The sequence below is a fragment of the Malania oleifera genome, chromosome 3 (assembly GCF_029873635.1).
Source record: "Malania oleifera isolate guangnan ecotype guangnan chromosome 3, ASM2987363v1, whole genome shotgun sequence".
In the NCBI taxonomy this organism is placed as follows: Eukaryota; Viridiplantae; Streptophyta; class Magnoliopsida; order Santalales; family Ximeniaceae; genus Malania; species Malania oleifera.
Window position 1 is genome coordinate 33,968,908 of NC_080419.1, and position 144,179 is coordinate 34,113,086.

A 144,179-nucleotide genomic window follows, 5' to 3' on the forward strand; every position below is an offset into this window, starting at 1 on the left:
TTCATGTCATGTTCTCCTATATGTCCAAGACGCATATGCCACAAGACGGTCTCATCTGATTCAGCATCCACAGCTGCAACTCCACCTACAACAGTAGTTCCCTACAACGTGTAAATATTTCCATCCAGTTTCTGTCATTTCATTACAGTCAGATTACGATTTCATACCGTTAAAACTCCACCTTTGGACTTGTAATTGAAGTCATTACAATCCAAAGTGTCAAGTGATATCAAACTCTTTCTCAACTCAGGTATATGTCTTACATTACACAATGTTCTTACAACACCATCAAATATTTTTATCTTTACATTTCCTATGCCAACGATCTTACAAGAAGCATCATTACATATAAGAACTGATCCAGAGTTTACTAATCTATAAGTGCTGAACCACTCCTTGTTTGGAGTCATGTGATAAGAACATGCTGAGTCAAGTATCCAAGAGTTCATTAGATTATCCGACTCCGTTGAAACTGATAGAACATCACCATCCACTAAATCCTCTTCTTGAACAACATTCATAGATTTTGAAATCCCCTCATGTTTATTAGTATTTCCCTTCTTTCAATCTGGACACTCCGGTTTCACATGCCCTTTTTTACCGCATTTATAACACTGGATTTCCTTCTTCTTCTTGGATTGATTTCATGATTTCTAATTAGACTCATTCTTAAACTTTCCTTTGCCTCGATCATTGCTACCCTTTATCACAAGTTTTTCTCCTTCATCACAAATCTTCAATCTTTAATGAAAATTCAACAAGGCACTTGTTACCTCTTCTAAATCAAGAGTTTCTTTTCCCTACGTAAGAGTGGTCACAAGATTTTCATAGGTATGAGTTGAGGGCAAGGAATTTAACAGCATCAAAGCCTTATCATCCTCATCAAATTTCACATCAACTCTCATAATATCACTTATGATTTGATTAAACACATTGATGTGTTAATATAGACTAGATCCTTCTACCATCTTAAGCCAATATAAATGTTGCTTAAGAAAAAGTTTGTTATTGTGGGATTTAGACATGTACCGACTTTCTAACTTTCACCAAATAGTCACTGGAGAATCCTCCTCCATCACTCGATAGAGAACTTCGTCAGCCAAACACAAGTGTATTGTAGACGCTGCCTTTGCTTTCAAATCTACTCATGTTGTCTCATCCATTCCTTCTGGTTAAGTATCAAGTAGAGCCTTAGTCATTCCTTATTGCACAAGAATGTCCTTCACTTTCCTCTGCCATAAACCAAAGTTTCTGGTTCCATCAAATTTGACGATGTCAAACCTAGCAAAAGACGATCCCGATTCCATAACAACCTCGCTCTAATACCAATTTGTTGTGATAATGGATCGGATAATGAAGATGCACAACGAAAATTAAATAACAAGTATATAAAAAAAAGCGTACACAACCAGAACAACAACACAAAGATTTATGTGGTTCGGCAAAGCCTACATCCACGGAAGCAATGACACACAAATTTTCACTAAGAAAATCAAGATGTACACAATACACTTCTCTAATGATCATCCTCTCTCTTATATATGCCTAGAATAACATATATAAAAGTTTCTCAGAGGTTTCCCCCTATTCTCCCAACCACCCAATGTTCAAAATTCAAAAATTTTGAAAAACTACTCGCAGCCTAGGCGCCTCTTGTTGACTAACGCAGGGCTTCGTCGACGATACCAAGAAGACCCTTCGTTGACAAGAATAGACTTTCGTCGACGAATCCAGAAGTATGAAATTTCCTGCTCTAGGTAATTATTCGTCAACGAACTTAAGAGCCTTCATTGAAGAGCCTCTACTGTCCCCTCATCGACGAAGATAAGCCCTTGTCGAAGAGGCTGCGGTGCTGCCCTCTTCATGTTTTTCCTTCTTCCTTCTTTGCTTATAGAAACAAAAAGTATAAGAGTCACAAATAACACAGGGGCTAAATAAGTATTAAATGCACATTTTGAATAGCCTCGGGAGACTGAACCTGGGCGTTATAAATGTCTTGGTCGACCGAACCAGCCTAAAGTCAAACTGTTGACTAAGGGTCAGGCGACCGAACCATATTTGAACGTACTGTCCACGGTCAACCGAAACTTAAAGATGACTTTTTCTACTTTCCCAGGCCGCCCAAATTTTTAGTTCAAAATCACCTCGGGCGACCAAATTATGAGGTTCGACAAACCGAACCACTTGTCGGGCGACCAAACTTCGAAAGATTGGAAAATCTCCTTGGCCCAGTTAACCGGACTCACCCTCGGGAACCCGAACTCAAAATTCTTCTTTTCTCTTTGTGTTTGTTTGGGAGACTGACCCTAAGGACCAGGCGACCGAATCTCTCGGGTCGCCAAAAGTTAACTACGGTATTTGAGGTTAAAATTTAGTTAAACTTTTCTAAAATTCCCAATAGGTCCCCAACTGTCATATTTTTGAGAAAAACTATAAATAATTTCATTTGTTTAATTAGTAACTTTGATTAACTTTAAAATCCTCTCAAATATTTTTTAATCAAAGTTCCCCCATTTCAATTTCTGTTTCAAAAATCTTTTATGGGGTAAATTTTATACTCTCTAAACTCTCTTTTGTTTATTTCTTGAAAATCATTTTTACAAGAGAACATTTTTTATTTGGGCATTTATTTTCAAGTGTTTTCCTCTCTCTTGCTTGCATATTTGAAAACCATTTTTGAGAGTAAAGCTTTCCATGGTAAATATATTGTTGGAGAAACATATTTTTGCATCCATGCTTTCATTGATAAACCTTTATATTGCAAAGATCATTTGAGAATCCAAGACCCTAAGTTCTCCTACTTCTTTATTGAAAATATTTTTGGAGAAATATTTGGTTTAGGGTTTAAATCTTTGAAGTCTTCATCATACATATTATATTCAAAGATTATAAAAATATTTTAAGAAATACACCCTTACTCTACTGAGCACATTTCATATCATAAGAGAGTGTATGTTTTAGAGCTTCAACGTTGTACATCTCTGCTTGTATTCAAAAGCATATTTTTGTACGAAAAATATTTTTAATGTACGGATTGGGTTCATTCTGAAATTGAACTGAGGAGCCTCGGTCCCATAAGTGAGACCGGTTGGGTTCAGCCCAGAAATTGAATTGGGGAATCTCAGCCCCATAAGTGAAACAAGTTGGTCTCAACCTTGTAATTGAGCTGGAGTTTTCCTCGCCTTGTTATTGAGTTGGAGTTTTCCTCGCCTTGTAAGGAGAGAATGTAAAAAGCTTCTACTTCACCCGTTTAAGTGAGTAGGTTTAGTGTAATCCTTGGGGGGGTATGCCCAAGGCGGGGACATAGGCTAGTTTGACCGAACTTCGATAACAAATATCGTGTGTCTCTCTCTCCCTATCTCAATTACTTTTCGCACTTTAATTTCAGTATATGTATGCTTGTTCATGTTCTGTTATAACCATCTTGCATACACACAGAATTAATTTAAATGAGATATGCAACACACGTGTATGTGCTTACATTGCTCACTTACTTTACATACATGTTTTATTTCAAATAAGATATGAGATGTGGTGAATTGGTGTAATTGTTTAAATTAGCAAAAAAGTTTTAAATGTCCAATTCACCCTCTCTCTTGGCATCACACCAATTCCAACAAAAGGATATAGAGAAGTCATAGATACGAAGACAAAAATGAGTCTAATGATACAATCTTAGATTTTGTCATGTCTTACGATTTGGTTATAGTGAATACTTGCTTTATAAAAAAAAAAAAAAAAAAAGAACACTTAATAACCTTTAAGAGTTGGTATAATAACAGTTAAATAGATTTCTTCTTAACTAAGAACATGGATCATCTATACTGTAAGGATTATAAAGTTAATCTAGGTAAAAGTTTGACTACACAACATAGTCTCAGTATTTGATATACATATTAAAAAATGGAAGAGAATGAGTAACATAAATCGACGCAAGAGAACTAGATGATATAACTTGAGGGGAGATAATATAGTAAAATTTAAAGATAAAATAGTCAAAGAGTGTGATTGAACAATAAGGGATAAAGTTGATGCAAATAATGCTTACAATAAAATGACAAATTTTATTACGAGGGTAACAAAAGAGGTTTTAGGTGATTCCAAAGGAAGATACTTGGGTAGTAAAGAAAGCTGGTGGTGGGATCAAGAATTATAAAAAGTTGTTAAGAAAAAAAGAAATTGGTATAAAATATGACAAAATTATAGAAATATAGAAAATTTTGAAAAATATAAAAAATAAGAAAAAATGCAAAAAAGACTATTAATGAAGCTAAAAGTAGAGTTTATGATACTTTATATACTAAACTAGATACAAGGGAAGAAGAAAAAGACATTTATAAACTTGCGAGAGTTATAGAAAGAAAATACAAAGATTTAGGTGGTGTAAGATGCATTGTGACAACTTGCTTAATTTCCTCATTTTTTTATATAATAAAATTAATATCACAAAACTCAGCAGAACATAATCCACCTGGACCTGTGGGTACTAGGGATACATCAAAAACACAGTGCGGAAGCCTAAGTAGCAGGAAACATATCATCATATACATCTCATTATACCATACATTCCAATACCAGAGTTACTATAATCACTGTATTTATATATACACAGTACACAACCCAAAATATATCTTAGGGTCATCCCATAAAATACATCCAATCTTATCAAAACACTTACCCTTTTGGAAGGGCAGATCAACCATACTAGATCAGCGGGGTTTTTCCCGCTCTCCTATCAGGGGCTCCTGAAATGTTTATGAAATTCGGGGTGAGACACCTCTCAGTAAGGGAAATAAACTAACACTAGTGTGTGATAACATGAGTATTTTCGTGTTCTATATAAAATCATACATAAACATATCAGTATAACTGTCTGTATCATATATGAGAAACATATATTTTCAAATCATTGTAGAACATACATGATTTTCATAGCTTAATTCATCTCATATAAATAATAATACAAAAACAATCCTGGTAGGTTAGCTGACTATTGTCATGTATTACCCCTACATGACTGAGTTGTGTGGCCCGAAGGTGGGACTTGACAATGGTTGGCCGACCACTGCTAAGTTAAGAGTACAGTCTGTAAGTCTGATGGGTCTGCCAGACCTGGTTCGTACACTAGGGGCGCTCACACACTTCTTAAAAACCACATTGACCATTCAATCTCACACCACTCCGTACAACGGCGTTAACACAAATATCATGATCATGATGGCCATGGACACATAGCAAAGGTACCGTGCAAGTGCTAGCCTAGACCAAGCCAACCAAGTTATGATATCATATAACATATACTGAAACTGTGATACATGGATATCTCATATCATTAATTATCAAATCAATCATATCATTTTGCATATATACGTATATCATAAAAATCATCGGCCCATACACCGATATTTCATATTTTACTATAGCTCGACTCGTACGCCGGCAAATCATATCCATAGTTCAGCCCGTACACCAACAAATCACATCCATAGCTCGGCTCGTACACCAGCAAATCATATACATAGCACGGCCCATACGTCGGAAAATCATATCCATAGCTCAGCCCGTACACTGGCAAATCATACACATAGCTCAGCCTGTACGCCAGCAAATATATCAAAATCTCGACCCATACTCCGGTTTTCCTTTATAAAAATTCATATCATTAACACATTCCCAGAAAACAGTTTTTCATTGTAATTCCTATTCATGCCACACGAAATAGGTTTTTCATTTATCTATCATACCATCATTTTCAGCAGTATTTCCCAAATATAAATCATATATAAATATATTTATTTCCTTGAAATCAAATGTTATAATATTATACATATTTTTCATAAAATACTAGCTTAATTTATCCTTGTACCCGAGTTCTGAAAAGCCCCTAAAACAAACAGCCTCGCACCTGCAGGGTTCCCCGTTCAACACCCTAAAAACAACATTCCCCAGAACTAAAGTTCTGTATTTCTACGCATACTACACTTTCTACAACTATCAAATAGCCAAATACTGAGTAGATCTTACCTTGGATTTGGGATGTTTTCCAACTCAGCCCCACCGAAGATCCGCTCCGGCAGATTTGCAGAGAACTTTTCCAAGAGCATCGTGGTGGCTTTAAATCGTCGAACCGACGAAAATCTGACCCAAAAATTTGGAAAGAAGAAGGAGAAATCGAAGGATGAGAGAGAGAGATTCTGCGCAGAAAATTTCGGCCAAAAATGGATTTTAGGCCTATTTAAATTGTGGCCTTCATCGACGAGCCACGTCATCTCGTCGACGAGGCCAAGAAGGAGACTCGTTGACGAACCTCAACCCTCATCGACGAATTTTAGACTTCTAAAATCCTCTCTCGGTATCTTCTCGTCGACAAGATCTTGAAGAACCCTCATCAACGAAACCCCTGTGTTCGTTGACGAGACCTGAAAAATTCCCTGGGATTATCCCATAAAAAATGCAACATCGTCGATGAACGCGAAGCGTTTGTCAACGAAGTCGCCTGCCTCCTTCTGTTACTGTTTCCATTTTCCCTTTCTTTTTATTATTTAAATATCATTATTCTTTGGGTCGTTACATGTATAAAGGATGAGAATGATAGTGTCTTAATTAAAAAAGAAGACATAAAAGAGAGGTTGCGGAGATACTTTGATAAGCTGTTTAATGAAAACCAAAATGAAGATTGAATTTGGAAGTAACAAATAAGGAGAAAACTAAAAATAGAATATTTATTTGCAAAATTAAAGCCCTTTAAGTTAAGATGTCATTAAAAAAAATGAAAAGTGGGAAATCTATAGGACTAGATAAAATACCAATTGAAGTTTGGAAATATTTAGGGATAAAAGAATTAATTGGTTAACTAATCTATTCAACAATATTATAAAAACCAAGAAAATATTAGAAGAATGAAGGAAAAGTACATTAGTACCTTTGTACAAAAGTAAATGCGATATTCAAAACTGTAATAATTATCATAGAATTAAGATTATTATTAGAGACATATCTGTCCATTTAAGAGAAATATACACTTTTGTTGATTAAGGTGTAATCCCAAGAGGGGGGGTGAATTGGGTATTTTAAAAATTCTTTGAAACCTATTTTCCAATCAATCCCTATTTCTATGTTTAACAAATTAATGGCTGGAATTTGATGTTGATTTGAATTACTAAATCAATGAAATCCTTTTTACCCAATTAAGTGCATGTAAAGTTATTCAACATACACAAGCAAACAGGAAATTAAAATACGATGCGAAAAATAAAAAGGATAAGGGAAGAGAGAATGCAACCACAATTTTACAAGGTTCAGCCAACCTGGCCTACGTCCTCGCCTTGAGCAACCCACTTAAGGATTCCACTATAATCTCTACTCCTTAAATTGGGACGGAACTTCCTTTACAATCCGCTGCTTACAAGAGTTACAGCTTCCTCCTTACAAGAGGTACAACTTCCTCTTAATCAGAGCGGGTTTACTTAGACTTGATAGTTAATTTGTAAAATGATCATATGACACACATTGGTGTAACTCCATTTGGTGAGGGACACTCATCCACTAGACCCCCCATTTTCTATGGTGTAAATTACACCTATTGGAAACGTAGGATGGGCATATATTTACAGAACGTAGATTAGAAAGTTTGGAAAATTGTGACAAAGGGAAATCACATTCCCATGAAAATAATTGATAAGATTAATGTACGTAAAACTAAAGATGAATATACTGAAGAGGATTGGAAGTCAGTTCAAAGTAATGTCATAGCCATGAATATACTTTTCTGTGCACTAGATGTCAATGAATTTAATAGGGTAATGACATGTAACTCAGTTAAAGAAATTTGGGAAAAATTAGAAGTTACATTTGAAGGCACTAAGGAAGTAAAGGATAGCAGGATAGACATGTTCACTAGTGAATATGAAGCATTTAAAATGATGGTTGATGAATCCATACAATGCATGTACACTAGATTCACACACATCATTAACTCTTTAAATGCTCTTGGAAAAACTTACCCTTCTTATGAGTTGATCAGGAAAATACTCAGGGGATTACCTCCAGTGTGGGAAGCTAAAGCTACAACAATAGCAGAAGGGAGAAACCTCAAGGAGATGTCGGTGGACGAACTCATTGGCTCACTTATCACCTATGAGCTGGCGATAAACGAGAGGAAAAATGAACAAAGCAAAGCTAAGAAGGTCACTGCACTTAAGGCATCACCAAGCTACTCAAGTGAAGGAAGCGATTCTGAAACGGATGATGACATGGCCTTGCTAACAAAGAAGTTCGGAAAGTTCTTAAAGAAGAACAAAAAGTTCAACAAAGAATTTTGGAACTCTAAATCAGAAAAAGGAGAGCAAAGCATGAAGAAAAAGAAGGAGGATCCACCTACATGCTACAATTGCCGAGAAGTTGGACACATCAAGCCCGAGTGCCCAAACTCATGAAAGCTTCAAGGGAAAAGAAGAAGGCGCTGAAAGTCGGCTGGGATACACACAGCACTAGCAATTTAGAATATGAATCCAGCGACGACGAGATTGCCAATCTGTGTCTAATGGCACATGATGACTATGAGGTACTATCATCTCGTTCATCATCTTCATACTACTCTAGTGAATCTGAAAATGAAAATGATATGATGTCATATGATGAACTGAAACAAGAATACCTATACACTATTAAAACACTTGAGAAGAAAGCAAAGAAAATTTCTGAGTTAAGAAGCCAAGTCAAAGAACTTTCAAATCTTGTTGAACACCAAAATGAATCCTATGCATCTTCCATGAAGGATAAAGAGCTGAAAATTGAGGAATTAGAAAAGGACTTGAAAGACAAATTTGAAATTATTTGTAAATTTACCAAAGGACAAAACAACTAAGAAAATATAAGGAAAAGACAACTTTACATGGGGTATTTCACAAAAGAATCAAAGTCATTTGTTCCAACTAAGAATCATTATAGATATTCTACATGCTTCAAATGTAGAAGGTTGGGTCACATACAATTTGACTGCCCTTTCAAAAACAAAGATGTAAAAATTAGGAAAGTATGGAAGATTAAAGGTGAATCTAACACTAACCCTCCTGGACCCAAGACAATTTGGGTACCAAAGCTAGTTATTTAATTGTATCTTGCAAATTTGCTTAAGAACCACTTCTTCAAAAGATAGATGGTATATGGACGGTGGATGCTCACGTCACATGACCGGAGACAAATCAAAATTCACATCCTTCACACTCAAGGATGAAAGGTTTGTTACTTTTGGAGATAATGGTAAGGGAAGGATCACAGGTGTCGGGAAAGTTGGTAATGATTCCTTACTCATTATTGATGATGTTTTATTAGTTGAAGGTCTAAAGCACAATTTATTGAGCATAAGTCAACTATGTGATAAAGGGTACAAAGTATCATTTGAACATGACAAGTGCATAGTTGAACACAAAACTGATAATAAGATACTATTCATTGCTAAGCGACATGAAAACGTATACACCACAAGTTTTGATAACCTAACTTCACAAAGTGTAACATGCTTATCAGTTATGAATGAAATAAGTTGGATTTGGCATAGGAGACTAGGACACACAAACATGAATTTAATTTCAAAATTAGTGAAGAAAGAATTAGTTAAGGGACTACCCAAGAAAAAATTTGTGAAAGATAAAATTTGTGATGCATGCCAACTAGGAAAACAAGCAAGAACAAGCTTTAAGAAGAAGAAAGAGATCTCCACTACTAGGCTACTTCAAATGCTGCACTTAGACTTATTTGGACCAAACCAAATTCAGAGTTTAGGAGGAAAATCATACGCTTTTGTCATAGTTGATGACTTCTCAAGATACACATGGGTACTATTCTTAGGTCATAAAGATGTAGCATGTGAAAATTTTATTAATCTATGCAAGAGAGTACAAAATGAAAAGGGATACACAATTACCAAAATTCGAAGTGATAGGGGTAGAGAGTTTAAAAATCAACGCATGGAAGACTATTGCAACTCATTAGGAATTGGCCATAATTTTTTAGCTCCTAGAACACCACAACAAAATGGCGTAGTTGAAAGAAAGAATAGATTTATACAAGAAATGGCCAGAACTATGCTTAACGAACATAGATTACCCAAATACTTCTGGGCCGAGGCAGTGAATACCGCCTGCTATGTACTAAATAGAGTTCTAATTAGACCATCACTTAATAAGACTCCTTACGAGTTATGGAATGACCATAGACCAAACATATCATATTTTCATGTTTTTGGCTGTAAGTGTTTTGTGCTTCGAGACAATGAGCATTTAGGAAAATTCGATGTAAAATCTGATGAAGGTATCTTCCTAGGGTATGCCTTAGATAGTAAAGCTTTTAGAGTGTATAATAAACGAACATTGACGGTCATAGAATCTATTCATGTAGTGTTTGATGAGACAAATTCCTTCTCCAAAAGAATTGATGAAGATGAACCTGAATTAAACAAGGAACTAAAAGAACTATCAATTGAGAATGATTCAGAAAAGAAAATTGAACTTAGAGAACCATCCATTGAAATTGAAGAAACTAAAACTGAGGTAAATGCACCACCCAGAGAATGGAAATACATAAAGAATCATCCCATAGATCAAATAATAGGTGAACCACTACGAGGAGTATCCACTCGCTCCTCTCTTAGGAACATGGTGAGTCATTGTGCATTTTTATCACAAGAAGAACCTAAGAATGTCAGTGAAGCTATAGAGGATGAATCTTGGGTGCTATCCATGCAAGAGGAATTAAATCAATTTGAAAGAAATAGAGTATGGACTTTAGTTCCCAGACCAGAGGATAAGTCAATCATAGGGACCAAATGGATATATAAGAATAAGAGAGATGAAAATGGAATAGTTGTGAGAAATAAGGCTAGATTAGTAGCTCAGAGATATAACCAAGAAGAAGGTATAGATTTTGAAGAAACATTTGCCCTGTAGCTAGGATGGAAGCCATACGAATGTTATTAGCATACGCAGCTTTTAAGGATTTCAAGCTATATCAAATGGACGTGAAAAGTGCATTTTTAAATGGCTACATAAATGAAGAAGTGTATGTAGAACAACCCCCTGGGTTTGAAAACCACAAGAACTCAGATCATGTTTATAAACTAACAAAGGCCTTGTACGGTTTAAAGCAAGCTCCTAGAGCTTGGTGTGAAAGGCTAAGCGGATTTCTGTTAGAAAATGGATTTATAAGAGGAAAGATAGATACAACTCTGTTCATAAAGACTAAGGAGGATGATATTATCCTAGTGCAAGTATATGTAGATGACATCATCTTTGGCGCTACCGATAAAGAATTGTGTAATGAATTTGCCAATACAATGCAAAATGAATTTGAGATGAGCATGATGGGTGAACTAAATTTCTTCTTAGGATTTCAGATTAAACAAGCAAATCATGGAATTTTCATAAATCAATCAAAGTATATTAGAGACCTACTCAAAAAATTTAACATGGAACACGGAAAAATACTAGGTACACCTATGAGTATTTCATTGAAATTAGATAAAGATGAACGAGGTATACCAATAGATGTCAAACTATATCGTGGAATGATAGGTAGCTTGTTATACCTAACTGTCAGTAGACCAGATATAATGTTTAGCATATGTTTGTGCGCAAGATTTCAGTCTGCTCCAAAAGAGTCTCACTTGCTAGCTGTTAAACGTATACTTAGATATTTGATAGGAACCGTGGACATTGGGTTATGGTATCCTAAGCACACATCATTTGACATTCTTAGTTATTCAGATGCTGATTATGCAGGTAGTAAAGTGGATAGGAAGAGCACTAGTGGTACTTGTCACTTCTTAGGACACTCGTTGGTCTCTTGGTTTTCCAAGAAACAAAATTCAGTCGCTCTTTCTATAGCTGAAGCTGAATACATAACGGAAGGTAGTTGTTGTGCTCAAACGCTTTACATGAAGCAACAATTGAAGGATTTTGGATTAAGTTATGAAACAATTCCCATAAGATGCGATAATACGGGTGCAATAAATATCTCAACGAATCCCATATTACATTCACGAACTAAGCACATAAAAATACGACATCACTTTCTTCGTGACCATGTACAAAAAGGGGATGTAAGACTTGAGTTTGTATGCACAGATGAACAATGGGCCGATATATTCACAAAACCACTTGCAGAGGATATATTTATACAAATTAGACGTGAATTAGGTCTCATACATAGTCGAGAGGTTGCTTAGAATCATGATTAAATGATATAATTCCGGGGGAGCAACATCTCTTACGACTTAATCACTTGAATGTGCATATTATTAATATTATTAATATTTGGTATCAACTTTTGGATACATTCAAAACCTTAAGATCTCTAAAGGGAAAAGAACATAAGGTTGCATCTACTTATGCTTTATCTGTTTACACCTTTTTGTTGATGTCAAAAGGGGGAGAAAATCTGGAAAGGCAAAAATCTAGAAAGGCAAAAATAATAAAATGGAAGCAAAGAGTCTTGGTGGTAAAACTAATTTGCAAAGGGCGAGATATTCAAAGGGAGAAATCTAGCATATTACATTCATTATGAGCATATTTCTTATTTCATTTGGATTCAGGATAAACACTTTGTGTATGAACATGAGCATATTGTCATTCATTGAATATTTGATGCATTAATTGAGGGGGAGCCTTGTTAGGCGTAACCCATTATATATATTTTTGCTCGTACATTTGTCATCATAAAAAAAGGGGAGATTGTTGACTCTACGAGTCCAATCTTGTTTTAATAATGACAAATCACTTGATATTTGATCTGTGCATTGAGTTTGTGAATAGGACTTACACTAAGCATGCACGGAAAGTTAACAAATCTTGACAAGATCCATGGAACTCAAAGAGTACAGGAATCAAGATGCAAGAGGCAAAGTTCAAGAATATCTTGGGAAAGGGTATTTAGAACTCATGTATTAACATTTTCATATGATTTAATTTAAGGCTCATTATAACTTAGAATGATTGTTAGGATTCATGCATTTCATGTACATCATTAGGAAACTCTCATGGACCTTGAAATTTTTTCAAAATCATGAAATATATATTTTATGAAAGATCCAAGAAAAGAAGCCAAGCAGATTTTTAGTGAGAAATAAAAATTTGAGAGAATTGGTAGTTCGGTCGCCTGAACTCAAACCTCAGCAGCCTGAAGAATTTTCTCGGTCGCCTGAAGATTAAGTTTAGTCACCTGAAAAATTAAATGGAGAAGACAGAACCTGGCCAAGACTCTTCGGTCGCCTGACCTTGGAACCTCAGGCACTTGAAGTTAACACTTCAGGAGCTTGAAGTCGAGTTCGGTTGCCTGAACTCGTGGGAAAGCCTAAAAATTAGCTCTTTATTAAAAAGACACGCGAAGTATCTTATTGATCCAATGGCTGAGATTAATTCTAAGGGTAATATAATATATATTATGAATATCTAAACCCTAGAACATAAGCTAAGGGACACAACAAGAAAGATATACTTCTCATTGCAAGATTTGAACCCTAGAGCCAATTTTCTGCACTTCAATCTTCTTCCATCTTCGTTTGGGAAAATCTCTACTGAAATCAAAAGGGCATTCATTCATCCAACTAAACTTTGATCCAGTATTAAGGTTTGATCTGTCAAGTTATCATTTTTCAAGAATCTCTCATCTCTTCACGTATTTATCATTAGAAAAAGTTTTTGATCTTGAGTGTGTATTCACATATAAAAACTGATTTTCGGGAAGATCATGTTTTGAGAAAAACTTGTTAGCTTGGTTGATTGATTTGAAATTCAAGAAGTACATAAACACATATTCATATATATTGTTCATTGGGTTTCTTATTGAAAAAAACCTACTTTGATTAAAATATTAGAACTTGAAGGAAAACTTTGTGATTTTTGATTGAGTTGTATTCAAGTCAAATTTTTGTTAAATAGCTCACTTCAAATATACTTGAGCATCTTTACAAAGTGAATTGAGAACCCTAGTAGACTCCAAAGCATTCCAAATATATTTCCACTTGGGAGTTTTGATTAAATACGAATTTGTGTGTTGACACATATCATACATCAAACGATTGTATCATTTTTCATACATTCTTGAGCTTCAAGAGATATCATATGTTAATGTACTAGGAAATTGAATTGTACTCACAAGCTTTTGTTAGAAGCATTGTTTTGAGTGTTATTTTCAGATTTCATTGTAAACACGGTTCGGGTTGTGAACCGGGTGTGAGGAGGAAGTTGTACCTCTTGTGAGCAGCGGATAAGGAGGGAGCTGTACCTCTTGTAAGCAGCAGTTTGTAAGGGAAGCTCCGTCCCACTTTAAGGAGCAAGGTTATTAGTGAATCCTTGAGTAGTTGCTCAAGGCGAGGACGTAGGCCAAGTCGGCTGAATCTCGTAAAATCGCATTTGTCTTCTCTCTTCCTTTTACTCTTTATTTTCCAAGTTATATTTAAATTGAGTATATTGCATGCATAGATAGGATTGCCACACTCACACATAATTGAGCAACTAGAAGTAGTTGGTAAACTTATAAGAAGTGTGTAAAAGAAAATTAAGTGAATTTTTTTAAATATCCAATTCACCCCCCCCCTTTTGTTATTACACCTTAATCAACAACTTTCCATTTTTAAATACTCTCATGTATATATATACCCTTGTAATCATTATAATGGGTGGAAATCAATAGAGAAAAATTTATTCTTCTCCCAATTCTTAACATGGTATCAGAGCAAAAAAAATATAATAATAAAATTTTTTTTTTCTTAACCTAGGTTTTTTTTCTACCTTGCCGCTGCACACCCACCGGCTTCAGGCTGATCCTGTCTTCTTTGGCGTCCTCTCTTCTCTCTCTGTTTTTTAACTTTTCGGCCATCTTGCAGTCCCAGCCATCTGGTTCTTCTCCGTTTGTGGCCGAAGCTCAGGTTCTGCTGTCTGTTTCCTACAAGTCGTTTCTCCATCTCCGGCAGCTCGCACTCGTTCTTCTCTTCTTCTCAAATGGTTCGTTCAGCGCTCCGTCGGAATCCCAGCTCTTAGCAGCATCCCTCAATTCTTCCAGCCATCTCTCGTCTTTTTCGGCATCGTCTTAGTCTCGATATGTTTCTTTGGCATCCCTCCCAGTGCTCGCAGCATCTCTTGGCTGCCTCTCTTTGGCGTCTCTCTGCTGCGACTCTCTTGTCTCACTTTGTCTCGACACTCTCTCTTTCCGGCGTCTCTCTACTGCACCTTTTGGCACTCTACTCCGACACTCTCTCGTCGTCTCCGTCGTCTCCTTTGGGCAACCTCTCATTTGGAGCAACTTCCATATGTAACAGGCTTAGTTTTATATCCTTTTGTGACTAAACATCTTTATTTTGTTCCTTGAAAATTTTGAAGATTTCACACATGCAGATTGTTTGATTCGATTTTGATTGGTGATGATTTGTCTCGTTGTGGGTAATTCAATCTGAAAGCAATTTGATTTGATTCTATTTTGTTTGTATGTGGAAAAGGCGAAATCTTTGTTGGATTGAACTGCATTCAATTGCCAGCTCGATGGAGAAACACTTGCAAGCTCGTGGCCGGTTCGATGAATTATGTTCTAAATTTGTCACATTTTAGGTGGTTATTTTGATGATTTTGTGGAATTGAGGGGTGCATCGTATTTTGGGAAATTTAGCATTATTACATTTTTTTGGTTCATCTAAACCATGTCCGACATCACATTAGCAGAGGCCTCCTCCTCCAAAGCAACATCCTCATCAATTCTAGACGTGTCTTCTCCATATTTTCTCCATTCTGCTGATCATCCTAGTGCCATCCTCGTGTCCACTCCTCTCAATAGTGACAATTATCCTACTTGGAAGAGGGCTATGAAAATGGCCTTGAATGCCAAAAATAAATTTGGTTTTGTTAATGGTACCCTTCCCAAACCAACGTCCTCCTCAGTAGAAGCTCAATTGTGGGAACGTTGCAGTGATATGGTATTATCATGGATCCTTAACTCCATTGATCCATCCATTGTTCACAATTTTATCTATCATGAATGTCCCCGTGATGTATAGCTGGATCTTGAAAATCGTTTCTCTTAAAGCAATAATCCTCGTATTTTCAAGTTGAAGCGTGATATTGCTAATCTTACCCCAAGGATCTATGAACATCTCTGTGTATTTTACAACACTTAAAAGGTTATTGGGATGAACTCGCCATGCTTGCCTCCACACCACAGTGCACTTGTGGTGTCTTAACCGAATTAATCCGAATGCAAGACACTGAGCGAGTTTTTCAGTTTTTGATGGGGCTACATGACTCATATGTGTCCATCCGCAGCCAAATTTTGGCCATGGATCCTTTACCTTCCGTCACCAAAGTCTACTCAATTTTGCATCAAGAACAGAAGCAACGCCTTCTTCATATCTCTACTATTCCAACAGAATCTGCTGCCATGGTGGTTCCTTGTCCTTTTTCTAATCCTTTTGATAGCAAGGGACGAGGGCGTGGTCGTCCAAAATATGGCCACTATGGTCGTGATGGTCATTGGAAAGCACAATGTTATAAGCTGCACGGTTTTCCCAACAACAAGTCTCAGTTTCGTGGCACACCCGACTGAAAACCTGATTCTTCAATGGCTGCAAATAATGTCACAGGTCCTTCAACTTCTTCTGAGATTGCTATCCTTAGTCTCACCAACGAGCAATACTGTCAGCTCTTGGATCTCTTATCGCCCTCAAACACCAACTCTACCAACTTTACTGGTAACCTTACCTCTTGTCATTATGTTTTTTTTTTTTTTTCCTAATATTGAATGGATTATTGATTCAGGTGCCTCAGATCATATGACTTCCAATTTGTCTTCTCTTGACACTATTCAGCTCCTTAATCAACCATGCCCCATTAAGCTTCCTAATGGTGACATTGTTCCTATAACTCATAATGGCACTATGCATTTTTCTCCTACTCTCTCTCTTTCTAATGTTCTTTATGTGCCTTCTTTTAAATTTAATTTATTGTCTAACCGCAAACTCACCACTGATCTCAATTGTGTTGCTATCTTCTTTCCTACTTTTTGTATTTTTCATTTGTATTTTTCAGGGCCTATCAACGAGGAAGCTGATTGGAACGAGTGAGGTACGGGATGGACTTTATCACTAAAAACCTCTCTTCGCCTCCGTTTTCCACTCTCAGCGTGTTTCTGACACTACTCTTTGGCATCAACGGCTTGGTCACCCTTCTATTTCTTGTATTCCGAAAATTTTAAATACTTCTTGTTCTCCTTTGGCTTGTGATGTTTATGCTATAGTAAAATACACTCGTTTACCTTTTCCTTTGAATACACATAAGAGCATATTTTGTTTTAATCGGATTTATTGTGATATATGAGGTGGTTATCCTATAGCTTTACTTTCTGGTGCACATTATTTTTTAACAATCGTGGATGACTACTCACGTGCTACATGGGTCTACCTCATGTGCATGAAATCTGATACTTTCACTTGCCTTAAGAATTTTTGCACCATGGTTAAAAATCAATTCAATTGCATTGTTAAGCACGTGCGCACTGATAATGGTAGAGAATTTTTATTTACTCCACTTCAAACTTTTTTCCATGATCACAACATTTTTCATGAGCACACATGTGTAGATACACCTCAACAGAATGGTGTTGCCGAGCGTAAACATCGTCATCTTCTTAATGTGGCTCGATATTTACGTTTTCAAGCTAATCTTCCCATCTCTTTTTGGGGTGAATGCATCAACAAAACTACTTATTTAATTAACCGCACTCCTTCTCCCAGCCTTAATAATAAGTATCCTTATGAACTTTTTTTTCAGAAACCACCCTCCTGTACACACTTGCGAGTATTTGGGTGCTTGTGCTATGCCCAAAACGCTTACCAACATCGCGATAAATTCTCTCCCCATGCTCTTCGATGTGTTTTCTTAGGTTATCCCGCTCATCATAAGGCTTATCGTGTTTACGATCTTGAAAACAAAAAAAGTTTTCCTCTCCTGTGATGTCACCTTTGAAGAAAATGTTTTTCCCTATCATCTCCTATCTCCAACCCCTACACCTTCTCCAGTTCTTCCTCTTCCTATTCCTGATATACACTCTTCCTACTCTCTACCTATCCATCCATCCACACCTACTCCTAGACCCTCACCTCTTCCTCCTTCTCCCTTGGTCTCCTCACCGACACCCTCACCTTCCCCCCTCGCCCTCCACCCATCTTTTCACGACCAAAACGAGCTGTCATGTATCCCACTTACTTGGATGATTATATCTGCCCTATTTTACCAAAGTCCTCCACGACTTCACAAGTTTTAAGACCTTCCTCAGGTATGGTTCATTGTCTCTCCTCTTTTTTATCTTATCATCGTTTTTCTCATCAACATTTGGCTATTCTTTATGTTATGTCCCAACATCCCAAACCCACAGCTCATATTCTCAGGCTATGTTACACCCACACTGGCGTGATGCCACGACTTATGAACTTCAAGCTTTAGAAACAAATCATACATTGGTTCTTCAACACCTTCCACTTGGCAAAAAACCGATTGGATGTAAATGAGTGTTCAAAACAAAAATTCGGGTTGATGGATCCATAGAGCGACACAAAGCTCACTTGGTGGCCAAGGGCTACACTCAGATAGAAGGTTTGGATTATCATGACACTTTTGCTCCTGTTGCTAAACTCGTCACTGTTAGGTGTGTTCTTACAATGACTGTAGCTCGGAATTGGCATCTCCTTCAATTGGACGTCAACAACGCTTTTCTCTATGGTGACCTTGATGAGGAGGTTTATATGACCCCTCCACTGGGTTATTGCAAGCAGGGGGACACTCGTATTTTTTCGTCTTCAGAAATCACTTTATGGCCTTAAGCAAGTCTCTCGCAATTGGTTCTTTAAATTATCTTCTATTTTACTTGCTAAAGGTTTCACCCAATCTCAGCTTGATCACTCTCTTTTCACCCGCTCTCGGGGTCAGTCTTTTACTCTTATACTTGTTTATGTTGATGACATTCTCATGGCAGATAATGATATCTCTGATATTAGCACTTTCAAGGTCATGCTTGCTCAAAAATCCAAGCTAAAGGATCTTAGCAAACTGAAATATATCCTTGACCTCAAAGTTGCTCGTTCTCCCACTGGCATCTTTCTTAATCAACGGAAATATGCTCTTGACATCCTTACTGACAGCAGTCATCTTGGCACTCGTCCTACACACTTTCCCATGGAACAAAATCTCAAGTTTAATAATACTGATGGTGATCTTCTCTCCTATTCAAGCTCGTTTTGGCGATTCGTTGGCCGTTTGCTCTATCTCACCATCACTCATCCCGACATTGTATTTCCAGTCAACGTTCTCAGTCAATTTATGCACTAACCTAGACAACCACATTATGATGCTGCTATACATGTTCTTCGATACATTAAGGCATCTCCAGGCCAAGGCTTATTTTTTCCTACTGCCAATACTCTTCAAATATCCACCTACTTTGATTCGGATTGGGTTAGTTGTCCCCTCACCGGCTGCTCCACCACTGATTTTTTCATTTAGCTGGGCACTAGTCCAATTTCTTGGCGCACTAAGAAACAAACTACAGTCTCTCGCTCCTCCGCCGATGCTGTGTACCGGGCACTTGGTTCCACTACCTATGAACTTACATGGCTCAAAACTCTTTTAAATGTTCTTGGCGTACCACATTCCCAGCCTATGCTCTTATATTGTGACAACCAAGCGGCTCTTCATATTGCTCAGAATCCTGTTTTTCACGAACGTACAAAACATATAGAAATTGATTGTCATATTGTTCGTAAAAAGTTACGGGCTGACCTGTTCTCACTAAGCATATTCCTTCCCACAGTCAGCTTGCTGATATCTTCACCAAAGCTTTGGATTGTGAACATTTCCAAGACTTATTACTTGCTTGTAATGGGTGGAAATCAATAGAGAAAAATTTATTCTTCTCCCAATTCTTAACAATTATGAGTTATACGATGAAATTATGAGAAAGAGTAATTAAACATAAAATACGATTAAAAATGAAAATTTTACAAAATCAATTTGATTTTATGTTTGAAAGATCAACAATAGAATATTTATCTTTTAAAAAGTTTAATGGAAAAGTTTAGAAAAAAAAAAGGACTTGCATATGATTTTTATTGACTTAGAGAAAGCTTATGATTGAGTACTTGGGGAAGTTTTTTGGTGGATTTTAGAAAAGAAGAGACTTTGTGGTAGATATATGGAGATCATTAAACATATGTATGATATAGTAGCGACTCGTATTAGGATCATAGAAGGTGAATATAGAGATTTTCCAATCACAATAGGCATACATCAAGGTTTTACCTTGAGTCTTAATTTTTTTACTTTAGTAATTGATGAACTAATTAAAAATATCCAAAATGAGATCCCTTGGTGTATATTATTTGTAGATGATAGTAGGAGTGAAGTGGAATCTAAGTTTAAATTTTTGAGAGTCACATCAGAGTCTAAAAGGTTTAGGATAAGTAAGAATAAAACAAAATATATGAAATACAGTTTCAGTAATGAAATGAGTTACAATACAGAGAATATTAAACTTGATAATCAAGAGATTAATAACACCGATTGATTTAGATATCTAGGATATATTATGCAAGTTGAAGAGGAAATTGAAAAAAATGTAATACATAGAATTAAAACAGATTAGGTAAAATGGAGAAGTGCAGTGGGTGTGTGTTGTGATCATAGAATACCCTCGAAATTAAAAGAAAAATTTTATAAGATGACTATAACACCAATTATGCTTTATAGTTCAGAATGATGAATAACTAAGAAATAACATATATAAAAAATAAAAGTTATCGAGATACAAATGTTAAAATGAATGAATGATTTAACATTAAAAGATAAAATAAGTGATAAACACATATATAATCATTTTAACATAATACCGTTAATAATAAAATAGGGGATGAGTGGTTTAGATGATTTGAATATTTGAGCATTTGAGATGTAGGCGTAATGGAATATTTGTAAGAAGAAATAAGTTGGTTATTGTGTCGAGAAGAAAAAAGGTAGGGATAGGTCACGTCCCAAAATGGATCCGTTTCGTGAACAAAAACCACCCGAAAATGCTCCAAAATAAGGCGGAGTCGCGGGTGAACTGCTGAAGTGTACCTGCACCTCCCCAGTCCTCTGCTCGACTTCCACGCTCGGAAAGCCCTAGTTCCAAATCCTGAGCTGCACGAGTCGCCAATCGATCGATGAGAGCTGAAGTTTGGATTCGAATGCGTCGTCTGTCGCCCTAACGAGCCCGCAGAAACACCAATTTTGGAGATTACCATGGACGCCAAGGACATTCTTGGGTTGCCGAAGACTTCTTTGCCTATAACTCAGGAGAAGAAGTCTAGACCTCAGAAGGAGTCTCAGAGAAAACCGGATGGAATCTCTCGAGAGGTCCTCTCTCTCTCTCCCTCTCTGATTTTTCCGAAACACTGTTACTTGGCACCCCCCCCCCCCCGGGTGAAGAATGATTGTTCGAAAGCAAAATTATGTTAATTTTACTTATTTTCTCTGGGCATAGTCGATTTTTATTACGTACATTTACCGGCTGTCGAATTCTAGGTTTACGCGCTTACAGGTGGTTTGGCGCCTCTTATGCCAGCGATAGACGTTTCACAGTTGAAGCGGCGGCCGCACCTGGAGGAGAAGGTTAGAAACATTTTTATCTGTTTTGTAACGGTTTTGTAAAGGTTTGCATGTTTTTGCGATTATTTGCAGAATCGATTTAAATTGTTTTAATTGAGAAGGTAGGAGATTTCAGGGTGGGTGCATTTCAAAGAGTCTATTAAATTTTAGTGTTTAATTAAAAAAAAAACTAGTCAAGCCAAAAAATTCAAGAGAAGAAGGGGTAGCTGGTGTAAAATTTTCAGAACTCCAAAAAGCAAAAAATTCCAGACGGATTTTCAGAGGAATTGGTTTATAGGCCCCTCACTGATTTGCTTGTAGTAGCTTTTGACTGGCAATTTGGAACTTGAGCCCCCAACTGTCAAGCTCCCTCATGTCTATTTTGATTGATTTTATTCTGTAAGGAGCCGCCAGCCATTAAGTCTACTCCTCAATTTCCAATCCTGCATTCCCCTGTGAAGGGATGGACCCTATTCTTCCCTAGATTTATTTCTGACAATCTCAAAGACAGCAAGAGTACGAGTTCTTTCTACACAAGTGTCCAACAAAATCTAATACGTTGATCATTATCCCAAATGACCAATATATCTTGAAAATTCCCATTTCCTTTTCATTGTTCCTTCCACAGACCTGAGTACCATCGCCTCTCTTTTAAACTATAAAATTTTCCACGGTTACATTTTTTCATAACCCATTATTATCCACTTCCCATATCTAGCAGGATGGTAAACCCTCTCCTAGTTGACCAAGTGATGTTTTCTTTCTTTTTTTATCACTTTTTTTCCAAGCATCTTGCTCAAATTATCCCTTGCATTTGTACTCGGTTTTTTCTATGATCTTATCCCGATCTTTGCGAACTTCTATCATTCTTGTAAGATCCTAAGCTTCCTTCAAATTTTGACTTTCTTTGATTAGCCCTTCATTTTAACTTACTTTGATATCTCATCATTGGATCATCCTCCCAAATAAATCCTTGCTTTGTCTCCAACACGACTTTGTTCCCTTGGTCCATAGTTACTGTTGAGATTTTGATTAAAATGAATGACCTAAATTGAAGATAGGTCTCTCTCTCTATTTATAACACAAAATCAAATACATTCTGATGACCATAATACCCTTACTAAGTCTCCGTAATTAACATACTAGCACACTTAATAATAACACTAAAAGACTAAAATAACCTTTGACACTCCCCCTTAAGCTGGAGCATAAATATCATATGCTCCTAGGCGTGGTGGTAGAGATGGACAAGGTAAAGGCACTCCTTGCAAGAGCACTGTGGATGAGGTAATCATACTTTTGGGCTGTGTGTAGGGATCTCCATGGTAGACCTTCATGGGTTGCCAATGCAGCCACCACCAATTCCACACCTTTGGGGGCAGCCGATGCAGCCACCACCAACTCTACACCTTTACGGCCAACTAGCAGCGATGTAAAGTATCTATGTCAGAGGAAGAGTATTCCAAGTTTCAGCAATATCAAGTGTCACAATAAACTGATTTAGCACTGACACAGCCGCACAAGTTATGAACTCTGCCACTGCCCCAAAAAACTTGCAAAAAGGCTTTATGAACACCGGACAACAACTAATGGATTACCACGAGTGTATGGTTGAAAAACTTGCCCAACAGCTTGATAATATGTTCTAGGGAAGGAATCAGAACATTCTAGAGGTAAAAATGAAAAAAAAAGTTGCCAAAATCACTCGTGTGCTAGTGCGCGGGGAAAAATAGAGATGTCTCCTATGTTACCCATACTATGTGGAAGTATCGACGTAATTTCATAGAGTCAGTCTGAATACTACATGAAGAACATAAGCCAGATGACGGAACGGGAAGACCTAGGATGTAGAAGATCATAACATGAGTGATTTGGCAGAATGGATTGGGATTGCTGGTAGCTTGCCGACACATGGGGGCGCATGGGGAACTTTCCGGTGATTAGGGTTAGGTTTCAGAGGGTTCTATTTTTGGTTATATGGTTGGTTTTGTGAAATAATGATGGGTTGAGGTGGTTCTAAGAAGGTCAGCAATGGGAGGGTATTTTCCGGCGATGGCTGAGTGTGATAGGGTTTAAGTTGGATCATGCTCAAATAACATTTTGAGGTTTTGATTAAAATGAATGACCAAACTTGAAGATAGGTCTCTCTCTATTTATAATACAAATCAAATACATTCTAATGACCATAACATCCTTATTAACTCTCACTAATTAACATAGTAACACAATAATAATACTAAAAGACTAAAATAACCTTTAACAGTTGGAAAATGCTACACCCTAGTGGACCAAGAATTGGTCTGAATGCTCTGGAAAGTGGTAATTTTCATTCCGGAAGGTTAAATCCAACAATCCTAAGTTTAATTCAAAATTCATGTAAAATATATTTTTATTAGTTAAAGTGGGAATCATTGCAGACTAATTTTATTCAGTCATTATTAATCTGTTCCACGAAAGAAAACCTCTTCTAGTTTTAGGAACACCTCAATATCCTCTAAAATTTACAAGTTTCATTACAAATTTTTTTACCCATATATCTATGTAAGTATACCCCTAACATTCCATATTTCAGAGCAGGGGTCCTACCGCAATCATGTTGCTGTTCCAGGAACCAGAACAGTCCACATTCTGCGAAACATTGTCTCTCACTCATTGGCCCTTTGTCCCCCAACCATTGCTTACTTGAGGAGGTTTTGTTGTTGAGTGATTTTGCCCTAGCCTTGGGTGCATGGTCTGGACACTCAATTTCATCTTTGGCTCATTGGCATTCTTGTTTGGGCTCTCAAGCTTGTTCATCTCTTTGTTTTGGCCCAAACAAGAAAAACAATTTGGGCTTGTAAGAGTGATTCCTTTTTTAGGGTCTTGTGGTCTGACCCACTGTTTTATCTTTCGACTTAGCACCTCCTGGTCAGTTTTGGCAAATGGTTTCTTTCGTCATCTTCCTCTGGCAGATTTACAGTGGGGCTGTGTCTGTTCGCTTGAGTAGTTCTGTTTTTGTAATCTTTGTGTTTTTCGAGTTTTTGCTTTTGCTTCTGCTCTTTTGTTTCAGGGGCATATCTTATCCTCCATTTTTATCATCCTTTTTCTTGTTGTACTAGTAAATTTCTTTGTTTATTAAAAAAAAAGTTTATTGGGCTTTGTTTACTAATCCTGAATTTTTAGAGCAGCTTAAAAGAGCGTTAAAAGTTAAATGAGTTTTGTTTATTTTAAATCTGAAGGCCTTTGGAGTAAGGGTTTAAGGCCGTCTTGTATAAAGAATGAATTTTTTGTGTTTTTAAATGGTCTGATCCATTTAGCGTCTGATTGGATCTGTTGGATTGAAGTCAGAGTCTCTGGATGTAACTTTTATTGAATCATGAATTGTATGATTTATGTCAAGAATTGTATGCTTTGAGTGAGGTTCAACCAAATCATGGTCAACACCTACTGGATTCAAAATTGTACTGTAGTGAGTTTATCAATCTAATTGAATAGTATGATCCTATTGAGAACTGCAAGATGTTGAAAACAATCGGAAGGTTTTGCTGTTGCACTACCTATGTGGGATGAGTATCATTGTGGTTAATTGCCCTATAAAACAGGGTTAGGTTATCTTGATTCTACTTGGTGTCAGAGTTGGGTTTTGTATTTGGAGACTTAAGAGTTAGTGAAGTTGGGAATCTTGACATTGAATGAATGATACTATATAACTATGTGGTGGTCATTTTTATTTTTATTATTTTTTCAATTTTTTCATGTCTACCCGCATTTTTTGTTTTGTTTTGTTGAGATCTCTGTCAAATTCCTTTTTGGGATTTTTTGACGAACATGAAACTTTTCTTTCAGATCACCTGGCAGTGGCTTCCTTTTACAAGTTCTGCTCGAACTGATAATTTGCAACTTTATCACTGGGTTTGTTTCTCTTCTATTTTTATGTTGTATCAGCAGTTCTAGAATGGAGATTTTGGGGTTTTGAAGAAACCTGTGTGGCTTTGCAGGTCAGAGTTGTAAATGGTGTTCCACCAACAGGTGACTATTCATTTGCCAAGTATAACAAGGTAGATACTAGGATACTTTCATCTTCGTATTTATGTTAGACCCTCCTCTCTCTCTCTCTCTCTCTCTTTCTGCTCCCATTGATGCATGCTTTCTTTTTTCTTTCTTTGGCCATCAAGGCCTTAATTGAGAACCTAGTGGTGTTTTTTTAAACAAAAGTCTATATTCATGAAATTGATTGTTTATTGATTTGATGCAGTCTGTTGACATCGTCAAATACTCGGATGAGGAGTATGAGAAATATTTGACTGATTCTGTAAGTATCAACTTAGGACTGCATTGTTTAATTTCATGCCACTTATTGTTATTGTAGTTTTTGATTGGGCTGTGAAAAGGAAAAAAAAATTAATACATTCACTATTATTGATATTTGTTATTGTCTTTTTAATCAGAAAAGAAGAATATCATTAATAGAAAAAGATGACAGTACAGAACTAGTGAATAAGAAATCCTTCTCTAAAGAGCAGAAGAGCAGAAACAGAAAAACAAAAGATTAGCACAAAACAGCCACCCAAACATGATTAACATTGATTCAAAACAGCAACCCAATCATGCAGAACATTCTCAAAAGGCAAGCCCGTGAAATAGCCAGCAGCAACAGACCATAAAGAAGCCAAATATTGAATTTTATCCTAGACCAAAGACTGCAAAGTTGTCTTTGTTGTCCCAAAGGCAATCCAGGAGGTGGGGTGAATTGGGTTACTTAAAAATTTAATTTTAATTGCAAGTAATTAATGCACACAGCAACAAATGCAAATACACAAAAATAAGGAGATAGAGAGAAGGAAATGCAAACTCTTTTATAGCATTCAGCTTTCTTAAGCCTACATCCACTCTGGTCCAACCTGCCTTGAGGTTCCATTTGATACAAAATCCTTTACAACGCCTTGTTTTCTCCGAAGGCAAGGACACTAGTACAATATGGTTGAAAAAGAATTTCTCAAAAGGAAAGATTTACAAGTGTGAGCACACGACAATAAAGACTCTAAAGAAAGTGAGTGAGTTTATGGCACAAGAGAGTAAATTAGGCCACGAGAGTTTTGAGAGAGGATAGCAATTTGGTCCTTCAAAATATGAGTGATATATTTGGTAAGGGTTCATTTTGCTTTTTGGGGCATATATTGTCGTGTGCTCACACTTGTAAATCTTTGGGTTCATTTTGCTTTTTGGGGCACTTATATTTTCATATATATATATATATATATATATATATATGAAAATATAAAAAACTGGCCGTTTTATGCCTGTTATGAAATTTTTTGGTCAGGCCGGTTGACCACGTATAGAGGCCAGTTGATTTGGCACTAGTTGAAGCCAAAACTGAGCGAACTGGTTGATTGCCTCCAGCTATTGCCTGGACTGGTTGACCACCCTAGGCTGCATAGCGTGGACCATTCTCCTTTTCTCTCTCTTTCTTGGTTCGGTTATCTTGTGCCAAAGTCAATCAAATTCTTTAGATATAACCAACAATTACAACTCAAAATATGCTCAGAATTACAATCAAATGCAGAAAAAGGTCTTGAAATTCCTTCAAGCTTTGCCAAATTTTGAGTCCTTAAAAATTCCCTCAAGTTTGTATTCATTTATACCCTATTTATCACACTTAAGCTCAAAGTAATTTGATCTTAAGTAGTTCGTTATTATCAATATCAGGCCATCAAACCTTGGGGCTAAGAGTCTTCCCCTTGAATATACTAGGTTCTTTTCCAACTAAACACTCCACGACACAGCATACACCTCACATCTCCAAAGGGCGGAGTTGTATTTGCTCCTTCCAAAACCTGAAAAAGAAATAGCCAACATATCCTATACTGACCCTGGATGAACCCAGCTTTCCCCATTAGAGCCAAAGAGTCTACACTAAATCCCCCAGGAGAAAGAGAAGTGCAAGAATGAATGGGGGGCAGATTCAGAACTTCCAAAACAGATAATGTCACACATACGGGAGAAGAGTCATTGAAGGCCCCTCCGGTCCTACTCTGCAACAAATTGTTAGTGTTAATTCTATTAAGAACAACCAACCAAATAAAAGCCTTAATTTTAAAGGAAACTCTGGCCTTCCAAATACCCTGATAGAAAGAAAAAACGAGTTTTCTTCTAGATTAAAAACTCAAATATTTGCAAAAGGAAGTGGTTGCTGGAGTCTCTAAGGGATATTTGTTATTGCCAATAAGAAAGATTGATTGTCTACTGGAACTTGCCAGTAGATTTAAAGGATATATGTAAAACATTTTTGATTGTGGGACCTATATTTTGCATTGTTTACTGATATATGGCTTTTTTCTAGAGAGAGAAGTAAAGTTAATTATTCTTTTATACATCATTGTAAGACCTTTGAGTACTTGGCGGATATTTATTTTGGTAGTTATCACTTACTCACTTAGTTAGGTGTTAGAGTGAGCATTCAGTATCAGTTTGAGAACTGTTACAGCTTTCTGGAGCTGTTGTGTGTCTAAATTCCGGCTAGGTGCTATGTTCAATGTTTTGGAAGGCAAATTTATGGCTCGGTGTTTGCTCTCTCCCAAGGTCTTAAATTTCTTTGTATGGAAAATTTGATTTCGATGTCAATTTCATTTTTAATTTGAAAAAATGATGGAAATTAGTAGTAAAAAAACATGAATTCTTTTATGAAACTATAGCAATGGTTAAGTCATAATAATGCAAGTTTAGGACTAATATATTACAAATTAAATATATCTATGTTGTGTATGAGGCGCAATGGTTGTAATATAATGTGTATTAAACATATTTGTAATATAATATGTGTTCTAAACATATTTGTTTAATATAAATGAAATTCATAAATCAGTGAAATATTATTTATTATACAAATAAAGATAATTTGGAAATGAATGGTTAAATAAAATGTTATTGTAAGCTCAATTTTTCATATAATTTCAAACGAATTTGTAATAATCTTTTCTTTTTATAGATAAATTAAGAGAGAAATTTCATTTTGCACCTAAATCTCATGTTTGAATTCCAAGGAAATTTTATTCTATAGTTAAAATTTTGACAATTTTCGCTAAAATTTCAAGATTTTGAGGAAGTTTGGATGATTCGTTGAAATTTCGACAGAAGTTATGTAATACAGAAATCAACTACAATTTCGATTTCAAGGGTGATGGAAAACAGAAATTTTGTGGAAATTTAAGACCATGCTTCCTCCTCCATCCCTCCATTTGAATTAAAGTTGAACTGTAGTCTGGATATGACCTTGCTTGTGCCAATACATATATGACGCATCTTGTCATAGATCAATGCCTTGAATCATGGCATGCACAAAGTAGTTTGAAGAGAGAGATACTACATTGTCAATGCATGCTTGCATTTCTTTGACCTGCAATGCTTTTCATTGGTTGTTCTTTGGAATATTCTGGAAAATGAGGGCATACCCAATGAAATTTAATCCACTGAATCCACATGTTGAGAAATTTTTATATTAATTCTTCTTTGTTTTATTAAGCAGTGGTGTGTGCTAAGAGCTGTAGTTTTTTCTGTCTCCATACTTTGTTAGACGTGGACCAAAGAAGAGACAGATCAATTGTTTGACTTGTGCAAGCAGTTTGATCTCCGCTTCATTGTGATAGCAGATAGATTTCCATCGTCTCGAACCGTGGAGGAGTTGAAGGATCGATATTATAGTGGTATTTGTCTTTTTGCTTGATAACCATGTGTTGTCATTTTTTGCTGTGCAATTGTGTTGTCCATTTTATAATGATATATTTCTAAAAGACATTTGATTACTATCTTGATGATTACGACATTCTCTGTGTTCAGTATCTCGAGCTATTATAACTGCCAGAGCGTCGTCTCCAGGTGATGTTTCTACGCACCCACTTGTTAAGGTATGGAATAATTATGGTCTCCCTTCTTTATTATTCATATACTTGCTTTTAAGTGCTCATATAATGCTGAGCAAATGTGTGGCTTGCTATTTTGGTTCTTGTTTCACATTTTGTTTGGCGGCATATTTCAACCTTTCATTTCCATTTCAATATAGGAACCATACAATGTTAAACAAGAGATTGAGCGCAAGCGTGCATTGTCCATGGTCCTCTCTCAAACAAAGCAGCAAGAGAGAAAAGATGCTGAGGTCCAAGTTCTGTGAATAACTGTCATGTCTGTATTTTCTGCCAGTTACCTGCATTTGAACTTTTACGATAAAATGCATTTGATGTTGTATGTGTTGTTTTGTTTGTTATTGTTTTGTCAGGTTCTAGCTGAAGCAAAAAGAATAACTGAGTCACGCATGGTTACAAAAGTAAGCATTGAACTGTATTCTCTTCTATTTCTAGAAACTAGTCATGTTTACAGGTACTGCTGAAGGGAATTTTTTTTTTCCATTTTTTTTTAAAAACTCCAGTTATGTTTGATGTTGATCAGTTTTGATGCAACATGTCCTGAATTTATGGATTTCAATAATTGGGAATGTTCTCATCAGTCTTAATTTTTGACATTGCTATTTTGTATGCTTGGCATGCCTTTGAATGCAGTAAAAAAACTAGTTTGAAAAAACCTTTGTAGGGCTTGCAAATTAAAAAACTATGCATTTCCAAGTTCTCAAGGGGCCTTGCTTGAAAACATGCATTATATGCTATTGATGAAAGAAAATGAAAAATCAACTTGCTCTTTTTATTTTTTATTATTTCATTTTATTTTTGTACTTTGTGTTTCCTAAAGTGAAAAGTATACTTCCTCTGCCTCAGAATATATGCTACCAATCTTTGCTAAAAATAGTTGAGTAATTTTTGCTAGGTTTAAAATTGAAAAAATTATGAAGGCTTGGGCGTTTGTTCCCAAAAAACGCAATCAGTACTTAGGAAGAAGATTGAAATGGTTGTTTCATATTTGTTGGGGGAATCTTTCTCTTGTTCTTCAATTTGAAAAGCATAAGCCACACAAGCACACTTGGTGAAGAAACAGATCTCCAAAGATGACTTGGTCAAAGCAAGCAATTCTCTCATCTTGAAATGTTTGTGCATCAAGATAATTTTTTTATTCAATGGAAGCTCCCAGATCTCATCATACCTGCAGTATACCTGCATACATAGATAGAGATATTATGTGGATTTGGATTTGGGTTTTCAACACACAGGAACAAAAATAAGGTGGGAGAGCTTCAGCTTTGTATTTTCACAGTAACAGAAGAAAAATTTCTGTACAGATGGCTTCTGTGGGAAAAAAATTATTAATTATTTAAACAGCTGCAAAATGGACTGGAGGAAGGATGACCAACGAGATTTAGCTGGAAAAAATAAAGCAAGCTGTTGCAGGAGAAGTTGAACAGGAGAAAGAAGAAGAATATCTCTATCCAGGCAGTGAGAGGTGGAGGGTGAGGGGCATAGATTTGTAAGAAAAGGGATTTGAACCTGGGGTCTCGAAACTGATGGATTAAGTGCTCATCTTAAATGAACTTGCCTCATGTTTTTATTTGTTCCAGAAACAATTGGAATTGTTTTTTAGGCAATTATGCTTTGTAGAAATAACGCTACCAAGGAACCCCAAAGCTTCCGCTTCTTGAGTTTTATTCATAAAAGGACTTGAAATTGGAAACCTGTAGTAATGGGTTTTTAAGGAGGTAGGTGATGTAGGGTTGCACACAAGTGATGTGATAGAAGCAGAGAGGGCCAAGAGGAAGGTTGGGCTGGCATTTGGAGCTCAGGTCATGTGGCAGTTTAGGGAGGAATAGGATAATCAAAGGTTGTGCACAATGGGGAATGTACAGTGTGATGCAAAAGGTTTTGGAGTTTCCTTCTAGAAATTTAATCCCTATGGCATAAGGTGATTAAGAGCAAGTATGGGATAAAACAGAATGGCTGGGAGATGAGGAGCAGTGGCATCATATCTCACGCATGTCCCTGTAGATTTGTTTCTCAGGTAGCCAGTCAGTTCTTTCCTCTTATCCAGTTCAAAGTGGGTTATGGCAGAAAAGTCTGCTTCAGGGAAGATGTGTGGATGGGGGAGACTTTGTTGGAGCTAAAGGTTCATCGCTTTTTAAGCTTTCATCAATTCATAATGCTCCTATCAGCTACTTTATTTCTTCTGAGGGGCATCTTTCCTGGGATTCTTATTTTTTCTGGAATCTCAATGAAAGAGAGTTCGATGAGCTCACTATCCTTATTTCCTTGTTGGACCAGCACATTCCTTCTTCTAGCGAGGATGAGAGGGTGTGGGAGTGGGATTCTTCTGGTATCTTTACTTCCACATCTTTCTTGTCTCACCTACTGAAAACCTGTGCTTCAAATATTCTTCCTTGGAACTGCTTTCTTTGGAAGGCTAAGGTGCTGGGGAAGATCGGGCATTTCTCTGGACCGTGATTCTGGTAAGGATTAACATGCATGATCTGCTTCAGAGGAGAAGACCCTACAAGGCTCCTAGTTAGTCCTGATATGTTCTTCATGTGTTGTGAAAGGTTTGATTCGACTGCCCATCTTTTTGTGCATTGGAAGGTGGCATCAAAGCTCTGGAATGCCCTTTTTCACTGGCAGGGGGAAGAGTGTGTGGCTGCAGGAAAGGTGAGAGACTTGTTCTAGGGGTTTTGGAAAGAACAGAAATGGCAGAGTTGGCTGGTGTGCAGCTGCTCTCACCATCCTTGGGGCCTTGTGGATAGAGAGGAACACTAGGATTTTTCGAAGCTGATCAACCTGCTTACTTATTTTGTGGGATACAATGACTTTCCTAGCCTCTTTGTGGGTGCACTCTTTGGGTTTCTTTGGGGGTCTTCTGCCGTCTGACCTCATTAGAGATTGGAGGGCAGCACCGTTGTAATGGCTTTCTTATATTCTTTTTTGTTTTTTGTTTTGTTTTTTTTTTTTTGTTTTTGTTTTTTTTCCTATTTCTGTACTCCCTGGCTGATTACAGTTTTTATTTAGTTTTCCTAGTTGGTTATGGAGGACTCCTTGTCCTCTAAATTATGAACTCCCATTTTCAGATTTAATAACTTCTTCTTTTATCCCAAAAGGAAAAAAAAAGGTAGAATGTGGTGGTTTTTTTTGGATATAATAGCATTAGGATATCTAACATCTTAGCGGAGATTGATTTCCTGGATAGGAAAGAGTATGATGTAATTTAATAGTGATGGAGGAGGCAAAGCGGGTTTCATTGAAAAATGAGCTGGAGGGGGAGATTTTAGGGAGATGAGGAGTTGGAGGCAAAAGACTAAATTTAAATGGGCTACTGAGGGTGATTGTTATACTAAGTTTTTCCAGACTTGCTGATGGTAAGATGAGGAAATTTTAGTGAGGGAATTAGACTTGTGAGGAGTAGTCTCTTTTGATCCTTGATTGATTGCAAATGAGATTGCTGAATTTTCTTCCATTTTATTTATGGATGAGGTTGAGAGTAGATCAATGATTGAGGGGTTGGAGGGGAGCCCTATTTCTAGTGATCAAGTGAGTTGATTGTAAGGGCCTTTTGAGGATATGAAAGTTAGGAAACATAGTGTGGGGGACTGATAGGGATAAGGCTCTGGGTCCAAATGGTTTTACCATGGCATTCTTTGGTTAAGGTTGGTCTATTGAAAGTTTTCAATGAATTCTATTTTACTGCTGTCCTAGGCAAAGGCACTAATTCTACTTGCATTACTTTTGTGCCTAAAAAAATCGGGCTTCAAAAATTGGTGACTTTCGATTTGTTAGTCTAGTCACTAATGTTTACAAAATTGTTGTAAAAATTGTTGCAAATAGATTGAGTAAAGTAATAATAGATACTATTTTGGTACTTCCAAGGCCCAAAGTGCCTTTGTCGGGGGATGACAGATGGTGGATGCTATTTTGGTGGATAATGAAGTATTGGAGGATATCTGTAGGAGTAATAAGGAGGAGGTTATATTTAAGTTGGATTTTGAAAAGGCATATTATAGGGTTAACTGTAATTTCTTGATAAAAATGGTTTTGGGGAGAGGTGGCGGGGTTGGGTGACGGAGTGTTTGTCTAATGCTTTTCACTCAAGTCATTATCAATGGGGAGACTAAGGAGTGGTTTAGAGCACTGAGAGGAGTTAGGCTAAGGGATCCTTTATCACCTTGTTTTTTTTTTGTTCTAGTTGTTGATACTTTGTGTAGGTTGATTGATAGGGCTGTGAATTGAGGTTATGCGAAGGGGATTGAGCGGTGTAGTGAGGAGGCGGTTGTGTCTCATTGTTGCAGATGATGCTATTTTTTTTCTTTGATGATTTAAGAGTTGTTTTTTGAGTGTTCTCACAAATCTACAGATTTTTGAGACGGTTTCAGTTAAAAATGAATTTGGGCAAGAGTGGGATTGCTACTATTAATCTTTGTAGTGTCAAGTCTTTGGAGTTAGCTTCCTTGGTTGGGTGTGCCATTCTTGTGTGGCCTTCTCTTATTTAGGAGTTCCTTTTTGGGGAAATCCTAGGTTTGTTGCCAGTAGTGGATAGGGTGCCTAAGTGTTTACATGGGGCAAATGTGCTTTATTTTCTCTAGGTGGTTGTATCACTCTTATCTAGACTTATCTCCCTAGTATCACTCTTTAATTTTTTCCCCCATTTTTAGAATTCCTGTTGGGGTAGCTAGGAAAATTGAGAAAGTGATAAGAGGTTTCTTGTGGTTAGGCGTGTGGGAGAATAGAGATCATATGGTTTGTTTGGAGGATGCGTGTAGATCTAAGTTGAGTGGGTGATTTGGGTCTTATAAAAACACTGCCTTGTTGGGTAAATGGCTGTGGCATTTTCCTTTAGAGGAGAATTCTTGCCGGTATAAAGTTATAAAAAGTAAATTTGCTTGACATTCTAGTGGGTGGGATACAAGTTGGGGTTTAATATGTTCTATGGAGAGTCCTTAGAAAAGTATTGCCCAGCTTCATCCTTAGATCATTCATCATATAAAATATGTTGTGGCCAATGGATCTTAAATACTCTTTTGGGAAGATGTTTGGGTGGGGTACTTTGCACTTTCCATTTCATTCCCCTGTTTATATTGTCTTTCTTAAGTGCATAATAGTGTCGTTATGTCCTTAATTCAAATGGGCCTACTACTTCATAAGATGTCACTTTCATAGGCCTCTAAATGAATAGAGAGTTGGAGGAACGGGCTTCTTTGTTGGTTCTGTTGGAGGGCTGCCATTTCTCATATGAGAGGTAGGGGTGTAATTGGTTTATTACGGTTTGGTTATGGGCCAAACCGAAAATCGAACCGAACCTTGTGGTTTTTAGTATTCCCAAACCGAAACTGAAATCCCCTGGAGAACTGAACATTTGGCGGTTCGGTTACGGTTTTTTCAATTTTTAACTGATTTTCTAAATATTCAACAATTGCTTTTCACAAGGGTGGTTGGGAATCTATTGGGCATTTTGATTTCAAAATATTAAATGGACCAATCATGTAATACATACTAATTAAATAATTATTTTAACATATATATGTATAATTTAAATTTAAATTGGCTTTTTTGGTTTTTTGGCTCGGTTATATTTTGGAAACTGAAACCAAACCCGAAAATTTACATTTTCTAGTACCTAAACTGAAACTAAATATTGAAAAATCGAATTGCTTGTGATTTGGTCCAGTCTCTGTCCGGTTTTTGGTTTTTCAGTAATTTTTGTACACCCCTAATGAGAGGGATAGTAATAGTTGGGGTTTGGATTTCTCAAGCTTCTATTTTTCAAAATATTTCTTTGAGCATTTGACTTTTGACCAAATCTTTTAAATCCTTTCCTCATCGTCGTTTCATCCAGAAAGCTTAAATTCCCTCTTAGGTCAAGGCTTTTGCTTGCTTGGTTATTCTTAGCCTTCGTTTGGAGTACTTAAAAAAAGTGCTTATTGCGCTTATCACTTCAAATAATACTTAGACAAAAAGTGGTGTTTGACTTATACTATAACTAGTACTTATTGTTAAAAGTGATTTTCCAAAACACTTTTTTGAGAGTTTTTTAAGTGAATTTTGAGAAGCAATGAAAGATAACTTTTTGGCCACGTATAAGTGACACTGTTCATAGGTGGGGTTACTTTTGTCAATATAAGATATTTTCGAGATTTTGTAATTTGAAAAAATATATTAGGTGATAACCATATATCGTTTTATTATGCATTACAAGTTACAACACATTAATTATTGATGAAACATAATTCAATTCTAGAATGAAGAAGAGCCATCTATTAATTTAAATTAATATTAAAAATTTAAAATATTAATTTAATTAATAATATTATTTTAACATAAATTACTATGATAATCAGGTGTTATAGATATACATTAAGAACAAGATTATTGTTAACTAAAACATAATATTATATTAATTTACTTGATAAAAATATTTAAATGTTGATTCAAATATTAATTTTTAATTTAAATATTAGAAAATAATCATATATTATTTTATTATGTATAACATATTAATTATTAATGAAATATCATTCAATTTTGGAATGAATGAAAAAACATCTATAAATTTAAATTAACATTAAATAATTAAATTAAAAATTTAATTTAGTTATTAATACTATTTTTAACATAAATTAATGTGATAATCATATGCTATAAATAAACATTAATAACAAGATTATTGATATTATTTTAGTTAATATAAAATATTTAAATTTTAATTATAAAAATTAATAAAATTATCAATTAAATTTTTAATTATAAAATGTTAATATTTTTATTTAAAATATATTCTAAAAATAGTCATGTATTATTTTACTATGTATTATGGCATATTAGTTATTAATGATGTTGGAATTGGTGTATTCCCAAGAGGGGGAGGGGTGAATTGGATATTTAAAAATTTTCTCCTAGGTCAATTCAAATTCCATAAACAGAATTACACAAACCTAGGGTCTTTCTATATAATCAGAAACCCAATCAAATATTCAAACAGTTAAACACATGTATAGCATATAATAAATCAAACATAAAACATACATGCGTTGAAATTGAACGTGCAGAAATAAAATAAAGGGCGGATACAAAATTTGTTATCGTGGTTCGGCCAATACTGCCTACGTCCCCGCCTCAAGCTCACAAGTAAAAGGATTCCACTAAATGCTCCCTTACGGGTGGAGTGGCACCGATTACAACCTCCCTCTCCTTACTAGGCAAGGGAAACCCCAGGTCACATTAACAGGACTGACCCCAATCTTTACAGCTGATTCTTACGGGCTAGATCAACACCCCCTTAGACCAAGCCTAGAATACAATAATCAGTATAAAATTTGTGTACAATAGATGTGCTTCTCTAATAAGCAAATATGTACCAGTACGCACAACACAACCAATGCACTCACAGATGATAGTAATTTATGCTCAAGTGAGATGAGGTCAAGTTATGTGTCAACTTTCAACCAAGGTGTATAGAATGTATATATGTGAGAGTAATACCTTTGATTAGAGATAATATTTTCAACAAGTAAATAATCAAAAGACTTTAAACTTCTAAGCCAATATCTCAACAAATATATTTCAAATATTATGCACAACTGAGATTAGGATTTCAAGCTTGCAAAGATATGTATTATCAAATAGCACAAACAAGCTTTCGAATATGGCAATAAGAATGCCAAGACTCAGAAGCTAATTATAAGTTCTTCCCGAATAATATTTATCAATAAAATTGAACGGGAATAACTTTAGCTTACTCTCTAAAAATCAATTTCAGATAATGCAAAATGAGAGAGTTGTAAGCTTCAAGAAGATGTATGAAATGTGCACAATGATAAAAAACAAACTCCCTTTCAAGTTGCAATTAGTTTGCAACCAAGGAGTATAACAAATGATTCTCCTCAAAAAATAGTTTTTCAAATCAAAGTGGAAGGAGAATGAGTAATATGCTTTTAAAGATTGAAAGAATATGAGCTATATGAGTAGTATGAGTATAAACAATTTCAAAGAATTTTTGCTAATAATTTTTGCTAATCTCATCCTAATTAAGACAAATGAGAGAGTATATATAGATATTCAACAAATTATAGCCGTTGGGGATATAGGAGTAATTTTAGAAAAATTTTAATGATGTTTAGTTAAAAAATAATCTCGTTTAATCGCGGTAAAATCTGTCAACCCGAGAGGTTCGGTTGACCAAGGTCAAGGGTCGGTCGACCAACCAAGTTAAAGAACTGAGATTTTGGGCAAGGTTCGGTTGACCAATGATTGGTTCGGTTGACCAATCATGAGGCGATTTGAACCCTTTGTGGGTTCGGTTGACCAGGAAAAAAGGCCGGTTGGCTACTCAATTGGTTCGGTCGACCATTGCAAATTTCAACTAACACTTTGGTCGACTGAGGCAACACCGTCCATAACAAGGTTTGGTCGACCAAGGGAGGTAAGTTCAAAATTGGTCGGTTGACCAAGACAAGTTAAACATTTGACTTTTCCTAATCGGTTGACTGAGACATTTTACACACTAAGAGGTCGGTTGACCGAGCCTTGGTCAACATTTTGATTCCAGGCAAATAGTATTTCGGTCGACCAATGGATTATAATACAAGATTGGGTGGTCGACCGAGGGCATTAAAAAGTTACTATTTTGCTCTTAATTTGACTTAAAAAGTCCAACATCGGTCGACTGAAGTCTTGTTTTGCTCTTGAACTTTTTCAACCCTGTGAGAATAAGTTATGACATTTTGTACTAAGGGTTTAGGGTCGTAGTGGTCAGTCTATGGTCTTTTGAGCATAAGATCCTAATCATGCATGAGATGCAAATATTACAGACCATAATTATTACATACCCAAATAATAAATGCATTACAATACAACTTGAAAGAATAAACAAAAATCTTCATGCGACCTTTGCAATTTCATGGATTGCGCCGAATGGTGTGCGCATTTAAGTGCTTCTCGGCTTCCATTTCTCATCTGTCATCCATGCTTAGAAAAATGAACTTGTTTATATACTTAGCACTTAGATGAGATACTGTGGTTTGTTATAATCAAAACATGATCGGACTCAAAAGGTCAACAAATGAAATTTAATTCAATTCTAGAATGAAGAAGAACCATCTATTAATTTAAACTAATATTAAATAAATTAAAATTTTAATTTAATTAATAATATTATTTTTATCATAAATTAATATGATAGTCTTATGTTATAAATGTACATTAATAACAAGATTTTTGTTTATTAAAAAATAATAATCTTATATTATTTTATTTAATAGATAATATTTAAATGTTAATTAAAAATAATTAAAATAATTATTAATGAAATTGTCAATTTAAAAATATTAATATTTTTAATTTAAAATATATTTAAAAATAATCATATGGCACCCTATAATAAAAGTAAGTATCTGAACACTACTTATTTTAAACACAACCAAACACCACTTTTAACTTTCAGCACTTTTTCTAGTTCAACAACAAAACCAAGCCTTAGTCCCACTAAGTGGGGTCGGCTATATGAATCCTTTTCCGCCAATTTATGCAATCATGGACCCTTCTTTTGATTGATACTTTTTCCAGTTCAGCACTTATTAAATTCAGCACTTTTTCTAAAAATGTACTTCTGTATTAGTGGTTCTAAAATCCCTTAATAGAGTTACACCGACAATCTCCTGCAGAGTAGGAAGCCTTGAAGGCATTATCTCCACATGCTTGTTTATTGTGTTTTGATAGCTCAGAATTTGCTTTGCATGGCCCTTTCTCTTGGGGGGACCTGGAATAAGTGTTTTGCTGCTACAGTTTTATGGGGAAGTTGGATGGAAAGGAATGCTCGTTATCTTTTCTGGAAAGCGGAATTCTTGTACTTTGCTTTGGGATAGGATTCAGTACTTGGCTTCTTTCTGGCCTTTTGCAGCTGGAAATCTTAAAGGGTTGCCTTTCTCGGATCTTCAAAGAGTTGATTTCTAATTTATTTTGGTTTTTTTTTTTTAAAATTTTTTTTATAGGAGGATCTTTTTTCTTCTCTTTGTACATTCTTTCCTCTTCAATGAATATATCCTTCTCTTTCCAACTACCCGGGGGGGGGGGGGGGGGGTTCGTATGTCTAGAAATGATACAAAGGTGGTCTTTTGAGCTCACTAGAAAAGGCTAAAGGTTTTTGGCTCTTCTTAAACTGACTTCACATAATCTTTCTTGAATTTCATTTGAGGACATGGTATCAATTGAGGACTCTGCCATAAATCCCAACTGTTAAACCACTTTTTAAACATGTCCAATTTCTCCATCTCTTGTGTGATGCTGATTGTGTCCTGATTGTGGTCTGAATGCCTGAGGAAAACACTTCACTGCCCTCCATCACCATGAGTAGTCAAAGATGATTATGATATTGAGATTGGGCCCATGAATGAGAGTTATGTAGATCAACTGAAAGTGCAGGCACTTCAGTTATCATTTACTAGTACTTAATTAAGAAATTAAAATAATTAAGGTCAGTTGGTCTGTTGCAGAACCCAAAATTTCAATGCTCTTATATCTATCATCTGCTAGTGACAATTCAATCAGTAGGATTAAAAAGTTTTTATTGGAAACTATACATTAATGGTAAAAATTTCTATTTTAATAGGAGACAAGCTTTTGTGCATGTTTATATGCATGTGTTATGTTTTATGCTCTCTTTTTGTTACTCTTCAGGATGCCGAAGAGCCCGAGTTGCATGTCACATCAAATACTTGTCCAGAAAGTACCGAGAGAACTACTGCACCTGTTGATAATGTGTCACCTTCTTCAAATGTTCAGCTTCCTTCTGCAAATGTTGCACCTCCAACGGCAGTGGCAGATAATGCCTCCACTCTAGCTTCACTCCGCATGGTACTTTTGATAATTGGTTTTTATATATTGTTTTTCTTCTTTTTCTTCTTGGATGCTAAAAAAAATCGTCTTGTAGCTAAAGCCGAAAACACTCACACTCTAGATTCTAAACTATTTTGTATTTCTTTACTGTCTGTGCTTGTTCGCTCTTTAATATATATATATATATATATATATATATGTTTAATATTTGTGTATGCGTGTATATGGAAAACTACATTAGAATGGAATGGAATTTGTCACCTGAAATTTTCATGTTTTTTGTTCAATTTTATTTTCAAATTCCATTCCTGCACCGTTCCATTCTGCAAACCAGATGTGATGTAAAGAGTTCTTCGAAGAAATTTGATTGTTTGTTTTTGTTTTGCGTTTTTTTTTTTGAGCCCTACCTTGTATTATTTTGTACTTATTTGTCATTAACTCATATTTAGATAGTAATAGCAGTCTCACTGATTCTAAAGATCTGACTAATTAAGGAAATTTTCAGCTTCGCATGTACTTGAGAACGTATGCACTTGAGCAAATGGTGCAAGCTGCAAGCTCCACTGCTGGCCTTCGGACAATCAAAAGGGTTGAGCAAACATTGCAAGATCTTGGGGTTTGTTCTTACCTTAAGCTGTAATGTAGTGAATAAACTATTTTTATATATCATATGTTGGTGTATTATTTAGTATTTGTAACAACTAGATGTTGAGTGTCGCCAGTGGCATTCCACTTTCAATCATCACTCAACTCTTATCCTTGCAGAGTGTCTTCCATGAAAATCAGAACTCAATTGTTGCTTACTAGATGTGTTTGTCTTTGTTCTTTTAGATACTGATGTTTTGACTATAATTGATGAACGAACCAATGAAAATGGTTTTGAAATTTGAAAATTGATGCAAACTGATGGTTCAGCTATGGGACGAACCATAACTTAGTGGTTTGTTTCTGTTAGTTTACTGAATTTTAAACTTTATTACTGGCTTTTCAAAATATTTAAATTACAGATTAAACCAAAAGTCAAAAGACCAGTGACTGAAAGGCGGATTAGGCCTAGATCTGCATTATGGATTTTAGCTTGCACTAGGCCCTTGCCCAGGGACAGGTGTGTGAATATGGCCTGGTGGTTTTTATATGGAAGAGAGAGCTTCCCCATTTTTCACACAAATGATGTGGGAAAAATCCACTTATAGATGAGAGTTGGTGAGTTGGTGTTGCACATTTGCACTCCTGTAGCACAGTTGCAAGTCTGACTCCCATTTCCAATTGTCCCATATCATTTAGGAGAAGTGGGTGCATCGATCCTCTTGTATAAAATGCTTTCATCACCTGTTAAAGAAGGATGATTAATATTCCGCCTTCATAGCTAATATTATTGTTTAATTGTATAAACAATTATATGTTATAATTAAAATTAAAATTTAAAAATGACTTAGAAAATAAATGCTGACACTATGTCTAAAATATAAATAAATGATATATAATTTGGTTATTTGGTTTTTTTCAGTTATGTAGTTTTAAGAAATTGAAACTGAAACCGAAACTGAAAACTGATTTGGAAGGCAGGATAGACCAAAATGAAAAACTGCAACTGGAAATGTGAAACGATTCAGTTTCAGACTGTTTTTTGGTTTTTTAGTAATTTTTGTTCACCCTTAGTTACAAAACTAAAACGGCGTATTGTGTTTTAATAATGCTTTCCTATGTTTGTGGCCTGATTTTAGTTTTTCTGATTATCCAGTGTCTTCTGTTCCAGGAGAACCTATCATTTAAAATTGGATGCGTTTTTTTTTTTTCTGAAATTACTGTTCACTTCCTTGAGCAACAAGACATTTATTGATCGGATGTTATTTGGGGGTTGCACAACTCTATATTATGTTTCAGAGTCTCATTAGTAGCCCATATGATCAGTTTTTCTGTACTTCAGTATCTTCAACCTTTGCCTAACTATCTATTCTTTATATTAATTTAATAATCATTAGCGACAGATCCTGTTAACATACTACTTTCGTTCAGTTTAAACTGCTTTCAGGAAGAACCAAAGACATCTGTGCTTTTTCTTTCTACAGGTTAATTTAAAGCCAAAGGTTCCAACAAAAGCAGTTTGTGCTGAGCATCTTGAGTTAAGAAAAGAAATATTGACGCTGCTGAACCTTCAGAAACAGGTATTCCTCAACCAAGATGCATTATTAATATTTCTTTTTATTAGTGTTTCTGATCCATACTCTTGATATGTCAATTTTCAATTTTCTTTTATAAGAGCTCTTTTGTTCAAATTATAATACCTCCTGTTATTTTGTAAAAAAAGAAGGGCAGCCTGGTAGACAAAGCTCTCGCGAGGTCTGGGGATGGGGCGGACCATGATGTGTTTATAGTATGCAACCTTACCTTGCATTTTTGCTAGAAGCTGTTTCCACACCTCAAACTTGTGACCTCTATGTCATATGGAAACAATTCTACCATTGCGCCAAAGCTCCCCCTCACCTTCTGTTTCTGTTCTGGTAACACTGCCCATATTATTTTTCTCCAAAATTCAATTCATGTCCTCGAAGGTCTTAGTCTCTAAGGACCAACAAATTTGAATTGACTGGCAATGTTCTCTATTTTTAGGTTTTGCTCCTTTCTACTTGCATTGCATAAGTTCTAAAACCTATAGTTTGATAAATAAGTGGTAGGAGAAAAGTGAGACTTGGTTCCTCAGTGAATTTATTTTCCAGTTGAAGTTGTAGTGATCTTTCAAAACTATTTTTAATAATTCCAGAAGAACTTTTGGATTATTATTGTTATTATAATGATAATTATCATTATTAGTGAGGATCAATGTTTCATTGGAAGGGTCACCAAGGGGGTGGCAAATCCATGTGTGGCAGCTTAAAAAGAAATTATTGTATGTTGGAAGAATGCCAGAGTAACATTTTTGATTTTCCGTATGGACCATCCCATGCTTTCAGAAGCCCTCTTGTAGTCCTATGTCTCCCTTCAAACGCACCAAAGTGCATATAACAGGTACTGTTTCCCACGCCTTTGCTGTGATCTGATTGCAGCTCCTAAGTTTCCACTAAGAACTGAAGATATACTTTTGGAATCACACTAGCAAACTTGAACCACTGCCAGAGCATTCTCCAAATCTTCTGAGCTAAAGTGCAATGCAGCAGAATGTGGTTGCTGCGTTCCACATACTTTTTTACGCTAAGCACCTTTCCACTGGGATAACCCCTTTTCTTTTAAGATCATCCCTAGTCCAAATAATGTTACCTAGTAAAACTAGTTATAGGCACGGGCATTGCATGTGAACCATTTTTTATATGTTACAACTTACAAATAATAATAGATATATTTCTTGGGTAAGAAGAATCAAACTCTTTGTGAATTATATAATGTTATTGTTAGCACAATAAGATGCAAATTTCGACAATAATAATTTAAGCTATAAAATGACTTTCTATAATCTGTTACAACTCTCTCTACCCTCATTTCTCTTCTTTCATTGGTGGACAAAACTTGGGGACTTTGACATAATGCATCCCTCATGGCTACAAATTCAAACACAACTGGAGCATCTTAACTTTCATTGAAAACACCAATGAGACTTGTAAAAAACAAGTAGATGAAGCAAAAAATCCAGTCTATACCACTAACAATGAGGCATATGTTCATCAAATTAGCAGCATATAAATGGAGGAAAGTAAGAGGCAACCAAACCATTCTCTAGCTCATGCCTGAAGTAAAGGTATATTTACAAACACAAGCACACATGAATCTCATTCCGAGAGGTAGTAAAGAAAGTGAGCCTACCTCACTTGAATTCCTTCACTTAAGAAAATCCTTAATTCCATATACCATGAGCCTTCTAGAATAGGAATAGAGCCTATTGCAGACGAGGAGGAAGAGGGCAAGTGCTTAAATTGTGTTTCAGTTTTGTGATTCTGCCATTCTAGGCCAAATTAAGTCTCAATTTGGTAATTTTGATGAAATTGGATTCCAGTTTGAGATTTTGCATGCAATTAAGTTTGAGTTTTGATTCATAATTTTGCGTGGTTTGGGATTTCAATCATGTTCTAGTTTTCAATTTTGGGTGAAATTGAGTTCCAATTTGGGAATTTAATTTGGGAATTTAAGCACAATCAGGTTTTGATTTGAATTTTTTTTGCATAGCTGGGTTTCAATTGAGTTTCATTTAAATTATGATTCACATTTACAATTTTGGGCAGAATTGAGTCTCAACTTGAAATTTTGAAAGGAATTGAGTTTCAATTTGGTTTTAGTTTGCGATTTAGAGCAGAATTCGGTTTCAATTTGAGGTTTTGGGTGGAATTGAGCTTCAATTGGGTTTCAGATTGAGAAATTTGAGGATTTTGGTGAAAATAGGTTCCAATCTGGACTGTTTGGTGCTGCTGGGTTCCGATTTGTTTCACTTTTTCCTGGGATTGATTGATGCAGCATTGCTTATATGGAGGACAGGCATTTGACATAGTGAAGATGTGGGGATAGCAAGAAGATTGTGGGAGCTGTGGTTATTTCTCTTTTTTAGGGGGGGGGGGGGGGGAGAGGATCTTAAGAAAAGCACATTCATTTAAAATTTTATTTAGCATTGGATTTATTTGAACAAGAAAAGGGGAAACCAAAAAGGCATACAAGACATGTGACGATGTCACAGGCTGAACACTTCATAACTTGTGAAGGGTCGTGCGACACAAGTAGAAGCACTCATGCTTAACTAGTTAGCCAAAGTATACCATGGTTTATCACAAGAACACATTCATAGCAGATGAATGAAAAGTAAACGAAAGTAGTAAACAACCTCATGTAAGCAAATGACAAGGATGAGGTAAACATTGAAATAACGTAATTCATTAACACCACCTCTATAAGAAACATGTGTTTAGCGAGGGAGGCAAGTAGAGCAAACATGTTTATAAAATGCTAGTGACTTTTACAAGACTGATGATCACTCACTCTGCCGTAGAGATCTTTATATGCTATTTTTGTTCTAGTACTAGGAAACATCAAAATGTCTTGAGTCATACTCCCATTCTACATCAAGGCATTGTCACACTAAATAGAAAAACCTATACTAGTATTTACTTGATGATAACCCATCCCATTCGCACAAGACATGCGGTCACAGACAAGCATAATGCCTTGAACAAGCTTGACTCGTGACATTCTGACCCACTTATGTAGTCGACATCCTCGTAGACTGTGAAGCGAGGTATTCTTTAACTTTGTCCATGAATGGTTATAAGTCTTTCTGCGAATCCAGTTTATTTCTTCATCTCCAAGGCCTTTCCACTTTAGTAAGAACTAGTGCCGCTTCTTCCTTGATGTTAACTTTCTGTTTGCAAGGATAACTTCGAATTTTTTTTTGTTAGGTTGTACTGTCTTCAGTGGTGCTCTGGTTGGCTGACATTTTTTGGATCTTCAGTGTCAGCGTTGAATGACTTGAGGCAGCTAACATGAAACATAGGATACACTTTCATCCAAATCGGAGGATCAACCTTTTAACAAGCTTTCTCGACTTTAGCCAAGATGGATTTGTCCTTCATATTTGCGAAGTAGTCTCCTATCTTAACCTCGTTGTGACTTGATCTATTCAAGATGGAGCTTAACAAGCACCAAGCCACCCATGTTGAAGTGCAACGGTCTGATTTACCCATTACTACATCCACTTGGAAGCTTTCTTTAGGTAAGCTTTGGCAATCTTTGCATTTTGTCTCCATTTTTTGGTGAAGGTGTATGCTCTCGGACTCTTTCCTTTGTATGGCTCGTCCACTGTGTGAGGTAACAACGACTATTGGCCTTTACTAAGTTCAAAAGGAATCTCATTGGTTGTGAAACTCCTTTGGGTGTTGAAACAGAATTGAGCCATGTTGAGTAGGGGCACCCAATTCTTCTAGCTAGTGGTGACGAAATGGTACAAGTACTTCTCTAGTAGCTCGTTGTATCTCTCCGCCTGTCCATCTAATTGCAGGTGGTAACTCGAAGAGATGTCAAGCTATGAATCAAGGATTTTGAAAGATTCTGTCCAAAAGTTGCATGTGAATCTTGAGTCTCGGTCATTGACAATGTCTTGGGGAGCACTCCAATGGTTCACAATATGTTTAAAGAACAATTGTGTTGTCTTTTTTGCTAAACAATACTTTGGTGTGTGGGTGTGAAAGTGTTAGTTTGAAAACTTGTCTATAATCACAAGTATAGATCTTGCTTCTCCCACTATGGGTAGGTTGGTGATGAAGTCAAGTGAGACTCCCATAGTCTCGTTGGTACCTGAAGAGGCTCCAACAGCTTGCAATCTTCTTCGGCTCCACCTTGTCTTGTTGGCTGGTGAAACAAGTTCGGGTATACTAGAGCACCTCATCACATGTGTGGCTAGTGCTACCTTTGCTTCAGTGATGCCAAAGTGCAATGCCATCTTGGATGACTTGCCCACAAGGTGTCATGACACTCTCTTAGTAGTGTCTTTCTTGATCTTCAGATTAAGGCATAAAAAGCTGGTTACCATGTGTCATCAACAATCCATTTTCTAGCTAGAATTGACATGCTTTGCCCTTTTCCATAAATTTCATGAGATTTTGGGCAACTGGATCTTTGTTAAGGTTCTCATTAATGTGCTATTGCATTGTCATGGTAACTTTACTTACTATCAAATGTGTTACCATCAGTAAGTCCGCAAGCTTGGCCATCTTGATTAGTGCATTTCCGACTTGGTTCATCCTCCCCACCTTGTGCTAAAGTAAGAAATTAAACTCTGTCTGGAATCCTTGCTAACCAATCTGCTTGGATGATAACCTTGGTTGTGTGAAGAAGTGATTAATAACCGAGTTATCTTTTCACCACAAACTTTGACCCAAGTAGGTAATGTGGCTACCTGTGAAGACAATGTATCATCGCTAGCATCTCCTTCTCTTGAACTGTGTACCTACATTCAGCTTTACTAAGCTTATGGTTCTTGTATGTAACAGGATGCCCATTCTCTAACAAGACTCCCCCAGGGGCATACTTTGATGCTTCTATTTGTACTTAAAAAGGTTTATGATGTTCGAAAGAGAAAAAGGAAATCCAATTAGAGATAAGCTACCCATGAGCATCATGGCATAGATAAAAGGGAAGGAGGGGCCTTGAGCAGCTCCATTCAAGTTGTCAGAGGCTTCCCCTAACACTTCTTTGTCCAGTTCAACCTTTGACCCTTTTATAGTAGTTTTGTTAATGGGGAAGTTCTCCTCGAGTACCCCTCAACGAACTTTTGGTAATAGTTGGAAAGTCCAAGAAATGAATGTTGCTCCTTCATTGTTGTTGGGATCTTCCAATCTTGAATAGATTTTACCTTCTCCATGTCCATTCAGATATGACCTTGCTTGATCACGTGACTAGGGAATTTGATGTTCCCCTAAGCGAGAGAGCACTTCTCTCTCTTCACATAAAGACTATTCTCCTTCATCCTATTGAACACCTTCCATAGTTGCCTTTTATGTTCTTTTAAAGTTGAACTGTAGGTAACAATGTCATCTAAGTATACCACGACAAACTTGGCCTTGTACTCACGAAAGACTTAGTTCATCAAAGTGCAAAATGTTGCTGGCACATTTGTCAACCCAAGGGGTATTACCAAGAATTCATACGCCTCATACTGTGTCATGCAAGTGGTCTTCGACTCAATATGCTATCCTCACTTGATAAAGCCTAATTGCAAGTAAATTTTGGTGAAGTACTTGGCATGACCTATTTGATCAAACAAATCAACAATCAAATGAAATAGAAAACTTGTTGCCAACATTCACCTTATTGAGCGTGTGGTTGTCCACACACATCTGCATGCTCCCATGATGTTTCCTCTAAAACAACACTAGTGATTTGAGTGGTACTTTGTAAGGGTGTATTTGGCTTGCTTCCAATAACTCCCAAGTTGTTTCCTCAACTCTTTTGACTCACTCTGTTAACTTGGGAGGCGCCATCTGATATGGCCCTTTAGGTGGCGACTTAATCCTTGGTAACAACTCGATTTCATGCTCTGAACCCTATTGCGTAGGCAAGTTGTGAGGTAACTTATTTGGCATCATGACTTTGGCCTGTGTCTTCATCTACCACTAGCATGGCAAGACATGTTTGTTCACCCTTTCTCAAACCCTCCTTGAGTTGCATGGCTGAGAGGAACTGCTCATCATCCCCTTTTTACGCAACAACTTGCACCATGCAAAGGCGGTCTCGCATCAAACAAAGGGAAATTGGCAAATAGAATCATTACTGCCTTAGTTTCCCTTAAGAATTCCATTCCAAGTATCACTTGAAAATCGTCCATGGGCATAGTTGTAAAATTCACATGTTTCGCCCACCGTCCAAGTTTTACTGTCACTTGCTTGGCCACTCCTAGAATAGGTTGAGTTGGGAAGTAACTGCTTTTATGCATCTTGAATCCTTCTCAAAGTTCAAATTGAGTTTTTGTGCTTCTACTTGTGAGAAAAAATTATGGGTAGCTTCGGTATCAACCATAGCATGGATGCTCTTCCTATTGATCCTCATTTCCACAAACATTAACCCTTTTTCTTAGGTAGCTTTCGGTTCTTTTGTTTGCCTTTTGGTTGATGTTTTTGTGATCCCTACAATGCATCAACATGTTCAGCAAGTTTAGCCATCTCCACGTTCACATTGGTGACTGTCTCAGCTTGTGCCTGTGGTTAGTATGGTCTCTTATTAACGCTTCACACAATCCACATTACGAAGGCAATTGAATTCACATAGCAATTAACCAAGCTCTAATACCATCACAAGCTGAACACTCCATACCTTGTCAAGGGTTGTGCGGAACTAGTTGAAGCATTCTTGCTTAACTAATCAGTCAAAGCATACTGTGGTTTACAACATGAACGCATTCATAGCAATTGAATGAAAAGTAAGCAGAAGCAATAAATTGGCGGAAAAGGATTCATATAGCCGACCCTACTTAGTGGGACTAAGGCTTGGTTTTGCTGTTGTTGTAAGTAACAAGCATGCAGTAAACATTGAAGTAATGTAATTTATTAACACCACCTTTGTAAGCAACATGTGTTTAGCGAGGGTGGTAATTACACATTTATGAAATGCGAATGAGTTTTACAAGATTGATGAATACTCATCCTCCCATAAGCTTTATGCTATTTTAGCTTTCACACTAAGAAACATCAAAATGTCTGAGGAGTCATACTCTCAATTCTACACTAAGGCATTGACACACTATAGTGACAAAACCTATACTAGTATTTACATGATGGTAACCCATCCCATGCACACTGGACAAGCAATCACAAGCAAGCATAATGTCCTGAACAAGCTCAACTCGTGACAAAGGGGAAGGGAAGAAAATGAGGTTAAAGGGGGTTCACTGGCTCGGTAAAAATGGACCATTTGTGCGTGGGAATATGAGGTTATTGTGAAATCACTTTTTGACCCCAAAATAGATGTGATTATGGGATGCCATGGGCACGTTGTAGAATTTCCACCTCATCATACCCTCTTTCTTGAGCATCTGTTTGGAGCCCCAAATGCTTACACTACTCCATTACACCCCCCAATAGAGAGCTCATTGTCCACAGCATAATCCTCCCCCCTGCCACTTACCTGAATAGGGCTGGAAAAATGTCTTTTAAGAGCTGTATCAACTCACCACACATCGAACCTGAATTTTACTCTTTCCATTTCCCACCATGTACACTTCCTGTTTCCTTCAATGGCCTTTGAAAGGTCCACATGTTTGTGTTTGGGAATCAAGCCTCAATGTGTGCTTGAGTAGATACAGCCATTGGCAACCACTCATTTTCAGTGCCCCTCATCTTCTGCAGCTAATCTCTACATGCATTTGCAAGGCAGGGATTGGTTCAAAGTATATAAATGTCTGAGATTCAGCCTGCCAGAGTTAGCACTTAGTGCAAGTTCACAGTGTGTTCCAGTCCACCTAGATTATTCATATTCCTGCACATTGCTACTTTTCAAGGATCTTGTTTCTCTATTTCATGTTCTGTTTTAGCAGCAGCAAACAGCTACTTATAAAATGCAATACCTAGTGCATAAGGCTCCCTGTTCCATGTTGGGCCTGGCATGATGTATGCAGCGTTGATGCCACATTTGGAGAGTTTATTTCTGTGACTTGTGCCTGACATTCAAGTTTGAGTGAACGCCTTACTGTATTAGTGGCTTGGATCTGTGACCTTCATATGAGCGTAATACTCCTATTGTTGGGTCAAAGCTTGTACTCCACTTATCATACTTTGAAATAAACCCGACCTTGTGCCAACCTTGAGAAAGACATCCAAGGAGTGGTCCTTCCACGATGATTGGAACCCAGCAATGGCATGAGTATCATGTTGGCATTTGAGCCCACACAACTCAGGGTATCCTTCACTGTGGATCCCAATGTTCTCACCCCACTTTTATGGCTCCAAAAATAATAGCTTCTGATTGGTGGGTTCCAAATTTCATGTGGAGGCATTCTTCTGAGGTGTTCCTGACCAACCCCCTCCCAACACCCCACTCACCCCACCCCCCCCCCCCCCCACAAAAGGGGAAAAAAACCCTTGATTTTTATCTTTGGAAATTTAATTTCAGAGTCCTGTATATTTTTGTTGAAGTTTTAGGTTCAGGTTCAAAGAAGTTTTGATCCTGGAGACCGCCTGAAGCATGGCACACACTCTGGGAGGGGCTTCAAGAGCTCTTCTCTGGGTGGTTGTCTTGGGATATGGACATGGCTTGGGACAAGTGTAGTATCATAATTGACAATGAGAGCATCTTGATTTTCACGAGGGGTTGTGTAGCCCATAGCTTAAGTGGGCCTTTGAATGGACCAAAAAACGTATAAAAAGCAAACATTTGAAATTGGTTTTGATGCTGATTTATTATATTGTTTATTGTGTTTGAATTTCTGAATTATGAGGGTATCAGCCGTCAATGCTAAAATATAGTTAGTTGGGAAAGGAAAAAATAATTTCTGTGATTACGTGCCATGGGTTAGTGAGTTGAAGTTGTCTATATTTGTTCTTTTTAGGCATGAAAATTTATTTTTGCTGCCAATGCCCTTGGAATGTCCATGATCAAATAAAGTTTCTCTAACTAACGTATTTTTCAATTATTATTGTTGCATGTCGGTGTGCAAGCACTTGTGTGTATTTGCACATGTTTAATCAGTGTGTGTTTTGCTAATCAGGTGCAATATAAGGAGGCTGAAAGCTCATCTCTTCGTGATGGTTCATATGCTGAAACCCCAAGCACACCCAAGGTTACGAAACTTTATTTATTTACTTATTTTACTCTTTGCAAGTGAGTTGGTCTGTCTGTATGCTACTTTCATCAGCCAAAGCACAAAAACATGACAAACTATCGCTTCCATGCACCTGAAGATGTGGTTTCTAAAACTGTTTACAGCGTTTGCACCGAGGTGGGGAGCAGGACCGGACATTCATTCCAGACACCGCAAATTTTGGAGGTATATATTCAGGGAAAGCAAGCATTTGGAGCTAGCCTTATATTCTCCGCTTCTTTATTTATTTTTTACTATTAGAGAGATCCATGCGATGCATAGGTTTTTGACTATTTAATTTATTAAGTACTACACAATATTATATTTACATGTTATTATAAAATATATAACTTAAAACATATAAATTAAATTGTAAACATTGTATAAATTAATGAGATATATAATTTAGAACATAAAAAATTAAATTATAAACATTTAATAATTTGTTATATTATTTTTTAATCAATATGTGTGTGTGTGTGTGTATGTATTAATGTATGTATTATAATAAAATATATAATTTCAAACATGAAAAAGAGGATAAATTTGTCATTTCATTAGGAAAATCAAGGGTAAGATTGTTAACGTGGAGTACCAATATCTCTTCCTTTTGATGAGTCCAATAAATTACTTAACTTGTGTGGGCTCTTAATAGAGTCCAAGATGTATGGGGAATGAGTATAATATTAATGCATTTTTTGAATTGTGTAGAGTATTATAATAAAAATATTATTTATGTATTTAATTGTTCAAAAAATTCTTCATTGGTTCTAATTTTATTTTATTTTTCAATTTAAAATCACAAGAAGTTAGAATTGGGGTGTACACACGCACACATGCATTCAATGTTAATTTTGTCAAGTAAGAAAAGAGAGGATAAATTCTTCATTTCATTCAGAAAATCAAGGGTAAGATTGTCAATGTGGAGTGGCAGGTAGCTATTCCTTTTGAAAAGAGTACAATAAATATCTTAAATTGCATGGGCCCCTATAGAGTTCAAGATGTGTAATAAATGCATGTTTTGCATTGTGTAGAGTATTATGGTAAGTACATTATTTGTTTATTTTATTATTCAAAAAAGTTTTGACTGGTTCTTCTAATTTTATTTTATTTTATAATTCAAAATTACTAGAAATTAGGATTGGCACTTTGGAGGCCAAAGAAGGCTCTTTGTTTTGGTTTTATATATATATATATATATATATATATATATATATATATATATATATATATAGTTTTGGAATGATAATGTTCAGTCTTCTCTTTTTATAAGTTCATCCATTGGAGGCCAAAGAACGCAAAAGACACTAACCTCCCTTGAGGTTTGACAAAAGGATGGAAACCTCCCTGAGGTTTCAAAAATGCCACAGACCTCTCCTGAGGTTTCAGAAATGCCACAAACCTCCCTTGAGGTTTTCTAAAAAGACATGTACCTCCCCAAAAGAAGCTTGATTTTTTGTAAAATAAGGGGAGGTTTGTCTTTTTGGTAATTCCCCCCGCCCCCCCGGGGGGGGGTACCTCAGGGGAGGTCTTTGGAATTTTTGAGGTTGGGGGGTTACCTCAGGGGAGGTCTTTGGAATTTTTGAAACCTCAAGGGAGGTCATTATCTTTTTGTCAAACCTCAAGAGAGGCTAATGTTTTTTGCTCATATATATATATATATATATATATATATTGGGATGATGCTGTTCAGTTTTCTCTTTCTATTAAGTTCATCCATTTCATTGTGATTTCAGGGGAAAGAGTTGGTAAAAGGGACCAGAAACGTAAGGTAAAAGCCCATTTTTTGGTCTATTTTCTTGATCATATTTCTCTTCATTGTCGTTTTTTTCCCTGAATCTTCTGTCCCTGTAATAATCTTTTGTTAACAATCCTACTGCTCAAGGCTCCTGGAAGGTTATCAGAAACACCATCATCACCTGCTCAGTCTAAAAGGGCTCGAAAGTTGAAAGCTACAGATGCATAATAGTTAAGAGCATTGTTATTGTTTTGCGACGTTCACGTGTTTTTTTTTTCTCCTTCCATTATTAAGAATTCAGTCGCTCACATTTCTCTGAAATAGCATTAGCAGTGCCATGTATTCAGGCTTTGCAAATGCCTCTATGCTGGGCTTGATTGGGAAACAAGATTTGGGTGGAAATGCCCTAAGAGCCTGGTGGTATGCTATGGGAAGCAGAAGCTGAAGTCTCAGTTCGTGTGAGTTTGTGGGTGTGTTCGACCATTACAGAGAACGAATGAAGGTCCATGCTGACAGAATTTTTCAATTAAAAGACGCGACATCAAACATCATTGCTTCTGGTTAGAAAATCAGACACCTTACACATTGTGCTTTACATAATTGTTGTACAAAATGAATCTAAAGTTGTGTTCTGATAGGAGCTGGAAAATTGCTTTGTATAAGTGTTTTTTCTTTTTCTTATTTTTTTGGTAGTTTTTTTGGCAGGTTTGGATCTATTTTTTCCAATGTTGTGTAAATATGGTTGGTTGGGAGCAAAATTCAGTTGGTCTTTTTCCAGATTAAGGTGCTCAATTCATTCTTGTGCAGAATCGATCTAATGGATGGGGAAATTATAGAATTTGATTTTTAGTACATGAGGAATTGTGTATCATGGTCGCTTGTACCACTTTAATATGCCAATGGAATATCATTTTGATATTTTATAAATAAAACCCATAGCTCACAAACAAAGGATGCAAAGAGTAAGACATTATTTGTATAAACATGTTTGTTTTATTCGCGGACTAAATTTCATCTTACCAATCCAAAGGAAATTTAATATTTGCTGCAGATAGGGTTACATTAATATGGGTGGTCTCCATTGCTTAAGGCATGCGCATGTTGAAGCGCACGTGACCTAGCTAAGCTGCCTCGTGGTGCCAAGAGCATGCAGCATGTGACTTAGCTGAGCTGCCTTGAGCTGCATAGCACGTGCAACATGTCTTGATCAAGTTGCCTCGAGCTGGTACGCACGTGTGGTGTGCATGACTTGGCTAAGCTGCCTCGAACAGCTTCCAAACTTGCTTTGCAAGTGGACCTCCTAATCAAGCTGCCAGACATGTGCAGCATGCGTGACCTGACTAAGTTGCCTCCATCTGCCAAAACAAGTGCACTACACATACCTTGTTGACCAACTTCGAGCAAGGCAGTTGCCAAAAAAAAAAAAGGGTTAGTGGTAACCATTGATCTCTCTCTCTCTCTCTCTCTCTCTCTCCACTGAGACCTACCAAACTTGTTTTCGATCTCAAAAGGCAACAAGAACTCTTCATCAAACTTTTATACGATCAATCTTTATAGTGGTAATCCATTTTTTTAGAATCAACATAATGGGTCTACATTGGGGATGGCGTAGTCATCCTTGCAACATTGAATATGCCACTAATAAGGTTGAAAAAGGTTGCCTCGGAAGTAGCTAACCAACCTCCTTGTCGAGTTACTCGAAGTCAAGGGGTAGGTGGTTTCTTACCACCCTTGCCATCAGAACTAGTCACTCACGATCAATTCACCACTTTCCAATGGAGGCTCTAAGGAATCCTTGAGGAAATTGTCCAAAACCAGCAGGTACCACCACCTACGCACTATGTACAGACCACTGTCCCTCTAGAGAAAGAAAGAGTTATCTACTAGCCTTATCCTGTAGTAGCTATCGTTCGAATAGTGGAACTATTTGATGAAAAGAGTATACCAACAAGCCATTCCTCTACCATTGATGGAAGGTTCAAAGAAATGAATAAATGATTTGAGAAAATGGCCAAGGAGATGCGTTAAGGAAAAGAAAAGTTGGAATTGCTAGGCATGGAGCAAAAAAATTCATCATTCACTAGTGCAGTTTTGGAAGCCCCTTTGCTTGCAAAGTTTAAAATGCCACAAGTTGAGTCCTATAATGGAAGTAGGGATCCCATTGACCACCTCCAGACCTTTAGACCACTTATGCTTCGTCAAGGAGCCCCATACCTAATTATGTGTTAAGCCTTTATGACATCATTGAAAAGCTTTTCTTGATCTTAGTATCAGAGCCTTAAAAACCCACACAATTAACAGTTTCATATAGTTCAACAAGAATTTTGTAGCCCACTTTGTCAGTAGTAAGAAGATGATGAATATGTCTACCAACTTGATGAATTTAGTTCAAGGAGATTTGAGGCTTTTAAAGATTTTATGAGGTGTTTCACCATGACAACACTAGAGGTAAAAAACTTGGATTTAGAGTCGCTCTAGTAACACTCACCAGTTCTCTAAAATCAAGTATATTCCTCCAGTATTAAGAAAAAAGCATTGGTAGACATGGGAGAGCTTCTTATGAAAGCCCAAAAGTACATAAATGTAGAAGAGATGATGTTAATGAGGAAAGAAATGAGTGGAAGAAAGAAGAGAGGAAGTTAGATGGTCGAAGTGTAGAGCAGAGTAACCCAAAGAGATGGGGGTATTCTCAGGAGGATAAAATCCAAAAGGAGTGACCAACCATAAATTTAGGATCAAATTTCACTCACCTCAAGAGATTTTTAAAGAACTTGGTGCAAAGAGGTTACCTCGTAAGATATGTCGAGGAGGGAGGAGTAGCTTGGGACTGAGGAGGGAGGATGATGGTGCAAACAACAGTGGATACTTTAGTGGGAAAGGTCTCTAGTATATTCAAAGAAGCAGTTAACGGAGGAGAAAGTAGTTTAGCTAGAAAAAAAATACTCATGAAAAAAACAAGTTTATAATAAGTCACCTTTATAAAGAAGAGGAGGGTGGGGGGGGGGGGGGTGGGGAGAGAAATTACTTTCAAAGAAGATGACCTACAAAGTACCCAAATCCCATGTGATGATCTACTAGTAATTAACTTGGTATTTGTGAATTATCGTGTGCTAAGGGTCTTTTGGCATAATAGAAATTTTGATATCCTTTTCACCTAGGCTTTGGAAGGATTGAAAATCTCAAAGAACAAGCTAGGACTTGCCAAAGCACCTCTGGATGGTTGTGGATGAGGAATCGTCCTATTAATGGGTACCATCCAACTTTTGATGACTGTGGCCTCCGAACCTCAATAGGTAACCAAAATGGTGGATTTGTTAGTGGTGACAAACCATCTATATATAACGTGATCTTAGGAAGGCCGAGCTTAAATGGAATCCAAGTGATTATCTCCACCTACCATCTCCTTATAAAATTTCCACTAGACTAGGGGTGGGCTATATTTGAGGAGATTAGGTCACAATGCGATGGCGTTACATGACCATCCTAAAAAAGGTTAGAGCTGTGGAGACTTTGGTGGTGGAAGATCTAGACGTTTGATATGGTGGGAACTTTAAGAAAGGATCCCTTACGGAAGAGTTGGAGATAGTCTACCATTGGGAGGAAGAAACATAGAAAGAATTAAAATTTGGCAAAAAATTAGCCCTCAAATTAAAAGAGTCACTAATTTAGTTTTTAAGGAAATGGTGAGATTTATTTGCTTGGATGCAAGACTATATGTGAGGAATCAGTCCAAAGATTATCTCACATTGGCTAAATGTGGAATTAACTTACAAACTAGTTTGGCAGAAGGAGAGGAGCTTTGCACCAGCTGAGGCAATAAATGAAGAGGTGAAGAAGCTTCTAAGTGTAGGTTTCATTCGAGATGTCAAATACTCAGAATGGATAACAAACGTAGTTCTAGTGAAGAAGTCAAATAGAAAGTGGAGAACTTGTGTAAACTACACCAATATGAGCAAGGCTTGCCTAAGGATAGCTTCCCCTTATCTCACATAGATCATCTGGTTGATTCAATGACTAGGCATCAACTCCTCAACTTTATGGAAGATTTCTCAAGCTATAATTAGATCATGATGCATCCAAAAGATGATGAGAAGAATGTTTTTGTAATAGATCGAGGTCTATATTGTTATCGGGCAATGCTTTTTGGGCTAAAAACTGCTGGTGCAAAGTATTAGACGTTGGTCAATCACATATTTGAGGAGTAGCTTGATAAAACTATGGAAGCTTGTGTCAATGACACGTTGATGAAGAGAAAAATTGCAGATGATCATCCCGACAACCTTAGAACAACCTTCATAATCTTAAGGAAACACCAAATGAAATTGAATTTAGTCAAGGGCGCTTTGGCATAGCATCACGTAACTTTCTTAGCTTTATGGTCACTCAAAATGGACTTGAAGCAAACCTAGAGAAGATCTAGGACTTAGTGGATACGAAGTCCCTAAAGTCTAGAAAAGATGTACATAAACTAACCGAAAGAATGGCAACCCTGAACTAGTTCATAGCTAGATCTGCTGAGATATGTTTACCTTCTTTAAAGCACTGAGAAGTGTAAAGAAATTTGGATAGGGAGATGAGCAAGAAAAGGTCTTCCATGATCTAAAAGAATACTTGGGCTCTATTCCTCTCCCAAGCAAGCCCTAGCCTGGGGATTGTCTTTTATTATACCTTGTAGCAGTTGAGGATGCCGTGAGCTCCATCCTCCTAAAAGAGGAAGCAGAAGCATAAAAACCAATGTACTACACAAGTAGGATCTTATGAGGTTCCAAACTTAATTTTCCACTCAAAAACAAGATAGCATATGCGCTAATCACCACTATTCAGGGGATATGACATTACTTCCAAGCACACAAGGTAACATTTTTAACCGACCAACCACTTAAGCAGATCTCTAGTCTTTGGTCGGTTAATGAAGTGGTTAGTGGAGTTGAGCGAGTTATAGATCCAATATCAGCCACACTTAGATATAAAGGCTTAAGTCTTAGCCGACTTCATTACATAATTCACCTTAGAAGGAGTGGAATAGAGCATGTGGATACTCCATGTAGATAGATGATGAAATTCTCAAAGTAGTGGAGCAGGATTGGTGCTCACTTCACCTAAAGGAGAAAAGATTGGTTGTACCTTGAAATATAGTTTAAAGAAACAAAAATTGATGTTGAATATGAAGCCTTGATAGTAGGGTTGAAACTAGCCATTGAATTGGGGGTAAGATGCCTTAAACTATTCAACAATTCACAACTAGGAGGCAGATGCCTTAAACTATTCAACAATTCACAACTAGGAGGCAGATGCACTAGCAAGGATAGCATTTTCTCAATCATATGAGAGTAAACAAAAAATGTACATGGAGCACCTTAGTTGTCTAGACTTCATCTTTTAGGAGGTGAACTTTGTAGGGATGAACCTAGTTGGCTAGATCCTATAGTCGACTTCCCGAAGGAACGATGGGTTCTGGACAGCCCGAAAGAGGCATCGAAGTTGAGGAAGAAAGCTACAAGGTGTGCACTAATAAATGACATATTGTTTCGCAGGTCATTCATCACACCATACTTGAGATGCCTAAGACATTTCAAGGTAGAGTATGTTTTCAAAAAAGTCCATGAAGGAATATGTGGAGGTCACCGAAGAAGCAAGGATCTCGTGTAGGAAGCCTTGAGGCAGGGCTATTACTAGCCCACTATACAAGATAATACTCAAAAATTCATACAGAAATGCAATAAATGTCATAGGTTCTTGGATATATACCCAAAAGCCTACCATCGAGCTCTTAATAGTCGTGAGCTCATGACATACGCTTAATGGGGGTTAGATTGCTTGAACCTCTACTAGGAGCAATCGAAGGGAGATAATACTTGATAATGGAAATTGACTACTTCACCCAACAAGTTGAAGTAGAAATATTGGCGCGGATCACAAAAAAAGGGCACCACTACCTTCTTTTGGCGGTTGGTTGTTTGTAGGTATGGGGTGCTAAGAGTTGTCAACATTAGATCACGACAAAAAAATTGATTGTGAGAATTTCAGAGTGTTGATAGTAGCAAGATCGTCTTAAAAAGGTTTGAGAACATATTTGGAGAAAGAACATGATAAATGGGTAGAATAAATACCCATTACCTATGGGTATACCATACAACTCTTAGTCCTTTCAACCTAGCTTTTAGCATAGACGCAGTTGTGCTAGCATAAATTGGAATGCTAAGCTCTGGAGTTAAAGTCTTCAATGAGCAACTGAATGAAGAATTGAGACAAGAAAACTTGGACTTGGTTGAAGAGATTCGAAAGCAGGCCTAGATTAGAGTTGTGGCTTATAAACAATGAGTCTCATGGTACTATAACACTAAAGAAAAGAGAGTTTGGTGTGGAGAATTGGTGCTATACAAAGTTGATTTTTTTTTTTTTTGTGGCAGAGTTTAGCTATAAGAAGTTTAGGATGAAGTGGGATAACCTGTATGAAATTACTAAAGTGATAAAATCAGGGATCCATAAATTGGAGAATGAGGAAGGCCAAGTACACAGAAAGACCTAGAATGCAGACCTCTGAAAAGGTACTACCCCTAAAGTTGGTCCATTATCACCTTTTTGAATATTTGGCTTTCAATTCCCCTACTATATATGTGCTTGTAAATATCTCTATGACATATGTGTTTGCAAATATCTGTGCTAAGTATGTGCTTGTAAATATTTGTGAAGAAGATGTGCTTGTAAATGTTTGAGCTATGGCTTCACATTTGTTAATATATGTGGTTGTGAATATTGTGTTCCCCATGATTTTGTATATGTCCCTTTAAAGAAAAGCAACAATAGGTAATGAGAATCAAAGGACCTACTGCACACAAGCCATCTTGGGGCATGAAGACCTCCCAATTGGAGGCAAGGTTAGCCAAAGGCAACCTTTTAAGCCCTTGAGGCATAAAAACCTCCCAAGAGGAGGCAAGGTTAGCAAAAGGCAACCTTTTGAGCCTTTGAGGTATGGAGACCTCCCAAGAGGAGGCAAGGTTAGCCAAAGGTTACCTATTAAGCTTTTGGGGGTATAAAAACTTCCCAAGTATAGGCATAGATAACCAATAGTAACCTATTAAGCCCTATTAACATTGGATTTAGATGACCCATTTTAAATGTCAATATTTTGGTGACTTAAGAAAAACAAATAGTAAAAGGAACCAAATCATTGGTTCCTTTGCTTACCCTTTTTGTTTATAAATGGAGTTGCCATTTCACTTTGGTTTTTGGAAAGGTAAAATAAAGCAAAACCTTTTTAAAAAAGACACAATTTGGGAGTACCATTGTGAATAGGGAAGGAGATGTAGAGACTGGAACCCAAAAAATAAGGAAAATAAATAAGAAAGGAAAATTTCACAAAAGGGAGCAGCAGGCTTCATTGATAAGGTCCAGGTTCTCGTCGATGAAGGCCCTTATGTGGTTCGTCGCCGAAATTCAGAGTCTCATTGATGAAGAGATCCAGAACGGCTGGAAAATATCAAGCTAGGGTTTGTCGACGAAGGAAGAGGTTCATCGACGAATAGACTACTGTGGTTCGTCGATGAAGGTGTCACTTCGTCGATGAATTTGACTGGGTCAAGGTGGTTATAAATAGGATTTTTGTTTGATTCTTTATTAAGAAATCAAAATCTCTCTCTCTCTCTCTCTCTCTCTCTCTCTCTCTCTCTCTCTCTCTCGTTTCTTCACCATTCGTCGCCTGAATCGACGATCAGAAGTTACTATGAGGATCAGGGAGCAAATATCTATAATCCTACTACAACGGATTTTTGATCTTGTGAAAATTCAGGATTCGATTTTTTCGAGCGTTCGGATTCCTTTCAGGAAATAGGTAAGAGGATTAAGTTAAGTCAGTCTTTTTATGAAATTGAACCGTTTGAAATGTCTATGAAGTAAGTATATTCAGGTTTTTAGTTGAAGTTTCTAAAACCAATCGTTCAAAAGATCTATTTTCAAACTTAGGATATATGTTATGGTATTTTCAGTAAAACAAATGGTGGAAAGCTCGATTTTATGTTTTAAATTATATATGCTATGTTTTCATGATTGCCTATGGGCTATATTCAAAGTATCAAAAATTGTGTGGCAGGTGAATGATATGTATATACTATTTAATAACCGAAATGATGAATGTTTTTGAAATATTGGAACTGCTTGTGAAATACAAGATGATGTTTACGGCCGTAAGGGCCAGATTTATGTTTAAAGGCTGTAAGCCAGGTATGATATGATGGCCGAGGGTCGAAAATTTATATGTTAGGTTTTATATGAAATGAATAAGAAATATGGTTTTATAACTTAAATTGCACGATATACTTTAGGAACCCTAATGGACCATTATGTCAGGAGCATGATACCGTTGCTAGGATCTATATGTGTTACCATGTGTGCCACACTGTACTGCGAGAGTGGTGTGGTGGTCTATGTTGATTAGCCTCGGTAGAGGGTGTACCATACCTAGAAGCCGAGACTTTCAAGACATGGTATGAAAATCAGAGCTTGCAAGTAAAGTTGCAAATGCCTGCATAGTCAGAGTTATGACACGAATGAACGTTGACTTTGTCTGGGTTGATCACTTCAGGCTTAGTTCAGCCTTTGGGCAGCACAACCCTGACCACAGGGGTTTATACATGGCGTTAGTCATAGGAAGTGTCTTTTATGCATATCTGTATATTGATGTAAATGATGTTAATTATGAAATGAATAAATGGTTAATGTCAGGAAAAAGATACAAGTATTTCCAACGATATATGTATGTATGATGTTAAGACAACTATTTTCAGTTATATGAAGATTAAATATTTTCTGTAAGCACTAAAAGCATGCTACCCACAGATTGATATTAACTTGATCACCCTTACTGAGAAGTGTCTCACCCCAATACACAAATCATCTTTTCAGGAAATAACAGGTATCGTGCTTAGCAGGATTAGGGGGTGGAAAATAGAATAGTTCCTTTTTGAGAATGTGTGTAAGAACTCAGATGTGAGTAGCTATGGTCTATGCCTCCGGGCTTGTATTATGGTCGTATGGACCAAACTAGTTGTCATTTTTGATCGGATTGTGATATGGATGTTTGCAAACTTATATGTATGAAAGGACTTAGAACTCTGGTAATGTATGTTTGGCAATTGTTTCAATACTTCCGTAGCATCTATGCTTTATGGTTATGGTATCAGGTACATAGAAATCACTAAAGTAGCACCTCGGGCCCACGTGGCGGGATGGGGCGTTACAGGTGGTATCAGAGCCTAGGTTTTCTAGGTACTTCAGATTTGCTCAGTGATAAGTACGATAGTAAAGGTTGAGATAAGTTAAGGATAAGAATGGGTAGGATAAGTCGAGTCTTAGTCTGGAAACTTAGGGATGGTGATCTTTCGATGGTCTTCTATGTTTTTTCTAGAGTGATGATTTCAAGAAATCCATGGTAAATCCATCGATGGTTTCCTTTCAAGGTTGAGGGACTGGAGCTTGAAAATTTAGGTTGAGAACGATAGGATAGAAAAGTACGTACGTTGTGTCATTGTTATGATTAGGGACTGATACCTTGGTAGTTTTGCAGTAGAAATGTATAAGTGATTCCTTTAACTGCAAACTTATATGTTTCAACTAGTAGTCATTCCATATTTGCATCAACCATTATAAATGTGGAATTTCTAAGTCGGTTTCTATTATATCTTTAGGATGGATCCCAGGGCAAAAGAAGTTATGACTAGAGGGGAAAATCATGCGGATACCTCCAGCGAGGATGATATTGAGGCTTTGGCCGTGTTGCGTAGTAAAGCACGACAGGCTAAGAAAGAATCTCAGAGGGATTCTTGGGAACGGAGTTAGTCAGCGATTGATAGAGGCTCCACATTTCAGCAGTTTTCTCAGATGAATCCTATAGCATTGAGGACCAAACCCAAATGCGGCGGAGGACTGGATTTAGGAGATGGAGGAACTGTTGGATGTGCTGGAATGCACAGAGTAGCAGAAGGTCCATTTTGCTGCCTTCAAACTGGTGGGGGAGGCAAAGAGGTGGTGCAAATCGGCTAGGTTGGTGGAGGAGTAGCGTCTAGGGTATGTATCTGTTACTTGGAGCTGTTTCAAGGAGATATTCTTTAGTAGGTACTTCCCCATTGCCACTCGGGAGGTAAAGGCTGAACAATTCTTACGTTTGACCAAGGAGCCCATGGCTGTATAGCAGTTGCGGCCCAATTTATGGAACTGTCCCGATTTGGTCCACATATGATTCCGGATGAGCTGAAGAAGGTTCGGATGTTTGAGAGAGGACTGAGACAGGCTATACGCATGCAGGTGGTGACGTTATTGGTCCAGAGCTTTATTGAGCCAGTGGATAAAGCCATGGAAGTGGAGGCTAGTATTCAGGAAGGGGAGAGAGAGGTGAACCATAAGAAGAAGCCTTGGTCTCATGGGTCTCAGTCTAGCTTCAGCCAGAATACGTTGAAGCGGTCCAGTAATTTTATAGGCCAGCAACATAAGACAGGATCTCGAGTCTCTTAGAGACGAACCAGAAGAAGAGGCCCTGGTCTTATGGGTCTCAGTCTAGCTCCAGCCAGAATACATGGAAGTGGTACAGTAATTTTATAGGTCAGCGACATGAGACACGATCTCGAGCCTCTTAGAGGAGTTCTCTGAGTGCCGCTTGTCCTAGATGCCATAAGAATCATTTGGGTGAGTCTAAGGTCGGATCAGCTGTCTTCTTCAGGTGCGGAATAGTAGGGCATCTGGTGCGGGACTGTTGGGCGGCACTGAAGTACCCACCTTAGTAGCAACGGTATAAGAGAGGGAATCAGGCACCTCGAGGGGGTCACCAGGGGAATACATCCCAGGAACGGGTGTACTCTATGACGCCAAGTGACACTGAGCACATAGGAGACGTAGTTATAGGTATTATTTATGTGCTTTTCCATAAAGCTGTTGTGCTTGTTGATTCAGGTGCAACCCACTCATTTATATCAAAGGGATTTGTTAAAGTATGTGACATAGAGACTCAGCTGTTAGGAGTTGATTTAAGTGTGGCCACGCCGATAGGGTCGGTTATTATATGCAGTAAGGTGGTTGGAGACTACCCAGTGGAGATTCAGGGGAGAAGGCTGCTTGCTAGTTTAGTCGTGTTTGATATGCATGGATTTGATGTTATACTAGGGATGGATTGGCTAGCATCCAACTACACAAGCATAGACTGTCACAGGAAGGAAGTGGTATTCAGGCCTCTAGGGGATCAAGAATTTAAGTTCGTAGGGTCGTGTGTGCATTCTATACCACGGATCCTTTCGGCGATTTAGGCAAGGAGATTACTTCTGGGGGGTTGCCAGGGGTACTTAGCATATATAAGAGAAGCACCAAAGGAAGGAATGAAGCCGGAGGATATTCTAGTGATACGGGAGTTCTCGGATGTTTTTCCTGAAGACTTATTGGGGCTACCTTCTAATCGTAAAGTGGAGTTTGCCATTGAGTTGACTCCAGGGACGACGCCAATCTCCAAGGCTCCACACCGAATGGCTCCGACTAAACTGAAAGAGCTAAAGGAGAAACTGCAAGAACTTCTGGATAATGGTTTCATTAGACCGAGCATATCACCCTGGGGAGCGCGGGTGTAGTTCGTGAAGAAGAAAGATGGGTCGATGAGGATGTGCATCGACTATAGAGAGATTAACAAGGTAACCATAAAGAATAAATTCCCATTACCACGTATTGATGACATGTTTGATCAGCTGAAGGGTACTCAGGTTTTCTTTAAGATCGATTTGCGATCCCGGTATCACCAGTTAAAAGTAAAGTTAGAGGATATAATGAAGACATACTTTCAAACCCGGTATGACCATTATGAATTTTTGGTTATGTCGTTTGGTTTGATGAATGCACATGCAGCTTTTATGGATCTGATGAATAGGGTGATCCACGTGTACTTAGATCAGTTCGTGGTGGTATTCATTGATGACATCATGATCTATTTGAGGAGTCCTGTAGAGCATGAAGCTCATTTGAGGCTAGTACTTTAGGTACTCAAGGAGAAGAAATTGTTTGTTAAATTCAAGAAATGCGAGTTTTGGCTAGAACATGTTGCATTTCTAGGACATGTGGTGTCCAAGGAAGGAATTGCAGTAGACCCAGGAAAAGTAGAGGTAGTAGTAGTAAACTTGTAACGACCTGAAGAATAATGGTATTTAAATAATAAAAAGAAAGGGAAATGAAAATCGGAAAGAGAAGGAGGCAGTCGACTTCGTCGATGACGTTGCATTTTGGAAAGGATAATCCTGAGAAATTTTTCAGCTCCTCGTCAATGAATACAGGGGACTCGTCGATGAGGGTATAACAGGAGTTCATCGACGAGGATAGGATTCATCGACGAACTTTCTACAGGACTCGTTGACGAGGTGACGTGTCTCGTCAATGAGGAAATGCCGAGAGGGGTTCTGGGTAGTCTGAATTTCATCGACGAGTAGTGGATTTTGTCGATGAAATTATTAAAGGACTCGTCAATGAGATGACATGGCTCGTCGACGAATCCAACCCTATAAATAGTGGAAAACTTGGATTTTTGATGGAAATCTTGCATAGAAACCCTCTCTCTCTCATCCTTTGGTTCTTCCCCCTTCTCTCTTCAATTTCAGGCCAAATTTCCACCGGTTTGAGGATCTAAAGCCACCACGATGCTCCTGGGAAAGTTCTCTGCAAGTCTGCCGTAACGGATCGTCGGTGGGGCTGAGTTGGAAACCATCCCAAATCCAGGGTAAGACTTTCTACTCAGTATTTGGTTATTTGGCAGTTGTAGGAATTGTTATACGCGTAGAAATACTGAACTTTAGTTCCGGGGAATGCTGTTTCCAGGGTGTTGAGTTGGGAACCCCACGGGTGCGGGACAGATTTCTTTAAGGGCTTTTCAAGAATCAGGTAAGGGGATAAACTAAGTTAGTTCTTTTTGAGAAAATGTATGTATATATATAAAATTTGATTTCAGGAAAGTAAATATGTTCATATATATGATTTATATTTGAGAAAACACTGTTGAAAATAATGGTATGTTGAATATGCGGAAAACCTGTTAGTGTGGCATGAGTAGAAATTGTTATGAAATACTGTTTTCTGGAAATGTGATTATGATACGGATTTTTATAATGAAAAATCGGCGTATAGGCCAAGATTTTTATATATGTTTGCCAGCGTACAGGCCGAGCTATCTGTGTAATTTGCCAGCGTACGGGTTGTGCTATGTTATGATTTTTCGGCGTACGGGCCGAGCTATGGATGTGATTTGCCAGCATACAGGCTGTGCTATGATATGCAAATTGATATGATTGATTTGAAAATTAATGATTTGAAATATCCATGTATCATGGTTTCAATATATGTTATATGGTATCAGAACCTAGTTGGTTTGGTCTAGGCTAGCACTTGCACGGTACCGTTGCTTTGTGTCCATGGTCATCATAATCATGATATTTGTGTTAACGCCGCTGTATGGAGTGGTGTGAGATTGGATGGTTGATGTGGTTTTAAGAAGTGTTTGAGCTCCCCTAGTGTACGGACCAGGTCTGACAGACCTATCAGACTTACAGACTATACTTTTGACTTGGCAGTGGTCGACCAACCATTGTCAGGTCCCGCCTTTGGGCCACACAACCCAGTCATGTGGGGGTAATACATGACAACAACCAGATAACCTACCAGGAATGTTTTTGTATTATATTTTATGAGACAAAATATGATTATGAAAATGCAGTATGTTTTGCCATGTTATGATGATATATATATGTTTTCCCAGATATGACATAACAGTTGTTAAATATGTTTCTATACGATATATGTATAACACAGAATACTCATGTTGCCACACACTAGTATTAGTTTATTTTCCTTACTGAGAGGTGTCTCACCTCAAATTTCATAAATATTTCAAGAGCCCTTGATAGGAGAGCGGGTAAAGCCCTGCTGATCTAGTACGGTTGGTCTGCCCTCCCAGAAGGGTAAGTGTTTTGATAGGGTCGAATGTATTTTGTGGGATGGCCCTAGACATATTTTGGATTGTGTATTGTGTACATATATATATATAGTGATTGTAGTAACTCTGGTATTGTGATGTATGGTACAATGAGGAGTTTGTGATTTATGTTTCCTGCTGCATAGGTTTCAGTGATGTATTTCTGATGTATCCCTGGTACCCATGGGTCCAGGTGGATTATGATCTACTGAGATCGGTGATATTTATTTTATTATATTTTGGAAAAAAATGTAGAAATTAAGCAGGTCGTCATAAAACTGGGCAATACCGACGAACATACATGAGATTAGAAGTTTTTTGGGTCTGGCAGGGTACTATCGTTGATTCATCGAGGGTTTTTCTAGGCTGTCAAGTCCATTGACAGAGCTTATAAGGAAGAACAGTAGGTTTGACTGGATTGGTGAGTGTGAGTAGAGTTTTCGGGAGTTGAAGCAACGTTTAGTCTCAGCCTCAGTGTTGACCATTCGACCAAGGGATGGTGGTTACGTGATCTATAGTGATGCATCCTAGAAAGGGCTTGGGTGTGTTTTGATGCAACAAGGTAAAATTATTACATATGCTTCTCGTTAACTTAAGGAGTACAAAAAGAATTACCCTATCCATGACTTAGAGCTGGAAGCAGGGGTATTTGCACTAAAGATATCGCGACACTACTTATATGATGAAGAGTGTGAGATCTTTATTGATCATAAGAGTCTCAAATACTTCTTCATCTTGAAGGAGTTAAATATAAGGTAACGCAGGTGGCTTGAATTGATTAAGGACTACGACTATACTATTAGTTACCATCTTGGGAAAGCTAATGTGGTAGCTGATGCGTTGAGTCAGAAGTCAGTGCCTGCATCAGTCTCAGTGATTAGGATTCAGCATGAGATCATGATTGACCTATAAAGGTTGGAGGTAGATTTAGTAGAAAGAAGTCACTAGGCATTCATTGCTGGCCTGGTAGCGCAACCAACCTTATAAGAGAGGATCATATTAGCTCAGAAGAAAGATGTAGAGTTGGCAAAGATTGTGGGTAGAATATAGGATGGGTTGAATGCAGAATTTAATGTCTCTGATGGCGGGGTGTTGAGATTTCACATCAAAATCTGTGTGCCAAATGATGACGAGATTAAATGAACCATCCTGAAAGAGGCACATCGCTCCTTGTATACGGTACATCCAGGAAGCACAAATATGTATAGGGATCTACGGGAATCTTTCTGGTGGTCTAACATGAAAAGAGAGATTGCCCATTTTGTAGAACAGTGCCTGACGTGTCAATAGGTGAAGGTCGAGCACCAGAGGCCAGTAGGACCACTACAACCATTTGTCATCCCAAAGTGGAAGTGGGAGCATATCTCGATGGAATTTGTGTCGGGATTGCCTTTGGTGGTGCATGGGCAGAACGCTATCTAGGTCGTGGTGGATCGGCTGATGAAGACTGCGCACTTTGTTCCTATCAGAGTTAGTTACTCTATGGACAAGCTGACAGAGCTTTATGTACAGGAGATAGTACGACTTCATGGCATCCCAGTTTCTATAGTTTCAGATCGAGATCTGTAGTTCACCTCTTGTTTCTAGAAGAGTTTGTAGGACGCCTTAGGATCCCAACTCACCTTCAGTACCGCGTTCCACCCACAGACGGACGGACAGTCCGAGAGGACCATACAGTGGTAGTTGGATCAAGTATTTGTCATTAGTTGAGTTCGCGTATAACAACAGCATTCAGGCTAGTATCGAGATGGCACCATTTAAGGCCTTGTATGGTCGCCAGTGTCGATCTCCATTGTATTGGGACAAGGTGGGCGGACGGCAGGTGTTGGGACCAAAATTAGTTCAGCAAACCTCAGCAAAGGTTGAACTTATCAGGGAGAGGATAAAGGTAGCACAGAGTCGACAAAAGAATTATGCTGATACTCGCCGACGGGTGCTAGAGTTTGAGATCAGGGATATGGTATTCTTAAGGATTGCTCCGATGAAAGGAGTAATAAGGTTCGGAAAGAAGGGCAAGCTGAGTCCTCAATACATTGGGTCATTTGAGATCCTAAAAAGGATTGGTCTAGTCGCTTATCGAGTAGCATTACCCCCAACATTGTCTAGAGTTCATAACGTCTTTCATGCATCAATGCTGAGGAAGTACATGTCAGACCCTACACATGTGATCAACTATGAACCTTTAGAGATTGGTGTTGACTTACGAGGAGGTACCAGTTCAGATTCTAGATCAGAAGGTACTGAAGCTACGTACGAAGGAAATACCATTAGTAAAGGTACTATGGCGTAATCATACGATCAAGGAGGCTTCTTGGGAGATGAAAAAAAAAATACGCCATAAGTACCCATAAATTTTCAGTAATGATTAGGACTAGACAGACCGGTACAGTTGATCAGGTAAGAGTTAGTTATATGCATGTCAGGTAAGGTAAGTATGTTTAGTTGTCAATTGTTTATGAGTTTATGTATGGATGGTCTCTGGGAGTTTTAGGTATCGTATTGTAAATTCTCGAGACATTATATTGTAACCACGGTATTCATCCGCCATAAGTGAGGGTATGTAATAAACTTGGGACGGGGCTGCTATGTGGGTGGCTGCTGACTCTTCCTAGGATCGGAACGGTAATAGTTCAGATGATATGATAGAAAATAGTTAGAAAATTTCAAGGACGAAATTTTTATAAGGAGGGGAGATTGCAGAGACCTAAACCCGAAAAAAAAGGAAAATAAATAAGAAAGGAAAATTTCACAAAGGGGAGTAGCAGGCTTCGTCAACGAGGTCCAGGTTCTCGTCGACGAAGGCCCTTATGTGGTTCATTGCCGAAATTCAGAGCCTCGTAAATGAAAAGATCTAGAACGACTGGAAAATATCAGGCTAGGGTTCATCTACGAAGGAGCCGCTTCGTCGACGATTTTGACCGGGTCAAGTGGGCTATAAATAGGATTTTTGTTTACTTCTTCATTAAGAAATCAAAAATTTTTTTTCTCTCTCTCTCTAGAACCATGAACCACTTTCTCTCTCTCTCTCTGGTTTCTTCGCTGTTCGTCGCCCGAATCGACGATCATAAGTTACTACAAGGATCAGGGAGCAAATATCTATAATCCTAGCGGAGCAAATTTTTGATCTCGTGAAAAGTAAGGATTCAGTTTTTTCGAGAGTTTGGATTCCTTTCAGGAAATAGGTAAGGGGATTAAGTTAAGTCAGTTTTTTTATGAAATTGAACCGTTTGAAATGTCTATGAAGTAATTATATTCAGGTTTTCAGTTGAAGTTTCTAAAACCAACCGTTCAAAAGATCTATTTTCAAACTTAGGATATATATTAGGGTATTGTCAGTAAAACGAATGGTGGAAAGCTCGATTTTATGTTTTAAACTATATATGCTATGTTTTCATGACTGCCTACGGGCTATATTCAAAGTACAGGAAATTTTGTGGCAGGTGAATGATATGTATATACTATTTAATAATCGAAATGATGAATGTTAGTGAAATACTGAAACTGCTTATGAAATACAGGATGATGTTTACGGCCGCGAGGGCCAGATTTATGTTTAACGACTGTGAGCCGGGTATGATATGATGGTCGAGGGCCAGAAATTTATATGTTAGGTTTTATATGAAATGAATAAGAAATATGATTTTATTACTTAAATTGCACGATATGCTTTAGGAACCCTGATGGACCATTATGTCAGGAGCACGATACCGTCGCTAAGATCTATATATGTGATCATGTGCACCACACTGTATTGCGAGAGTGGTGTGGTGATCTATGCCGATTAGCCTTGGTAGAGGGTGTACCATACCCAGAAGCCCAAACTTTTAGGACACGGTAGGGCAATATGGGCTCGCAAGTAAAGTTGCGAATGCCCGCGTAGTCGGAGTTATGACGCAGATGAATGTTGACTTTGTCTAGGTTGATCACCCCAGGCTTAGTCCAGCCTTTGGGTAGCACAACCTTGACCACGGGGGTTTATACGTGGTGTTAGTTCTAGGAGGTGTCTTTTATGCATATCTGTATATTTATGTAAATAATGTTATTTAAATATAAATGATGTTATGAAATGAATGAATGGTTTATGTCAAGAAAATGATACAAGTATTTCCAACGGTATATGTATGTATGATGTTAAGACAGTTATTTTTGGTTATATAAAGAATGAATGTTTTCTGTAAGCATTAAAAACATGCTGCCCACACACCGATATTAACTTGATCACCCTTACTGAGAAGTGTCTCACCCTAATGTACAAATCATCTTTTCAGGAAATAACAAGTATCGTGCTTAGTAGGATCATGGGGGTGGAAAATAGAATAGTTCCTTTTTTAGAGTGTCTGTAAGAACTCAGATGTGAGTAGCTACGTTGTATGCCTCCAAGCTTGTATTATGGTCGTATGGACCAAACTCGTTGTTCAGTTTTGGTTGGATTGTAATATGGATGTTTGCAAACTTATATGTATGAAAGGACTTAGAACTCTAGTAATGTATGTTTGATGATTGTTTCATTACTTCCGCTGCATCTATGTTTTATGGTTATGGTATTAGGTACGCCAACGTCACTAAAGTAGCACCTCGGGTCCACATTGCAGGACGGGGCGTTATAGGAGAACTTTTAAATCTTCCTAAATTAAGATTTAAAATATCCGACACCCTAAAGCACCTATTACAAGAATGGTTATTACAATTGTCCTACGTGAGTGTGCGTGTCTCCCATTTTGATGTTGGGATTTGGAGAAAAAAGGGTGAAAATCCTGAAAGGTAACCTTGTAGAATCAAACGGTCCACTACCCTCTAAGCGCTTCCTATAGATTTTTCTTTTTGTTTATTTTATAAAAATTAAACTTCTAGCCCTTAATCCATTTTGAAAAGATTTCCATAGAGTTCATGTAGAGACACTTGCCCTATGAAAACTCTACTAATTTAAGTACCTTTTCAAAATCCATATCCAAAACACACAAACAAAGAAAAGAGAAAAGAATAAAGAAGGAAACACTTAGAATTGTGGCTGAATCTACAAAGGTAGATTGCCTACATATTCTTCATTGGAGGCAGAAGTGCTAAAAAATTACCAAATAAAAAAAAAAATAAAATAGAAACTGAATCTTTTAACATTCTGGTTTGGTTTTTCAATTTTGACATTCGATTTTGATTTTCCAATTTAAAGATTTAGGTTTGATGAATTGGGAGTATTAGCTAGCTAACTGATAATAGTTTGGGGTGGTGTAGCTATAAAAAACATAGGTAGTTTGATTATGTGCCTTTCCCTAAGATACCACGTTGACTTCCCCTCTTTTCTTTCTTTATAAAATTCTTCTTTACGGCGATTGTTTAGTTGTCTTTAAAGTAGTATAATCAGTAAGTTTTCATAACTTTAGGCCACCAATTTTTTCAAAGCCTTAATTCTTTTGTCCATGGGAGACTTTTCATGCTGACTAGATTCTAGTATCTCCATGCTTTGTGATCGAGCTCTTGTAATGATTGGGTTACAAGTTGCTTGATTATTTTTCTTTCTTTCGAGGTATTTTGATTGCACTTATTGAATGCATGACATAAACTAATACTTATACAAAAAAATAATACAACATACGAAAGCACAACAAACATCCATAGAATTAAATTGAATTGTAACACAACATGATAAGTGAATCCTTGCTTTGGTAAAAGGAAAATGCCATTTATTTTATTCCAATTTAGAAATTCAAGTACAACATGTAACGCCCCAACTTGGGTCTGCGAGGGAGCACTGCGTCTCTCCTCCTCCACATGGACCAGATAATAGGGGGGCAGGCTTTATCGGGCTAATGACTGGCCCCACAGACCAACATGTGTCCTTTTCAGTATGTTTTTTCCTCACTCACACACTTCCTAAGAAAGTTTCCCAGAAGGTCACCCATCCCAAGATTACTCCAAGCCAAGCAAGTTTAACCATGGAGTTCTTATGGGAAGGCTCCCTAAAAGAAAGGTGCACCTTGTTGATATGGGTAGTAACATCAAATCCTTTTTAAATATTTCTTCCACGAGGTATCACATTCTCCCCCACTTATAGAACGCAACGTCCTTGTTGCAAACCAAATTTTCAAACCCAGGCGATGTGAATCTCATCACACTTCCGGCTAGGTAATTGTTCTAATACCATTTGTAACGCCCCAACCTAGATCTGTCAGGGAGCTCTAAGTCTCTCCTCCCCCACTTGGACCAGACAATAGGGGGAGGGCCTTATCGGACTAATGACTGGCCCCACAGACCAACATGTGTCATTTTCAGTGTGTTTTGTTCTCACTCACACACTTCATGAGAAAACTTCTCAAAAGGTCACCCATCCCAAGATTGCTCCAAACCAAACACGCTTAACCGTGAAGTTCTTATGGGAAGGCTCTCGAAAAGAAAGGTGCACCTTGTTGATATGAGTAGTAACATCAAATTCTTTTTAAACCTTTCCTACACGGGATATCACACAACATCTATTTATTAGAAGGGAGAGATTTTGCATTCTCCTCCTTATACACATCCCTAGCCTTCTTGAAATAAGCTAGAACATGAGTCATTTCATCATACACTTCAGTAGACCTAGCCAGAGTCATTTGATCAACTACATCCCTAACCATGGGATATAACTCCTGAGCTTATTTGGCCACCTATTGATGAATAGGATCTAAGGTGAGGAGCCTCTCCTGTATGGCATGAAAAACTAATATTCTGCATCTTATCCTAAGATTCTTCCTCATATGCCAATAACTATAATTTCTATTTCTCTTTGTACAATAAAATCTATTGCGGCTCCTAAATGTGCATCTATTAAGCTACCATCTCCTTCTACTACTAGTTTACATGTGCCTTAAACTTCCATAGCTTGTTTCGTAACTCTTGGTTTGTGGCTAGGAGTTGGTGGATTTGTCTCTATAAGTCTTCCAACTAAAATGCTTTCTTTATCAATTAAACTTTCTATACTTCACACTTAGTCTTCTGCCTTTTCAACTCTTTTTTGGCCTTAGTCAATTCATTCACCTTAACTTAAAGCTTCCTCTTGGCTGCGTTGTACTTCACATTCTTGCTCATAACTATGTCCTAGTCTTTCTATAAACCATCATCTAACATATCTAGCTCGAAAACTCGAGCTCGCAAGGCTTTCCCTTCCTTAGCTTCTTTCCTCAACATGTAAACCATCTTCCTATTTTATTCATTCAATCAAAGCCACCTTTTCATTCCACTTTTGATGATAATATGTCTAGCCCAAAATGCCATGTAGTAGTCCTCCAACTCATTGGGGTAAGGCATAGGTCTATCTAGTCCTTGAGAATGTGGAACCTTATAGCCTTTGCCTCTAAGCAGCTGCCAACTAGGATTTCCTAATGAAGTTCATATGGTGATTCCTTCTCCAAGATCCTAGGACTTATCCAAGCCTTTTTGGTATACTTAATCTAAGTAGCTATACTATCTTTGTATTAGCATTGAAATTGGTGAAGTTTTACAGTCTTAAGGTATGAACAAGAAATGGCCAAGCTGACATAGAGTTAAGGCGAGTGCATAGATGATGCACCCCTAGCTCCAAAGAGTGGGATCCAAGGCATATCTTCTCACCTTAAAAACATGGATTGGATATGCAGCCACTTAGCTAAACATCTGAACATCTTCCCTTCCAATCTTTCAAAGAAAACTACTATGTTTATCTTCTAATGCTTGCTTGCTCAATCTAACAACGGTTTCTTTCTCCCATGAAGGCATTTTTGAATAAGTGAGGTGTTACATGTAAGAGGAATCAACGTATAATAGCTGAATACAACATAGAAGACCTCCTTTTCATTTCTTCTAATAAAAAATTGAGTGAGGACAATCTCTCGACAATGATAGTTGAAACCACTGCTTGCCCCTTATGCTCCATTTTTGAAAATACCATAGTAACTTCATGGTTAGTGATATATGTTGTTGAAGAAAGTAGAATGAGTCCATTCACCTTTGGTGCCAACAGATGGAGCTTGAACTTGGAGTCCGAGTTATCATGGTGCCTCTTGAAGAGTGTGTATATTTCACTCCAATGCCAACCTTTGGTCTTACCTTTTTTTTGAGTCTTCCCATATGATTCCTTTAGTTTGCTCCTATGGCTTTGATCAAGGCTCAGGCTATATTGGTTTTAGGATCAAAGATGAAGAATTTATCATGACTTGATTTTGGTGTTTGTAGCAATTCTTTATACTCCTGAATGAGTGGAACTATGTTGGTTGGTCCAAAGGTGAAACATTGGTAGATTGGATCTCAATGTTGTATCATGAAGTCAAGAACCTTATAATCAACCTCCACTCTAAGCACATCCATGATATGGTTATAAGTTGATGTGAACTTCCTTTGGTCATCATCTGATAAGCAATTCCAACATCTTAAGATTCTAGTTATGCCTTGCTTCTTTATCCATAGACTCTTCCTATCCAATAATGTACTTTGAAAATTTGATGGAATGACATCTTTTTCTATTGCATGTTGTTTCTCTAAAAGATATGCCTTTTCTACTACAATAATTGGTTTCACTAGCATGTTGTATTCCTATAAATTTCAATCTAACATGAGTAAGACAAAATGCAATGTTATGTCATGTTAGTATGCTTCTAAGGATCATGTCTACGATCCTTTGTGTATTAACATGTTATTCATCTCCAAACACCAAGTAAAAAAATTATCTTAAGGTATGAGATAAAGTTTTCTAGTGCATGGTTAGGCTTTACATTTTAAAAACCCTTGAGGCTCTCGAATTATTTAAAGAGCAAAAATCGAGTGAAGGAATATTTCATGAGACCTATAGGAGGAAAAATCTTTCTTAGGGTCTCACTACTTCTTCCATCTCCTATAACTTGTAAGGGAAGGAGTCTGAGTATAGGACTCATGCAATGTAGTGAAGGTGTGTGAATTAGAGCACTCATGAAAAAGCAAAGAATGCATGAACATGATAGAGCATATAAGACATGGTATATCATTTCACAACAACATATATAACGTAAGATAGAGTAAAACACATGCAACTACACTTAACAACATAAACCACACATACTTACCATTGGCGACTTAAGAAAATAAAAGTAAGTAGAATGATTCCAACCATGGGTTTTTTTACAACCTTTTTTTTTTGGTAAACGGATTTGCTATTTCATTTTTCTTTTTGGAAAGATAAAATAAGACTAAACCTTTTTTAAAAGAGATTTGGTTTAAGAGTATTGTTGTGAATAGGGAAGATATACTTTTAAATCTTTTCAAATTGATATTTAAAAGATCTAACACCCTATAGCACCCATTCCAACAATGGTCGTTGCACTTACCCTATGTGAGTGTGGGTCTCCGCCATTTTGAAGTTCAAATTTTGGAAAAAAAGGTGAAAATGATAAAAAAATAACCTCGTAGAATTAGGTAGTTGACCACTTGCAAAGAGCGGTCAACCATTTCTTGTAGATTTTCTTTTTCGTTTGTTTACTGAAAATCAGACTTCCATCTATGAACCTTTTTGAAAAAGTTTTCATAGAGTTCATGCAAAAATATTTGCCCTATGAAACTTTACTACTTTGGATACTTTTTCAAAATCCTTAAACAAAACACACAAACAAAGAGAAGAGAAAAGAAAGAAGAAGGAAACACTTAGTTTTAGAGTTGTGGTTGAATCTACAAAGGTAGATTGCCTTCATATCCTCTATTGGAGGAATCAAGCCTCTTGCAGTTAACCAAAATGCTTTCAAAATAAGTTTCTTTAGAAAATATTTTTATGATTTTGGAAAACACTTGAATCCATTTGAAACCACTTAAAGTCCTTGTTAAAAAACCATTTGGTTTTTTATTAGAAAAATGATATTTCAATGAAAACGAAAACTATATAAAATAGAGATTAAAGTCAAGTTATACATAAAGGAAAACTCATTTTTCTACCATCAAGTCACTTCATGGGTGATTACTTTAGAAAATATTATTTTTCTTGTTTAAACTTAAAAAAATGTGGATTTTTGGTGGGAGAATCACAAACTTTCGCGTTGAAATATGGTTTGAAAAGATTTGAAGAACATCCAAAAACCACATCATGGATGTATAACTCCAAAATTGATTTGAAATTTTTTAAAACTTGAAAACATTTTGAAAACCCATGTGAATTTATTTTTTGAAATAAAAACTTCGTTTTTTAAATGGAAAACCATGAAAATCCTTAGTGAAGCAACATCTAAACTTGACCAAATACACTTTAGTGAGTGTATAGACTCAAAGAAACTTAAAATCTTAAAGAAAATCGAGAAAAAGTACAAAAATATGTACTCTTGGGATCAACTGGTTGACCACTTGTAGAGGGGCGGTCAACTGCCTAATAGCTAATGACTATATTTTCAAACTATTGAGGTGGGAGTCAACTGGCCTACAGAATGGTTAACCGCTTGCATGCAAAATTCAACAAAACATGCATTTTGGACCTTCTATCATGTTGTTTTTTCTTTGCAATTAAAGTAAAAGCATGTTCTAGTATCCCTAGAATGCATGATTGTTGCAAGTAAATGGAGAAATCATGAAGAATCGAACTTGCATATTCCTAAAACATATCAACATGCTTTCCATACAAAATCATATCTTGATATTGAAAATAAATGTAATGAAGGATTAGGCAGTGACCTTATTGAAGAACACACTTTTGTAAATCAAGTGGAGGACATTCTCACTAATGCACACAACCCAAACACCCTATACAACGATGAATGAGAGATATGGATTTCTCTCTTTTAACCTTTCAACAAGATTCTTTATATACTACCAATCACCAACTATCTATGTCGTTGCCTAACATGTGGCAACCCTAGGACTCATGGCATGCCTAGATCTCCTAGCCAATCATGAGCAAACAATAGAAAAATTCAAAATTTTCTAGAATTGGTCGACCACCTGAATGAGATGGTTGAGTGCATGTTGATGATGCCAAGCAATAGAAAGAGGGAAAGGGGTCGTTGATCGCCCAAAACAAGCCAGTCTACTACCTCATGCTACTTTTTAATTTTCCTTTGTGTTTTTGACCTAACTTTTCATATGCTTAAGTCATCTTTATTTTATTGGGTACAAAATGACTATCGACAAACCCATGGAGCACAAAGACCTCCTATGGGAATCCAATACTAGATAAAAGGTTATCTCTTAAGCCCTTGAGGCGTGAAGGCCTCAAAAGAGAAGGTAAAATTTGTATAATGATATCCTTTGTTTCTTTGATAAGTGAAAACCTACTACGAGAAGGGAAAAAGGCAATTCGGAAAGTTCCTATTGATTAAATGAGGTATAAAGAACCATTAGAAACAAAACCAATGAAGGATCACCAGATTAATAAACAAGGTCAGCAAAGCCTTTAAACTAAGGGCAAACAAACCAAGCAAGGGATTCATTAACTAGATATTGAGAGTACAGAGTGGTCATTTTAAAAAAAATAGAAGAAAAGAAGAAGAAACCCAATATGGTTGGCTAGATTCAAAGAATGGAAATCAAAATGCATGAGTTCACTCTTATTCACTCCTATCATTCCACTATTGACCGACTAAGCTCATGCCACTTAAATCTAGAGAAAGGAACTTGTGAAAGACTTGGTCCTTGCAACTATCTAAAGAAGCCTTGTAAGTGGTGAAAGAACATGATCATATAAGTTATAGTCCTTGGGTTTTCGGGAAGCCTTATTGGTTTGCTTAGCTCCAATCATAAGCTCTTAATTTTCCCTTCTCATTCTCTCCTCAACACTGAGATCCATGGCAAGCTCCTTCTCCAATTACTTTATCCTCTCCAAGGCAACAGAAAAATTCTTCTCTAATTTCACCATTTAGCTGCATTGTTCCTCATACTTAGAGGAGAAATTGTAGACTTGACCTATGAAGGCTTGGGTCTTTTCATACTCCAAGAGGAGACCTCTTGAGCAAACTCTAGCTTCTCGTAGTACTTGCCCAAATTTCAAATGACAAGCTTCATCCTCTCCTCAAGGAGATGGGAGAGCACTTACTACTAAGAAAAATAAAAGGAGGGGTGTTAAAACAAAAGATAAAGAAGAAAGAAGGTGACACAATTCAAGAGTAAGAAAATACTTTAAACCTTGTAATTTTGGTGGGCCAACATGCTGGCAAGAACCTCAGGGAGATTTTCCTCCAACACTTGATGGTCTTTTGGGATGACCACACACTTTGTAAATTTGTGTGTGATGTTGGTGTCTTGGAGAATTGAGTTGCTTAGAGGGATTATACACCTAAAGGTCCTACACCTCTTAGGAGATTTTCTTGGAGGAGAAGAGGCATTTGATATAGAGATGTTGTAATCTCCATGGGAGACATGATGTTCTTTTGAGAACTTTGAGAGTGACCAATTTTGTACAAAAAATGGAATGGCTAGGAGAATCCACTCCCCTATGGTTAACTACCCCAAGCCTATTATACATGTCAAATAGATGTTCATAGGAAACCATCTTGTCTTAGGATATATCAAGGAGGATGTTCCTAAATAAGGCAAGGTTAGGATCTTTCCATTATGTGTCACCTTGCTAGCCAATTTCTCTTAAGGCATAGAAAAACTTGCCCTTCCATTTGTGAATAAAGGAGGGGCTAGTGAAGACTAAGCCCTTTGACTGATGATAAGTGAAATAACAGCACCCTGTCTTGTGAGGATGAGCTTTGAATTGAACGAAAACCCTAACCAACTGTTAAAGCTCAGTTTTTACCCCACCAACTTCATGAGTGCAACAAAACTCATCCAACTAAAATAAAAGATGAGGGTGAGTTGACCAGGGGCGAATTTGTAGAACTCCAAAACCTTCATCAAGGTAGGACTCAAGGGGAGTCTCAACTTGTTTTTAAAATAATCCTCATACAAGTTTAGCTCCCTAAGTCAATGTTGATGAGCTCGGTCCCAAGATCTAGGAAGTTGAAGTTATATTGAGGCATGTATGTAGAATTTCTTTATCTAGGACAGTGATTCCTTTAAGAGGGTGTAAACCTCCAGATTTTTGTTGTGAGAATATGAGGTGTGCAAGTTAGTAGAACCTAGGTCACCTTGGATGTTCACTTCGAAAGAGCTTGCTCCACCTATGGAAAGCTCGACAGAACATGACCTAGATCAAAGTCCTATATAGTATTCCATCCCACCAACCACAGATCAATCCTTCTATACAAAAGCCTTAAAATAAAATGTAAAAACATGTAGCTTTAAGAGAAAAGGGTGACAAAAATAAGAATTCGAGAGAAAAAAACTTTGGTGGGAAGGCTCTTTAGGAAGTAGAAAGATTTTGTAAATAGAAAGCGAAAAATAAGGAATAGAATAGGGGTTGATTATAGGAGGTTGTGGTCACCTTGGCGAGAAAATTGGCATCAAGAGCATGTAATAAGAATGGGACACATGTTAATCAATGGGAAGAAAAACAAAAGAGCCTTTGGAACCTTAACCTCCCCAATAAAAAGTCACACCAAGGGGAAAAGAACCTCTCTAAAAATAGGTCTTAGAACAAGGAGAGTGTTGGAGATGTGGTTCATATTTGTGTGGAACGCATACACTGAGAGAGCATCGTGAAGCAAAGAACAAGAGAGAAGGTTGCAGGAGGATAACCGTCGACGGTTGGACTGAAATAGTTGATGGTTTCAAGATTCAGTCCACAAGGGAAATTGCTTTCGGCTTCAAACTATCGACAATTTTCCTAAAACCTTCGATGGTTTCGTTTGGCACAAGTTATGAAATTTGAATCGGAGATCAGTAGATTAGGAGATTTTAGAGGATTTTCCTCCAAGGGATCGCTATAGAAGTGTTTTAGTTATGTAAGTCTTCTATACGCATAGGGTGATGATAAGCTTGATGTAAGCTTCATATGTGATAGTGAAAAACAACCGCTTGCTCTCATGGATGTAGGAAAATTGTCAAACCACATAATTTCTAGTTTTATGTGTGTTGGCTTAGTTAGGCTTACTAACTCTTGATTTTGATGACAATAAAGTAAAGTTATCTAATATGGTTCCAAGTGATATTATTTCAGGCAAAGACGATTTGCTCAAAATTCACATACCCTAGCATGAAAGCTCTCAAGGATCAAAGAACAAGGAAAGCTTTACATTAATTCGAGTGATCCATAATGAAAGCTCAGAGAAGTTTGAAAGATCCAAGATCAGCATCAAAAGGACTCAAAGCAAAGAAGTGTCAAATGTGTTTATAGAACAAGCTTTGTAAGTACTTCAAAGTTGATTCAAATATGAATTTTCACTTTGAAGCTCATTAGGCAAAGACACACTTAGAAATCTGAAGTTTTAAAATCTTGGAAGATGTTTTTTAAAGTTAAACAAGTTTATACTCCAAGAATATCTAAGCAAAAATGAGAGAGATAAAAATGTTTTTAAAAGAAGGAAAGTTTGCTGGACAGACGACTGGCAAGTTTAAGGAACCTGAACAAAGTGACGGAAGCCTGATAGACGATTGTCAACCAACTGACAAACGATTGCCAGTGAAAACTAAGATGACTGAGTATGTATAGCCAGCTGACTGCCAACCTTTTGAGTGTTTTTAAAATTGAGTTGTTCTGGTGACAGACAACTGCCAACCTGAGGATAGGCGACTGCCACCTCTCTGTTTGTGAATTTTGTAGTTGTAATGCATGGACAGCCGACTACCAGTGACTACACAGTCGCCTGGCTCGCAGCAGATTTCAAAATTTCTAACAGGCATATTTTTGAAATTTAAATTATTTGAGCCCAAACTAATTTACAACTTGGACACTACTCCAAGTAAACTTGGGGAACAAGCAAGAAGCCTCTCTACATCTATAAATACCTTCAAGTTTCATTAATTTAGACACCAAGAAATCAAATCAGCTATCATACTCTTTCAAAGCTTACTGAAATTCTGAAAGCTTTCTATTGCTCTCATCACTCATGAAATCTCTGAAGTCTTGCTATGTTTCTCACTGTGATTGTGCATCAATTGTTGATTCTTTCATCTATTGAAAGATACTTACGGTGATAAATCTTTAGAGCTTCATATTGAATTTTCATATTCTGAATTTACTGAAGTACATAGTTTTTCAATTTGTACTAATCAGCTATTTGAGGAGCAAGTTCTTGTACACCTTGTTTTGAATCTTTGTAACAGATTGATTGACGGTTCAAGTGCTGAATCGTTGGACCAAACAAGGGGATATTGTTTGGAGAAGGCGGGCTCTAGCCTTACCCAAGGAGTGTTGTAACTGGTATTGTTCCGCCTGGTAAAGGAATAGTGATAGTGAATCCTTTGGTGGTTTTGCCAAAGGCGAGGACATAGGCTGTATTGAAGCTGAACCTCATAAAACCCTGTGTTCTTCTTTCTCTTCCCTACTCTTTATTTTTCAGCAAAAGTTATAATCTATGTGGTTGCTTTAAAATTAATAAATTCTGAGTGTTCGGTTGTTAAATAGACCGAAAGGTAATTTGTTTTGGTTTGATCAGCATTGATTGCGGAAACCCAAAGGGACTACGTTGGTTGATCTTCCTTAACTTATTATACTAAAAGTTTATTTAAAAGCTGAACATTGGGAAGAAGTGTAATTGTGATACATGACTTATACAAGTTCAGCAAATTCTTATATTGATACAGGGCTCTTATTACAAGATTTGAGTGGTTGATAATTTTACTTTGATTGTGATTACTCTGAATTAATTTTGATTGTATTTGAGCATTGATTATTGTTATAACGCGAAAGGTATTAAAAGGAGGAATAAAATTTTTAAATCCCAATTCACCCCCCTCTTGGGATAGCTATTCCAATTTCAATGTGTATTTATTGCTTGTTTTTATTCTTATTGTAGTTGATTGTTAATTTTTATATATTCATCGTTGAGTGTTTGCATTACTTGTTCTGATTTGATTTGAGTTTGCAAAGTTTCCTGCTCTACATTTGCATCAACAATTGGTATTAGAGAGCCAATTTTCAATAATTGGTATAAGAGCTATTGGTTAAAATGGCTAGGATCTCTTCGATGAAGTTTGATGTTGGTAATTTCGATGGAACGAGAAATTTTGGACTTTGGTAGAGAAGGGTTAAGGACTTGTTGGTGTAGTAAGGTATGGTGAAGGCACTATACGGAAAGAAGCTGAAAGGCATGAATGACACGAGTTGGTAGCAAAAGCTATGTCTACTATCAGGCATTGTCTGACCGATGACGTGATGTATCATGTCATGGATGAGGAATCACTAGCAGCGGTTTGGTTAAAACTGGAGAGTTGGTACATGTTCAAGTCATTGACGAACAAGTTGTATCTTAAGCAAAAACTATATTGGCTTAAGATGGTAGAGGGTTTGAACCTAACTTAGCACATCATGGTATTCAATCAGATCATTAGTGAGTAGATGTGAAGTTCGAAGAAGAAGACAAGGTGTTGTTGCTACTTAATTCCCTACCTACGCCTCCTACATTCGAGAATCTGGTTACGAATCTGACATGGGGGAAAGAAACCCTGGAGTTAGAGGATATCACAAGTGCATTGTTGGGGTTCCATCAGAGGAAGAAGGCTAGCAATGAGAGTTCATAAGGTGAAGGGCTCGTGGAGAAGGGTAATCAGGATCGTGGGAGAGGTAAGTTCTGGAGTGGATCAAGTGGTAAGAAAACTCAGCCGCAATCCATGAGGAGGAAAGACGTTCACTGTTTTAAGTGCAAGAAAATAGGGCACATAAAATCGGAGTGTCCGAAGTGGAAGAAGGGGAATGCGGAAACTCAAGAGGGTTCATCAAAATCTATGAATGTAGTGAAAAAAGGAGACTCTGGGAGCAGTGATTTGGATATTCTTTTTGTTTCATCGGGTTTAGAACTTAAGAATTCTTGGATCCTAAACTCGTGATGTTCTTTTCACATGACAACCAACAAAGCTTGGTTCACCACTTACAAATTAGTGAGTTCTGATTCTGTTATGATGGGGAATGATACTGTCTGCAAAGTTGGCAGAATGGGGGGGTATCAGAATCAAGATGTATGATGGTATGGTAAGGACGTTATGTGGTGTAAGGTATATACCTGATCTATGGAAGAATGTGATATCATTAGACACTTTGTGTAACGACCCAAAGAATTATGGTACTTAAATAATAGAGGGAAGAGAGAAAATAAATTGCAAATGAAATTCAATAGGGGCCTCGTCGACGAATGTAGCGCGTTTGTAGACGAAGTGGCCATTTGGGCTCGTTGACGGGGGCGCGTTTCGTCGATGAGGAAATACTGAGAGGATATTTCTCAGCCCTGAATTTCGTTAACGAAGAATAAGCATCGTTTATGAACTTCCTTCGTGACCTCGTTGACGAGGTGACATGTCTCATCAATGAAGGCTAGTGTATAAGTATGCAAAAATCGATATTTTCAGCAGAAAAATAGCGCAGAATTATTTTCTCTTTCTCTAGGTTTTCATCCCTCTCCCCTTCTCTTTAGAATTTCGGCTATGTTCTTCGCCGGATTGACGATCTGAAGCCTCTACGTCACTCATGGAAGATTCTCTTCAAATTTGCTAGAGTGGATCGTTGGCGGGGTCAATTTGGATTCCATCCCAAGTTCAAGGTAAGACCTTTTATTCAATATTAGGCTTTCCTGCAGTTATAGAAAGTGTAGTGGTCAAAGAAATACTGAAGTTTTGTTCTGGTAGATATTGTTTTCAGGGTATTGATCAGGGAACCCTACGGGTGTAAGACTAGATATTATAGGTGCTTTATAGAAATCAGGTAAGGGAAATATGCTGTGCTAGTAAATCAGTTATTTTCATCAGAAAAATATAGTATTTGTTTATGGGTCTTCTAGAGCAAGAATTGTACAGTTTTATTGATTATGGTTAATGAGTAATATTTATTTGTGTGGCATGAGAAATGCTGGTATAGTATAGTGTTCTACATAGTTTTTAGAGAATTACGAGTATATAGATTTATAGAATTATTTTTCATAGAATAAATAGTTTTTATAATACAGAATTACAGCTATTCAGATATATTGTTTTATTCGTATTCTCAGTTTTATTCAGATATATAGCTTATTTAAGAAATACAATTTTTATAGTATCATGATTTACAGTATATCTATAGAAAGATGTTTTTTACAGCATTTTCAGGATCATGATTTACAATATATACAGACAAGAAGATGTTTTCACAGTTCTCATAGTACCATGATTGTACAGTGTTGCAAAACCATGACATATAGAAATACAGTTGATACAGAAATACAGTTTATTACAGTGTCATGGTTAATATAGTTGATACAAAATCATGGTAAAATAGATAGATTTTATATAGAAATCTATTATATAGTATCAGACCCTGATGGACTATTACAGTACATTTTACAGACCATGATACCGTAGCTATTTAGAGTTCAGAGTGCAACCACATAACTCAGATAGTATGTGGATTTATAGCAGTCGATCGTGCCTATGTCATGGACAGGCTCCTTGCCAGTTAGGGTTGAGGAGGCCGATCTGACTTTCGGAGTGTAGTGATTTATCTTGGTAGGCTAGCCAGTGATAAGTCCCGCCTATGGGCCACACAACCCTGTCATGAGGGGTTAAATCATGACATACAGTCATCCAGGGAATTTTTATTAATTATTATATGTATAATTAGATTTATAGAAATAGTGGATGTAGTTATGAATATTAGAAGTATTATGAATAGAAAAATCATAGAAATAACTATGTTAAGTATCACATATATGAACTATGCAGTACGTTATTTATACATGTTTTCTCAGATTCAGTTATCTACGATATTTCTAAATCAGGTTTTATGAATATGTAACTCATTTTCCACATACTAGCAATAGCATATTTCGTCTTACTAAGCGTTGTCTCATCCTAATGATTTAACATTTTGCAGGTGAACTAGTTAGGCGAGCGGATTAGGATCGCAGATAGAGGGGGCTACTGTACTGCCCCATTAGTAGGGTGAGTATTTTTGAAAGGTTATTTTGTATAGCCCTGGTTTCAGTTATGAGTATTTCTGGGAACAGTTGTGTATGTTTGTTTTGGAAATTGTTCAGACACTCTGGTATTGTAATGTATTTATATGGTTATAAATTTATCAATTCGGCTTCTCGCTACTTAGGTTGTTGTTGTGTCTCAGATTCTATGGGTCCTATCTAGACCATGATAATAGTTTAATTTATATTAAAAGGTATCAGAGTAGTGAAATTTCACTGTCTATATTTATAGGAAGAAAAAAAAAATGTGGCAGTAAAATCGGGTCGTTACAGTTTGGTATCAAAGCCTAGGTTTCTAGGTTCTGTAGACTTTAGAGTGCAGCGGAAGCAATACCAGAGTATAGGAAAGGATTGAGGTTTTTTTTCTGTGGTTTGGGTGTAGGATTTTCGTGGTGGTTTCTGTCTTTTTCTTGGGGTGATGATTTCAGAAAAGTCATAGTAAACTATTTTCGGATTGTGTGTCTGGGTTAGAGGATCTGATTTTTGAATTTAGAACAAGGGAGGTAGTTAAGTGCGAATATGGGATTTTAGTTAAATGGAATAGAATATGTTTGCACGAGAGATAAGGTCTTTAAAGTGTGCTATTTGTTTTTCAAGATGGACCCAGGAAGCAGTGGTACGAACGTTGGGGAAGATAGACCAGGACCTTCCAGTATGGGAGGTGGAGATACTGATGCAGTACTGCGCAGCATTACCCAGCATGTGATGGTTGAGATGGTCAGGAGCTCAGGGGAGCGTAGCTGCACGATCGAGCAGTTTACACAGATGAAGCCCCCATCTTTTGCTGGAGGAGCTGACTCGATTATGGCTGAAAATTGGGTCCAGGACATTGAGGAGACGTTGGTAGTGCTTCCATGTACGAATGAGCAAAATGTGGTATTTGCGATGTTTAAACCGACAGGAGAGGCGAAATGCTAGTGGAGATCAGTGCGACTGATTGAGGTGCAGAGGTCGGATCTAGTGCCGGAGACATGGAGTCGATTCAAGGAGCTGTTCTTCAAATGATATTTCCTTACTATCGTTTGGAGCACAAAGGCAGCAAATTTTATGCACTTAGTCCAGGGGTAGATGACAATATCTCAGTATGCAGCTCGATTTATTGAGTTGTCTCGGTTTGCCCCACATTTGGCACCAGACAAAGAGAAAAAGGCAAGAAAGTTTGAAGAAGGTTTAAGGCAGAACTTGTTTGAGCAGGTTATTGGTTTTTGGGCTTAGACATTTGTAGAGGTCGTAGATAGGGTTGCGATTATTGAGAGTGGCATGCAGAGAGGTATTGCAGCTCAGAGTTAGAGAAAGAGGCCCACTCCTTAGGGTTTTCAGGTAGGTTCCAGTCGGGGTCCATGGAGAGGAGACCATTATAGGGGAGATTAGAGACAGATGACAGGACCTTGTGAGAATCATGGTATGCAGACCTACTCGGTGTGTCAGACGTTCGGGAGACAACATTTGAGAGAGTGCCAGGTAGGAAGAGATGTTTGCTATTGCTGTGGAAGAGCCGACCACATGGCATGAGCATGCCCAGGATTGCCAATCCAGGTCCCAAGTCCCAGACCCTATCGAGGAGGTTATCAGGTGCCTTGTGGAGGCCAGTAGAGGAATGTAGCCCCAGTGAGGGTTTATGCTTTGACGCCAGGTGATGCTGAGACTGCCGCAGATGTAGTGACAGGTACTTTTACTATTCTACCATATCAAGTTATTATTTTATTTGATTCAGCTGCTACTCATTCCTTTGTCTCTGCCACCTATGTCAAATTGTCTAGAAATGAGACCTAGTTATTAGAAGTAGAATTGTCAGTAGCTACACTGTCAGGGTCAGTGATGAGGTGTCGAAGAGTGCTCAGGGGTTATTCAAAAGAAATTTAGGGGAGAGTGTTACCAGTTGACCTTATCGTATAAGATATGTATGGATTTGATATAATACTGAGTATGGATTGGTTGGCAGTTAATCACGCCAGTATTTATTGTCATAAAAAGGAAGTAATTTTTAGACCCCCTGGCGAGCAAGAATTTAGATTTGTTGGTTTGCGTGTGCGTGCTTTGTCACAGTTAGTGTCAGCTTTATAGGCGAGCAGACTGCTCCGCGAGGGAAGTCAGGGGTTTATGGCTTTTGTAAAGGAGGTGTTAGAAAATGAAGTGAAGCTTGACAGTACACTAGTGGTAAGGGAATTTCTAGATATTTTTCTAGAAGAGTTACCTGGGTTGCCTCCCGATCGCGAGGTAGATTTTTCTATAGATTTACCTCTAGGGATATCGCCAATCTCTAAGGTTTGTTACCGTATGGCTCCAGCTGAATTGGGAGAATTAAAGGAGCAGTTGCAAGGTTCACTAGATAAGGGATTTATATGACCCAGTGTATCACCGTGGGGAGCTCTAGTATTGTTCGTAAAGAAGAAAGACGAGTCTGTGAGGATGTGTATTGATTACAAGGAAATAAACAAAGTCACTATTAAGAACAGATATCCTCTACCCCGTAAAGATGATTTGTTTGATAAACTCCAGGGTACACGAGTGTATACCAAGATTAACCTCAGATTAGGCTATCATCAAGTGAGAGTAAAAGTAGAGGACGTTCCGAAGACAGCCTTCAGAACCAGGTATGGGCACTATGAATTCCTCGTTATGCCATTCGGTCTGACGAATGCCCAGCTGTGTTCATAGACTTGATGAATAGGGTCTTTCACCAGTATTTAGACCAGTTTGTTGTGGTTTTTATTGATGATATACTGGTTTACTTCAGGAGTTTTGAGGATCGTGAGGCGCACTTGAGACAGGTACTGCAGACGCTTAGGGAGAAGAAGTTGTATGCCAATTTTAGTAAATGTGAGTTTTGGCTAGAGAAAGTGTCATTTTTGGGTCACGTGATCTTAGGGGATGGTATTTCCATGGATCCTAGTAAAATTGATGCAGTGGTGAATTGTTCCAGGACGAAGAATGTTCAGGAAATCAGAAGTTTCTTGGGACTGGCAGGGTATTACCGTCGATTTGTTGAAGGGTTTTCAGCCTTATTAGGGCCTCTCACACGTTTGACTAGGAAAAATACTAGATTTTCATGGGATGATGAATGCGAGCATAGTTTTTAGGAATTAAAGCAGCGGCTCGTCATTGCACCAGTACTGACAATTCCATTAGAAGGTGATGATTATGTAATTTACAGTGACGCATCTTTGAAAGGGCTCAGCTGTGTATTGATGCAGCATGGTAGGGTGGTAGCATATGCTTCTAGACAGTTGAAAGAGTATGAAAAAAACTACCCTACTCATGATCTGGAATTGGCTGTAATGGTACACACACTAAAGATTTGGAGGCATTACTTGTATGGTGAGAGATGTGAAATATTTTCTAACCATACAAGTTTAAAGTACTTCTTTATGCGAAAAGAGTTGAATATGTGGTAAAGGAGATGGTTAGAGCTCATCAAGGATTACGATTGCACCATCAGCTACCACCCAGGTAAAACAAATGTGGTGGCTGATGCACTGAGCCGTAAATCAGAAAGTATAGCACAGTTAGTAGTAGTAATTCAGCACCCGATTCAAATGGACTTGGAAAGACTCGGCGTGAAGTTAGTGGAGGGTAATCCTCGGGCAATTATTGTAATAATCCCAAAAAGGGATATAGAAGATTAGTAAAGTGATTCCCAAAAAAAATAAAAAATAAAAACAATAATTAATTAATTAATTAATTAATGGAATAAAAAAAAGGAAAAAAATAATAATTAAAATTTATTTTTATTTTTATTAATAAAATATATTATTATTATTATTATTATTATTATTATTATTATTATTATTATTATATCCTCCTGAAGCTTGAAGCTTCAAGAGGCTTCTTCTCCTTCTCCTTCTTCTTCTTCTTCTTCTTCCTTCTTTTCTTTTCCTTTGTTTATTTTTCCTACAATGTAGGATTCTCTCCCTCCTCTCATTCTCTCTCCCTCTCTCCTTGATTTCGTGACGGATTTTCGCCCGATCGAAAATCCGAAGATATTACTGGACTCCATTCGCCGCTGCCGTCATTTCTACCAGAGCAGATCGATGGTAGGATAGGTGTATTCCCTGGGGTAAGCCATTTCACCCTTTTTCTTTAATTTCTTGCAAATTATAAGCCCAATTGACGAACGGACACCACCCCGAGAATCTAGGGATGATTCTCTACAAGTCTAGCGGGGCGAAATTCTCGTGGGGGTGTCGGGCCAAAACCCCAAATTTGGGGTGCAGGGGTTATTAAGGAGTTTATTTTTAATTAATTAGCATTAATTTAGAAATGTTAAAATATTGAGCATCTTGGGTTAAAGTAGGATTTTTGGAATTTAGGGTCTGGGTGAGCGCCGCGGGTATAATTTTGGGACCCATAGACAAAATTTAGAAAATTAAGTAGGGGTATTAAATAATAGTTTAAATATTAGTTTGACGTATATGGAAGCTAGGGAAGGCTAGATGAGTATCATTTTGGAGAAATAGATTAATTAATCTGGGGAAAATGTAAATTGTAGGAGTTAAATTTCGGGCGCCAAAGGCGCGAGGTTTTGGTTTTAGCGAGACTCTCAGTAAGCCAGGTAAGGGGAATAAATTATAGTAGTCTTTTTATGAAAATTATGGGTTGAGAAATATGTGAAAATGGCGTATGTTATTTTACCTGAAATTTATTATGATATAAATATCAGATGAAATTTGTGTGACATATGATTTATATTGAGAAATATTTAAATTGAATTGGATGATTATCCTATGAAATATGTGATACTGAAATGTATTTTAATATGAGAATTGAAATGTGGGAAAATGATGAAAGTGAAATGTGCAAAAAATGTATTCTCTGAGAAAATGAAGAAAGGTGAAATATGGAAAATGTGTTTTGAGAAATATTGAGTAATTGTGAAATAAGATATGTATATGATAGTATGAGATGAGATGAATTATGAACTGAGAAAATATCATTTAAATGATGAAATGTGTTGAGAATACTGATATTGAAATGTGAGTATGTGAAATGAAAATATTGCAATGTTAATTCAGCAATATGAAAATGAGAAATGTGGAAATACATGAAATATGAATGATAAAATGCCAATACCGCATAATGATTGTGGGTATGTGGTGGTAAACCCTGTTGGATGGTTATGATATTGAGTACGGTATCGTTACGAGTGGTGTTAGTACAACCACACGGACTCTTGGAGCGTGTGGCGTGACAGTCAAATGTGCCATTGTGTAGGGTTGTTGGGCCCCTTGAGTCCGGATCAGGGTTATTGGCCGGCCAATCGTACTACAGACGTGATATGTGATATGATATTGATCTAACCAGGTCGGCCAATTGCGGTTAGATCCAGCCTTCGGGCTGCACAACCTTGATCATGGGGGGAAGCATGACATGTATAGAAAAATCCTCAGGGTGGCTATGAGTTACAGACGTGATGTTGGTATTTGATACCGAGGATACTCATGAGCTGGAAAGTGAAGTGGAAATGAAAAGTGAAAGAATGATAAAATTGGCTAAAATGAGAAATGAAAGAAAGAATAGAAATTGAGAAATAAAGAATGATAAAATTGAGAAATGGAACCGCGTGAGTTAATAAAATAAATAATTGAGGCGAAGTGAAACTCTCCGTTTGAGGGCTTACTGAGTAAGGTGAGTGTCCTGATAGGTATCAGATGTGGCCATACCCGGCTGCATAATGTGTTAGGGCAGAGGGAAGCTACCTGTATGGGCGGATAATCTTCCCTATTCTCAGGAACTTCGCAAGTAAAAATGTGTTGGAATGATCGATTTTGAGAAATGATTTTTAAAGCTTATAAAAGCTTGTGTTGTATATCTATATGATTATGAGAATGTGAATATCAGTGTATTTTTTCAGATGAAATGATGATTTGAAAAATAAAGTGTATTATAATTGTACTCATATGGTCACACAATGTAAATAATTTATTCCTTCTTACTGAGATGTGTCTCACCCAAATTATCTAAATTTTTCAAGGGATAGAGATAGGCCAGGTGGTAGAGCTCCGTGATCTTAGGGAGTTAGGACCTTGATATATAGGGTGAGTTTGGACTAGGGAGGTGTGATTCCCTAGGGTTGTATTATTTTTGGGTATGAGATAGTATTGTGTATTTATGTACGTTGATACTCTGGGTATTGTATTTTGACTAATATGTGTATATTGTCTTCCACTATTAGGTTGTATAATAAAATAACTTTTTATGCGGTACCCAATGCGGGTCGAGTCGTATGAATGATAGTAGGATTGTTGACGTGGCCGATTTGTGTGGGTTGTGGATGACGTGATTATTTATTTATTATTGAAAAAAAAAATTGTACGAAAATCGAGGCGTCACATTTATCTCTAGCCTGTTTGTGCAGCCTACGTTATATGAAAAGATTAAAGCCGCTCAGGGGAATGACCCATAATTAGCATAAGTGATAGCTAGAGTACAGGATGGTTAGGGAGATAAGTTAAGCATTTCTGATGATGGGGTGTTGAGGTTCCGTTCCATATTGTGTGTGCCTATAGATGACAATATTAGGAGAACGATTCTAGAGGAGGCTTACAAATCTCTATACATGATTCATCCTGGCAGTACTAAAATGTATGGGGATCTGCGAGAGTATTTTTGGTGGAGTGGCATGAAGAGGGAGATTGCAGAATTTGTGCAGCAGTACTTGACGTGCCAACAGGTTAAGGCTGAACACTATAGGCTGGCAGGGCAGTTGCAGCCACTTTACATCCCTGAACGAAAGTGGGATCACATATCCATAGATTTTGTTACCGGGCTATCGCCGGCAATGCATAGTCAGAATGCCATTTGGGTAATTGTTGATCAGCTGACGAAAACAGCTCATTTCCTAACTATTAAAGTTTGCTACCCTATGAACAAATTAGTAGAGATATACATTCAGGAGATTGTTTGACCCCATGGAGTGCCGATATCTATAGTCTCAGACCATGACCTACGCTTTACATCACGGTTCTGGAAGAGCTTGCAAGAGGCTTTGGGGTCTCAGTTAGCATTCAACACTGCTTTTCATCCTTAGACAGATGGTCAGACAGGGACAAATGATCTAGGTACTTGAGGATATGCTGCGAGCGTGTGTATTGGATTTTGGGGGTAGTTGGACCCAGTATTTACCACTGGTGGAGTTTGCCTACAACAACAACTATCAGGCTAGCATAGGCATGACACTTTATGAAGCACTTTATGGTAGGAGGTGTCATTCACCTTTATACTAGAGTAAGCTAGGTGAGAGGCGAGTTTTGGGGTTAGAAATAGTGCAGTAGGCGTATGATAAAGTCTGACTTATTCAAGATAGAATCAATGCAACAAAGAGTCGGTAGAAAAGCTACGCAGACACTCGCCGCCGAAAATTAAAATTTGAAGTGGTTGACCATGTGTTTTTGAAAAAGCACTACTGAAGGGAATTATGAGGTTTGGGAAGAAGGGTAAGTTGAGCCATAGGTTTATTGGCCCATTTGAGATACTTGAGAAGATTGGGTCAGTTGCTTACCGACTAGCTTTACCACCAGCTTTATTCAGAATACATGACGTATTTCATGTTTCTATGTTAAGAAAATACGTCCCAAATCCTTCCTATATTATCAATCACGTAGAATTAGAATTCAGTGATGCTCTAGCATATAAGTAAGCTCCAGTATAGATATAAATAGAAAAGAATAGGAATTGCATAGTAAGAAGATACCATTAGTAAAAGTCCTGTGGAGGAATCACGCGGTAGAAGAAGCTTCTTGGGAGCTTGAAGATGAAATCAGAAAAAAATACCCACACCTATTTAGTGGGATACAATAGTGATTTGTAAATTAAAGTAATGATAATTTTATTTTGTTTAATATAGTGTAATAAAGGTGTAATTGTAATGTAGAGTATAAGATAGGTAGACTTTTTAGTTTTGGGAGAATTTTATTTTATGGGTATATTTGTAATCTCTCAAAACTCGAAATGTAAACACGGTATTCCTCCGCCACAAATGAGGGTTAGTAATAAAATAAGTAGACCACATTTCTTTAAGGAATGGTGAATCATATGGATAGTAAATTTCGAGGAAAAAATTTAATAAGGAGGGGAGAATGTAACGACCCAAAGACTTATGGTATTTAAATAATAGAGGGAGGAGAGAAAAGAAATTGCAAATGAAATTCAATAGGGGACTCGTCAACAAACGCATTGCGTTCGACGACGAAGGGGCTATTTAGGCTCATCAATGGGGGTGCGTTTTGTCGACGAGGAAATACCGAGAGGCTATTTCTTAGCCTTGAATTTCGTCGACAAAGAATAAGCATCGTCGACGAAGTTCCTTCGTGTCCTCGTTGATGAGGTGTCGTGTCTCGTCGATGAAGGCCAATGTATAAGTATGCAAAAATCAGAATTTTTAGTAGAAAAATCGCGTAGAAACATTTTTTCTCTCTAGGTTTTCATCCATCTCCCCTTCTCTCTAGAATTTCGGTTCTATTCTTCGTCGGATTGACGATCCGAAGCGGCCACGTCACTCCTGGGAAGATTCTGTTCAAATCTGCTGGAGTGGATCGTTGGCGGGGTCAACTTGGATTCCATCCCAAATTCAGGGTAAGAACTTTTATTCAATATTAGGCTTTCTTGTAGTTATAGAAAGTGTAGTGGTCAAAGAAATACTGAAGTTTTGTTTTGGTAGATGCTGTTTTCAGGGTATTGATTAGGGAACCATGCGAGTGTAAGAATAGATATTGTAGGTGCTTTACAGAAATCAAGTAAGGGAAATATGCTATGCTAGTAAATTAGTTATTTTCATCAGAAAAATATAGTATTTGTTTATGGGTCTTCTAGAGCAAGAATTGTACGGTTTTATTAATTATGGTTAATGAGTAATATTTATTTGTGTGGCATGAGAAATACTGGTATAGTACAGTGTTCTGCATAGTTTTTATAGAATTACGAGTATATAGATTTATAGAATTATTTTTCATAGAATAAATAGTTTTTATAATACAGAATTACAGCTATTTAGATATACATTTTTATTTGGATTCTCAGTTTTATTCAGATATATTGATTATTTCAAAAATACAGTTTTTATAGTATCATGATTTACAGTATATCTATTAGAAGATGTTTTTACAGTAATTTTAGGATCATGATTTACAGTATATATAGACAGGAAGATGTTTTTACAGTTCTAATAGTACCATGATTATACAGTTTTATAGAACCATGACATACATAAATACAGTTGATACAGAAATATAGTTGATACAGAAATACAGTTTATTATAGCGTCATGGTTAATATAGTTGATATAGAATCATGGTAAAATAGATAGATTTTATATCGAAATGTATTATATAGTATCAGACCCTGATGGACCATTACAGTACAGTTTACAGAGTACGGTACCGTAGTTATTTACAGTTCAGAGTGTAACCACATAACTCAGATAGTATGTGGATTTATAGCAGTCGATCGTGCCTATGTTGTGGACTGACTCCTTGTCAGTTAGGGTTGAGGAGACCGATATGAATTTCGTAGTATAGTGATTTATCTTGGTAGGCCAGCTAGTGATAAGTCCCTTCTATGGGCCGCACAACCCTGTCATAAGGGGTTAAATCATGACATACAACCATCCAGGGAATTTTTATTAATTATTATATGTATAATTAGATTTATAGAAAGAGTGGATGTACTTAAAAATAGTAGAAGTATTATGAATAGAAAAATCATAGAAATAACTATGTTAAGTATCACATATATGAACTATGCAGTACGTCATTTATACATGCTTTCTCAGATTCAGTTATCTACAATATTTCTAAATAAGGTTTTATGATTATGTAACTCATTTGCCACACACTAGTAATAGCATATTTCGTCTTACTGAGCATTGTCTCATCCCAATGATTTAACATTTTCCAGGTGAACTAGTTAGGGGAGCGGATTAGGCTCGCAGAAAGAGGGGGTTACTGTACTAGCCTATCCGTAAGGTGAGTATTTTTGGGAGGTTATTTTGTATAGCCCCTAGTTTCAGTTGTGAGTATTTCTTGGAACAATTGTGTATGTATGTTTTGGAAATTGTTTAGACACTCTGGTATTGTAATGTATTTATATGGTTATGGATTTATGAATTCAGCTTCTCGCTGCTTAAGTTGTTGTTGTGTCTCAAATTCTATGGGTCCTATCTGGACCATGATAATAGTTTAATTTATATTAAAAGGTAACAGAGCAGTGAAATTTCATAGTCTATACTTATAGGAAGAAAAAAAAATGTGGCAGTAAAATCAGGTCGTTACACTTTGAATTGTAATAGGCATAGTTTAAGTTTGAAAGTGGGATAATGAAGGTATGTAAAAGCATCTTGATGGGCCCAGATGCACTATCAGGCCACAGCTCAAGTATGAGTTTGATGACCTGATGTTTTATGCATTCATCACTACAAGCAAGGTTCCTACTATTTTTCAAGATGCGGTGCACAACAAAGTGAAAAATAGATGGATGAGTGCTATGGTGGAGGAGATGGAGTTACTACATAAGAATCATGTGTAATAACCTGAATCTAGAAAATAAAATAAAAATAAATAAAATAAAAGGAAAATAAATAAAGGAAAGATAAGAAAAGAAAAAAAAAGAAGGAAAAGGGTTTGGCCATGACCAAATCGTCGACGGTTATATGGGACTCAGAAAAACCGTCGATGATTTTCTTGTAGGGCAAACTATCGAGAACATATAAGGGTGTTTTTGGGTTTGGCACAGGCCAAACCGTCAACGATTTTGTGTGGGGCTGAGAACCTATAAATAGACATTAGGTTATTTTTTAGAAAAATCAAGTTCTCTCCTCTCTCTTAGCTCCGAGCTTCTCTCTCTCTCTCTCTCTCTCTCTCTCTCTCTCTCTCTCATCCCTCACATGATTTTCTCCCACTTCTACGCTCACCCGAAGCCATTCTCACTCTCCGATCATCTTTCTCTTCTCTCTTTGGTTGCCGAAACAATTTCGGCGGCGGTTCCGTAAAGCTAGGGTTTTCATCTCTTGTTCGTTTTGGGTTGTTTTCGAAAAAATAGGCCAGGGGAATAAATTATATCAGATTTTTACTAAATTAAACTGGTTAAATTTGAGTATATAAGCCTGTGTATATATGTATGATTTTCTAAACGGGTTAGGTATTTGAAAATGATGGTTTTGATTATAATTCATATTTGGGAAAAAACCAATGTGATTAGGGTATATTATTTATTAATAATATATAACAGTAAGGTTAACATCCAAACCGTGTGGCATGGGATTAACTCTTTATAATAAAATGGTTATGAGTCATTGTGGTATCTAAGCTTGTGTATTTGGGTGATTGTGTGGTTATTCGTGTAATTCACAACATAACGTTAGCAGGCTATGAGGAGGTCGTTATATTGTCCATAATATAAATAGCAATATAATGTTGGAAGGATTTAAGGAGGTTGTTATATTGCCATTTATATAAATGAGGTAAAACAAGGCAGGGCAAGAGGTCATTTTACTAATTTACCACGAACAGGTCAATGTGAAAGTATGGCATGTCTGAAGTGAAGTACGTGCTAAGAACAATGGGGAGGGACACTTAGTACGTAGAGGGAACGATGGGAAGGGGTGCCCTAAGAACAAGCGAAAGGGAAATGCAGAAGTGAAGTATTTGTGTTGTTTACTGTGGGCGTGAGTACGCACATGTGAATTGAATGTGTCGTGAATATTGATGTGTTTTGTTATGATGTATGATACGTGTATACATGGATCTATGGGGTATGATTGATGTTGAATGTGTGTGAGTACATGTATGTGAAGTTAAAATGTATTTTATGAATATGGCAAAGTAAAACTCTCCGCCCAAGGGCTTACCGAGTAAGGTGAGTGCCTTAATAATTATCAGTTGTAGCCACACAAAAGTTAAAAAAGGAAAAGTTACAAATGGTATCAGAGCAAAAGGGCGTTACATGTATGGGCATGTAATCTCCCCAATCCTCAAGTGCTCTCATTTATAAATAATGGTTGTGTATGTGTGAGAACAGTCTGCATGTGTCTTTACTATTGTTATTAATTAATAAACGAGTATATTTTGTATACAATTAAACTCATCTGTCACACACTGTTATAATTTATTCCATCCTTACTAAGAAGCGTCTCACCCCAATATACAATTCATTTTTTAGGACGTTCTGGCAATCGTGCTTAGCTAGCTCTAGGGCGGGGTTTAGTTTTTGGTAATTGTGAGTAGTTGTAAGATATGTGGTATTTAAAAGTTAAGTTTAATTCTTGGTTATTTAATATAAAGTGAATGGATACACTTTTTGGGATGTATAGTATAGAACTCTGGTAGTTTAACTGAGAATGTTTAATTATTTTTCTGTTGTGTGAATGGTATCTATGGTATTAGAGATAGGTGAAGGGAACACATAACACCTTGGGCCCCACTTTGCGGGTTCAGGTCATTGCATCAGGTGTGGGAGTTGGTGAAGCTTCCAGAGGGGAAGAGATCAATAGGATGAAAGTGGGTAATTATTCTGTTGTTTTATGTGAATGATGTGCCAATTGTTGGGATGATTTCGATTGAGGTTATTTAGTTAGAAACTCTATTAAGAAAGGAATTTGGCATAAATGAAAGTTTTGGGTGATGCCAAGAGAATTCTTGGGTTGGAGATTTGCAAGTATAAAGCTATAAGGAGATTGGGGTTATCTCAGGGTGGCTTTGTGGACATAACTACAAGGAGATTGTGGTTATCTTAGGAAGGTACACCGATTGTGAATCAAAGCAAACTGTCTATTGCTCAGTACCCAAGGAAGGACGGTGAGGTTCGAGACACGTCAAAGGTTTCCTTCGCTAGTTCAATGGGGTGATTTGGCGAGCAATAGAGTGATCCATCAGTTGTGAGATTCGTGAATGCAAATTATGTAGGGGACTTGAATGACAAGAGGTCTACAACAGGGTATGTTATGGGAAGGTCTAATTGTTGGAAGTCTAGGGTGTTACACTTTCAACAAATGAGTTGGAGTATTTGGCAGTGGTTGAGGTTGCTAAGGTAGCATTGTGGTTTGAGTATTTAGTTAGGTGGAGTTCCTGTTACCACGGAAAAGTTCAAGTGTTGATTGGACTTCATTTACGTCTCTAGGTGCTAGACGAGAGGTGGTCCCAAACTACTAGCCCGGGTGGAGCAGCGGGGTTATGCTTTCGATTTTCTCCTAAGTGATTACTATTCGCCAAGGTGGAGATTTTTGAAGATGTGACTTATATTTGAGTGGAATGCTTACACTGGGAAAGCATCGTGAATCAAAGAACAAGAGAGAAGATTGTAGGAGGATAACCGTCGATGGCTGGACTAAAACTGTCAACGGTTTCAAGATTCAGTTTGCAAGGGAAATTGCTTTTGGCTTCAAACTGTTAACGGTTTTTTTGAAACCATCGATGGCTTCATTCGGTGCAAGTTATGTAATTTGAATCAGAGATCAATAGTTTAGGAGATTTTGGAGGATTTTCCTCCGGGGGATCGCTACAGAAGTATTTTAGTTATAGTATAAGTCTTTTGTATGCATAGGGTTAGTATTTAAACTATATTTTGTAACCCTATATGATAAGCTTGATGTAAGCTTCATATGTGATAGTGAAAAGTAACCGCTTGCTCTTATGGACGTAGGTAAATTGTCGAACCATGTAAATTCTCGTGTCATGTGTTCTTATTGCTTGTTTTTATTCTTATTGTGGTTGATTGTTAATTTCCATATATTCATAATTGGATGCTTGCATTACTTGTTCCGATTTGATTCGAATTTGCGAAGTCATCCGTTGCGCATTTGTATCGACAATTGGTGTCAGAGAGCCAATTTTCAACAGAAAACATTAATGACACCACGGTAAAAAAGAGTATTTGAGGAGTCCCATCATTCTTCCACAAACTTGGTTCCATTCACCAGGTAGAGGAGGAAGGGGCATCTATTGGGAATAGGGCTATATCAGTAGGGGAAGACCCTAACATAAGAGCCACCACCATGGCAAATAATTGACCTACCTTGAGGTGCCAAGCACGTGCAAAGCATGCGACATGGTTGAGCTTGCCTAAGGTGCCAAGAATGTATAGTGCACATGACCTAGCCAAGCAGCCCCAAGGTGCGAAGTAAAGGTAGCACATGTGACTTGATTGAGCTGTCGAGCACACGTAGAGTGTGTGACTTGGTTGAGTTACCTTGAGTTGAAAAACACGTACAATGTACATGACTTGGTTGAGCTGCCGTAAGCTACAAAACATGTGCAGCACACATGATCACAAGGTAGTTGCCCAGAAAATGGGGTAAGTGGGAACCACTCTTCAAAATTACTAAAGAATTTGAGGCCATAAGTACCAGTGCAGATGGTTAATAGGTAATCAATAACCACCCACATCCTAGGTGGGAAATTCACATCTAAGGGCATTAAGCCATGAAGAATTAAGGTATAAAAGAGGAATCACTCTCAGAAGGCAAGGGGAACAAAATCATCTGTGTGTGTGTGTGTGTGTTTGTGTTTAAGAAAACTCTCTTTTTTTCACCTCTCGAGACATATCACTAACTTAAGCATTGGACAGATCCTTGGAGGCAATCAGGACCTTTTAGGCTTATTTTCATCTTGTAGACCTAAAAAGAAACGAGGAGTCTTCATCAAACTTCCATTCTATCAACCTCTAAAGGTGAGTGTTGGAAATGGTGTGATCCCAAGAGGAGGGTGAATTGGGTTATAAAATTTTTTGGGTAAACTAAACATTTGCCGATTGATCACAGATCATATCCCATTTGGTATTACAACGTGTATGTAATGTGATTAAGCTATAAGTGTGAACATACACGTGCAACATATCTCAATTAAATAAATGTGTGCATGCAAATAATTAGACCTATACATAAATAAGCATACACATATGGAAATTTAAAGTGCAGTAATTAAATGAGATAGATAGATAGCAACACACGATATTTGTTATCGAGGTTTGGCCAAACCAGCCTACATTCTCGCCTTAGGCATATCCCCCCCAAGGATTGCACTATCCTTGCTCACTTAAAAAGCCGTTACAACCTTTCCTTACAGGGTAAGGTAACCCCAGCTCAATTATCAGGCTGAACCCAATTGGTCTCCCTTACGGGGCGGAGACACCCTAGTTCAATTTTCGGGCTGAACCGAACCGGTCTCACTTACGGGGCTGAGACTCCCTAGTTTAATTTACGGGATGAACCCAACATATACAATAAAAAATCTTTTTGTACATATTACAATGCTTCTGAACACAAGTGGAGATGTACACATTAAAGCTCAAATACATACACTCTAATATGATATGAGTTATACTTAGTGGAGAAAATGTGTGTGTGTGTGTGTGTGTGTTTTTTTTTTTTTCAAAAGAAATAATCTAATCTTTGAAGAAAACTAAATATGATAAAATGCTTCAAAGATTTGAACCCTAATAAAATACTTCTCCAAAAATATTTTTAGTACTAAGTAAGAGAACCTAGGGTTTTGCTTTCAAAGACCTTTTGCAAATAATAACAATGATAATCTTTGAGTTAAAAAGTATACATATGATAGGTACTCAAAGATTCAAATAATATTGATTGTTTCTTCAAAAATATTTATCAAAAGAAATTATGTGAAGAAACATAATCTTTACTTGCCAAAAATGATTTTTAAGATGAATGTATAAATGAGACTAAATGATCTAAGACAATCAAATAAATGCCCAAATAAAATGTTCTTTTCAAAAAGATTTTCAAAAGAATGAATGGAAGAAAATTGAGAGTATAAAATATAACCCCAAAAATATTTTGCAATAAAAATATAAGTAAGGGAATTTTGATTAAGAAAATGATTTGATAGGTTTTTGAAAATAATTAAAGTTACTAATTTTGGCTAATGAAGGGGTATATATAGACTTTTTGAAAATATGACCTTTTGTGGACATGTTTGGTATTTTTTAGATTGTTTAATAAAAAAAATTAAGATTAATTAGCACTGGAAAATAACCTAACCTGAGAGGTTCGGTCGACCAAGGGTAAGGTTAGGTCGACCACTTTTATAAGTTTGGTCGACAAAGGCAATTTTGAACTATAGGTTTGGTTGACCATTTCAAGGCAATTCTAAACCCTTCGTGGGTTCGGTCAACTAAGGCAAAAGATTGGTTGACCATTTATGAGGTTCAGTTGACCAAGGCAATTTTGAACTATGAGTTCGGTCGACCGAGGAAGGTGAAAAGTGAAATTCTCAGCGGACGGTCAACCGAGGAAGGTTAGTTCAAAAGTAGGTCGGTCGATTGAGAAAGTCAAACTTTTGACTCAGGGCTGGTTCTGTTAATGATTACGCGCTTAAATAGCGTAATTAGACATTTTAATCCGAGCATTAGGGCTTATATATTTAATTAAATGCCTAATTAGTCTCAATATTCTAACAAAGTGCCCTATTTATAATTTCTGAGTTTTATTAAACAATTTATGAATTTTTGGTAATTTTTTATCGCAGGAAAATTCTCGGGAGCCAAAACCGGCATCAGTTCGTAAACTGCGCATAAATTCCCGTCCGAGTTCCGATTGAGATGATTCTAATTTTTGGACAAAGAAGAGAAGATTATCAATAGTTTCTGTGTTTTGAGCTTGGAGCGAAATGAGTTACAGGAGAGTCAAAGCGGGCCATGTTCGCGGAAAGAAAAATGAGAAAAAAAAGAAATATATATATATATATATATATATATATATATATATAAATATTACTTAATGTGACCCAGCAGGTCGGTCAGGTCCTCCAGGCGGGTCTCGCGTAGGGCAAACCTTCTCCTCCCTATTTATCTCATTTTTCCCTTTGTTATGGCTATGCCCCCGCACCCCTTCTTCTTTGTTTGTTTTTTCTTTCAAACTCTCTTTCTTTGTTCTCCTTATCTCCCTCTCTGTTTTTTTCAGTTTCCCTTCTCATTCTCTTGGTCTCTCTCTCAGCTCTCTCCCGAACTCCTTCTGTTCCCTGCCACTCTCAACAGCCGAACACCACAGCAGCAGTCGCCCCACTCCCTCGGTCTCTCACAGCACAGCCTCCCTTCCTTGCTACTCTCCATGGCTGGCCACCACTCCGAGCAGCACCTGAGCCACCTTGCTCTGCTGCCAGTCTACTGACCCGAGTACCACCGAGATTCCCAGCCGGACCTGCTGCCAGCACTCCCAACTGCACAACAGCACTCGAGCCACCGAAGACCCCCAGATCTGGAGTCCACCACCTCAGCCCCGAAGACTCTCCAGCAAACACCTGAGGACACAGGTTTACTCTCTCTCTCTCTCTCTCTCTCTCTCTCCCTCTCTTTTCTCCGTCTCTCTTCTTTTCTTTTCTTTCTTTTATCATTAAGTTGGATATTATTGTTTATTTTCATCTATTAATGTTATTTGAAAATTGTGAATTTTAAATGTTTCATTATTATTGCAGTAGTTATTTATTTATTTATTTATGTAATTTTAGTGGTAGATTTATTTACTTCCATTAAATCCAGTGGTTCTAAAATTTTTTAAAAAAAGAATAGACTACAAAAAGAAGAAAAAAGAATTGTTTTTGTTTTTAAGGAATTAGAATCGTTGTTCTTTTCAAAATTTAATTTTTTTTTGTCGAAGCTTAATTTAGTTAGGGTTGGTTTTATTAGAGCTCATATTTTTATCATGTTCCATTATCGTTTGAGTGTTAAATTTTCGTTGAGTTCGTGTTTGCATTTAAATTGTGATGCTTGATTCAATTTCGTAATTTTGTTAAAGGTTTGTTTGTTTGTTTTTTTTATTGTCTGCGCATGTGTCTGATTGAGTTATTTTAATTACGTGTTTAAAGTTACCATTTTTAGTTCAGTGCATGCTAGGATTAGGGTTTAAATTGCGTGTCGTTTAATTTGTCAAAAGTAAAATTGAAACAACCTTGAAAACCTCGAATCTGAACTGAGTTCAGTAACCTTTTATTTTTTGATTGGGAGAACGTAAAACATGAGATTAAAACGCATTTTTTGAGAAGACGATCTAGCCCTTAGGCTGAATATTACACGACGTAACTCCTATACTTGGGAAAGCTTCTGAGCTGCTCATTTTTTGAGTGAGTCAAGTTTTTGATGCCGTTGCTGGGGAATGTCGGTCTTAGTCTCAATTTAGTATTTTTCTCGTCATTTTAATTAGTCTTATGAAAAATAAAAAACAAAAAAGAAAGAAAAAGAAGAAAAAAAAATTGAGTTTTGAAAAAAAATAAACACTTAAATATGGCTGCATCTGCACTACGCACGATAATGAACTTTTTGCAGCTTGAATACACCACTGCATCTGTCGCGACGTCCCGGGAGCGCGTGGGCCCCCGGGCGGGGAAATTAAAATCATTTTAGATATTTTCATGAAAAAATCATGGAAAAGGTCGGAGTCGCCACTAACCTTTAGTGCGGTTAGAACACATGATTACTACCCCGTTAGGGGTAGAATCGGTCTACATTACCAGAGTTGGGGTCGGGAGTTCGGTTACGCGAGGGGAAGGTACGAGCACCCCCTACGCGCCCGTTCTTATGAACGGTACCTAATTAATCCGAAATTATCCCTAAGTTAATCTAATAATTCTTTAAATTACTCCTTCTTATGAATTTATAAATACACATAAAAAAATAAATAAATACATAAATAAAAATAAATACAATATATACATATATATATATATATTCCCTCAGAGCTTAGGGTACGTGATGCCCAAAGGCTCATACCCCCGCAATAAAATCATAGGGATAAAAAATCGAAAATAATTTACAAAATACACTCCCAAAATTTTGGAAATCTTCTAGAGTTTTTTTTTTTAAGTATTAAAATACTAGTTGGGAGGTTTTAATATATGGTAATAGAGTAATAAGCAACTCACAATTACTAAAATATCATGCATGTCAAAATAAGTAATTAGATACCATATTACTATATATATATTAATATACTAAGGATACTATAATAAATCTCATCACATGTAAACATAATAGAAATACTATAATGCTATCACCATATATATCAAAAGGGTAAAAATACCATATAGGCTTAGATCCTAAATATTCTAAAAATACCATAAACAAAATGAATTAATCAAAGCCCTAATATATTATAACAATAATACACTACTTGTAACAATAACACAACCAATATGTATATATGTATATATGTATCATAGCACATAATTACCAATGATAAATGCCACTAGAATAATAAGGTCTATACATCACAATGTTAATAATAATATAAGCCCTATATAACTTTAATCTGATCCTAAACAATAATATCCAATAATAGGGAAGAAATCAAACCCCAAAAAGGAAATCAATGTATAACAATATGGAAACAATAGATACACATGTATGATAATATAGAAATAATCAAACTATGGAAATCAATACGTGATTAAATGGAAACTCTGTAAATCCAAATAAGGGAAACCTAAAGATGAATATGAAATTTAATACATACCCTAAATATAACAAAAGTATAAACTTGAAGATTAAAACGAATTTTAATTGTAACATTTCTACAACAATAATAATGTTCATTAAATAATATGCACAACCAAAATACAAACTAACAAATTTTAAGAACCCTACAACAATGGGAACAAATCAATTAATATTTACAATAAAAATATATATATATATAGACATGGGTATTAAATATGAAAACAATTAAAAATATAGACATGGCTATATATATACTATCTACAATATAACAATAATAAGGGTAATTCATAACAATAAATAATAATTATTGAACAAAAAACTACCATGCAATATAAGTACAATAATAATGCTACACACAACGATATAATATAAATACTAACATAATAATAATATTGTTAGATAATAATATCATAGTAACACACCAATAATACCATAATATTGCTAATAATAATATACAGAAAATAAAAATATTTAATATGATCAATATGAAAGAAAATATATAAGTATACCTATTAACACTAAAAGTAATATATATATATATATATATATATATATATATGTATATGTATATATATGCATAATATAAAAGAAAATATATATATAGACATATGGACACTAACAGTAGTATATATGTATATTTATGTGTGCTGTGTGTGTGAGAGTGTGTGTGTGGCAGAAACAGGAGGCAAGGTGGCTCACAGAGGGACTCGCCAGGGAAGTCTGCAGAGGGGGGGGGGGTGCTCGGATAGCCGCTGGCAGGTTGGGTGGCCTTGTTCGGTGTGTTCGTCGGAGCAGCCTGTGTCTTGTCTCGTGGTGGGGAGGCTCGCCGGAGGGCTGTCGTGGTTGGAACAAGTACAGAGGCCGGGGTTGGGTCGCCGGATTGAGGTGGAACTGAAGGTTGTCTGGTGTAGCAGGAGGTATTGCCGAAGGCAGCTACTGCAGTGGTCTGGTGTGGTCGGATCTGGGACTGGAGAAGGTGGAGTTGGCCGGAGTTTCCTGCTGCAGGGATGGTCCTCGGATTGCAGTGACGACGGTCTGTTTTGGTTCCGTCCCTGTGGCACTCTCCTGCTCCGGGAATGCGTGTGGAAGATGGCGATGGCAGTAGAAAGGGGGGGGCAGTTGCTGGTGGCCTGGAGGTCTTGGGGAGAGATTGATGGTGGCCGGAGATGATGAGGGTCTCGGCTGGTACTCACGGCGGTGTAGGCGGATCGGAGGTTGCTGGAGGATGGTGGCGCAACAGGAGAGTAGTGATGGCTGGTTTTGGGACGATGCTGAGGTTGAGAGGTTGGATGAGAGGCTGGTTGGAAGATGGTGGGAGAGATGGGAGAAGGAGGAAGAGGAGGGTGTCGGGCGGCTGTTGTGCGGTGGCTGGGATAGGAGCTGGACTGCTGTGGAGTGATGGCTGGGTGTGCATGAGAGAGAAGGAAAGAAAAGAGGCTTAGGGTTTTTTTTTTTTTGGTTTTTTTGGCCGTGCTGTTGTGTGTGCCCCCCCCTTCCCCGGCTTGTGTGTATCATCCTTATATAAAAAAAATTTGACAACCCTAAAAACCCTTCCTTTTTGATTTTCTTCTTATGGTATTTTTTTCTTTTGGAAATAATATTATGAGTATAACTACTATTATGGTAATAATAATAATAATAATAATAATAATAATAATAATAATAATAATAATAAGGTAATAAAAATAAGTAAAATAATAACAAAATAATAATAATAAAAAAAAAAAAATAATAATAATAATAATAATAAATAAAATAGTAATAATAGTAATAATAATAAGACTAATTAATAATAATAATAGTAAGAATAAATAAACTAATAAAAATACTAATAATAATAATAATAAAAAGGGAACCCCTTGTTCTATTTGGCTAGGGCAAAAATAGGGTGTCTACAGCTGCCCCTCTTTGTAGGCTTAGTTGCTTCAATGTAATGATAAGAACTCTCCTACGTTTTTGTAGCAACAAGCCTGCAAAGATAAAAGACACCTATTTTAGCCAAGCCATTCAACGCTCTATGACTTTTCAGGTTAATCAAGAGTTGTTTATTTCTGCCAACGAGAGACGATCTGCACTGAATGTAAGCATCCAGGTTGAGGTACACAGGGATGGCTTGCTACGAATGTAAGAATCCGAGCCGTAGGGATACGATGGTCCAGCCATGGGACACAATGATGGCTTGCTTCGAATGTAAGAATCCGAGCCGTAGGGACACGATGATCCAGCCATGGGACACAATGATGGCTTGCTTCGAATGTAAGAATTCGAGCCGTAGGGACACGATGATCCAGCCATGGGACACAATGATGGCTTGCTTCGAATGTAAGAATCCGAGCCGTAGGGACACGATGATCCAGCCATGGGACACAATGATGGCTTGCTTCGAATGTAAGAATCCGAGCCGTAGGGACACGATGATCCAGCCATGGGACACAATGATGGCTTGCTTCGAATGTAAGAATCCGAGCCGCAGGGACACGATGATCCAGTCATGGGACACAATGATGGCTTGCTTCGAATGTAAGAATCCGAGCCGTAGGGACACGATGATCCAGTCATGGGACACAATGATGGCTTGCTTCGAATGTAAGAATCTGAGCCGTAGGGACACGATGATCCAGCCATGGGACACAATGATGGCTTGCTTCGAATGTAAGAATCCGAGCCGTAGGGACACGATGATCCAGCCATGGGACACAATGATGGCTTGCTTCGAATGTAAGAATCCGAGCCGTAGGGACACGATGATCCAGCCATGAGACACAATGATGGCTTGCTTCGAATGTAAGAATCGAGCCGTAGGGATACGATGATCCAGCCATCTCAACCAGTAACAAGATGTGAATGCAAAGTCGGGAAAGTTGTAACTCTATTTGGAAAATGCACTTGGGGTAAAAATCCGAATGTCAACGAATGAATCCCCTATCTTTGGGATTTGTTGCCCAGTTCAAAATAAATCAACGTGTGTCTGGGGTCAACTTGCCCTAGTTTTCCAAGTAAATCAATGTGTGCTTAGGGTCAGTTACCCCAATACAACTAAAATCTCTCCATCAAGGATGTCAAATAATCATTTGAAAGCTCAAGACAAGTGTGAAGGGTGCTCTATTGCTGCTTGTGATGCTAGAATGCAATGATATACTGCTATATGTATGCATGTTGCTAACTTATAATGCAGTGATATGTTGCTATTAATATGCATGTTACTAACTTGCGATTATATGTATGCATTTTTATTTTTTGTGTAATGTATGAAACACACAATGGCGATGCATGAAATGTATGGTAATGCGTGAAATGCATGACAATGCATAAGATGCATGGTAATACATGAAATGCATGACAATGCATGTAATGCAGGGCGATGCATAAGATGTATGGTAATACATGAAATGTAGGTAATGCATGCGATGAATAGCAATGCATGAAATGCAGGCAATGCATGAATTGCATGGCAATGCATGAAATTTAAGTGATGCATGAAATACATGGCAATACATGAGATGTATGGTAATGCATGAAATGTATGATAATGCGTGAAATGCATGATAATGCATGAGATGCATGGTAATACATGAAATGCATGACAATGCATGAGATGTGTGCAATGTGTGAAATATAGGTTAATGCATGGCAATGCATAAGATGTATGGTAATGCATGGAATGCATGGCAATATATGAAATCTAGGTAATGCATGAAATGTATGACAATGTATGAAATTTGGGGTAATGCATGACAATGCATGAATCTTTTCTCCCAATGCACTTGTGGTCAATGACCTCATCTTTGGTTTCCACATGAAACTCGCCATATTTGAATGGATCTGTAACTGATCTTGGCTTAATCTTCTTTATTCATCCAGTCATGAAAGTGATCGACTCAGCTCAAAAATCGCAAAATCTGCCCCAGTTGAATGGACCTACAACTGATCCTGACTCTGATTTCCTAGTCCAATCCGATAAGAAAGTGCTTGAATGGGACCTATTGAGACTCAACTCGGAATTTGCCCCGGTTAAATTCATCTGCCACCGATCTTGACTCTATTGTTGGATTCCTTTTGAACTTGACATAACATTTGCTGCTCTTTCTCCACAAGGATCTTCTTTATAGAAATTTCTGGTGATTCTGAAACTCTTTGACTATCCATCCTCTTTTAATGCTCTGAAGAATAAGAAGGGTTCCTTTTTTTTTTTTTTTTTTAAGGAACGAGGAATGATTATGCAACTATGACATCAACTTGCTAAATCAAAAGGCCATCTGCACAAAATAAATGTTTTATCATGTTTCAATGCTATCATAGGGGAAAATTCATACCAGTATTCAAGAGTCGTATAACGTTGATTTTCCAGTCTAGATGATTGTCCTTCTCTTCAACTGCCCCTGTTTTATCAACTCATGCTTTGATCTCAAGATGGTCTTTAAGACTCGGGACGAAACGTAGGCTTAAGGATGTAGGATTTCAGAATAAAAGGGAAACTAAGGTTCAAAAATACCACCCCAAATAATGTCTTATGCCCCCAGTTCGAGTTGAGGCGTTTTGCAAGATGTTGACCGAACTTGTTATTTAAACAAGCTGCCTACGTACCTTTTCAGGATCAGGTCATTACGTAGTTCAGACTCAACATTGAGTCTGACAAATCATTTAAGACAACAAATGTATACCAATCTGGTCAGGACTTTCATTTGGACCGTAATGTAGGCTAAGGATATGGGTTAAAGAAGAAAGGAGTTACATAAGGCTCAAAAATCATCAATTTTATCAGGGGTAATTTGGTCAAAGATCACATATGTAGCAAGTCCCTTATTTTCTTTCTTCTTCCTCCTGCGCTTTTCTTTTTTTTCTTTCCCTTTTGATCTTCTTTTCCTTCTTTTACTACAACTTTCACTTTTCCTTTTATAAAGGAATCTTGACTTCTTTTTCATTTGAACTTCAATTGGGACCAATCTTTTAAAAACTGCCCCAGTGTAGGGTGTGATCCTTTGACGGGTTAATCAAGAAATGAATCTTTCAGGCTCAAAAAGGGTTTTCAAGGGCTTTCTTCTTTGACTTTGTTTTGGGTAGTAGAATAATGGCCTGCCATCCTTTTGGTAGTGACTATTGTCTCAAATGATTTGCCAAACGCTAAGGGACCGAAACCCAGGTTGGATTTTTGATGATCTGACTTTTAAGAAAAAGCTGGTTTAACATTCAGGCTCAATTTGGTTAACAAATGGTAAATCATTGTTTGGGTTCTTTTAGGGATAACTGGTCAGCCAAAGAGGGCCATCCATCATTTGATCAAAACATGAGTGATTAATTTATCAAAACAGTGCAGCCACCTCATTGAATTCCTTGGAAAGTAAAAAAAACTTCTTCATAATGTCTGAATTCAATGATTGTTTCATCCTTTAACATCTCTTTCTAGCTCATGAACACTAGCAATATTACTTTCCCTATTCCGGCATGAAACATAAGCAAACATAATTTGGCAATGGGACTCATGATGCAAGTCAGATAACGAAATGCATAATTCATTTTATTGAATATAGAAACTATTCCGAGACACAGGCGTCCACGGATTATAAAATGCAAATAACAATGGGGAAAACAAAAGAACATCAATTGAAAAGGATTAGATAGTCAAAAGGTCACTACTCCATCATTTTAGCCTCGGTGGATAACGACTGAAACCATTGATTTGGGAACCTCGTGGATATGTCAACTACTTCCTTCCTCGTGTTTGGGCAAAGGATTCCCCTGGATTCCCGGTTGCTTGTCGTCGAATGCTAACCATCCAGCATCTCTTAATGATTGCACTTTATGCTTGAAGGCCCAACATCTGTCAATAGTATGGCCGGGAGAGTTAGCATGGTACTCACAACGAACCCCAGGATCATACCACTGTGGAGGAGGGTTCGCAACGGGTGTCCCAGGGATTGCAGATACCATACCCCTTTCCCGCAGCTGAGGAAATAATTCGGCATATGTCATGCGAATAGGGTCCACCCTTCGGAAGTTTCTATTCACATTCCTATCTTGTGCTTGCTGATTCGGTGGACCAGAGTGAACAATCTGTGGCCTTGTGCCTGTATGCATCGTTTGATTTACCATGGGCTCAAAACCAGAGTTTCTATTGGGCCATTGGTTCCCACCTCTGGCATACTGATTCTTCCAATTAAACTGCCCCTGTATCATTTGAACCTCTTCCTCCTTCTTCCTATTAGTCCACCTTTTGCCTAACCCAGTTTCTGAGCCATTATCCTTAACTAGGCCTGCCTTGATATCGCCTTCAATTCTTCCTCCCGCAGCCACAATATCCATAAAATCGTGGGGAGTTGCTCCCCGAAGGTGCGTGCGGTAGGGGTCTTTTAATGTACTTACGAACAAGGAGATAGCCTCTCGGTCACTCACCGGGGGGTCCACTTGGATTGACATATCTCTCCACCTGTAAGCATATTCCCTAAATGTTTCGGTGGATTTCTTCTCCATTTCTTGTAGCATCATCCGATCAGGCGCCATTTCTGTCACATGGCGGTAGTGAGTAACAAAGGCATTGGCCAAGTCCTTCCAAGTGCGGACCCGAGCCTTATCTTGCTGAATGTACCAATGGATAGTGGACCCAGTCAAACTGCTTTGAAAGCAATGCATTAATAGTTTTTCATCGTCTGAGTACGCGGCCATTGCTTGGCAATACATCACTAAATGTGTTCGAGGGCACCGGGTCCCGTCAAACTTTTCAAAGTCTGGCATTTTGAACTTCGGCGGCAGGGTGACTTTAGGCACTAAGCAAAGGTCATTTGGATTAACTGAATCGAAAGTATTAGAACCTTCCATTGCTTTTAAGCGCTCTTCTAATATGTCACAGCGACGCTCAGCCTCAGATTTACTGATCCCCATATCAGAAGGTACTAATGGAGGAGTTCCTACCACTGGGAACCCCTGTGCTGGCATAGCAGGGATGAAAGGAGGCATATTCGGCGATGGACCCCCCATGACACCAGGTGGTGGAATTGATGTTTGTCCATGATCTGGGGTGAACCCTGGGGGATGAGCGGGGTCCACATCTACTTCGGGATCAATATGCACTGCCTTTCCCTTGTTCATCAGTAACTCCAGAACCTTACTTATCTTGTCATTCATCTCTTCTTGTCCTTGTTCTAGACCCAGGACTCTATTTTCCAATTGTTCACTCATTTCTCTCGCTCTTCGCCTGGTATTGTACTGATGCGTGGTGGTCTCAATTATTGCTTTATATTACTCAAACCACCTCTTTGAGTAGGAACTGAAAACCAAAAAATTTCCTTTTTTTAGAACCATGAATGCACAATTATGTACTGCATGAGTGAAAGTGTTTTGATGCATGATTAGTTTATGCAATGGGTGTTTATGCTTGGATGCAACTAGTGCACTTATATATACAAACAAAGATATAAACATGCATGCAGCCTATGGTGCATGACTATGTATGAAATGAAATGCATGAATACGATGTCCTAAATTACTACTTAGCTAGAATTCTAGAAAAATCCCACTAATGAGACGGGTCAAGATTAACATGACCATTGATGGGCCACGATTTCAATTCAATTTCTCCCTTACCCATTCATTTCCTTGATGATGGTCCATGTACCTCAGATTCTATGAAGGGTCAGATTATGTTCTGAGGTTGGGGTTGACCCAAGCTAGTCAACCCGTTGGATTCATTCAATGTGGACTTGTGGACTTTTAGTGTGCACTTGGGCCTTAAGTATTTTAAAATATGGGCTTCGACCTATTTCATGATGGGCTAAGGCCCTAGTTGAAAAGGAATTGAGTTTGGATTATTTGAAAAAATGTTGGCCTGAATTTTTAGGTGATAGGGCTGAAGCCCATTTTTGGAATCTGGGTTTGACCCTTTTTGAAAATAAGGCATGGGCCAAGTTTTTGCTTAGAAGAAGGTCGGGCCCCAGTTTGCTTTTAAATAATTGGGCCCGAGTTATTTGAAAAGGGTTGGGCCGACCCATATTTTAAAATGCTTGGGCCAAGTGCTTCATTTTTATTTTTTGAAAGGATGGGTCATGATCTCATTATTGGGCTTTTTCAGTATACTAACTAAGTAGTATGTATGTCTAAATGTATGTCAAATGCATGATATAATACAAAGTATTTCACAACATATATACAATAGACGGTATGGGGATAAGGATGTCCCAACCCAGGGTAGGTAAGTATATACAGGGTTCGTCATGGCACTATCCTAGTTAAGGAAAACTATATACAAGTATGTGTGGGTAGGCTCTAACCCTATTGACAAAAGGTTCCCAGTTTGGAATTCCATCCTCCCCCATTGGGGTCCGGATAAAACCCGTACTGAGTGGAGTGGTTCGCGAGTCCCATCAAGCTCTGCCACGAAGGGACTGACGCTATTACACTCCTATCTAATCCTAGTAAGGAAAGCTCGGGTATAGAGCGTGAAAGTGTGTGAATTTAAATTTAACCTAATCCCGCTATCCCCACATTTATTCACATGCTATAAACAATATGGAAACAAGATATCTACCATTAATATATATATATATATATGTATATATATATATATATATATATATATATATTCAAAAGATAAGGAAACACAATATATGCAATTAATATGTTTATTCACAAAAAAATTGGAAATAAAAGAATAAGGAAACAAAATATTTACGATTAGTATATAAAATATCTATAATTAATATGCTTTATTCAGAATATCTACCATTAATATGCTTCATTCAGAATATCTACAATTAATATTCAAAAAATTAGGAAATAGAATATTTTTAATTAATTAAGGTTATTTACAAATTATGGAAGTAAGATATCTACAATTAATCAAAGTTATTTACAAATTACAATATCCACAAAATAAGGAGTAATTAAAAGTTTTATTAAATTTGAACTTGGGATAATTTCTAATTAATTAATGGCTCGACTCTCTAAAGTCCCCAGCGGAGTCGCCAAGCTGTCGCGACGTCCCGGGAGCGCGTGGGCCCCCGGGCGGGGAAATTAAAATCATTTTAGATATTTTCATGGAAAAATCATGGAAAAGGTCGGAGTCGCCACTAACCTTTAGTGCGGTTAGAACACATGATTACTACCCCGTTAGGGGTAGAATCGGTCTACATTACCAGAGTTGGGGTCGGGAGTTCAGTTACGCGAGGGGAAGGTACGAGCACCCCCTACGCGCCCGTTCTTACGAACGGTACCTAATTAATCCGAAATTATCCCTAAGTTAATCTAATAATTCTTTAAATTACTCCTTATGAATTTATAAATACACATATAAAAATAAATAAATAAATAAATAAAAATAAATACAATATATACATATATATATATATATATATATATATATATTCCCTCAGAGCTTAGGGTACGTGATGCCCAAAGGCTAATACCCCCGCAATAAAATCATAGGTGTCGACACCCCAATTTTAACCAGGCCTTTCCGAGGAGACCTCATGTCAAAACCTTTCCACATGGTTTGTGGACCCCACTTCTCCTGGTACGCTAGCTCGGATTCCTACATCCGATGCACGTTACCTCTTTTGGCATGCTTGTGCCTGCTAGCTCGGGTCCCTATAACCCTTAAATGGCTTGTGGATCCCACACATCTTTTTAGGTCCCACATGGCTTGTGGGCCCCACATATCTCAAATTGGGCCCCACACGGTTTGAGGACCTCACTTCTCCTGGTACGCTAGCTTGGATTCCTACATCCGATGCACGTTACCCTCTTTGGTACGCTAGCTCGGATTCCTACATCCGGTGCACGTTACCCCCTTTGGTACGCTAGCTCGGATTCCTACATCCGATGCACGTTACCCGCTCTAGTACGCTAGCTCGGATTCCTACATCCGATGCACGTTACCTCTTTTGGCATGCTTGTGCCTGCTAGCTCGGGTCCCTATAACCCTTAAATGGCTTGTGGACCCCACACATCTTTTTAGGTCCCACATGGCTTGTGGGCCCCACATATCTCAAATTGGGCCCCACACGGTTTGTGGACCCCACTTCTCCTGGTACGCTAGCTTGGATTCCTACATCCGATGCACGTTACCCTCTTTTGTACGCTAGCTCGGATTCCTACATCCGGTGCACGTTACCCCCTCTGGTACGCTAGCTTGGATTCCTACATCCGATGCACGTTACCTGCTCTGGTACGCTAGCTCGGATTCCTACATCCGATGCACGTTACCTCTTTTGGCATGCTTGTGTCTACTGGCTCGGGTTCCTATAACCCTTAAATGGCTTGTGGACCCCACACATCTTTTTAGGTCCCACATGGCTTGTGGGCCCCACATATCTCAAATTGGGCCCCACACGGTTTGTGGACCCCACTTCTCCTGGTACGCTAGCTTGGATTCCTACATCCGATGCACGTTACCCTCTTTGGTACGCTAGCTCGGATTCCTACATCCGGTGCACGTTACCCCCTCTGGTACGCTAGCTCGGATTCCTACATCCGATGCACGTTACCTGCTCTGGTACGCTAGCTCGGATTCCTACATCCGATGCACGTTACCTCTTTCGGCATGCTTGTGTCTACTGGCTCGGGTTCCTATATCCCTTAAATGGCTTGTGGACCCCACACATCTTTTTAGGTCCCACATGGCTTGTGGGCCCCACATATCTCAAATTGGGCCCCACACGGTTTGTGGACCCCACTTCTCCTGGTACGCTAGCTTGGATTCCTACATCCGATGCACGTTACCCTCTTTGGTACGCTAGCTCGGATTCCTACATCCGGTGCACGTTACCCCCTCTGGTACGCTAGCTCGGATTCCTACATCCGATGCACGTTACCTGCTCTGGTACGTTAGCTCGGATTCCTACATCCGATGCACGTTACCTCTTTTGGCATGCTTGTGTCTACTGGCTCGGGTTCCTATAACCCTTAAATGGCTTGTGGACCCCACACATCTTTTTAGGTCCCACATGGCTTGTGGGCCCCACATATCTCAATTGGGCCCCACACGGTTTGTGGGCCCCACTTCTCCTGGTACGCTAGCTCGGATTCCTACATCCGGTGCACGTTACCCCCTCTGGTATGCTAGTTCGGATCCACATATCCGGCGCCTTGCTAGCTCGGGCTTTTGTAACCCTCAAACGGCTTGTGGACCCCACATGGCGCGTGGGACCCACACATCTCCAATGGGCTCCACACAGCTTCTAGAACCCTCATATTATTATTATTATTATTATTATTATTATTATTATTATTATTATTATTATTTATTTATTTATTTTAATTTGTCAAATGCAAGCATACTTTGTTCCCCCATCATCACTCACCACATGTCATGTTTCCTCCCTTTATCAATCTTCCCATACTATATTCCCTTCATAATTCTTCATCCCATACTTTGTCCCCCCATCATCACTCACCACATGTCATGTTTCTTCCCTTTACCAATCTTCCCATACTATATTCCCTTCATAATTCTTCATCCCATACTTTGTTCCCTCCATCATCATTCACCACATGTCATGTTTCTTCCCTTTACCAATCTTCCCATACTATATTCCCTTCATAATTCTTCATCCCATACTTTGTCCCCCCATCATCACTCACCACATGTCATGTTTCCTCCCTTTATCAATCTTCCCATACTATATTCCCTTCATAATTCTTCATCCCATACTTTGTTCCCCCATCATCACTCACCACATGTCATGTTTCTTCCCTTTACCAATCTTCCCATACTATATTCCCTTCATAATTCTTCATCCCATACTTTGTCCCCCCATCATCACTCACCACATGTCATGTTTCCTCCATTTATCAATCTTCCCATGCTATATTCTCTTCATTATTCTTTATCCCATACTTTGTTCCCTCCATCATCACTCACCACATGTCATGTTTCTTCCCTTTACCAATCTTCCCATACTATATTCCCTTCATTATTCTTCATCCCATACTTTGTTCCCTCCATCATCACTCACCACATGTCATGTTTTCTCCTTTTATCATTCTTCCCATGCTAATTTCCCTTCATCATTCTTCCTCCCATACTTGGTTCCCCCCATCATGACTCCCCTATGTCTTCTTTCCTATGCTTGCCCCAAGCTAAGCCTATAAATAGCCCTCTCATTTCAAGCACAAAGGGGGAGCTCTTAGTGGTGGTAAGGAGAAGATTTCAAATATTGAAGTTTTCTATCACGAGTTTGTGAAGTTAGTCTTTTTTTTTTGAGTAAAAATCAAGAGGTCGACTAATCCCGTTTCCTATCGGTGTTGAGTCACCCCATTTGAAGAAGGCACCCCGTAGTGCCTCAAATCAGAGCTCAAGAACAACTCTCGGGAAGACGTTGTAGAGCGGCCCTAGTAGACTCATCAGCAGGAAAAGAAGACCGGAGCAGAGGAAAACGAAAGAAGATCAAGCGATCGATTGATCCCTTTTCCTACCGGTACCGGGTCACTCCATTTGAAGAAGGTACTCCCTAGTGCCTCAAATCAGAACTCAAGAACAACCCTCGGGAAGGCGCTGTAGACTAACCTTGCGGATTCACAGACAGGAGAAGAAGACCGAAGGAGAAAAAGACGATAGGTAAGACCAATGAACTTTCTCTTCCTATGTTACATTTCCGTCCCCCTTTCCCTAATCGGCCTCTGTTGGTTTATTTGACTTTATTTCACTTTTCTTTACTTTAAATAGCTTCCTTTTAACTCATAAAAAAACAAAAAACAAAAAAAATTTCATAAAAGACACAAAAATTCAAAAAAAAAAAATTTCAAAGAAAATTCAAAAATTTTTAAAGCTTTGAAACTTATTTACCTTTGAAAATTTTTGAAGAAAATCCAAGAAAGTTTCTAACATGTTTGGCAAAGGTTAGATTTGTTTCCCTACATTCAAGATTTTCAAAAATACATTCTAAAGGCATATCTTTAAAACCATGACTTTCGTGATTGTTGTCTAAAATTCTGTTGTATTCGGAAGGACATTGGAAAATTCCGGAAAATCATTGGTCTCGACCAAGACCTTAAACTGGTTTTTCCCCCCCACACTGGTCAACGTTTGACCGGCTCACCATTCCCAAACTGGTTCACCCCAGTTTTCTCCATTTCGCTTGCATATTATTGTTGTATCCATAAAATTCACAAAAATCATGAAATTTTCAAAAATTCCAAAAGTATTTTCACATTTTGGTTTCAATTGATTTCATTTGTGTTATTTTGAAAGTTTGGGAAAAATATCAAAAATCATTTTCACACTTAGGAAAAATCACAAAAATATCTTTTTAGGCATAAGAAAAATTCATTCCAATCCCGAACCAATCTCAAAAACCTCCCGAAATAGTATTTTTGATACTTAAAAAAAAAAAACCTATAGATTTCAAAATCCTCGGGAGCGTATTTTGTATCCTATTTTCGATTTTCCTTCCCGATGATTGCAAACGAGAACATTGACTCTTCGGAGTACTAGATTGCCCCGGTTCTGAGGGAATACCTATATAGTATTTTCATTTTGTTTTTGACTTTTGAAAGGGAGTGATCTTTAAAGGCTTATTACATTTATTTCGGGAAAACTCTTTATTAATCTGGTACCATTCGTAAGAACGGGCGTGTAGGGGGTGCTAATACCTTCCCCTTGCGTAACCATACTCCCGAAGCCTAACTTTGGTGACGTAGACCGATTCTACCCCTAACGGGGTAGTAATCAAGTGTTCTAACCACACTTCAAAAGGTTAGTGGCGACTCCACCACACATCGTTTTTCACGAAAATTCACATTTTCAAAATACACATTCATTTTTCCCAGTTCGCAAGCCGAACCCATTTTTAAACCAGAGATTGGTTCTCTGGGCCGGGTCCGGGACGTCGCGACAGCTTGGCGACTCCGCTGGGGATCGTTGAGAGTTAAGCCAGTGATTAATTAAGAATTATCCCGATCTCAAATCTAAATAAGCCTTTTTGATTACTCCCTTTCATTTTTGTACAAATTTGGTTACATATGCATGAATGTTCTGAATAATGGATGGATGTGGGGTAGGGGGTGTAGGTTGAAATGGTTAAACTCACACACTCTCACAGCTCTACACCCGGGCTTTCCCAGTTAGGATTAGAAAGGAGTGTAATAGTGCCAGTTCCCATGTGGCATGGCCTATGGGAACCCGCGAACCACTCCGCTCAGTGCAAGCTTTTTCCGGACCTCTGTGAGGGAGGATGAAGTTTCAATCTGGGGACCTTTTTCAATAAGGGTTAGAGCTTAACCACACATGATTTTCCATAATCCCTTGCCTAGGGTAGAGCCTCGGAGGACCTTATGTACATAATTACCCCGGGATTAAGACAGAGGCTCCATCCTTCTCCCTATGATTTAATATGATTATAACTTGAGATTTAAAACATGTTGCATCCTGCATTTCATTCTAGGCATTCCCATCTGCTTGGCCAAGGTTCTGTTTAAAATCCGACTCATGGGGAGCACAGTAGTCCATCATGAAACCGAACTAGTGGTACAATGGTACTCCGAAAGTCAACAAAAGAAGAGGGGCGACAGCACAAGTGAGGAATCGGTGCCTGAGATACCAGACAGGGTTGACATCAACGCTCGATCCAATTCCTTAAAGGAGCTGAGAGACATTTGGAAAGGGTGGACGCCTCAGAGACGATTGACTTTTTCTCAGACGTACGGGCACATCGGTTTTCTATTGCATGTTTCCGTAAACTCCCACATGATTGAAGCATTGGTGGAATTTTGGAATCCGTCGTATTGCTGCTTTACTTTGGATGGGGTAGACCTTGCTCCCACCATAGAAGAATACACTTCACTATTGCATCTGGTCAAACTGCCAACGCCTTACAGAACGTACGCACCCACTCGAACCTCTGTTGTCAAGGATTTGTTCAGGGCCACCGAGCTTAAGGTCCAGAACCTGGAAGACTCAAAGGTCACTTGGGAAAGCCTGAAAGAGTTGATGAAGAAGGAAGGAAAGGAAGAAGTCCAACTGCATCTGCTAGCGTTAGCCATCTACGGCCTACTTATCTTCCCGAAGGAACTAGGAATCATCGATCATGCCACCATTGCCTTCGTAGCACAAGTAAAGGAAGGGGTGAACCCAGTCTACGGTATTCTTGCTGAAACGTTCCGATCTCTTAACAGATGCCGAATTAGGAGACATGCTCGTTTGACCTGCTGTGTGCCATTGCTTTATGTGTGGATGATGAGCCATTTGCCATGCATCCAGGGATTCTTTCGCGCTGCTTTCTCAACAATCAGAATACCTTTAGCAGAGTTCGAAGTAGCTCGTTGGGAGGAACATGCCAGCAGGACTGAATGGAAAGACAGACTTCACAATCTAGTCAGCAAGGGGATTGTATGGCAGGCACCGTGGATCGACCAGCCCAAAGTGATATATAGATGTGGAAACCTTCCTTGGGTCCCACTGCTAGGTCCCTGGGGTGGAATATCCTATGCACCACTCATGTTCCGAAGGCAAGTAGGCGCAACACAGTTTGTGCCCATGACCCATGGACTGGCGGACGCTCGGTTCACATATGAGGATGATGATAGCCAAAGAAAGATCCGGGAATTCTTTGTATCATGGAGGCATGTGTACATAGTCGAAGCAACCAGTCAGAACTCGGGAGTCCAGGAGAGTTATGAACTATGGAAACGTGACAGGGTGGACCCTCGATTCCTGTGCAAGGAAAAAACTCTGACAGACGAGAAACGGTCGAGAGAAGCTATGTGTCCGTCTAAAAGAATGACCTCCAGAGAACAGTTTCCAAAACAGGGTCCAGTAGATCCTCAACTTGAACCAAGCAAGCGACCAAAGATTCAGGGCTCGCCATCAAAGAAAGCATCGGCAGTTTTGAGAAAAGAGAAGCAGAGACTTCAAAAGATGCTTGATCAAAAAGTCCAACAATTGAGGGAGTCAAGAGCAGAAATTGAGGAAAAATCTCAGTACATACGAGACCTAGAGAAGCAGTATGAAAAACAGAGATACTATTTCAACAAAGTACTTGAAAAGATGGAGCCTTGTGTAAACAAGGCCAACTATTGGGAAGCCCAGTACAAAGCACTGAAACAGAAGGTGGAAAGTGCAGCTCTCACAAAGTCAGAACCAACCCCAGACGATTCAGGCTACCTCATTAAGAGCGGACCAGGAAATCAGGATCTGACACCTGTGTAGACTAGTTGGAAGTTTTCTATTTTTCTCACTAAAAGTTGTATGAAAATTTGAAAGAAATGATAAGGATTTTTTTCAAAACCTTGGCTAAAGCACATAGGACTGCATGATTGCACCTTTTTCATACATACTCATAAACATCCATTACATGCATTTATTCTGAAGGATGCGGGTTTTCATGAACAGGGAGGCGGAAACAAGTTGGACGTGACTGAGATCCAGCAAGATTGAGGCAAGTACGCACCGATACAACACCCGCAGAAAAGCTAAGGCCATGGCAGAACAGTTAGAGAGCCGTGTTCTGGGGATCGAGCAGGGGCAGGAAGAGCTGAGCAATCAAGTAAAGAAGATATTGGACCTATTGCTGAACAAAGGGAAGACAGTCCAAGATCAGGATCATGAAGAAGAAAATGACAATATCCACCCGCCCGGTTTTACGCCAATTCAGGGGCAATCTTCTGGTCCGCCCCCATTCACCTTAGAGAAACCGCCGCATGGCACGCCACCTTTTATCCCAGCAGTGACAGGAATAGGGATGCCCTCATCAGCGGTTGCGGGTGTAGGGACAAGCAAGACTGCGACGGAATACCGTTGTGACGAATTAGAAGAACGGCTAAGGGCCATAGAGGGGACTCGGACCACCAGTACCGCCAGACCCTCAGATTACTGCCTAGTCCCTAATGTAGTCATTCCTCCAAAGTTTAAGATGCCAGACTTCGAGAAGTTTGACGGGACCACATGCCCTCAGACCCACCTCCGGATGTATTGTCAGTCGATGGCCGCCTATACCGATAATGAGAAGTTGATGATGCATTGCTTCCAAAGCAGTCTTACCGGGACAGCGGCTAGATGGTATGTCCAACAGAATAAGGCCCAGATCCGCACGTGGGGTGACTTGGCCGATGCCTTTGAAGCGCAATATCGTCATATCTTGGAAATGGCTCCAGACAGGATGTTTCTTTCTGAAATGGAAAAAAAGCCAACAGAAACTTTCAGGGAGTATGCACACCGTTGGAGAGACGCGGCCACTCAAGTGGACCCTCCGGTCAACGACCGTGAGGCAATATCGATGTTCGTAGGGACGTTAAAAGATCCCTACCGTTCACATCTAGTAGGGTCCACTCCTCATAACTTCATGGACATTGTGTCGGCAGGGGCCAGAGTGGAAGCCGACGTCAAAGCTGGACGGATAAAGACTGGCACTACCGATAATGGCCCAAGTAAGAAGTGGGTCAAAGGTAAAAAGGAAGAAGAGACCCAAATGATACAGGGACCTATGAGAAGCCTAAGACAGAGAAGCCGAAGTCAACAACCTAGGCGAAATTTCTACATGGAACCAGTAGTAAACCAAACACTGCATATGGGCCCCAGACCCCAGTTTGTGGCCCCCACGCTTGTGCCAACCCAGCCGAACATACCAACTCGCCCGAGCCAGCAAACACACACGAGGAATACACCCAAGAGTTTTCGGAGATTGGAACCGATTCCCATGTCATACGCAGACTTATTCCCCCAGCTTTTAGAACAAAGGATGATATCTACCATCCCCGGGATTCCTCTCACAAATCCTCCCCCACACTGGTATAATCCCGAGGTCCGATGCGCGTACCATGCCAATTCTCCAGGGCACCCTATTGACCAATGTTGGGCCTTCAAACACAAGGTGCAAGATTTGAAGGATGCGGGTTGGTTGTCATTCGATGCGAAGCCGGTTGGTATTCAAGAGAATCCTTTGCCTGACCATGGGAAGGACAATGTCGGAATGATCGGGGAACAAGATGGGGAAAAATTCGAAAGAAGATGGGAGCAAATGACGCTAGACTGGGTGTATAGTGAACTGACAACGGCAGGCCTAGCAGGGTTAAAGGCTATTTGCCCTAAAGGCGCCCCATGCACATGCCAGAATACTATGAAAAGATCAGTACAACAATGTGAGACTTTCCGGATTTTTCTAAGTAGCTTGATTGACAGCAAACGAGTGGAAGTTAGCCGCGTTCAGAAAACAAATGAAGTTTCAGTCATAGGGGAATCTGACCATCCCCAATTCACCAATAGACCATTTATCCCCATCATGGGAAAAACCCCACGAGTCCCAGAGGCCCCAGTTCGGGTAGTGATCTCAGCCCCTCGCCCTTTCGCATACCACAGTGACCAGGCAGTGCCATGGAGATACAATTGTGAAGTACGCACCGAAGGAGAAACTAGCAGTGCTGCTGAAGCAAGAGGGATAACCAGAAGTGGAAGGGTTTATACGCCGAAGGTCTTGGAGAAAGTGCAACCTAGCCAAGAACAGAATAGGAACCTGAAGAAGCCAGTTCAATCTCAGGAAGCCGAAGAATTCTTGAAGATTATTAAACACAGTGAATACAACATTATTGATCAACTGAAGAAGATGCCAGCCCATATCTCTGTTTTATCACTGTTGTTGAGCTCGGAAGCCCATCGGGAAGCCCTATTAAAGGCTCTTAATCAGGCCTATATTCCCCAAGACATCAGCATCGATAATTTTAACCATGTGATTGGTGGTCTTACGGCTACCAACTACATTACATTCGCTGATGAGGAGATCCCCGTGGAAGGACAAGGGCACAATCAGGCGTTGCATGTTTCCGCTAAATGTCGAGATCACATGATTGCACGAGTGTTGATCGATAATGGGTCATCTTTGAATGTCATGCCCATGACGACCCTACAAAAACTGCCTGTTGACCCGTCCTACATAAGGCAAAACAATTTGACTGTGCGGGCTTTCGATGGCACCCGCAGGGAATCGGTGGGATCTATTGAAATTCCTATGCAAATTGGACCAGTCACCTTCGACATTACATTCCAAGTCATGGCCATAACCCCGTCTTATAGCTGCTTGTTGGGGAGGCCGTGGATACATAACACCGGGGCAGTTCCGTCTTCTCTGCACCAACGGGTCAAATTTGTAGTAGATGGGAAACTGGTTTGTGTATATGGTGAAACCGATGTTATGATAACAAAGCCCACTTCCACTCCTTATGTGGAAGTCACGGAGGAGGCATTGGAGGACTCATTCCGAGCCTTTGAGATCATAAATGTCACAACTATAGTAGAAGGATCTCCAATCCCACACCCTCAGATCCCCGCCGCAGTGCATATGATGGCGTCCGAAATGATTAGACAGGGGTACCATCCAGAAAAAGGGCTCGGAAAATACCTACAGGGGATCCGAAAACCGTTAATGCTTAAGGAAGTCAAAGACAGATATGGCCTTGGCTACATACCTACGGTGGCAGACCGAAGGAAGAAAGCTGAAGAGAAGAAGATGCGGAGGGTGGAAAGAATCACTGGTGAAACAAGCTCCAAGGAAGGACTGTACGTCCCGTCCATCAGCCAAACCTTCGTAAAAAGCAGTCAATCCAACCTGGAGGCAGAATTGCGGCAATTAAGTATATCAGTATTGGATGCTGAAGTCCCGTCGAACACTTCTACAGAGTGGATCCATCATCTCCAACCAGGAGTACAGCTTCAGAACTGGAGTTCTTTTGATTTACCAGATATCATCATGTAATGATCTTTGTTTCAGGATTTGTTTAGTTCTACTTTTCTTTTGTATTCCCCCGGCCACTGAAAAATCGGGGAAGCTCTTTAATGAAAATGAATCATGCATTTCTTGTCATTTATGTGCATTTTGGAAGTCAACTGTCGAAATTTGTTTGTTAATTTCATGCAGGAATAAAGAAAATAACAACACCAGAATCCCTCGCCAAGTAATTGACATTAACTTTGAAAATCTAATCCATGAAACCGAAGTTGAAGATCAAGAAATAAACTTGTCCCCTGAAATGGAAAGAATGTTAAAGTCCGATGAAAAACCAACCTTGACCAGTAGCGATCCCACCGTCATGATTAATCTTGGAACTGAGGAAGAGCCCAAGCAGGTGAAAATCGGAGCACTACTAAAGGGTGAAGAAAAAGACAAAATGATTGAATTACTAAGGGAATACCGAGACGTGTTTGCCTGGTCGTACCAAGACATGCTAGGTTTAGATACGGATTTAGTAACCCACAAGATCCCACTTCACCCAGATTCAAAGCCAGTAAAGCAGAAACTGAGGAGAATGCGGCCGGAGATGTTACTCAAGATAAAGGAGGAGGTACAGAAACAGCTTGAGGCAGGATTCTTGGAGGTAGCCCAGTACCCTGAATGGATGGCCAACGTTGTCCCAATAATCAAGAAGAATGGTAAAGTACGAGTTTGTGTCGACTACCGGGATCTAAATAAAGCAAGCCCTAAGGACAACTTCCCTCTCCCACACATTGATGTGTTGGTGGACAATACTGCAGGGCATGCTTTATTTTCATTCATGGATGGATTCTCCGGATACAACCAGATTAGGATGGCACCTGAGGACAAGGAAAAAACGACTTTCATCACATTATGGGGGACTTTCTGCTATAAAGTCATGCCATTTGGACTAAAAAATGCCGGAGCCACTTACCAGAGGGCTATGGTAACCCTTTTTCATGACTTAATGCACAAGGAGGTTGAGGTTTATGTCGACGACATGATCGTTAAGTCGCGAAATGAGAAAGACCATGCGTTAAACTTGGAAAAATTGTTCGAGAGGCTCCGGAAGTGCCAATTGAAGTTAAATCCCGAAAAATGTACTTTCGGTGCTACGTCCGGGAAGCTATTGGGGTTTATAGTAAGTGAGAAAGGGATTGAGGTAGATCCTGACAAGGTCAAAGCCATTCGAGAGATGCCTAGCCCAAAGTCTGAAAAGGAAGTGCGAAGTTTCTTAGGTAGGCTCAACTACATTGCTCGGTTCATATCTCAATTAACCACCACCTGCGAACCCATCTTCAAGCTGCTGAGAAAGAACAACCCAGAAAAGTGGAACAAAGAGTGTCAAGTGGCCTTTGAAAAAATAAAGGAGTACCTTTTGAATCCCCCAGTACTAGTGCCACCAGTACCCGGAAGGCCTTTAATCTTGTACTTGGCGATTTCAGGAAACTCCATGGGTTGCGTATTGGGCCAGCATGATGAGACCGGGAGGAAAGAAAGGGCCATTTATTACCTTAGTAAGAAGTTCACAGATTATGAGTCTAAGTACTCTGATCTGGAAAAAACATGTTGCGCTTTGGTATGGACGGTCAGTAGGCTGAGGCAATACACCTTGTATTACTCCACTGGCTGATCTCCAAAATGGACCCAATCAAGTACGTGTTTGAAAAGCCCGTAGTAACTGGACGAGTAGCACGATGGCAGATGTTGTTGACGGAATATGATATTTCTTATGTCACCAGGAAAGCTATCAAAGGTAGTGTCATTGCCGAATACCTAGCTGAAAGAGCCGTGGAGGATTACCAACCTATGGAGTTCGAATTCCCAGACCAGAATATAAACTCCCTAACCCAAGAGGAAGAAGACTTCGAAGAATGGAGGATGTTGTTCGATGGGGCGGTCAATGTTTGGGGACGTGGGATAGGCGCAGTGCTCATATCACCAGATGGGAAACATTATCCGGTGGTAGCTAAGCTCATCTTCCTTTGTACTAACAACATAGCCGAATACGAGGCATGTATATTGGGTTTGCAGACCGCTTTAGATCGGGGGTGTCAAGCGACTAATAGTAAGAGGAGACTCGGCCTTAGTCATTCACCAGCTAACCGGAGAATGGGAAACTCGCGATTCCAAGTTAGTACCGTATCGAGAGTACATTCAAAAGATAATAGAAAGGTTTGACAGTATCAGTTTCTCTCACACACCAAGAGAAAAACAATTGTAATGTCTGATGCACTAGCCACACTGGCAGCTTTATTCAAGGTAGAAGAAGGGGTTGAAGATCGAAGCTATTCATATCAGAGTACAACCCGAACCTGCCTTACTGCACGGTGATAGAGGAGGTATCGACGGAAAACCGTGGTTTTATGATATCAAAACCTACATCCAGAAAAATGAGTATCCTTGAAAGGGGCATCCATAATGATCGGAGGGACTATTAGAAGGTTGGCCCATGGGTTTCTCGTAGATGGTGACGTGTTGTACAAAGAAATCATGAATTGGACCCCTCCTACGGTGTGTAGAGGCACAGGAAGCCCAACAAGTCACGCGTGAGGTTCACGAGGGAGGGAGACGTCTGCGAGGTACCACGATGGAGGCCACTCATTGCCACGAAAAAATACTAGGAGTGGGTTAGTATTGGATGACCATGGAGAGAGATTGCATGGACTACGCCCGAAAGTGCCATAAGTTGCCAAGTCGTGATCGGATCAAAGTCACACCAGCCCCAATTTGCAGTTTCTCCGCACCCTTGGCCCTTTTCAGAATGGGGCATGGATTGTGATCGGGCCACAATTAAGCCCAAAAAGCCAGTAATGGACACCGTTTTCATCTTTGCTGGCATCGATTATTTCACTTAAATGGGAGACGCCGCCTCGTATTCCGTATCACACAGAATGTAGTGAGTGTTTCGTCAAAAAAGAGAGTTGATCGCCGGTCCGGAGTCCTTGAGGAGAAGAATACGGATAATGCCAAGAACCTGAACAACGCAGTAATGACCAAGCTATGCAATCAGTTCCAGGTAAGCATCACAATTTCAACGCCTTATAGGCCCCGATGAAGGCGCGGTGGAAGCAGGCACAAAAAACAGTAGAACATTTTGGAGAAGATGACAGAAACTTACAGGATTGGCATATTGACAAGCTCCCTTCGCCCTTAATGGCTTACAGGACTACGACTAGAACCTCACGGGCGCTACTCCCTTCTCTTTGGTGTACGGAATGGACGGCAGTGGGTCCCTGTAGAAGTGAGAATCCCATCTCTAAGAGTTTAAAAGAAAGTAGAGTTGGCTTGAGGAAGAGCAGAGTGGGTACAATCCCGATATGACCAGTTTAAACTTGATTGAGGAGAAAGGAGCCGCATGGCCATGGACAATATACCAAAGAAGGATGATGAGAGGTTTAACCGAAAAGTGCGGGACCCCACAGGTTTCAAGAGGGGACCTAGTGCGTGAAAAAGATTTTACCGATCATACAGACCCTCGTGGGCAAGTGGGACACCAAACTATGCAGGGCCTTTGTTGTGTAAAGAAGGAGTCTCAGGAGGTTTGCCCTGCTGGTCGAAAATATGGACGGAACTGGACCTATTGCACCCTGTTAACTCTGATGATGTAAAGAAATATATGCAATGGTGTATACATCTCCCAAAAGGAAATTAATGAAAGGATTAACAGTGTTATTTAATAGGTCTCCCTCTTTGCTCATGTTTCGATTAGATGAAGGAGGGCATTTTTGGACCACCAGACTCCCTTAAAGAACATAATGTTTTGAAATTCACTTGATGAACCTTTGCGCTTTGACTCAAAACCAATTCTTCTTGAAAAAGTCATTCCAAAATTTAAACGGGTTGGGATTTCAAGGGTTAAGACAAATCATGCGAGACAAACAATGGGCTTTCAAAATGATGGCAGGCTTTTTCTGCTACCCAAAAGAAATTAAAGAAGGAAATATCTTGAAGCCTTTTGAGCTTGAAAACATTCATTATTGATTAACCCGTCAAAGGATCAACCACACACTGGGGTTGTGTTTAAAGAAATCAGTCCAAATGAAGTCAAACAAAAAATACAAAATCCCTTCATAGAAGAGGAAAACAAAAAGGGAGCAGTAACAAGCACATGGAAAGAAGAAAGAAGAAACGAGAAAGAAAATAAAGGACATACTACGCATGTGATCATTGACCAAATTACTCTTAATGAAAAATTATGATTTTGGCTATTTAAACCTTTTTTTATTTAACCTATAAACCCCAGCGACTTCCGCGTCCAAATGGAAGTCGACCAGATGGTATACGTTGTGTCTCTAATGATGTCAGCTCATGACGCGTCTGAACTACGTTAATGGACCTGATCCTGAAAAGGTACGTAGGCAGCTTGTCAAAAGGACGAGCGGTCAAAACTCTCACAAAAATGTCTGCCCCAAAACTGGGCGGAAGGATTTGTGCCATGGGATGGGTTTTTGAGCCTTGGTTTCTTATTCTTCTGAAACCTAAACTCCTAAGCCTACGTTTCGTCCGCGTCTTAAAGACCCATCCAGAGATCGAATGTGAGCAAGTACCCAAAATAAAACCTGAGCAAACAATGGAACTAAAGGCACTATTCAACCTACAGTACCAAAAGGCAGTCTTCCTTCTAGTTTGAACAAGGGGCAGTTAGTTTTCGCGAAACAAGGAGGTTTTGTTTTCACAAATTAATGTCGAACCTTTTAAAACAAGGGCGCTGTGTAAAACTTATCTTTTCCTGAAGAAATTTGAATGTACAGAACAATATGTTCGCACAAATTGCCGTCATGATCAGAATTAAAGTCATCAAATGCATGATTATTCTCATATTCAGTGATTCCCCGTTTAGTTGAGGTCAAAATCAGGACACTAATACACAGGGAGGGGTGTTCGGCACCAATGCGGAGCCTAAAGCATATGTTAAACATCGGGTAATGAAGGAAATGTGGAGGTCAAGATTCCCGGCGTACTCCTTCGAGGTTTGGGAATCTGGGAAGCGTCAGTGATTAACTTACCAAGTTAGATCTTAAACCATCCCTAAGTTTGGAAGATATGGAAAGTATGACAGCACAGACACTGGGGCAGAAAGAAAAATTGAGAATCTTTGGATTTTGAAAGCGGACAGAACAAAGGTTGAGTATCTTCGGAAAAAAGTACTGACAGTCAGACACTGGGGAAGATTTTGAGTGAGTGCCGTAGAAATTTGAAAATGGTCAGACCCCATGACGAGGAGAGGAAAAAGCACGGGCAAGATGTCGAAAACCCTTTTGGAATCCGAACCGGGTGGGGGTTTGTTCTAAGATAATAGTGTATGGATGAACCATGGGCAGTTGTTGAGTTTCCATTAAGGCAAAGTCGGTACCATCGTGCCATACTAGAACATAAAGTGTGGCAAGAACGGGATCGAGAAGAAAGGAACGGCCATGCATCACATACATTTAATGCATGCACTTCATGCATCCTCATGCATTAGTGAGAAGGCATTCCATTTATAGAGCAGCTACAGACATATTATCTAACAGGCATCATGTATATATAACAACATGCCACTTGCATTCACGCATCGCATTACGTAACACGCATTACATATAGCAGTAGAGCACCATTTCATTCATACTTGCCTGATGAATTAAATTCTTGAGTAATCCTGTTACATCCATAGCCAATCGCGTAGGGTTGGTTGTTGTACCATCGCGGACCCCAAATTTTTAAATCCATAACAAGCATTCAGAGGATTATTACAACCGGTCAGTGTGTACCAGCAACACTATTGTCATCAGTATTAAAAATAAAAAAACAAAAAAATGGAAAGGAAAACAATCAGATTTTATTAATTGCCAGAACTTATGGCGGAGGAATACCGTGGTTTTACAGTCATGGTCCTGTGGGAGATTACAACCAGAACTCTCCCAAAAAAAAAAAAAAAAAAAAAAAAAAAAAAAAAAAAAAAAAAGAAAAAAAAAAAACAAAAACACAAAAAACAAAACAAAAAAAAACATGATCTTTCGGTCACGTTACAGACGGATTTTCATTTCAGGCTGAAGAACGAGAAGTCGGGGACCTTTTACATACGCCATGATTTTGAGCCGTTTTGCTCCCGCTGGATGTCCTCACCAGCTTTCTCTAACTCAGTATCTAGGCCCAAGGTCGTTGGAGTTCGTGGAGTAATGCTACCATTTTATCAAATCATCACCTCCGTTTTAAAAGCATTATTTTCTTGCCTTAACTCCCTCGTTCTGCTGTTCTCTCGGTATTTGTCCGTAAGATGTAGGTTTCATTACCAAAAGGGAGGGTAACAGTCGGTTCTGTTTGCAGACGACGGTAGGTGGATGGTTGAGGACATCGCCTGGGCACTGTGATAAAGTGCCTGGTGGCTATGCCGGGATCAGACATCGAGGCCAATACTGTAGCATTCCTCAGCATTTCTTTTGGAAACTGCGGGGAGAGAGTGGAAGGAGCCGAGAGCAATTTAGAACAGAATGGCACCTCTGGTGCACATTTCACAATCAGGGGCACCCGCTGGAAGATTGAGGGCCCCAGCCATGAGAAACGTTTAGGGGAGTGTTGAGAGATGGATTTGAGTGGTCGACGGTACGTTTCTTCGTAACAGAGGGATGGCCAAAGATGGGTTACAATTGCCAAGTGGAGTTTGATGTGGTGTTTAAGTGTGCGAGGAAGTGCCGTTTAAATAGGAAAAAAGGATTGCATGCTAAGTGTGGTCTGACAGAGAAAGACGAAAGAGGACGAGTGCATCGAGGAAGCCCCAAAATTTGTGTGCGAAGTAAGTAGGGAGTGTGCAGTCCCCTCAGTGGAGGATTGTGTTCACAAGCGGCGAAAATAATCCCGAGGCGGATTTTGAAAGACGGGATGGAGTAGTCCTAATACCTAAACTCGAGGAAAAGAAAGAGGAAAAAGAAGAAAGTTGGGGGCGCATTTATCTTGGGGCCTGTTTTCTGTTTTTTAAAAAGGAAACCCGAAGCGGTTTGTTTTGCACAAAGCCCCAATATTTAAATAAGCCTGGAGTTTTATATTTGAAAGAGAAAGTGCGACGGCCTGTTTTAATGGACATAGGGCCCTATTTCTTCGAATTGGCTCGGCCCGATTTGAAACTCAATCACCCAACATTTAAAAGACACGGGCTTTTGTTTTGCAAAAAATTGGGCAGGCTTATTTTAAAAATGAACTGGGACCTCTTTTGAGGCGACCCCAGTTTTAAAATCAAATTTCACAGCCCAACATTTTAAAAGGACACGGGCTTTTGTTTTCGAAAAGTGGGCCTGTTATGTTAAAAAATGACTTGGGACCTTTTTGGCGCTGGCCTGTTTTAAATGACCTAGGCCCTATTTCTTTCTGGATCGGCTCGGCCACGATTTGGAAAAACTAATCAAAGCCCAAACCTTTTACAAGCACGGGCGTGTTTTTTTGAAAGTGGGCAGGCTTATTTTAAAAAAGGACTTGGGACATGTTTTGGGCGCCTGTTTTAAATAAAATGGCTCTGTTTCTTTTCTAAATGGGCCGGCCCCATTTTTAAAAAATCAAAGCCATTTTTTGAAAAGCAAACTCGGCCCATTCCATCCAAAGACCGCAGTGACCTCGTGAACCACGTGATAGGAGCCCATGTGGCTGCCCGATGACCCCCGAGTTCAATCAACTCACTCAACTCGAAGATGAGTTGACTCATCCTCGACATCACCACCCCCAACTGAAACCTAAACCTAACTCCTAACAAAAATTACCTCAAGCCATAAATTCCCAACAAATCAGTAATAAAGCATAACAACATTTGAGATATATCTATTATATATATATATAAGATATATATATAAAGGGAAGAAGAAAGACATTATCTCCTTTGGGAGTTATGGAGGAACTCCCTTGCATCTGTGCGGATTCCTTACGGGGGGCCACTCCCGGTGACATCATTTGTCTGGGCTTTCACCAGATCTCTCCAGATCTGACCGTGAGAACAGAATAGGAGGCCAACTCGGAGTGGATCACTTCTTAAAGGTGTTGGGATTCTTAAGTTGCCAAGACTAAGGTTCTCTTGAGAACGGTATATAGAGAGAGAGAGCTTGGAGATAGGCAGAGTTAGAAAGAAAAGAAGAAATCACGAAGGGGCTAGGGTTTTTGAGTTTGCAGCAAATAGCCTAGAGAACAGAGATTGAAAGGGGAGAACAGAAGAGGGTGACAGGCGAGAAGAAGAGAGAAGAGAGAAAGAAGAGGCGTAGAGAGAATGAAATGCCAGTAGAGTAGTAAAATGAAAAGAACTAAAAATTTGGTTTTAATATCCAATGCCTAGGAGCCACGGAGATTCAACCAGTGGCAAACCCTATCCGTCGTATCAAAAATTATGCGTGGCCACCCTGATCACCGAACGATCTGTCGTTTTCCAAAGGCACGGTCTCAGGATTGTGCCAGCCTCATCCGGGTCACGTGTGACCAGCCAATCGGTCACCAACACGTGGCGCATTCTCCATCATGCACAAAAAAGTCTGAGTGGCCACCCTGATCACCGCACAGATATGTGTTTCCAAGGACGGTCAAGATTGTGCCATGCCCTTGATAGCGTGGACGTTTGACCAGCCAATCAATCACCAACACGTGGCTCATTCTCCCCCCACACAAGCAAAGTCCGCGTGGCCACCCGGATCACACACGATTTGTGTTTCCCTCCAAGGGACGGTCTGGATTGTGCATTGCCTTGATCCCGGTCACCATTTGGACCAGCCACTCGGCCACTGGACACGTGGCCAGCGGTCCTCAACACGAAAGAGGTGGGGTTTTCCAAGGATAGCTTGGATTGGGGCCACGTCATGAATCCAATCCACATACACCAGCAATCGGCCACTGACACGTGGCACCGGCTCCTCAACCGCAGATTGTGTTTTCCAAGAATGGCTGGATTGGGCCACGTCTTGATCCCGGGTCACTTTGGACCAGCAAATCGGCCACTGACATGCACCGGTCCTCAACAGCACGATTGGTTTTCCAAGGATGGCTTGGATGGGCCACGTCATTGATCCACATCCAATACACCAATGGATCAGTCAATGACACGGACACCACTGATCACCGCCGATATGTGTTTTCCAAGGACGTCAAGATTGTGCATGACATGATCCGGGGGGTCGCGTGACCCAGCCAATCAGTCACCAACACGTGGCTCATTTTCCCCCCACACACAAAAAGTCTGCGTGGCCACCATGATCCACCGCACGATCTGTTGTTTTAAAAGGATGGTCAGGATTATGCAACGCCTTGATCAAGGTCAAATTGACCAGCCCTCAGTCACAACACGTGGCACCCCTCCTCAACCATTCGATCTAGTTTTCACAGGATGGGACTAGATCATGCCACGGTTTCAATTCGGGTCACCTCCATCCTCCTTACTAGCACATGACTCTACTAAGAACAGACCATTGTGGTCAGTTGTATGGCCTGGCTAAAATAGGTTGTCTTTTATCATTTATAGGCCTGTTGCTATAAATAACGTAGGAAGAGTTCTACTGTACCCCAAAAGCCAACAAGACCTATCAAAGAGGGGGGCAGCTGTGTTGTCGACCCACCCCAATTTTTTAACCAGGCCTTTCCGAGGAGACCTCATGTCAAAACCTTCAATGGTTTGTGGACCCCACTTCTCATGGTACGTTTAGCTCGGATTCCTACACCATGCACGTTAACTCTTTGGCATGCTGTGCCTGCTAGCTCGGGGGTCCCCTAAAACAACCCTTAAAGGGCTTGTGGGACCCCCACATCTTTTAGGTCCCACATGGCTTGTGGGCCCACATATCTCAAATTGGGCAAACCACACGGTGAAGGGACCTCACTTTCCTGGTACGCTAGCTTGGATTCCTACATCGATGACGTTACCTCTTGGTACGCTAGCTCGGATTCACCTACATACGGTGCACGTACCCCTTGGTACGCTTATAGCTCGCGATTCCTACATCCGATGCACGTTACCCGCTTAGTACGCAGCTCGGATTCTACATCCGCCTGCACGTTACCTCTTTTGGCATAGACCATGGTGCCTGCAGCTCGGTCCCTATAACCTAAATGGGATTGGGACCCACACATCTTTTTTCGTCCCACAGGCTTGTGGGCCCCCCCCACATATCTCAAAATTGGGGCCCAACCCGGTTTGTGGACCCCACTTCTCCCTGGTACGCTAGCTTGGATTCTACATCCGATGCCGTTACCTCGTTTGTACGCTAGCTCGGATTCCTACATCCGTGTGCAAGTTACACCCTCTGGTACGCTAGCTTGGAAGTCCTACTCCGAGCACGTTACCTGCCTGTACGCTAGCTGGATTCCTACATCCGATTGCCACGTTACCTCTTTTGGCATGCTTGTGTCTGACTGGCTCTGGGTTCCTATAACCCTTAAATGGCTTGTGGACCCCACACATTCTTTTTAGGTCCCAATGGGCTTGTGGGCCCCACATATCTCAAATTGGCCCACCCGTTTGTGGACCCCACTTCTCCTGGTACGCTAGCTTGGATTCCTACATTCCGATGCAGTTACCCTTTGGTACGTAGATCGGATTCTACATCCGTGCACGTTACCACCTCCTGGTACGCTAGCTCGGCTTCCTACATACGATGCACGTTACCTGCTTGGTACGCTAGCTCGGATTTCCTACATCCGATGCACGTTACCGCTTTCGGCTGCTTGTGGTCTACGGCTCGGTCCCTATATCCTTAAATGGCTTGTGGAACCCACACATCTTTTTAGGCCACATGGTTGTGGCCCAACATATCTTCACATTGGGCCCCCACACCGGATGTGGAACCCCATTCTCCTGGTACGCTAGCTTGAGATTTGACATCGATGCACGTTACCCTCTTGGTACGCTAGCTAGGATTCCTACAAATCCGGTGGCCACGTTACCCCCTCTGGACGCTTAGCTCGGATTCCTACATCCGATTGCAGTTACCTGCTATGGTACGTTAAGCTCGGATTCCTAAATCAGATGCACGTTACCTCTTTTGGCTGCTTTGTGCTACTGGCTCGGGTCCTATAACCCTTAAATGCTTGTGGACCCCACACATCTTTTAGGTGTTCCCACATGGCTTGTGGACCACATATATAAATTGGGCCCCACACGGTTGTGGGCCCCACTTCTCCTGGTCGCTAGCTTCGGATTCCTAAATCCGGTGAAGTTTACCCCTCTGGTATGCTGTTCGGTCACATATCCGGACGCGCTTGCTAGCTCGGGCTTTGGTAACCCTCAACCGGCTTGTGGACCCCACATTGGCGCGTGGGGACCCACACATCCCAATGGGTCTCACCACACAGTTCTAGAAAACCCTCATATTATTATTATTATTATTATTATTATTATTATTATTATTATTATTCTTATTATATTTATTTGATTTATTTTAATTCTCAAATCAAGCATACTTGTTCCCCATCATCACTCACCACATGTCATGTTTTCCTCCATTTATCAATCTTCCCATATAGATTCCCTTCATACTTCTTCATACCATACTTTGTACCACCACATCACTCACACAATGTCAGGTTTCTTACCATGATACCAATTCCCATACTATATTACATATAATTCTTCATCCCATACTTGTCTCCTCCATCACTTAACCACTGTCATGTTTCTTCCCTTTACATCTTCCCCTATCTACTTCCCTTCATAATTATTCATCCAATACTTTGTCCCCCATCATCACTCACCACATGTCATGTTTCCTACCTTTGATCAATCCTTACCATACTATATTCCCTTATACTTCTTCATCAATACTTTGTTCCACCATCATAACTCACCACATGTAATGTCTCTTCCCTTTACCAATCTTCCAATACTGAGATTCCACTTCATTAATATCATCCAGACTTTGTCCCCCCTATCACTCACCACCATGTCATGTTTCATCCCATTTATCAAATCTTCCCATGCTATATTCTCTTCATTATTGTTATCAATACTTTTGTTCCCTCATAGCACTCAACCAACAGGTAATTTATGTTTCTTTCCCTTTACCATTGACCATACTATTTACCTTCATTATTCTTTCATCCCAGACTTTGTTCCTCCATCATCACTCACACAATGTAATGTTTTCTCCTTTATCATCTCTTCCCATGTTTTTGGGCTATTCCCTTCATCATTCTTCCTCCCATACGTGGTTCCCCCCATCATGACTCCCCTATGTCTTCTTCCTATGCTTGCCACAAGCTAAGCCTATAATAGCCTCTCATTTCAAGCCACCAAAGGGGGAGCTCTTAGTGGTGTATGGTAAGGAGAGATTTCAAATATTGAAGTTTTCTCTCAAGAGTTTGTGAAGTAGGCTTTTTTTTTTGAGTAAAATCAAGCGGTCGATTAATACGTTTCCATAGCGGTGTGAGTCACCCCCATTGAAAGGAAGGGCACCCCGAGTGCCTCAAATCAGAGTCAAGAACAACTCTCGGAAGAAGACGTTGTGAGCGCCCTAGTAGACTCACAGCAGGAAAGAAGACCGGAACAGAGGGGAAAACGAAAGAAGCCAAGCGAGGTCGATGAGCCCTTTGCCTACCGGTCCGGGGTCACTCCATTTGAAGAAGGTTAACTCCCCTAGTGCCTCAAATCCAGAACTCAAGAACAACAATCGGGAAGGCGCTGTAGACTAACCTTGCGGATTCACAGACAGGGAGAAGAAGAGAAGGAGAAAAAGAAGGATAGGTAAGACCAATGAACTTTCTCTTCCTATGTACAGTTCCGTTTTTCCCCTTTCCCTAATCGGCCTCTGTTGGTTTATTTGATTTATTCACTTTCTTACTTAAATAGCTCCTTTGTAACTCATAAAAAAAACAAAAACAAAAAAATCAGATAAAAGACACAAAATTCAAAAAAAAAAAAATTTCAAAGAAAAATTCAAAAATTTTTAAAGTTTGAAATATTTACCTGTGAAAATTTTGCAGGGAAAATCCAAGAAAGTTTCTAACATGTTGGCAAAGGTTAAGGTTAGATTTGTTTCCCTAAATTCACAGATTTTCAAAAATTACATTCTAAAGGCATTCTTTAAAACCATGACTTTCGTGATTGTTGTTAAAATTTGTTGTATTCGAAGGAACAATTGGAAAATTCGGGAAAGGGGAAAATCATTGGGTCTAGACCAAGCCCATTTAAACTGGTTTTTCCCCCCCACCACGGTCAAAGTTGACCGGCTCACCTATCCCAAACGGTTTCACCCCAGTTTCTCCATTTCGCTTGCATATTCTTGTTGTATCCCATAAAATTCACAAAAATCATGAATTTCAAAATTCCAAAAGTTTTTCAAATTTGTTTCAATTGAGTTCATTTGTGTTATTTGAAAGTTTGGGAAAACTATCAAAAATCATTTTCACATAGGAAAAATCACAAAAATATTTTTTAGGCATAAGAAAAATTATTCCAATCCCGGAAACAATCTCCCCAAAAACCTCCAGAATTAGTATTTTTGATCACTTAAAAAAAAAAAACCTATAGATTTCAAAAATCCTCGGGAAGCGTATTTTGTATTCCTATTTTCGACTTTTCCTTTCCCGATGATTGCAAACGAGAAATTGACTCTTCGGAGTACTAGCTTGCCCCGATTCTGAGCGGAATACCTATATAGTATTTTTCATTTTATTTGACTTTTGAAAGGAGGTGATCTTAAATGGCTTTTACATTTATTTGGAGGGAAAGGAAAAATCTTTATTTAATCTGGGTACCATTCGTAAGAACGGGCGTTTTTGTTGTAGGGGGTGCTTTATACTTCCCCTTTGCAGTAACAATACTCCCGAGCCTAAACTTTGGGACTCGACGATTTCTACCCCTAACGGGGTAGGTAAATCAAGTGTTCTAACACACGTTCAAAAGGTTAGTGGCGGACTCCACCACAAATCGTGTTTTCACAAATTCACATTTTCAATACACATTCATTTTTTCCCAGTTCGCAAGCCGAACCCATTTTTAAACCAGAGATTGGTTCTCTGGGCCGGGTCCGGGACGTCGCGACAATAGGGATAAAAAATCGAAAATAATTTACAAAATACACTCCCAAAATTTTGGAAATCTTCTAGAGTTTTTTTTTTTAAGTATTAAAATACTAGTTGGGAGCGGTTTTAAATAGGTAATCGAGTAAGAGCAACTCACAATTACTAAAAATCATGCATGTCAAAATAGAATTAGATTAAAATATACTAATATATAATCTACTAAGGATACTATAATAAAATCTGATCACATGTAAACATAATAGAAAGACTATAATGATATATCACAATATATTCAAAAGGGTACAAATACCATATAGGCTTAGACTAAATATTCTAAAAATACCAGACACAAAATGAACTATAATCAAAGCCCTAGAATTATAACAATAAATACACTACTTGTAACAATAAAACACACCAATATGTATATATGTATATATGTATCATCGCACATAATTAACAGGATAAATGCAACTAGAATATAATAAGAGTTCTACACATCAACAATGTTAATAAGAATATAAGCCCTATATAACTTTAATCTGATCCTAAACAAATAATATCCAATAATAGGAAGAAATCAAAACCCAAAAGGAAACAATGTATAACAATATGGCAACAATAGATAACAGGTCTGATATATAGAATAATAAAACTATGGCAAATCAATACGTGATTAAATGGAAACTCGTAAATCAAATAAAAGGGAAACCTAAAGATGAATCTGAAATTTAATACATACCCTTAAATATAACCAAAAGTCTAAACTTGAAGAGTTAAAACGATTTTAATTGTAAATTTCTACAACATGATAATGTTCATAAATACTATGCACAACCAAAATACAAACTAACAAATTTTAAGGAACCCTACAACAATGGAACAAACAATAATATTTACACTAAAAAATATATTATATATCTAAGATATAGATATAGACAGGGGTATTAACTATGAAAACAATAAAAAATATAGACATGGCTATATATAATATATATCTATATATACTCTCTACAATAAACAATAATAAGGGTAATTCATAACAATAAATAATAATTATTGAACAAAAAACTACCATGCAATATAAGTACAATAATAATGCTACACACAATGATATAATATAAATACTAACATAATAATAATATTGTTAGATAATAATATCATAGTAACACACCAATAATACCATAATATTGCTAATAATAATATACAGAAAATAAAAATATTTAATATGATCAATATGAAAGAAAATATATACGTATACCTATTAACACTAACAGTAATATATATATATATATATATGTATATGTATATATATGCATAATATAAAAGAAAATATATATATAGACATATGGACACTAACAGTAGTATATATGTATATTTATGTGTGCTGTGTGTGTGAGAGTGTGTGTGTGGCAGAAACAGGAGGCAAGGTGGCTCACAGAGGGACTCGCCAGGGAAGTCTGCAGAGGGGGGGGGGGGTGCTCGGATAGCCGCTGGCAGGTTGGGTGGCCTTGTTCGGTGTGTTCGTCGGAGCAGCCTGTGTCTTGTCTCGTGGTGGGGAGGCTCGCCGGAGGGCTGTCGTGGTTGGAACAAGTACAGAGGCCGGGGTTGGGTCGCCGGATTGAGGTGGAACTGAAGGTTGTCTGGTGTAGCAGGAGGTATTGCCGAAGGCAGCTACTGCAGTGGTCTGGTGTGGTCGGATCTGGGACTGGAGAAGGTGGAGTTGGCCGGAGTTTCCTGCTGCAGGGATGGTCCTCGGATTGCAGTGACGACGGTCTGTTTTGGTTCCGTCCCTGTGGCACTCTCCTGCTCCGGGAATGCGTGTGGAAGATGGCGATGGCAGTAGAAAGGGGGGGGGGCAGTTGCTGGTGGCCTGGAGGTCCTGGGGAGAGATTGATGGTGGCCGGAGATGATGAGGGTCTCGGCTGGTACTCACGGCGGTGTAGGCGGATCGGAGGTTGCTGGAGGATGGTGGCGCAACAGGAGAGTAGTGATGGCTGGTTTTGGGACGATGCTGAGGTTGAGAGGTTGGATGAGAGGCTGGTTGGAAGATGGTGGGAGAGATGGGAGAAGGAGGAAGAGGAGGGTGTCGGGCGGCTGCTGTGCGGTGGCTGGGATAGGAGCTGGACTGCTGTGGAGTGATGGCTGGGTGTGCGTGAGAGAGAAGGAAAGAAAAGAGGCTTAGGGTTTTTTTTTTTTTGGTTTTTCTGGCCGTGCTGTTGTGTGTGCCCCCCCCTTCCCCGGCTTGTGTGTATCATCCTTATATAAAAAAAATTTGACAACCCTAAAAACCTTTCCTTTTTGATTTTCCTTTTATGGTATTTTTTTCTTTTGGAAATAATATTATGAGTATAACTACTATTATGGTAATAATAATAATAATAATAATAATAATAATAATAATAATAATAATAATAATAATAATAATAAGGTAATAAAAATAAGTAAAATAATAATAATAATAATAATAATAATAAGAATAAATAAAATAGTAATAATAGTAATAATAATAAGACTAATTAATAATAATAATAGTAAGAATAAATAAACTAATAAAAATACTAATAATAATAATAATAAAAAGGGAACCCCTCGTTCTATTTGGTTAGGGCAAAAATAGGGTGTCTACAGCATCCTCTTCCACTGTTTTTTCTAATGAAGAGCTTAATTTCATGATGTAGCGTAGGAGGACGTCATTGCTACCCCAGTTCTACGGGACGAAATATTAATGCCCTTATCAGCACCTGATAGAGTTCGAGTTAACTTGCAATATGTTTTTCTCTCATGCTAGAACTGATAAATCAACTAGACTACGTTTATTTCTTGCTTCTTTACAGGATGGGGCACATATGTGGTTTCATTCCTTGAGACATCACTCTACCACTAATTGGGCTGATATGGAGCGCGAATTTTTGCATACGTTTTGTCCCTTACAGAAAACTCAATTTTTGCAAGAACAGATTATTCAGTTTGTGCAGCAGGGTGACAAGACATTTCAGGCTTGGTGGGAGCGATTCAAGGATTTGCTAAGTACTTGTCCACATCACAGGTTTGACTCATGGAGGTTAGCTGATTATTTTTATACTGCTTTTACCCCTGATTGCAAGCACTTTGTCCAGACCATGATGAAAAGCAAGGTGTTGTCCCAAGAGGGGGGGGGGGTGAATCGGATTTTAAAAATTTATTTTAATTCCTTTTAAAACTTCTTAAACTTCCTTTATTTCTTTTAACCAATTCTTGATTTTTTTGTTTAATTTGTCAATAACACAAGAACTTAGTTCCATTTATACCTTAACTATTTAAACAATCATCTAATCAATCAACCTTTCAATCAACCACACTATCCAAACCAATCAAAAACATTCAATCAAGATATACGTTGTAACTTAATGAAAATTCTCTTTGTCTAATCCACAACCACAAAACAAATGACCAATACAAAGTTCAATCAAAGAACCAATTGATTTGCCAAGTACAAGCTAACTGTAGCACTATTTAGTTTGATGAAAGCTTGCAAGATTCAGCACTTTTGGAATATAAACACATTCCAATCAATATCAAACTTTAAACCATTCAACCATAATATATTTAATCAATATATTAGATTCAACTTTCAGCTTTTGTTGTCAGCCCTGGATATATAAATTTGAATTAAACCTTGTATATATGAAATTGTTTCTTCACTGCAAACCACAACTCAAATCCCAAACAACTCAGAATTTAAATAACCTCTTAGTTAATTTTTCTTTGGGTGTTAACCAACCAACATACTTCCTTTTGAGGTTTCCACAAAAAATTGATCAACCAACGTACTCCCTTCAGTTTTTGCAATCCCAAATCAAAATTGAACCTTAAGTTTATTTAACTTCCAAATTACGTAGTTTGTATGATTACCAATTAAACCATCCACGCAATTTAAATATACTGAAAATATAGAGTAAGGGAAAGAGAGAGTGAGATTGAGATTTTTGCGAGGTTCGGCTTATACCTAGCCTATGTCCTCGCCTTTGGCAAACCATCAAAAGATTACTAAATTCGGTTCTTTTTCCGAGCAGAACAATACCATTTACACACTCCTTCAGTAGGCTAGGGCCCGCCTCTCCAAATGATGTACCCTCGTTCGGTCACTCCTTCAATTAGGCTAGAGCCCGCCTCTCTAAGAAATATCCCCTTGCTTAGCTAATGATCCAAACAATCCTTGGAATCGTCAATCTACAAGATACAAATCAAATATTTGTGTACAAATAATTGCTCACACAAAAAGCTGATTAGTACAACAATTCAACACTATAATATACTTCAAAGTAAATAACAATATGAAATTTAACTTGAAGCTCAAGGGAGTATATCACCGATTAATTCTTTCAATGATTGAAAGATTTAGAATTTGTAGCACAAGGTTGGTGAGTGAGAATCAGAAAGACCTCAACAAACTTCGTAGACAAGATGAGAGTGAAAGAGCCTTTGAGTGTTAAGAGCAATTGAAAGAATTTTTGAACGCTGATTTGAATTCTTGGTTCTTGGTTTTTTAATTCAATGATATTTGAGACTTATTTATATACTTGAAAAAGTATGTAACTTGATCCCCAAGTGACTTGGAGTATTCCCCAAGTTTTTACAAAGTTTGAGCCCCAAGCAACCTCATTTGAAAAATTTGTCCGTTATGAAAATTCAAAATCTGCTGCGTGACAGTTGACTGTCCCTTTTTGGCAGTCAACTGTCTAGTTAAATTAAGGGACAGTAAGGTGGCAGTCACCTGACTGAACACGGACATGCGTCTCAAAGTGCACAGATGGGTGTCTATACGAACATGGA

General features: G+C 38.5%; 2 protein-coding genes across 11 annotated transcripts; both read left to right on the forward strand.

Annotated features, from left to right (window-relative positions):
* Positions 1 to 21,027: 21,027 nt before the first annotated feature.
* On the forward strand, positions 21,028 to 54,231 carry LOC131151872 (SWR1-complex protein 4). 10 transcript variants are annotated; one of them, XR_009135787.1, is made up of 18 exons: positions 21,036 to 21,425; positions 21,594 to 21,680; positions 25,482 to 25,547; positions 25,634 to 25,693; positions 25,891 to 25,947; positions 29,209 to 29,338; positions 29,472 to 29,539; positions 29,695 to 29,787; positions 29,908 to 29,955; positions 40,220 to 40,396; positions 40,884 to 40,994; positions 42,448 to 42,543; positions 51,549 to 51,620; positions 51,767 to 51,827; positions 53,378 to 53,412; positions 53,527 to 53,609; positions 53,704 to 53,939; positions 54,073 to 54,231. XR_009135787.1 is itself a non-coding variant. In XM_058103330.1 (17 exons), the coding sequence occupies exons 1-16, from the start codon at positions 21,312 to 21,314 to the stop codon at positions 53,605 to 53,607; spliced, it is 1,356 nt and encodes a 451-aa protein (XP_057959313.1). In that variant the 5' UTR covers positions 21,028 to 21,311; the 3' UTR covers positions 53,608 to 53,609; positions 53,713 to 54,231. The 10 variants fall into 10 exon arrangements, 4 of the variants coding, with proteins under 4 accessions (XP_057959313.1, XP_057959311.1, XP_057959312.1 ...); XR_009135785.1 differs by having other exon boundaries at positions 54,085 to 54,231; XR_009135788.1 differs by having other exon boundaries at positions 53,713 to 53,939.
* A 67,913-nt stretch (positions 54,232 to 122,144) lies between these two features.
* LOC131151261 (uncharacterized) lies at positions 122,145 to 125,408 on the forward strand. Its single transcript, XM_058102515.1, has one exon. The coding sequence runs from the start codon at positions 122,145 to 122,147 to the stop codon at positions 125,406 to 125,408; it is 3,264 nt and encodes a 1,087-aa protein (XP_057958498.1).
* The last annotated feature ends 18,771 nt before the right edge of the window (positions 125,409 to 144,179 follow it).

What these genes read in the sequence shown, in the direction of transcription:
- LOC131151872 (XM_058103330.1), top strand. Translation starts at nt 21,312, where the DNA reads ATGGACGCCAAGGACATTCTTGGGTTGCCGAAGACTTCTTTGCCTATA. An exon ending in AGTCACGCATGGTTACAAAA is followed by an intron (nt 29,956 to 40,219) that starts GTAAGCATTGAA and finishes GTTACTCTTCAG; the next exon opens with GATGCCGAAGAGCCCGAGTT. An exon ending in AAACCCCAAGCACACCCAAG is followed by an intron (nt 51,621 to 51,766) that starts GTTACGAAACTT and finishes AACTGTTTACAG; the next exon opens with CGTTTGCACCGAGGTGGGGA.
- LOC131151261 (XM_058102515.1), top strand. Translation starts at nt 122,145, where the DNA reads ATGGCAGAACAGTTAGAGAGCCGTGTTCTGGGGATCGAGCAGGGGCAG.